The sequence below is a fragment of the Parasteatoda tepidariorum genome, chromosome 8 (assembly GCF_982258835.1).
Source record: "Parasteatoda tepidariorum strain Cologne lab strain chromosome 8, Ptep-v5.0, whole genome shotgun sequence".
Taxonomy (NCBI): domain Eukaryota; kingdom Metazoa; phylum Arthropoda; class Arachnida; order Araneae; family Theridiidae; genus Parasteatoda; species Parasteatoda tepidariorum.
This window is the reverse complement of record NC_141762.1, coordinates 8,924,148-9,068,326: the sequence shown is the minus strand read 5'-3', so window position 1 is coordinate 9,068,326 and position 144,179 is coordinate 8,924,148. Positions and strand designations below refer to the sequence as shown.

General features: G+C 29.4%; 3 protein-coding genes across 4 annotated transcripts in view; 1 reads left to right on the top strand and 2 right to left on the bottom strand.

The window, feature by feature from the left end:
• Positions 1–8,180, bottom strand: part of LOC107457269 (uncharacterized) — a 15,988-nt gene extending 7,808 nt beyond the window's left edge. The window contains exon 1 of the mRNA XM_043047599.3: positions 7,957–8,180. Coding sequence (XP_042903533.1) covers positions 7,957–7,987 — 31 coding nt within the window. The 5' untranslated portion in view covers positions 7,988–8,180. The remainder of the gene's footprint in view (positions 1–7,956) is intronic.
• A 5,413-nt stretch (positions 8,181–13,593) lies between these two features.
• On the top strand, positions 13,594–36,590 carry LOC107457267 (uncharacterized). Of its 2 annotated transcripts, XM_043047602.3 has the most exons (12): positions 13,594–13,981; positions 15,701–15,784; positions 16,413–16,669; positions 17,697–17,802; positions 21,054–21,207; positions 24,797–24,959; positions 29,989–30,176; positions 31,507–31,736; positions 33,017–33,156; positions 34,920–35,057; positions 35,145–35,232; positions 36,179–36,590. In XM_043047602.3, exons 2-12 carry the CDS (start codon positions 15,727–15,729, stop codon positions 36,286–36,288), a joined length of 1,632 nt encoding a protein of 543 aa, XP_042903536.2. In that variant the 5' UTR covers positions 13,594–13,981; positions 15,701–15,726; the 3' UTR covers positions 36,289–36,590. The 2 variants fall into 2 exon arrangements, with proteins under 2 accessions (XP_042903536.2, XP_042903537.2); XM_043047603.3 differs by lacking the exon at positions 15,701–15,784 and having other exon boundaries at positions 13,673–13,981.
• A 3,061-nt stretch (positions 36,591–39,651) lies between these two features.
• On the bottom strand, positions 39,652–121,640 carry LOC107457266 (ras-related and estrogen-regulated growth inhibitor-like protein A). The gene is made up of 4 exons (XM_087149791.1): positions 121,340–121,640; positions 68,366–68,422; positions 46,538–46,614; positions 39,652–41,674 (listed from the first exon to the last, which is right to left on the bottom strand). Exons 1-4 carry the CDS (start codon positions 121,512–121,514, stop codon positions 41,228–41,230), a joined length of 756 nt encoding a protein of 251 aa, XP_087005917.1. The 5' UTR covers positions 121,515–121,640; the 3' UTR covers positions 39,652–41,227.
• Between the last annotated feature and the right edge of the window lie 22,539 nt (positions 121,641–144,179).

The following is a 144,179-nucleotide window of genomic DNA, read 5'->3' as shown; positions in this document are numbered from 1 at the left end:
GTCTTATCTCTTTACAGGAAGGGTTTATAAAATGAAAAATTATGCTCGGGCTTTCAATAGTTGCACAATATATACATCACAGTATATGTCATGCCCTGCGAAAGATTATATTCATTGCAAATTTTTCTTGCTGAAAAGCAGAAAATTTTGAATTTGCTGTTACTGTATTTGTTTATTATGCTACATACATACCTTACCCTTGAAAAAATTTAGTCAATAAATAATTGTGTCAGTAAGTATTACAAGTAAGTACAGTCAGTATTTTTACAATATAAGGCATATTTTAACGAACTCTCAATCTTTAAAAATGACTTTGATTTTTTTTAGTTAATGAAAATCCGAAGAAAATGATATGTTTTGAAAATTTCTCTATAATAATTTTTATTCCTTGGTCTTTGTTATTTTTCAAACATTTTTAAACTAAATGGTACTTTTTGTTCATTTTTGGGATTAATTTTGTAACCCGTAATTCTTAATTCTTATTAATAAAATAAGTCTTCGTGAAAACTCTGTAATAGTTTTAAGGAGTACAACAAATTTTTCAGATTTATTTCTTGTTTAATTGTAAATATTTTTTTATAACTTCATTTTCATAGGATTTTAACTTTTACATTGTTTATGTTAATGATATTTTTGTAAATTGTTTCTCTATATTTTTTTTAGAATAATTTAAAGTCATTAAATATATTTCATTCAATTTATACTTGAAATTTTTTAAATATTTTAAAAGTATATAACCTAATTTCCCAATATCATTAGGTTTTTCCAAAAAAATTTTAAAATTTTCATTAGTCTTTTTCGCTATCTAGCTATCCAATTTTGTTTCGAATAGCTATAATTCGAAAAATAATATTGCATTGTTAAGTTAAAAAAAATAATAATAACCACGTATAACATACAATATACTCTAATATACAATACACTCTATCTAATATACAATAAATGTTAGGTTATAATTTTAGAATTAACAATGTGTTTAGATTATACTTCGTTAAATAAGAAACATATTTAAATATGGCACGCTGGAAGATATATATACATATATTTTAATTTGTGTAAATATATATATATATATTTCCATTTATGTAAACTTAATTTTTATATTAGACTAAATCAGAGAAATCAGATGACTTGTTAAAATTAAAAGTCATTTTAAAATGAAAATTAATTCCTTCATTTGTTTTAATTTTTTTCATACCTTGTCCTTTATCATGAAAATTTAATTAATTTTTCTCCTTGGAATAAAGCAGAAAAATCTGAAGACTTGTTAAAATTCAAAGTCATTTTAAAATAAAATTCAGTTTGAGAAATCAATCTCTTTTACGTCCTTCCTTTGTTTTATTTTTTTTTATACCTTGTGCTGTATCATTAAAATTAAATTAATATCATAAAGTTAATTTTAATTTTTTGTATACTGAAAATTTATATTCATGATTAAATTCAAATCTATGTCAGAATCAATATGTAAATCACAAATTATTCCTGATTCAATGTTTTATGTTTTTGCGGAGCGAAAAACCATTTCATGTCATTATGATTAGAATGCATCTACAAAATGTCTTGCTCAACATTAACAAATTTAAAGGAGTAAAATTACAAAATTAATTAAATGTTAATGCACTTCTTTCTTTTTTATTTGTTTTCGATTGATAAATCATTTTTTGTTAACTAATTTGTTGCTGTGAATGTTATAGTTAAATCATAGTCATAAACAACAGATATAATTTAAATAATTACAATTAGTTAATTACAATATAAATAATGCAACTAATTTTTAAATATTAGATCGGACGAAGTTTATGACTTTGCATTCAGCCATACCCTTAAAAAGTATAACCCTTTAGCCTCTGTAACTCTGTGGGGGAAACATTTTGAGCTTGTTAGGTGGGTCATCTTGACCATCATTTACTAGCAGGTGTTCCTTTGTAACACTCCTTACAATGCCCTTTGTTCATTTTGGGGGGAATAAGTTTGTGACGAACCGTATCTGTCATCTTTTTACAATATTTTTACAAGGGACTATAGACAGGGTTAGTCCTACGTCATCAACGACGTCACTAGCTCTCCCCGTTCCAAACAAAGTTTTGAACGGAGTAAACAATATGGCGTTTCTCATGTAGTTAAAAGTGGGTCAACTAAATCTTTGAATTTATTAATATAGAGTCGAATTTAACCACTGAAAGGGCAAGAAAAAGTGTTGCATATATTAATATTACGTTAATCTCTTGTTATGATATTAATTGGAGTAGCTTATTAATTGTAAATGATTATGAAAACTTTTTGTATGTATGATTGGGAGAATTAGTATTTAATATTTACCATATAAATTGTAGTTATAATCTGGAAATCGGAAATTTGTGAATCTTATTATTTGAAAAATGTTATTTCTAATTTATGTTTAATTTTTCTTAAAATGTGTATATTATATTAAATAAATTTTTTTTTATAATATTGAGACAACTTATTAATTGTAAATAATAATGAAAATTTAAAAACAAATTAAAAAGTTATGTAAGGAGCATGAATAAAGTCAGATAAGTTAGTGAAAATTATAAAGCATTTAAGATACACGTTTTTAAAATAGTAAATTTACCAATAAATTTGAGCTAAAATGATAGGAAGTAAAAAAAAAAATATTATGTAAACAAGATCTTAACACAGACGTTGACAGATCTTAAAACATATTTACAACCAAATTATGAAATAAATTTGGATGACTTGAATATTACGTTCACTGTAACAAATAAAATATTACTATGAAGGTAATTTAAAAAATTTTGATTTAGACTGTTAAATGCAAATTTTATTCTCTAAAAAGTGATAACAGTAACATTTGCCAAATATAAAAGCTGTATAACTAAATATGTATACATGCATTAAAGAGTTAAGTTTCTAAATTAAAAAAATTCTTAAAAATTTGAATTATATTTATTTGAAATGCATGCGAAATTAATATTATTATATAAGTAAAATTTAAACACCTATGTGAATACATAGATTAATAAATATGAATGTTAAATAAAAGTTTCTGTATGGGATAAGTATGTTCTAAAGAATTCTAAAAAATTCATGTTGCACTTTCTTATCGAATAAAATAGGAATCTGAGATTTTAAGATAAATTCATATATAACACCTACAAAAATTGTTCCTCTCGCATTTTAAAATGAAAATTAAAAAAAATTTTAAAATAATTTAGCTATTCTATATATTAAAATTCTGGAAACTAAACATAGTATTGACCCTTTTAACATAACACTACACTGCACTATCATAACACTACACATTAACATAGCACTACACTAGTAACGTTAAGAATAATCTAATATTAATTATCTAATAATAAGGTATCTTAATTTTCTCAAAAAATTAATGCATAAAATTATTGTTAAAAACTATTTAATGATGATGTTGACAAATATAACAAGAAAAAATCTCAAGTCAAAATAAATCTCAGTTTAAACTAAAACTCTGTGCACATTTAACAATAAGTTAGTAACATAATTTATTCCTATTTAGTAGTTAAAAACTAAAGCTAGTGAGAATTAGCAGCAATAATCAGAAAATCTTAAGCAAACAAAGTTTACAATAACTACAAATTTAATCATCAGACTTAATTAAATAAACAGACATTAGTATTGATAAATACAATCTAATTATAGATTAAAAATTACAAAACGTTTTTAAAAACAATGCATGCCTATCCATAACTAAAGAAAAAAATTAGATGTAGATAAAGAATATGTAACAAATTCTAAATAAAATAAGACATTATTATAAACATGAAACAAGAGTTAAAAATATTGACGCTTAAATTTTTATACATCAAAATTAAAGATAACTTGACCATTTTGAAACTTTTTTTATAGCATTTAATGCACTTAACTCGTAAAACCTACTGATACCCTGTATAAAGAAAACTACATAAATTAGGAATAAGTCTCTTAAAAGCGCTAAATAATTTTATTTATGTCAATAAACAACTAAAAATCTTGCCGTCTTAAATTAACATAGGAAATGCCATTTAAATGGATCGTTCAACAGAATGTTTGGAACGGAGATTGGAAGGACGCGTCGTTTGACGTCATGAAATACGTCATCACTGTCCCTGTCTATTATATTACATTGTTGTATTAGCACTCTTTGTCTTCGGGAGCTGTACAAAAATTTAAAATTTTAATCTAAAATTTAAATTTATACTTTTTAACTATAATGGATCTGTTAAAAAATGCAATTTCTTTTAATCTTGTAGATATATGAAAAAGTAACAAAAAATAATAATTTTATAGACACTTTTTTAGCGATTAATATGCTGACAAAAAGAAAAAAATTAGCAAATGTACGGTTTTAAAGCGCATAAGATTTTATTCAAATACATTAAGTCTAATTAAGTAAAGAATATTCCAAAATGATGCTTTTAATAAATATTTAGCATCTTTGTTACACATAGAACTACAAATTTGTGATTGAAAATTTATTTTCGAGTAATAAAAAAGAAGTTAAAATCTGATGTATCATTATCAGGGACAGTCCCCACACCACATAAATTAAATAAATATCATAATTGAAAGTATAACTCCTGAGAAGAAAGCTATTATATAGCTACTATATTAGAAACTATATTAGACTTCACCGTTTAAATGTGAATGTATATTTAAAAAAAAAAAAAAAAAAAAAAAAAAAAAAGGATTCTCAAAATTTTAGTATTGAAAAATATATAATATAAATGAAGAAAGATGTATAAAAAAAAATTTACATTACATGTGAATTATTTTCACTATTATACATCTTTTATTGGTTGCTTTAAAAAAAAAATTTTTTTCTTCTTCTAGGTTTTAGGAACTTTAAATGGTTTTTCTACATAACATATATATCAGTCAGGCAGAATATATGCTCAAGTACAAAAATATAAAATTATCAAATATTATTTCAGAAAAAAACAATATTTTAGAAAAATTTAAAAGTGATTAATTCCAGGTCCAGCTGTCTGAAAAATACCACTTAACCATCAAGGAATGACTTTCCAGAAACAAAAATTTTTCTTCGACCATACTTCATATTTGTGTAAAATACTCTAAACACAATGTCATAAGAGAACTTAATAAAAATATAAGTCAATTATTGCAGCTCTAGATTTTCGTTTCTCTTCACTAATTTAAATTCTTTAAACTAGTTAGTTAAATTTTATGAATGTATTGGATTCATCAATAAAGAATAATCCGGAAAGAAATGCAAACAACCATTTATAATGTCATGCGTTTGGTTCATGAAATACAAGTTTTTTACAAGTCTAGCAGATCGAACAATTTACACTTTTTAATTACCATCTAATATATCAATTATACATTTTTTATTTACACAAAACGCATCATTTTTTATTTCAAACTTTGTTTCAACTTTAAACTTTGTTTTTTTTTCAATATGATCTCAAAAGTGTAGTTCTCATACCTTATATGCAGAGTACACACATGAAAACTAAATAAATTTTCCTTTTTTTTTTATTTTTAGTTCTTATTTTCTTCGTATTTTAATAAATAAATTGCTTAAAATAAAGTACTATTTCTATATTTAAGTAAAGTACTATTAGGCCCCAATGATTTTTTAGAAAGTTATGACTAATCTTATAATATTTTTTTCAATCTAAAAGCTATAACCGTTTTCTTACATACAACTTATTTTAATACCGCGTTCAGTATTTTACTAGCGTTACTAGCGCTAGTACTTACTTGTGTTACTAGCGCTCACAAATTCACCTCACGAAGTTATTCATGTCTTGAAAGGCTTCAGAATGGGCGCTTAATTGTAAGCTTTCGGAAAGTGTAAATTTTTATTACCACGTTCATTTTTGCTTGAAGCAAATATTTCATGAGCTCAAAAATAAGGGCACATTCTCAAGATTCGCCAGGCTTGAATAAGGAAAACAAAAATAACCTGGAGAAAAAAACAGTAAAGTATCTTAAGAAAAAAATGGAAAATAAAAGTAAAAAACAAAATTAGGAAAATTGCGGTAGCCGGGAGTGAAACAGAAAATGATTACGTTACTAGTCCAACTTTTGCTACATCGCACAAAACAGACGCGCTTCAAAATTTTGACTAAAAGAACTTGGTAGTTATCTAGAATGTGGTGAGTATTCTTGGAGATGGTCTAGCTTGCAACTAGACATTGATGAATAAACCACAACAGCAATTGCTTTGCTGCACAAAATTATACGATTTCGAAACTACAAAGGCTCGAATTACAAAGGTATGAAAAAAAATTTACAAGTAGTACTATGTAATAAAAACAATCGAATTTTCGTTCGAGAATCATTAACTGTTAAACTTGTAAGGAATACCATGCTGGTTACTCTGAAACCCAAGGGAATGTAACGGCAAAATTGAAATTTGATGAGCTGAATTTATCTATACATTTTCGAAATTATAATTCATTTGAAAGTTTTTGTAATTGTATTTTTCTCTCTCTAATGTTTCACTCTTTTTACTATAAGTTATTATTCCGCGCATGCATAGAGTGAAAAAACTACCTTAAAAGCTCATATCTTGAGAAATTTTTAACAATTTGTTATATAAACTTTAAAATAGCAATTTTAATATTAAATGAAAATAGTTCCGAAAATTTCGTTGATTATTTGTAAAGTTATAGCCCCAAAAAAATGCAAGAAAAAAATTTCTATTTTATTAAAATTTTTACATCTCCATAAGTATGTAAGGATTTGCAAAAAACAACCAAAGTAATCAATGCAAATTAAAATCTTTTATTTCATCTATCAATCCATCATCAATCTGTTTTTAATCTATCATTAAAGTTAATTGCTTTATTTTTTGGCATAGGGGGCTCAAAAGTACTTGTTTTCATTCGTATTTCATTGCTGGTCTTTGAAAGCTTTGAAACTTTTTTTAAGTATGAGAAATTTCATGACCTAAACACGACTAAAGTATTTCTTGAGAAATAATTCTAATTGGATTTAAACTACTTTCTTTTAATTCTGTTATTCAAACTTTTTTCAATGTTTTGAATGTCTCCTACCTCATAAATTATTGATCCAGTTTTTATTATATTCTTCCTCGCTTCAATGTTATTTTGCGACATCTAATATAACTAATAGTTCAACTTTACTTTTGAAAGAATTTTAAAAATGTAGTTTACGGGCGTTGTTTATGAGATATTTTTTGTGTAAAAAAAGGTTTCTGTGCACATTTTTTTTTCTTTCTGTATAAAATATAATTTCATTTAAATTTAAAAAATTGTTTGGAGCAAGCTGATTTACATTCCTTCATTTCGTATGACATAAACCAACTAACTATAATTAATTTATTTTAGTAAAAGGTGATTTTTCTGAAAGCTAATAAATTGTCGAAAAATTTATTTGCGGAAAAGAACAACAAGTTTTAAAAAGAAAAGCTTCAGGATCAAGATTTTTGAAAAAGTAGGAAAAAAACTTTGGGTTTGAGAAAAAGTGAGTTAATTATAAAACCGCATTTAACAATGTTGTGCTTCATAATAATAAGTACAATTGCCGTAAAATTATTTTGTTAATACTATTAAAACCTATTGAATGATTTCTCAGTTCTGTATTGAACATGATACATGAATTTAGTTTAGTTTTTTTTTTTGTCTCGCAAGTTTGTATCACGGCTTGAATATTGATCCGTCTGCCACTCAGGATATTTTATATCAGCAGTGTGGTTGGTGCGATCAAGGAGCAGAATTCGTATCAACCAGCCGCAGCTGGGACTCGAACTTAGGTCACCTCATTGGGAGAAACAGCATTTCCAATTTATAGAAGAAAAAAGCTTAACAAAATACGAAAAATGCTCTTTTTTCAAAGGTTAATACGTATCTAATTCACATTCAAATTCAATAAATTTTATTACCGAAAATAAATCTACACATTAAAAATTATTTATTAGTATTTTATAATAATTTTACTATATATAGACTGGGTATAAGTACTTACCATTATCATTTCCAATGGAATAACTTTCCATCTTCACAGTTTTAAACACCTACTCCTCTAAATGCACTAAACTATATTTCTTTCCTTGAGGAAAGCCTTGCATTCATAAGACTAACCCCCTTACATTTCAGAGCAGTTCATTCTTAAGTGCATATGTGCATATGTTGCCCATTCATCAATGCCGAATACGGATTGTTCACTTACTTGAATAACCACACCCTGACTAACTCTCAAATGAATGGTTTCTTATCTACTTTTTCTATTGCTGCATTCCAAAGCAACAATACTTACTGGTAAAATCACATTCATTCTGAATACGAGTACTTCTGCGAAGAGTAGTACCTCTGGGGCAAATTCTGAGAAAATTAATTATTATTTGACTGTGAAATATTTTTTTTTGCAAATTAAACAGGAGAAAAATAGTAAAATAATTAAATTAATAAATCATGGAATTCAAAACAATTAACTTTGAATAAAAAATTCAGATTCCTTTCTAAGTTGAAGTTCATTTCATTTAAATTAATAAATTACCATTGAATTTGACTTTAATATATCCTTTCCGGGGGATTCTATTTTCCGGGACACTTTGTTTCGATCCACCTAATAATTCAATTTCAATCTTAGTCAATTTTCCAAGTTCTGTCTCTAATACATACATAAACTATCTTCAACTGGCTGTAACGACGGTGCTTCACTTTTTATTTTGTTAGTTCTGCATTGAAATTAATTATCTATGACAAAATTAATCAAAATTTATGAATAATATTGGCATTCTGATTTTTTAACTATTTCTTGGAAATAAATATAGCTATCAAAAATGAACGCTAAATATTTTTTTTTTCAACTACTGCACTTTTTTTCTCTATAATTGGAATTAAAAAACTTTTTAATCTGCTATCATTAGAGAGAGAGTTTAGCAAGCAAGAATGCCACTGTTCGAAAATTACACAACTTTATATATATGTTTAATATATTTCTTATATTAAACCTCGAATTTTATGTATATAATCGCAGAATTTTGATTACTTTCATACTTGATTGGTAGTTAACGAAAGGAAATAGTCTCTTATTTTCAACGACATTTATTTACCACTCATTTTTTTAAAATAACACTTTTCACGACATTGCTAAATATAAAAAAACCGACGTTAGAAAATATTGTGATTTTAAAATAAAGGACAGTTAAAACTAACAAAACTTCTTAACGCTTTACGACCGAACCGGCATAATTGTGCCAATTTGAGAAAAGTGGCTAATGTTTAAAATATTCATTATAAAAATAAAAGCGAATTTTAAAGTTATTAATGTATTCTAGTGGGCATAGGTTATCTCTTATTTCTTAAATTTATGCCAGTAACAAAATAACTCTCACCACTTTTTACGTTTTGAGTTTTTTTAAGGCAGAAAAATAAGTACTAAGTACATCAGGTTTTAAAAAAAACAAGCGTGCTTTTTTATGTTATCATTATTTCTAAGTTTTTAAATTTATAATTATTTCTAAATTTAACATTATCATAATTTCTAAGCTTTTAAATTTAACATTATCATTATTTAAGTAATTTTTTTTATTATTTTACAATAACATACGAATTAAAATGCATTCCTTTTAGCTGAACAACGTGAACTTATTGAGAGAGCTATGAACCAATTCCATCAACATACCTGCGTTAGGTTTGTACCAAGAACATCCGAGAGGGACTACGTCAGAATTCGAAGGGGCAACAGGTAAATGGAACTCGGTGATTATGTTATACATGTTGCCCCGAAAGCGATTATATCAATACTAGGAGGCTCCACCCCCTGCTCGCTAACGCTCGCCAACCCCCGAGAATTGCTACGCAATCCTTTGTGGTTCACGCCGTGAACCATGGCTCGCTGCGCACGCTCGCCAATGAACACAATGCTCTAGCACAAAGACATAATATATTATCATCAAATACATAGTATTTTATCATCAAAGACACAGTATTGTACTTATGTCGAAGAACTCTACCAATGTTCTTATTGGCTTTTAAAAAACTATATTAGCTATTTAGATTGTACATGGTGAAAAAATCAAAACATTATCTAAATAAGAAACATATTAGCAAAATAAATTATCAAATATTGCTTCACTAATATTCTGCATTTTAAAGCGTAAAAATTCAATGCATAAATAAACGCGAAATATAAAAAAAATTCAATGCATTCAATACAAACACTTGAAACGTTTTTTAGACGTTTAGGTAGCTCCCAGTAGAAAAATATCAATTCAACAGCGGCCTTTTAAAGCATTCCCACTTCAATTAATTAATTAATTCCTAATTGAGTTTAAATGAAATATTGCCATGTTTTTAGTGCATGAATCTGAATTGAACAACCTGATAATGCTCACTCTGGTTATTGTTATCTGGTTGCTCACCACGTGCTCTTGCGCGCCGAATCCAATCAATTAAAAATGAAAAGTGTTGCCAGCGCGAGAAAAGAAATATCATCGGTTTTATTGATACTACAGGTTTAGACCCGAAGTCTAGCAGTCTCAATCTCACAACTGCATCAGGGGGCAGTTGTCGTTTTTGAGTTTGACTCAGCAGTGAGGATACTGCAATACATACATACATACATACATACATACGTACGTATTAGCGTTTTATATAATAAAGATTATTAAACCATGAGTATAACCCACAATAAGTGTGCGTCGTGTCTGATTAATGTCTACATTTTAGAGCAATATTTGTGCTGAGTAGCTTAATCGAACCATCTTTTATCAGTTATGGCTGTCTACTAGTGATGAGATAGGCTCAGTTACTGAAAAAAAGTTTACGGGTACGCTTGAACTCAGGATAAAGTTTTTATAAAAAAATTTTGTTACTTGTAAATAAACGTTTGGTTCTGAGCCGTGGTGGCTTAGGGAATAAAGCGTTCGCCTCCCATTGAGGTAAGACGGGTTCGAATTCCAACAATGGCTGGTCGATGCAAATACCGCCTCGGTTCGCACCGATTACAATGCTGACGCAAAAGTATCATCAGTAGTGGATGTATAATGAGTTAGAGTCCCCTTGATGTCATTGTAACAACGGAAGATTTTCGTGGTATCCCTCTCCAAATGTCGCCGCGATGGCTCAGAGGATGCAGCTTTCGCCTTCCTATGAGACCAGCCGGGTTCGAATCCCAGTCGTTACGAATTCCGCATCCGGTTTGGTGTAGTGCTGACGGGAAATTTCCTCAATGGTAGACGGATCATGGGTTAGAGTCCCCTTGCCGTCAGGCTAACCGGGGAAGGTTCTCGTGGTCTTCCTCTCCATGTAACGCAGATGCGGGTTAGCTCCATCAAAAAGTTCTCCACGAAGGCAAATTTCTCCCAATACTCGATCCAAGAGTTCCCTAGTCTTCTGGATTGGATTCAAAATTACAAGGCTACGGAGTTGAACATTAGTAGTCGTAAACCCATAAAATTGGGTCAGCTTTTCAACGACGGTTATGAAATAAAATATGAAATATTTCATCCAGGAATCTCTATCTTCTGGATAGGGTTCAAAATAACATGGCTGTGGAGTTGAACATTGATAGTTGTGAATTCGAAATTGTGTCGGCTGTCCAATAAAATAAAATATATAAGCAATATTATAAAATAAAATATACATATAAGGTCGTATATAAATAATTATGAATAATTATATCGTATATAAATAAATATATATAAATAATTGCTGTTTTTAAACTCAGTAAAATATTTATAAAGCATTCTTTATTTTTGTCATTTTTGTAGAATCTAAGATATTGTAACCCAAGATAAATAAGAATATTTAACTGATATCATGCAATCTAACTTTTCCTGATTTGACGGGAGAGTTTTTTGAGTATTTGAAGTAACATTAAATTTTATGTTTTACCCTTTTGCTTTTTATTCATTAATTTCAAAAATTTTGACCCCAACTATATCTGAGCAATTTAATCTAATTTATAAGACATGATATCCATTCAATGAAGTTCTTAGGTGCTTACAGCATTAAACAAATTAAGTTTGCCTTAACTATTCTTTCGTTACCACTTTTAATATCATAGGGAGCTTGGACTTCTGGGTTGCTAATTTACATTCCAGTGGCCTTTAACGACTTGCTCTCTTCGTTGAAGTTTTTTCTTTTGGTTGTAGCTTGTCGCAATTACGATGCAAGCTTTTATTTATTTTGAAACTTGTTACTTGGACTAAAAAAAGTCAAGTAGTTAAGAAAATCCCAAGCAAGAGAGCGCGTCGTTAAATGTCGCTGGATGGGAAAATCGCTTCCGGATCGGCATCTCTGTGATACTATTTAAATTAGTTTTTCCACTTTTTTTTAACTCTTTACAGAGCAGTATTGCTAGTCTGGCATCGCTTAGTCCGAAAATATTACAAAACACTAAAAATGTAAAACTATTTGCTTCTAATTGTTCACCAGTTTTTAGCAACCACTAATTTTCAAGCAACAAAGGGGCAAAGTATATCTGTCTCATCAAGAAAAATACGCAATTGCCAACCTAGAAGCTCTAGCTTCCCATAATATTTAAAACGGTAGCCGAAAAGCAATTTAAGATAAACTTAATTTGTTTAATTTTGTCCTCATTCAAAATCTTTCCTGCATCATTAATAGATATTTAAGCTGTTCATATGCAATGGTGGACGAAATTATTCTATATTAAATTTATTAAACTAATAATAAAATGTCAAATCATTAAATTTACTACCACTCCTTTATATGTTGTAGCCATTTAAGGATTATATTTTTCTTTCTATATTTTAATTGCGGATTCCTAAAAGAATCCACAATCCGCTTCAGAAATCACTTTCCTTTTATTGTTCGACGATGATCGTAGGTGCGACAACCACATTACGTCTGAATACTTTCTGACAGTTAACAAGTGAACATACGCTCGCTAGCCTATTGGCCAGAAAAAAAAACAAGATAGAATAAAAGACGAGAGTGAAGTCAAATGCAAACGGGAACCAGATTACCGAGCTTTTTTCAGGTAAATAGTTTTCACTAATCTGGTTTTCATTCGTCCCGCAGTGGATAGATCGTGAAAACACGGTGTCCAGTAGAACACCAAAGTCAAGCGTCCCCGCCTGCGGTCAGTAAGCGGGTAGGTGATCACTTTGAACAGCCTGCTTAGGGATCGAGGATGCGCGGCATCGGTTCTCGTTAAATTGTTCGAACGCAAAGTGCTCGACTTTGCATTCAGGTCGCCGGGGGCTACCAAAGCATTCGTATGCAGAGGATCGAAATTGCGATTGCAAGTCTTCGGATCATCTTCAGGGATATTTACCATACCGTCACCAATAGCCCATTGTGCAGCTCTCATGCGACGTAAATAAAGTGCAGAAAGTACAGTTCAGTTTTAGTTTTCATTCGCATGTACAAAAAACTCTCATCCATTGAGAATGTTCTCTGAAGGGACAATTTTACTTAATGCGAATCACACACTTCCGATTACCGCAACGAAAAAAAGGGGATTTTGTTTGATGGATTTTTTATTGGAAAATATTTTTCACAAATAAGGTTCTCTCTCTCTCTAAACGAGGATCGAAAATAATGGGGGCAGTGCCCTAATTCACTCAGTCGTGATTTGTTGTTCAGCCCAAGAGCACGAAAATATTTAAGGTCTATTTTTACTAAAGGCGATTCACGCAGCTTTAACCACCACCGATTGCATGCGAGTGACTGATTAGTTAAAACATATTTCCAATGTAAATTTCTCCAATCAAGTTCTCTTACTCTCTTATAAAGGTTTGATAACCATATACGGTGAGAATGGTTACACAAAAGAAGTGTTTGATTTACTTGAACCTGCATCGCAATATTGAGACTAATATTTATTGAGTACAGTGAGGTAGGATGAAGAAGAAATAAGTAGCAGGAAGCATATTGAATTATGAAAATTGTCGAACCGGTTATTAAACACATGCATAAAGCATTGTAAATTTTAAGTAAAAACATTCTTTTTCAACACTTTTAAAAAATGGAATCTGTTATTTCGCACTCCGAAACTGCTATAGAAAATAACAATGGTAATTATCTCTCTAATAATTTTCAATTTTAATGTAACCAAGTGTTAGAGCTGGTAATAACGCTCGAGTATAAACATCACAATTCATTGTTACTACAAATGATATAATCGATAATTATTTAAGTGTTTATATTATTTCAAAAGATTTGGAATTTAATCTTATTCTAATTCTTTTTGATTTGAATATTAATTTCAATACTTTATTTTGAAGGCGGAAAAACGTTTAGTCTAACATGCGTATTTCTCTTTAAGAAATAATACAGCTGATTAGTAATAAAAATTGTTGATTTATGTGAAATTTTTTGGATACATTTAAATAGTGGTAGTTACTTGTCTTTTTTCCTCGCAAAATACAATTAGGCATCAAGGTTTGATTTAAAAAAAAAAAAATAAACGCTGAGTTGCATTTAAAATTAACAAATTGTATGAACCTATAATCGAGTAAGTTTATCAAAACTCATTAAAAAATATCCAAATTCATAAAAGTTTTTAATTTTCGATTTTTTTTTTAAAATCTGTAATTATCTTTTTTTTCCCCAAAAATAAATTGCTTAGTTGCTTTACAGTTATTCATTTTGTACTTTTCATCTCGAAATAGAACTTAATGATTTGAATTTGCAATAGTTTTTTAATCAATTTTTCTAAACATTATTTTTATTTACTTATTTTTAAGTTAAAGTCATATTTCCATTAAAATTCCAGATAAGTATTGTGTCCAAATAAATATTATTTTTAAAATCTAAATTAAATGGTGATATTTCAGTAAAACAGCAAAAGAATTATTTAGTGTCTTAGAAGTGTTTAAATTTAAATGAGCAAATTTTAAACATACGTAATTAAGCATTAATTTATTAAATATATGAGCAAACTGTCTACCTCTAAATGTATATTCTAATCATATTTTTACAGACTATAACATAATTTTTTAAAAATATTTTACAAATTATTGTGTGTCATTGTATGTTTCTAAAATTTAAATTTTAAGCATACAAGGTGAAGCAGAATTTTTGCGAAATATTTATGCATATTATATGCTAATGTTAAATTACAAAAATTCCATTTCATGAATTTTAACTCACATTAGAGAACTTAATTTCTCTAAAATATTTTAGCAAATTGTGTGTGTTAATTTTTATTTCTGAGAACACGAATTTCGAATATAAAGATAATATTTATTATCTAAATATTTAAACATACCTAAAATATTTTTAAAAAATTATTTTAATATATAGGTATTTTTAAAAGTTAAATTCTAAATTAACTTACATGGTGAATCATAAATTTTTAAAATATTTTAATATATCTGTGTTAATGTAGCTATATTTCTAAGATTCAATTTATATGTTTCTAAAATTGAAATTTAAACATGTGTAATGAGGCATAATTTTTCTAAATTATTTTAACATTTTATTGTGTGTTAAATACTTTACTTTAAAAAAATTATAACTACAATAAAGATTTCTATTTCTTATTCCAAAAATAAATATATTTCAAACAGTATATTTTACAAAAATAATATTTATTAGTAATAATTTTAATTTTATTTATTACTAATAATTTCAGTTTAGTAATAGCATCAACCTTTGTTTTTCTTTTTGTAGACCTATATATATCATAAATCTTTCCTAAAAATTTTTTATAGTTATTGATAGTTTGTAGTCTTAAACCCTTTAAAGAGATATAAAATATAATTATTTACTATTATATGGATGTATTTCAGATGCCTGAATAGACTAAAATAAGGAAATGAGTGAAAACTGTATACATCCTACGAAAAGGCTAACTGTGCCCAATAAACGAAAATGTATGTTATGTAAATATGTCTATTAATTGTGCAAGTGTATAAATGTTTTTATAGTTTGTTAGGTTTATGCATATAAAGTGTTGCATATAGGCTTCTGAAAATGAAGAATTAACTTATATTTTGTGTATATTTCCTTTATAATTTAAATGTTTTCAACACAGATAAATAAACAACATTTTATGATGATAAAGGAAAAATAATTATTTTTTCATGTATAATTATATAAGAAGGGAAAATTCTCAATTATTCTTCAAATTTTGACTTAAGAGAAATATTCTCTCTTTCCATGAACATCTCATTAAACATTTTTGTTCTACGTATGAGATTATTCATTTAACATTTCAAATAGAATATTCTCACAACATATCTATAATTTTGATCAAACCATAAAATGAAGAATAATTTTTTACTTTATTTCCATTTTATAATTTTATGTTTGTTTACTACCATTTGGTGATAGCCTTTTAACTTAAGAAATAGTTTTAAAATGCTAATTTTACACTTTAACGCAAAAAAAAAATTTTTTTTTAAACGTTTTTTTTTTATATGTATATATATATAAATTTGCTATCAGTATTTATGGTTACATTTTTGTTCTACTTATGAGATCATTCATTTATCATTTCAGATAGCACATTAAAAGATGCGGAAGATGGTAACTATTCCGGCAGTGATGAAGATGATGAATTGCAATATGTTGGAGAAGAAGAAGTTACTTTCTCAGCTCCCACTCTTTGCCTCTTCTGTAGTGAAGTTTTTAACCAGATCGAACTAATGTTTGAACATTGTAGGTCTCAGCACATGTTTGACATTGTTGGTTTCAGTCGATCTGTAGAAATGAACTGCATAACATACATCAAATTCATAAATTATATTCGAGCTCATGTAAGTATTTATGATTAAGCAGTCTAACATTAACTGCAGAATAATATTTTTAGTTACAGTTTATTGATCATTTTGATTTTCGAAAGCTAAATTTTAATATTCATTCCATTATGCCAATTAAATAAATTTATTGTTATTACTTTTAAAATTTTTATAATTAAGAACGTTTTAAATAAGTGCATTAAATTTATTAAGCAAGCAAATGTACACCTACATGTAAAAATTCCTTAATTTATTATCCTTGCTCTCCAAAGTTGTAAAATACCTTTATATACTAGGTTTATATTATTTTTTAAGAGATCTCTAATTATAATAAATAAACATTTATAAAATTCTTAAATATAAAAATAATTTGAGTAACGGTTGGTTTGAGACAACTGAAATTTGACTTTAATCAGCAATCACGGTAAAAGGTTTGCTGTTTTGAGTTTTATGCCCTGGTCTCTGTTTTGTCTCAAAATAGAATATTTCATCATACTTGTTACATTACATCTTCTTTGTATTGTAGTTTTCCCTTTAAATTCAATTTATTAATTTATCTTTAACCCTCTGAGCCTTAGTTCCGACTTTTTCTGAAATTTTAACCGCAAGCTTCTCTGCATTAAAAAACCCATTTTCCTCCATGTTATTCAAGGGATGAGATATGTGTAGCAGAGAAGTTTCCATACAATTTTACCTGGGGGCTCAACACTTAGAGGGTTAAAAACCTCTAATAAGGGCATGTAAGTAAACCTGTGAAAATACTTAGACTAGTGATATCTTTCAAGTAGAATAGGTATTAGCAATACCAAGAAAGCTATTAAACAGCAAAATAAATTTGATTTAAAACTGTTAATGAGCACAAATGAAATTTAATCAGTTTTAGCTTTTGTAATAAATGAAATCATAATTTTTTTAAATCAATTTTATAAAAATAGTTTTTAAAATTTGCTTTACTTTGTTTTAATATTTATATTTTTCTCATATTAACTAAAATTCTATGAAGCTATTTTTTACTAAATTCATATTTTATTTTGGTTGTTTGTAGAGAATGTCATCCTCTGAAATGAGAAGTGTAAACAAAGAGAATTGTCCCTGGAATAATGATGAATATATGAAGCCTTTTAACATATCTGATCCACTGCTTACATTTGGTAAATAAATTCTCTTCATTTGTGTTTGTAGCTTTAAAACATTGCTTACATTTGTTTTCAGATATTGTTTAAGAAAACAGGAAAGGCATAATGCCATTAAGCTTAAAAGATGACCTGAAAAATTGCTTTTTAATGCTATTGTTAAATTATGAATAGATGTAAAAATATTTAAGCCATCTTTAAATTTGTATGGTCTAATAAATATCTAGTATTCAACCAATTCACATTTAAATACTAAAAATTTCTTATTTAACAGGAACTTGCGCATTTTGATTTTACTCCTGAAACACATCAAACCAAATTCCCAATCGGTGAAATACCTTTTTTTTTGAAAAAGAAAGCTACAAAATAACTTAATTATTATCAGGTGTAATAAGAACAATATAAACTTGTCTCACAAATTGAAAGTCAAAGTATATGTTTTATATTTTTTGAAGTAAAAAAATTTTAAAATTTTGAACCTTTTACTTAAATGAAATCAAGTTTTATCAGTTTTTTAACTTTCTCTGTAAAATTGTTTTGTTATTTTCTCACACTGTATAAAATATTTACATATTTTGAAATTGAACTTTATTTATTTTGAATGTTTTGGTTAATATTTTCTTCAAAGAAAATGTCTAGAAAATATACCTTTTTTTTTCAGTATTGTTTCTATATTTTGCAATTTTTACTCATAATTTATTTATTTTTTTAATTTTATTGTAATTAGCTTGAAGAAAAATATGTATGCAGGGCTCCCCAGCTAATTTTTGATTAGAAGGTGGGAAACTGCTAATTGACAATTCGAGGGCAGCATTCGCACTCTGTTTCTCCCTAAAAAATTACTTAATACAGTAATAATAAATTATCCTTATGTTATTTCATATTTTCAATGATTTTAACATCGTAATTTAATTTTAAATATGTCTTAACTTAAAAAATTTTAACATGAAATTATATGTAGCATCGTCTGATGCCTTTTTAAAACTAATTTTCTGTTAAATCGTGTTATATACGGAGTTCTTCCTAAGAATAAAAAAGGGCAGGGCACTTCCTCAATTTTTAAATTACCCTCTTATTCTATTTTATGTGTATATTTCAAAAAGTAATTCGCACTCATTATCAAGAGAAAAATTTGTAGTTTATAAGAAAAAATTAAAATCATGCTAAAAGACAATCTCTGCGCACAAATTTTTTTCAAAGAAGAGTAAACTAAAAGAGAAATGCTTATTGACAATCAATTTGAAAGATTTTTCTATTACTTGAACTGAAAATTATAAGAAAATAAATATTTAAAGATGCCCTTTTTGTTTCTTAAAAAAAAAAGCATTTGAAAAATAATTTCAAAATTTAAAACCATTTAAAAAATTCATCCATATACCTCCGAAAAAAATTCAACTTATAAAAATGTAAACAATTGAGAATAATCCTGACAAAATACGTATCTGTAATAGTAATCTTAATTAAACCTATAAACACAGATAGTTTTACTACTGTGAATTAAATTCTAAATATTGAATTAAATTTTTTTAAAAATGGAATATGAATAAAAAGGCAATGTTTTAAAGGGGTGGCGGCTTATTTTTATTAAAAGGTCAAAGAGGGTGCAAATAGAGAACTGCAGCTAGTATGGGCCCCCCTTCTAAAAATGATTAGGGGAGATTACTGGTATGTATAAATTCTTTAATTTCATATTTAAAATACAATTTAGATGAAATTGTACTTTTTAGATTGTGCTAAGTTATTCACAAAAATAGATTGTCTTAAAAATATTCACATTAATAGGCATTAGAATTATGATGGAGATATTGGTCCCAGTTAACAACTAACATTCTTTATTTTTCAAGTTGAATTTATATTCTCAAAATTTATTTGCAATTCCTTCCATTTTCGCTATCAACTTTTCATATTTTACTTCCTAATTTCCGTATTTTATTCCTTTTTAAATTAAAAATTTATGTCCTTCGTTAGTTTTCAGTTTTTTGACAGTTCACATTAAAAATACTAAGACTTAACATTAAAAATATTGATATTTATATAGAAGTAATATAATAAATACAAGTAATTGAAATATTCTAAGAAAATGTTTTACTTTTATGTTAAATGTTTTCAATATGCTACATTTTTTAATAATACTTGCTCACTGAGAAAAAAAAAGATATTAAAAATATATAAGTAAATAAGAGACTAAAAGAGTTAGCAACTTTTATTTTTTCATTTTAAATATTAGATATTGACTATTCCTTTTCTGTTTGTTGTTTTGCTTTAAACATTGCTAATCTTTAAATAATAGTAATTACACACTGGTAAAATTATCTATGTTTATTTGTTTAATTCTGATTACTATTACAAATATTTATTTTGTTAGTATTATTCTTAACTGGTTAAATTTTCATAAGTTTCTCTTTTTTTTGGGAAGGGAGTGGTGGTTATATTATTAATGAATTTTTAATATCTTTACCTATTTAAATGCCCTTTTTTTTTTAATATGCACCTTTAAATGTTCATTGTCTCATAATTTCTGTTTATATTATAGAAAAGAGTTTTCCAAACATTTATCATTTAATAATTTTTCAGTTTATTTGGTTAAAATTTGTGCTCAATGATTGTTTTTTAGGATGTCTTTAATTATTTTTAATAAACTGCAAATTTTTTTCTTATTTTGATAATGAGTGAACATTACATTTTGAAATACACACTTTAATTAGTATAAGAGGATAATTTAAAGGTTGTTGAGGATCAATTATTCAGTTATTTCTTAATATTACACATTTGATAAATTTTTACGGCGTTGAGTGAGTGCCCTTTTCTGTGAGAAAGCACCCCTTTTTATTCCCAGTGAGAACTCTGTTTTTTTTTTTTTTGTATTTATTAAAAATTAAGTTCATTATTTGTCAGGTTAATATTTAGTATTGTTCCTGTTGCTAAGTGATCCCTAATTTTTAGAATTTTTTTCTTAAGTTGTGTTTTTTAGTATTACATGTTATTTATTTTACCTATTACTGAATTGAAAATAATGTTCTGTTTTTAAAGTTTTTCAGTTAATTGGTATGACATTGCGTGTAAAATTCTAGTTGATTGTGTCAATTTCTTCTCTAACTAAAACTGTACTGTTTTGCAATCACAATTTGTTTGGCTGTTCTTTTGACAACCAGCACAAACTGTTTGCGAATCCTTACACTGTAGATGTAGAATGTAAAGCTGAAAATATGATTGGATACTTTTATTTAAATTTGAAGCAATAATTAACGTATGTGACTTTTCTTTTATAGACTTCGAGAGCTATTTACAGGAAAAACTAGCTGAGAGAAAATTCAAAGATGAGATGATTACCATTCCCCAATCACGATTTGAAGCTATTTTGGATGAGTTGTCACAGAATAAAATTAGACTAAAGATAGCTAATGAGCGAATTGATCGAATGAAGTGAGCTAATTTTATTCTAAAATTATGTTCAAAATAATTCTCCACCTTATTTTGGATTGAGTTTCTCTTTAATATTTTTGCACAATAAGAGGCATCTCCAACTTCTGCTTGATAATACAAATGCATTGATTTGAATACTAATTCAAACACTGAAGTTTATTTTGTATAATTTTATTTAAATATTTTTTTCTGAAATTCACGATTTCTTTGTGTTTTCAGAGTATCACATTTTATACAAATACTAACAGCAATTTGAAAAAGATTCATTTAAGAAACAAAATAATTGGATATTTGATTCTACATTTTAAAAAAAAAAGAAAGAAATGCTAGTAAAAATTGTTTATACCATTCACTGATTTATTACATTGTCATGCATATAGCATTACTTTTCTTGATTTTTTGTCTGCATCTTTTAGCAGAAATCAATCATTTTATGATTAAGGAAATCAGTTAATATTTTTTATTATGGTGATGTATTGAAGCATCAATGCACTCGTATATTATTTTCATCAAATGCAGTAACAAATCTTAAAAGGAGGTGTTTTGTTTTATAATTTTACAATAATTAATTTCTTTTGATTTTAAAATTGATGGATTTCAGCAATTGCACATAAAATTGTTAAAACTTTCTGCTGTAATCAACATTATTTTGAAATTGATTTCAATGAACTGTACATAAAATTATATTGGAAATTGTTAAAACTTACTGTTTAAGGCAATATAATTATGAAATTAAAAATATGTAGTTTATTTAATTATTCTTTTACTATAAAATTTAACTTATACATAGGGTTCTAACCAGTATGGTGATATCCCGAAAATTGTTTCCACATGTTCTACGAATGTTGCTAAAATCATATGCATGGGCGACAGTATTGTTGCCTGGAGATATGTTTAGAAGTTACAAAAAAGTTTTTTTTGCATCAAAATCCATGCATTTAAAAAAAAAAAAAAATTTACCAATTTTATTCCACACGCTGGTTAGGTTTTAGTTTTAAAATTTTTTGAATGGAATAACTGTTATTTTTAAACTTTTATTGTGCCATTTATTGATATATGAGGCTAACAATTATAATGTATATTTCTCATATGTGGCATCATAAAATTGGGTATTTTTTCATATGCTGACTGTTTAATTGTTTACCAATAAAACAATTTTTCGCTCTTTTAAAATTTATTTTATTTAGAATTTTTAGATAATTTTTGATATAATATTTTGTTAGTTTTGACTTTCTCTGTTTTCGTCATTTATTTATTTAGTTGTTGTCAGCTGATTTTAATCTATTATGTTGTATTTACTAATATTAAACTTTTTTTTTTCATTTAATTTTAATAAATTCTTAGCTTTTGTCATTTTGAGGTAATGAGCCTAATTCGTTTTAGGGTGTAATATATGGCAATTAAAAACTCTTTATGTGAACCATAACGTAAATCCATGCAATTGTAAAGTTTGATTTTTTTTTCTCAGGTTTGTTTACCATATTAATTTTTTGGACCATTAACTGGTGTGAGCCCTAATTATAATTAAGTGGAACAAATTTAACTGTTTTTAGTTTATTGTTTTCCCTTTTTTTAATCTGAAATATGTTTACTGGTCTGAAAAATGTCTTCTTTCATCCACTAAGAAGCCTGAGTTATGCAATGTGTATTATGAAGATAAAAATTGATTTTTAAAAAATGAGTGATATTAATTTAATCCTCAATTGGCATGTAATACTTGGTACATAGCTTTTTTAAAGGTGCTTATTTTCAATTTCTGTCTTTTAAAAGCCCTTAAAGGTACTTTTTTCATTGGGTGTTTTTAAAAAGTACTTAATTTTCCTTTTTTCAATATGAGATTTTCCCTTTACTATATTGATTTTCACTTCAAATTATCCAAAATGACACAGTTCACATTGTTCTATTCAACGTTTTCTCAATTAATTCAACCCCAATCTATTTCCGCGTATTGTCAGTCTATAGCGTATGAAAACGCCATTCGTTTTACGTGATTCAAAATTTCAAAACTATTTGACATGACGGTTAAAACAAGATAAAGCCGTCAAATGTCAAAAACTTTCCAACCCTGCCTAGTTACGTGCTTGAAAATATTTTTTGGGTGCTTGAAAAGTGCTTAAAAGGTGTTTATTTTTTGTTGAATAATTTGGCCACGCACCCTGTAATAAAATGCAGGGTGCATAGCATTTTTAAAAAGTGCTTAAAGGTGCTTATTTTCGATTTTCGTTTTTTTAAAAGCCCTTAAAAGCTTTTTTTTTTAAAAGCTTTTTTCATTGGGTGTTTTTAAAAAGTGCTTAATTTTCCCTTTTTCAAAATGGTATTTTTCATTTACTATGTTGATTTTCGCTTCGAATTATGCAAAAAGACGCAGTTCATATTGTTTTATTCAATGTTTACACAATTAATTCAACCCCAATCGGCTTATTGTCAATCTGTAGCGTATGAAAATGCCATTCATTTTACACGATTCAAAATTTCATGAATTTTGACAATTGTCAAAAACAATGCCAAAAGTTTTTTTTTTTTTTACACGACGGTTAAAACAGGATAAAACCGTCAACTGTCATAAACTTTGCTACCCTGCATAATGAATGATATTTTTTTAAAGTGCTTAAAAATATATTTTTAGTGCTTGAAAAGTGCTTAAAAGGTGCTTATTTTTGTTGAATAATTTGGCTATGCACCCTGAAAATGAAACTTTATTTCTAAATGACTTATATGAAATTTTTTTATGTTTATGTGACACTTAGTAAGCTTGTTTAAAATATTCATTTCAAATACTCTGTGTTATTTTATAGTTATTAATAGTAAAAACCAAAATTACTTATAGCTTAATAATACAAGTCAGTTGTAAAAAAAAGTTTAAAACATATTTTACTATTTTTTTTTTTTTTTTACATAAGCACAATATAATTTAATCACATGACAAAATTAATCATTCAATATTTATTCCTATTGTCTATAATTGATTTAGTAAAACAAACTTTAAAGTATGATGTTAGCAATTTACTACAGATTGCTCAGTTTCTAAAGCATAACCTTTTTTTATATATTAAACTACCTTTATTGTTCTCACCTTGGGAATTCAAATAAATGAATGTTATTGTTCAAAAATATCTAATACTTCTACTTTATTGTAAGTGTATCTTACGGAAACAAATGAACCTGTATCGCTAGTTCGGACTATGACGTCAAAAAAGGAAAGCAGGAGTTTGGTTGGTTTTATTTTTAAGAGAAGTGGTGAATAAATGTGCTTTATTAGCAGTTAACTATTTTGTATTCCTCAGTTTATTATTTTATTTATTTGGTAATTAGTCAAATTTTTTATTTTCATAATTCCTTTTTGTGAGTTTTTATTTCTTCTTGCATTTATTGTTCCTGAATTAATTTTAAACTAACTCCCTGCTTCTTATGTATAATTTTTTTTATCATAATGTAACCTTTTTTTTCAATTGATTTTAATAATTTTTTGTACTTTTCTATTGTCTGATCTCTTGAAAAAAGATTAAATTGAAATGATAGTTAAAAAATTTATTTCTCTGGCACTTTTATTTGTAAGTGTTAATAACATATAGATGTGTAATTGTTGTAGGGAAACTGCGAAAACAGTTCTGCTGTGCAACAACCAACAGTGTTCTTATGTTAATAATATCAATAAGCCTTCCAGCATCTATGATACAAAACCTTACAACCAGGATGAAGATTATTATTTCAGTACATATGATCACTTTGCCATTCACCATGAAATGCTTCAGGTATCTCTTTATTTATCTTGTAATTTAATTTTTGTTTTCGTAACTAACTATTTTCACATTTATTTATTTAAAACCTTCAAGAAGTTGAATTTCATATTTTTATTAAGTTTTTTTTAGTTCTTTGAGTTTATGTTGCTTTCTTGAAATGTCATGAATTTCAGTCATAATTGGATAGCTAATAATTTATTTCTTTATAAACCTTCTGGCATAAAAAATTAAGAATGTTAAATAATTTTTTTTTATTTATTAGCTTTTGTGTGTTTTCTTAATTATTTTTCAAATCAATTATTAGGTTAATTTTGTATCATTTTTCCTTATAGGATTTTTTCTTTTAGTCCATGGATTTCATATTTCTGCTATTAAAATTAACAAATTACATATCAAAATTAAATGTAAAATTTTACAATACATTAAGTATTTCAGCATAATTATCATTGATCCAATTAAATATGATTGAAATAAATTTTAGTATGGGAAAATATTTGTAACAATATTAGTAACTATATCTGTAGTTAAAAAAAGAAAGTTATGCACGTTTCTTACCTAAATAAAGGCCAATTTTTTTTTTAAAAAAAAACATACATTTAGAACCACATTTTCATAGTAAAAAGTAAAATAGTAATAATGTTTTGTGTGTAATTGCATCTAATGAATAGTTTTCTTTACGTATGCAAACATAATATGAAATTAAATTGACGCTATATAAACAGTTGTCTTATATTTCAGGGCCCAAACTATTTTTAAAAAGTGTTTATTTTTAACACATGTAATATACTTATTTTATAAAATTCATTTTTTCTTGTTGATTTTTATTAATTTCTTTCATGGCATTTTCTATAATTTAAAATCTTCCAATTTATTTTTCCATGTTTTGGATTATTTGTAAATTAACTTAATGTTATTTAAAGTTTTAACTTTTTCTTACGTTTTGTTTTTATTTCATTAAAAATTAAATAGTCACCCAAGCCGGACAGGTCGGAGGGGAGACACCAGACAAAGAGGAACCCCCTGGTCCTCCAGGTTGGGGGTTGGGCGTGGGGCTAACAACTCCACCTCGTAAAAACCAACATGTTTCGAAATCCAAAGAAGTAAATGCCGGACTGCCTTCATGTAATTTGACCAGGAAACGTTCAATGGAAATGAGATTTGGGTACTGGAATATACGCACTCTCTATCAGAGTAAAAATCTGCAACTACTGATCGAGCAAATGGACTCATATAGATTGGACTTGTTGGCTATACAAGAAATGCGCTGGACTGGTAGTGGAGTCTTGGAAAAGAGAAGACACACGCTTTTCTACAGTTGTCATAAAACAAAACATTTATATGGAACTGGCTTCATCTTAAATAAAAGACTCAGCCATCTGGTTATTGATTTTCAAGCTATCTCCCCTAGACTATGTCTATTACGCTTAAAAGGAAGTTTTGCCAACTATTCCATCATTAATGTATATGCACCAACTGAAGAAGGAGATGATGAGGAAAAAGATAATTTTTATGACGAGTTAGATCGCCTCTGGGGCTTATGCCCAAGACATGACGTGAAGATCATCATGGGTGACTTCAACTCTAAAGTTGGTCATGAGGAAGAATTTAGACCAGTTTTGGGAAACTATAGTTTACACGATGTCTCAAATGATAATGGAGTCAGGCTTATTAGCTTCGCTGCATCTCATGATATGATAATTGGAAGCACTTTCTTTCAACATAAGAACATTCATAAGGTAACGTGGAGATCCCCTGATGGATCATACAGAAATCAGATTGACCACATACTAATTAGCTCTAGATATCGTACAAATCTTTTAGATGTAAAAACTCACAGAGGAGCTAACTTAGACTCTGATCACTATTTAGTGATCTGTAAGCTAAGGGAAAGAATCTCAATGGTGAGAAAAGCAAGAAGGATCAATTCTGTAAGATTTAATTGTGATAAGTTGAGCAATCCTGAGGTTCGCAGGGAATTTCAAACTCAACTCTCAACTGAGCTTAATGCGAAAGAGGATTGCGATGAATTAAATAGGGAATGGCAACAAGTAAAAGATTCTATACTCTCAACAGCACATGAGCTGCTGGGCAGGAAAAAAAGATCAATAAGAACTGACTGGTTTGATGAAGAGTGTAGAATGGTCAATGAAAGAAAAAATAAAGCTTATAAAAATATGCTTAACAGAAAATTCACCAGAGGATCAATTGATGAATATAGGAGTGCACGAAGAGAGGAAAAGAAAGTACACAAAGGAAAAAAGAAAGCTTACAGGGAGAACCAATTTAAAGAAGTCGAATCTCTTAGGACCAACCATGAAAGCAGAGCTTTTTATCGGGTCATCAATGAGGGAAGAAGAGACTTTAAACCAAGGATCTCTCTTTGTAAAGATGAAAATGGAACTATTGTTAATGAGAGAAATAAAATTATGGACAGATGGGTTGAACACTTTGACCATTTACTTAACTCCAATGAGTCAAGTGAATTAAATTTTACGGTCAACAATATCAATGATACACTGGTTGACACTCCGACCCTGGAAGAGGTACAACACGCTATGAACAAGCTGAAATGTAATAAAGCGGCAGGACCAGATAATATCCCAGCTGAAATTCTAAAATATGGTGGGAACGCTATTGTGAACAACATCTGGAAAATTATTCTATCTAGTTGGGAGAGAGAGATATTACCTACTGAATGGAAGTTGAGTATTTTATGTCCAATACATAAAAAAGGGGATGTATTGGACTGTCACAACTATAGAGGAATAAGTCTGTTATGCGTTGCCTATAAGGTCTTCTCAAATATCCTATTTGAACGTCTGTCTCCCATTGTAGACAGCGTCATAGGTGACTTTCAGTGTGGCTTCCGCAAAGGAAGGTCCACAGTGGACCAAATCTTCACCCTACGACAAACTTTGGAGAAATGTAGAGAATTTGGAATAGAGACCCATCATTTATTTGTGGATTTTAAGGCGGCATATGATAGTATTAATAGGACTGAGCTATTAACGACCCTATATGATTTTAATATTCCATCAAAATTAATCAGACTTGTAATGCTCACACTCACTGAAACCATTTCAACAGTACGAATTCAAGGGGAACTATCCACTTCTTTTGAAATTCATAATGGAGTTAGACAGGGAGATGCATTAGCATGTCTTCTGTTCAACATAGCCTTAGAAAAAGTTATTAGAGATGCTGGCATAAATACTACAGGTACTATATTTAATAAATCAACACAGATTTTGGCATACGCCGATGATGTAGATATCATCGCAAGATCTAGGACAGCACTGAGTGAAAATTTTTTGGCACTGGAAAAATCAGCTAGAAAAATTAACTTAAGAGTGAATGTAGAGAAAACAAAATATATGTATTGTGGTACAAAGGAAACCATCCCTAAATTGTTTAAAATAGATTCTTTTAAATTTGAATCTGTAAAAAATTTTACTTATCTAGGATCAGAGATAAACTGCCAAAATGACATCAATCCCGAAATTAGAAAAAGAATAATCGCAGCCAATCGCTGCTTCTATGGTTTAAGATCATTATTGAAATCTCACTTAATAAAAAGAAAGACTAAGATCTTACTTTATAAGGTATTAATCAAGTCAGTTTTGACCTATGCTTCAGAGACATGGACTTTAACAAAAAGGGAAGAAAAGTTATTAGCAACCTTCGAAAGGAAGGTCCTACGAACCATCTTTGGCCCTATACTCGATAAAGACAACTGGAGGAAAAGATATAATTTTGAAATATATAGGATCTTTGATGGCGATGATATCATTAAATCTATTAAATTAAGTAGAATGATATGGGCTGGGCATGTAGTGAGAATGAGCCCAGAACGAACAGCATTGAAAGTCTCTAATGCAACCCCCTCCAATAAAAGGCCAAGAGGAAGGCCCAAAAAGAGATGGAAGGACTGTGTAGATGAGGATTTTGCCATCCTAAAAGTAAAGAACTGGAAAACAATTGCTGGGAGAAGGGCAGAATGGGAAAAGCTTCTGAGGAAGGCCCAGGCCCACAAAGGGCTGTCGTGCCAATGCTGATGAAAAATTAAATAAAACAAAACAAATTTATTGAAATCATTATTGGAGAATAAGTTTTGAAAGAAATATTCTTAAACTTTAAAGCTTCGGCTGCCTTCCAATAAGTTGTATTTTTCACAAAAACTTACTAGGGTACACTATGAGAAGGCTTATCGATATTGGACACCTATGAGTGCTTCTTTTTAGGCAACTAACTATTTTCACATATTAATATTTCAAAAAATCTGAATATCTGACTTCTTTTAGAATTGCATTTCTCAAGCACTACTCAGCTGGTTTTATTCAAATTTTTTATTTTGCCATTTGAAATTATATTCTTTAAAATATAATTTCAAATATATTATATAAAAATTTGTATACCTAGCAATTCACAATTTTTTTGACTATTGAATAGTAAAAGCAAATAAACAATTACTAAAAGTTATTTTTGCATTGAATTATTATTGTGTAAAAAAATTTATAATTGTAGGCGAATTTTTTTTAATTCGGTTAAAAAGTTTTAGTTCTGAAGATATGTCAAAATACGCAAAGAGTTGGAATTAACATTAAGGGGTCTAAACTTAAGACAGCTTTTTTGACCAAACTATTGGGATCATGTTTCCCAGGTTTCGTTTAAGAATCAATCTGTTGAGAAAAGGTATCTTTATTCAGGGAAAGTAAAGTGCATTTTTATGTCTGATTTATCACAACTTATATTTACTACTTACTCTTGTTTTGTAACTTACGTTATGTTTCATAGCTTATTTTTAAAATTATCATGAGAACTAACTTATCATATTTGAAGTCAGCCCATCGATTAATGAAGATTAAGTTCTAGTACAGCTATCATTAGATCAAAAATTATTCTGGGTATTTTTTTTTTTTTTTTTTTTTGCTCATTATGCGTTGAACTAATGACAAACATTATGAATCAATCATAACTTTTGAACTTATTCTGTATCTTTTTATTATTTTATTTATATATGTGTGTATTTTTTTTTATTTAGGACAAAGTTCGTACTGTATCTTACCAAGAAGCCATTTTAAACAATCCCGATGTGTTTAAGGGAAAGAGAGTTTTAGATGTGGGTTGTGGTACTTCTATACTCTCCATGTTTGCAGCCAAAGCTGGCGCCGTTCACGTAGAGGGCGTTGATAAATCCGAGGTCATTTTTCAAGCCATCGATATTGTTAAGTATGTATTAAGATTTGAAAAACAAAAAACAATTTAAAAATGTGTTTCACAGTTAGTCTTTGGCTTGGTTTTCCCTTATTTTCTGAAAGTGTGCTAAAATGACCATAAATGTCAATTAATGAATCTCTAAACTAATTCAAATTTTGAAAATGAGAAAGATACCTTGTGTAATTTTTTTAATCATATTTTGTAATAAAACTAAGTCATGGTATTTTGATAAAAATCATATTTTAATCTGATTTTAATGATTGTTATGTTTATGTAATAATCATATGTGTATCAATTATTTTACTCATATTTGGATAATATTTGTTAATGGATCTAAATCAAGTTTACATTCTAAAAAAATATATATGTATACTCAGTGTATATATAAATATATTCTTAAGACTATTACAAAATGTGAAGAAAAAAAATTTTTCCTATGCAAATAAACTAGGGACATAATTTTAAATTTTTGGTTGAATCTCTTTTTTTAAATCTTATTTTAGAGATAAACTAAATTCTTAATTAATTCTTAAATTCTTCTTAAAATTTTAACAAATGATTATAATTAGTGTACTTTCAAATATTATTTTTGACCAATTTTTGTTCATTCTTCAATGAAATATAATTTTCATCCTTGAGAATTTTTGGAAAAGTTTTGTCATTGTTCATCATTTTAAGGGTGCAAAGTAATTAATGAGGGAATTTTATTGCTGAAAGGATTTTAAACTATAAAGCAAGCTTGAAATTTGTTTCTGTATTTTTAAATACTTTAGCCTTTTAAATGTTAATATGAAAAAAAGAGATTTAAATTGATTTTGTATATCTGTATGAAAACCTTGGTTCTGTATAAATACCTAAATTCAGCCCTCTTTGACTCATGGCTTTCATGCTATTGAATAACTTTAAAGCTTGAAGTGTAGTTTCCAGAAAATTAGTAATTTTAGGTTTTTTTTATTTATTTATTTATTTTCTGGTTAGGGTGAATTTTTTTGTAATGAAAAATTATGCTTTTAATGTAGTAACTCTGTTTCAGCAATACTTGTATATTTTTTTGAAATTAATGTTGATATCAATACATTAGTCTAAATTTTAATACTTATTTCCAACCAGCTGAATCCCAGTTCTTGGTAAGATATTAACCTATTTATCAATTGATGCCCTCTTCAAAAACTAGTTTTATCTACTAAGTTGTAGTTTGAAACTTCAATTATTAATTTTTTTTAAGAAACATACTTATTTTACTTCATTTATTTTTTGATAAAATATTATTTTCCAAATTTATTTTTCTATAGTAAGAAGCTTCGGTAATAAATATTAAATATAGCTTTCTTTTTTTTTTCAGTGAAAACGGATACAATGATGTGATTAATTTGTTTAAAGGGCGTGTGGAAGACATGCCAATGCCTCAGGGTGGAAAAGTGGATGTGATTATATCTGAATGGATGGGATATTTTCTTCTTTTTGAAGGCATGTTAGATAGTGTTATATATGCCAGAAATAAGTTTCTAGCTCCTGGTGGTGCTATGTTTCCTGACAGGGCAACTATTTCTATTCTGGCTGTTAGTGATGTAGGTAGGTTGAAATCTTATATTCACTATGTTTGATTTGCTATTATTAATTTTTTTTTCTTCGTGCATTCTAATTAAACTTTTGTTTATTAATATGTTAATAATTCAAAACTACTCTTGATCCAAATCAATTACTTTTTTGACATGTTTGTTCCAAAATAAACTTCACTCTCTCTCGTTTTTTTTTTTCATGACTGTAAGTTTTTAATTAGTATTGTACACAGTGCTCAAAAAATTACCAATGGTATGAAGTCACAATTAAACTAAATTTGAAGACTTTTCTTCTCACGCTGTTTGAAATTTGCTACAAAATATATAAACAGGCATCGCTGCAACTTAAAATAAAATTTATAAGTCTGACTTTTCTAAACAGCAATAACATGGCACAATTTTCAAGTTAATGGTCTGAAATACAACACAAAATATTGTTTTCTTTTTTCTATTAGTAATGCCATTTAATGAAAAAGGTTTTAATTAATTGTGGAAGTTGGCTGGAAAAAATCTAGTTTCCTGATCAGATTGTAGCAAGCTAAAAAAATTTTTAAAGCTTTCTGTTTTTCTTCAATTCATTTTTTAAATTGATGATATTTTTTGGAACACTCAGTAAATATTTAAATTACCTATGATATTACATCACAATATCATTTAAAATTACCTATGTCACAAAAAAAGTAAATTTTAAAATAAACTTGTTAAAACTAATTATTTTAGATTTAAATTAATTTTCCCGATATCTACTAGTTTTTGTATTCCTGGTTTTGATTTATGTTTTAGTAAAGTTCATTAAAAATATTTATTTTTTGTTAATATGAATATTTAAACCTAAACTACTAGTTTTTGTATTCCTGGTTTTGATTTATGTTTTAGTAAAGTTCATTAAAAATATTTATTTTTTGTTATTATGAATATTTAAACCTAAACGTTATTAAAATCTATTTGATCAAAAGAGATATACGTTTCTTACATATTATTGAGTCAATAATGAATATTAGACCGTTACGAATATTATAGAGAGAAATAGTCACAACCAATTATATTCATTATTTGTTTCACACATAAAGTATTACAACCATTTTAAGTTTGTACCTATTAGTTTTATATAATTTTAACATTTTCTTTCCCTTTTAAATTTCTCATTGAAAGATATATATTAAATAAAGTCTTGAAATTAAGTGAAATTTTTACAGCAAATAGCTCCAAAAGACTGTCACTCTATTAACGTTAAGTCAAGTTATTATTTATTCAATAAATATTTATTTAGTGTTTCAAATATTAATTTTGCAGCCAAGTATAAGGAGTATGTTAACTTCTGGGATGATGTCTATGGCTTTAAGATGTCAGCCATGAAAAAAGACGTCATTAAAGAAGCTAACGTGGAAGAAGTGAAACAAGAGTATGCTTGTAGTGAGCCAGCTGTAGTCAAGGTTTGATATGTTTTGATTTTTAAATGTGTTTTTCTGTTATTTTGAAATTAACTTCAGTTTGATTATGGAAGGCGAGTTATTACATCAGAAATTTTTGATATTTTTATTTTTAAGTATTATTTGTTATATTGAAATACAGTAGCTATTTGCGGTACTATCTTTTATTTAAAAATATATCTATGTAGTATGAACTATGTTTATACATTAAGCTTCTGATTGTATTTTAAAGACTATTATTCTTAATAAAGTTTTTATTTAAAGAATGAGTAGATTGGATAAAGAGAATAAATATGAAAGTGTAACTTTTTACCCACCGACGCTGCTGCTCAATAAAGGTTATATTTTAACCTGCGGTCTTCTCCTCGTACCAAAACCAATTTTTCCATATTATTAGATAGGGAAATAGTGTATAGGGAAGAAACATTCACCCAATTTTTCCCTTTAGCTAAACCACCAGTTAGTTAGATTATAATTTTTCATTAGATGTATGTAAAATAATTCCCTAATCTACTGCAATTAAAAAAAAATAAGCTATACAAATTTAGTTGTATCTTTATTTATATACTTGTGCCTTTCAAATTTATTAAATATGTAGTTAATGTATTTAAATAATTAAGAAAATTGTTTTCTTAAAAGTAATTAACATTTTTATTTGATATCTAACTGACTTATTAATTTTCTTGCCTTGAATTCATAGGGGTATTAAGCTTTATTAAAAATTGTTATAATTTAATTTATTCAGTGATTATTTTGTTTAAATTAATTAATGAACTTAACAATTTTAGCTTTGTTGTGAAACAATATTTAGCATTACTGATACATCTGAGCAGTGCTCTGATTAATAAATATAATCAAATAAGAAAAAAAGTGGTGTAAATTAAAAACTGGCAAACTAATTTTTGTCCACTCAGTTAATTTTGGTTTATTTATAAAGTTGCTGTTCATTGCTTCTTCTTTTTTTTTTAAAGTTCTATAGTGTATAATAAAATCTTTTTTTACTATGCAAGACCTGGATATTCTAATTTTATTAACTAAATTATCTCTTATGTAAAAAAGGAAACCTCAACTAAGTTCTTCACCACATTTTAACCCTGACTTTCACTTAGTTTAAAGTACACATTTGAAGGCTTTTGTGCAAAACGAAAACTGTTTTTTTTTTGGCTTTAAAGATTTAAAATTTAAGATTTTTAAAGTCTTAAGGTTGATATATGTTAGAAATATGTATAATGTGAAATTGAGGAATAAGTTACTGATATTTGACGCTACATTTCACATACATGTTCTAGACATTTAAACGTTAATAATGCGGGATGATTATAAAAAAGAGAGCGATCGCAAAAAGCTGAAAAAACTTATGTCAGGAACTTATACCTAGAACTTTACCAAGAACTTATTTCATCCAAAAAATTTCAAGGAATTTTTAAATACCCCCCCCCCCCCAAAAAAAAAATTTCGTGAAACAGGAAAGAATCAAAGTAACTGAAAATTTCTGAAAGATATTTTTCTGGTGTCAATTTTTATTCATTTTATATTAATGAAATTATTGACTGAAAGTTTTTTTCTTTCTTTTTAATGCATTTATATTTATTATTATTTATAAATTTTTATAGTTATTTTATCAATTATAATGAATATTTTTTTGTAGAAAATTTTTTTAATGTAACAAGTTTTTTTATTATTATTATTTATTTCAATTTAATATTCCTATCTATCTACTTCACTTTGTACTTTATAAATTCTCAACTAAAATTTTGTTTATACAGGAATTAGATCTTACCCAATGTGAGGTAAGCGATACAGATTTCAGCTCAACTTTTGAATTAAAAATGGCTCGTGAATGTAAAGTCACAGCTCTCCTGGGATATTTTGATTGCTTCTTTGAGAAAGGATTAACGCACAAGGTATAAAGCAGTATATAAATTAAAAAGTTATGCATAGTGTTGTGAGAGACCTGATTGTATACCAAATTCTTTTGTGCTTTCATTTAGGTTGTTCTTTCAACATCTCCCAAGGCACCTACAACTCATTGGAAACAAACAATGTTCCTTCTTCCATGTCCTGTTTATGTGATTGAAGGTTAGTAATACAATTAACAAAATATTTCTATGTGTGCCTTTTTTTTTGCTTGATTAATAATGTTTAGTCAATAAATATCTAAATGTTTATTTTTATTTTACTTAGTGAATAAATATACATTTGTGTCAAATTAGAATGCTCCGAAAATACTATTAACATGCCTGTAAAGTTTTTTTTTTCCTTTGAGATAGTATTTTGGAGTGAAATTGACTGGACACTGTTAGTCAGAAACATTTTTCTAGAGCTTGACGCACATTTTATGGTCAGCATGCATTTTATATGTTATACTTAAAATGAGCAATAATCATTACTTATTGTTAAAAGCACATAATTTCAATGCAAATTTTTTAGTGTAAATATAACATTAGTACACTTTCTTATAATATTTAATTTTATAAATTTTTGTATTAAATTTATTTTCATTTCAAATTTGATTTTATCATCATAACCTATAATGTTAGTGGTTATTAATTGTGAATACTTATAACAATTTAATTTGTTGTGCGTCTTGCTAATTACAAAATTTCAAACACCAGACTATCTACATTTTATATGCTTAACTGATCTCATCTTCAGGAAATATTTTGTGCATGAAGTTGGCCCGCGTGCCGTAGTTTGCCCATCTCTGGTTTAAACGATGCAATATTAGAGTAACTTTTCAAATATTAAAAAAAAATGCTTTTTTTATTTTCAAAAAGTATTTTTTTATAATTGAAATGATTGCTGCTGGCAAATAATGAACAAAACTTAACCTGATAGTCATAAATAACTTACGAACTCACAACAATTATTAAAATCATATTTATTGAAAGGCACAATTTTATCTGACAACAGGACCTTTGCGAAATCTTTTATTCAATCTGAACTCTTTTTTTGACAATAACCAATTATGTAAAAAATTTAAACTGGAATTACAAGATACTATCTTTTATTAAATTTCTTTCAGGAGAAGTTGTTCCATGCAAAATATCATGTAGGAAAAATCGTAGGGATCCCAGAAGCATAATTGTGAAGCTAGACTTTGGAAAACATCACAATGAATACTACCTCTCTTAAAATAAATAATTTTTAAGCTGTACAGACTTTTACTGTAGCATTTAATGTAAAAAAGCAATTTTTCATAAATGTATCAGTAATAATAATATTTATTGCATTCCTTCTATATTATAATAGGAGAAAAGAATTTTTTTTATTGATTTACTATAATAATGTATATGACTTTCAATTTGTTTCTATTAAAATATAGAAGTATTACTTCGGTTTTCTATATGTTTTATTCTATCTATATATTAGTGGTTTTTTATTAAAATGACATCTTTTGGAGCCTAACTAGAAATAAAAAATTATGAGCTTGGTGATACATGTGGATATTTTAAAAATTATTGTACACAAAAGCAATCATTGTATAACTTGAAATAGACACACGAAAAAATTTTACCATAAGAAATGTTATATTTTTTTAATTTAAAGAAAAATGAAAAATGTATCTTCAATTTTCTTTGAATTTAAGACTTAAAAATCGTTTGTTACCATTATTGCCTATTTTTTATTTATTTTTAGCAAATTGCTTAAGACTGTTGATCCAGTTGCTAAAACTTATTATTTTTTTTATTCTGAAGACTATTAAATAAGAACTATAATTTTTTTAACATCAAAATTTATATCACTTGATTTGTTGAAAAAAATATTGATTTAAGTGGAAAATATGTCACACACAGTATAATTTTTTAAAATATTTCATTAACAGTATAATTTATAAATATATTCTAAACATTGTGAATTTTTTTTTAAAGTCATTGTTATTATAGATAACCGCAAGAGAAATAATGAGAGAGAGATGCATGTTAATGATTATTTGTTGTCCAAAACAGACAAATAAGTAAATGAAAAGTAAATAAATGTGATACTTTTAAATTGCAATTTTCCAGTAGTTGTCAAATATAGAACAAAACGAAAGATTGCTGCAAGGCAACTAAATATGATGAATAGCGGTTAAGTAATTATTTGCCAATTGTTGTTTTTCTTTTTGGTGGAAAATACAACCCTGTGCATTTTATTAGAATTACTTTTTGAATAAATATATGGGATTATTATTAATATTTTATAACATTCTGAAAGTAACTTTATTTTATTCTTCCTTCTTAAAATTTTTCTTCATTTTAGAGATAAATCTTGTAATGTTTATAATATTTTTTTTTAAATGCTTCAGAATATTTACGATACTGACTGTCTTTTTTAATTATTTAAAATATTCAATTTCTAAAAAAGTGACCACATCCTTTTTAAAAGAAGGTAGCCATTGTAAATGTTATTACTGGCCTGTGATAAAGTTTCCTAATTTTGCGCTATTAAATTAACATTTTAAATTAAAAATTCAATTATAATCATTTAGTTTCATGTATAATCATATACAAATAATTTTAAAGCTTATTAAATGCATAGTTTGTGTTTATAAAAAAATTAAGAAGCACTTGCCATGAGTAGCTTATAATAATATAATTTTTTTTTCTAAGCTAAATTAATTTATACTTTTCATTATCCAATCAACAAATTGAATCTGTCTTTAAACGTTTGTGGCAGTATTTATTTTGAATGAAAATATCTATGATTTTAGTTTTCAGTGATTAGTATGTGTAATGATTTTTGTTAGAAAAATTTAAGTATTTTAGATTAATATTGTTTTAAATGTAGCTGAGCATTATTAATACATTTTATCAGAGCTTTGATAAATACTTGGGGGGGGGGGAATCATTAAATCCAATCGAATTTTTCTTAATTCTACTCTTTATAAAGCTATTTCATTGGACCAATTCCAATAGAATTCTAGGGATGACTTCAAACACTTTTATGTTATTTTATGATTGTTTTATTATGTAGAGAAAGTAATAGTGATTTATTGTTATGTCACAATAGTAAATATTAGTTTTAACAAAACTTAGTGTAAATTATTCAAGTGTGTTATTCAAAGGATCTTCAGTGAAAAAGTAAAGTACTGTTAAAAAAATAAATCTAGATAAAGCTGGGAACAATCTTAGTTAGATACAGTGCTTTCAAAAAAAAAAAAAGGACCACCCTGAACAAAATTTTAACAGATGTTCAAGTTCTAAGTCTCAATTTTAATAGTTTTGCAGTATTACCTCAACAACAATGGCCTTTTTCAGGGACTGTACAAATTAGAAGGTATGTAAAGTGCACAAATAAAACGGACCACCCTGAATAACTTTTGATCTAATGATCGGATCTCCACGTTCTAAGACTCGATCATAATGGCTCGAGGGGATAACTTCAAATATACTAGCTAGTATTCTCAAACCCTATTATAAGTTACGAAATTTGGCACAAAAACCTATCTCTGAATTGTATACTTCAAATTGAATACTTCGTTTCAATGAATTTGGATTTCTGACTCTAAATATACAAAGGGTAGCCACAATCTGGAAAATTTAGTCCTAATAGTTTGGTCAGAAAATCGGTCCAAAATTTTGACCCTATAATGCTCATTTTACTTTTGCCGTATTTCGCCAAATCTAGAGAAAAAATTTAAGCGCAATTATAAAATTTGTGTATCAAAAGATAATTCTAGGCAAAAAAATAAAGTTAAGTAAATATTTAATATTCTAAAAAATTTTGAATTTTAATATATAAATTTTTTTACATCATTTTAAAGTATCTTATTTTTCATGGCAAAATTGGTTGAATAATTCCTGAGAAATCAAACTTTATGAAAGTCTTAAATTTAAAATTTGATTTCTCAGGAACTCAACCAATTCCATTAAAATTTTGTATTCTGCTTATGTAAAATTAGATATTTTAAAATTTTATACTATACAATTCAAAATTTTTTATTATTAAGAAATAAAAAATACTAATTTTTTTTTCTAAAATTTACTTTTTGCGTGAACTTAACTTTGGACAAACCAGTTTCATAATTGTGTGCAAAAATTTTTCAATTCGCTTCTTGAAATATGGCGAAATACACAAAAACTGAGATTTACATTATGGAGTCCTAACTTTGAAACGCTCTCCTGACCAAACTATTGGGACCATATTTCCCAGATTTTGGCTCAGAAATCTAAATCCCTCAAAAAAAAGGTATGTTTAATGTAAGAAAGTATGTTTTTGAGTCTGATTTTGTAACTAAAAATATTGCCTGCACTTAGTTAGCATATTTGAGGTCACCTCTTCGAGCCATTACGATGGAATCTTAGAACATGAAGATACAATTATTAAATCGAAAGTTATTCAGGGTGGTCCTTCTTTTCGCTCTGTACATTTAATGTTAGAAATTTTAAGATGTTTTACCTAAATGCTCTTATCTGAAGTATTAATGATAATATATTGTTCTGTTAAGCAGTTTTTATTATATTTTTTTAATAGTACTATTAATAAAAAAAAGTCAATTGAATCAATCACAAGAAGCATCTTTAAACAATTTTAATGTAAAATAACTCATTAAATATACATATTTTATAATCAATCCTTAATTTAGCGATCAATATAGACATAATAAAATTTCTCTTGTTCTGAGGATGTAATTTATTTAACTAGAACCATTTTCTTCAAAATAAAAAAATAAATATGTAGTAGTATGGATTGTTGCCTTAGTGCGAGTAATAATAAGCTTCTTAAAAACATTAGAAATTTAACAAGCTTTCAGGATATTCCTTTTTGTGACAGTTTTATTTACATTCCAGGTGCAAACAGGCTTTATTTTCTGAAGTTTTTTTTAATCAGTTAAATATTTAAACTTAATCCAATATTGTCTATTGTAAGATTTTTCCAAACTTTATGCATTTAATCAAGTTGGAAGTATTATTTGCACTAAAAATATCAGAAATAATCATGAAATTAAAAAAAAAAAAATGACTGACTTTCTTTTGAGTGTTAATATCTACTTGAGCTATTTATTTGTTTAAACATTAATTAAACTTTTTCTTCATGTGATTATTTTGTTCTTTCATTCTAAATATTGAAGAATACAGAAAAACAATAAACTTCAAAGGAATAAATTACAGGGTTGCTATTCCACAGGGAAAACTTGGCAAATATAACAAATTTAAAAATCCTTTAAAATTACGGCTAATATTCCTTATAAACTTGGAAATTACAGGAAATTTTTTTTTCTTTTGAAAAAATTTCCATCTCTCAAAGTGCAATCTGTGGGATATTCAACGATAGTTCAGCTGAATTTTACTATTTCCTTTAATATAGTATTTATTTATTCTTTTTTAAGTATGTTGTACAGTTCCTTATTTCTCTAAATGTTTCTAGCAATGTAACTAGCATAATTATCCTAATATAGCTCGGACATGAGCACTGTGATCGTGTGTTTAATTTTAATATAGTGTGTGTAATATGCACAGGGAAAAGGTTTTTTTTTTTTTTTAGCCAATTTGAGTGGCAACCCTGACTTAACAAAAAAAGAGTATAACTTTTAAAAGCTGGAACGTTTTTGTAAATTATAGGCTTTATTGGCCTGAAAATAAATCGAAACTTCTAGTAACCTGAAAGCGGCCTTATCTTTTTTTTTCATCACAATCTCTACTTGGTTTAGTTAACATATCCATAAAAATGTATTTATTTTTTTAAAAAAATGCTTTACTAAGGTTGAAGCAAATTTTAAAATGGAAATTAATCATTCTGAGACCAGTTTATTTCACCAATTTTATTTATGTTTTGGAATAAAAAAGTCTTTAACTCAATCACAAGTAGCTCCCTTAAACATATCAAATGAAAGTCAACATAGCGATGCTTTTTATAAAAATAACATTATGCATTTTAAAAGTGATGCCTAGTTATCAGTTGCAACAGTTTTTATTATCACCACTGACGAATCATTGAATGATGAGCAGTCTCTTTTTTTCTGCTGAAAGAATAAATGACAGGAACAATATGTTAATCATCATCACCTTAAAAAGTCACTTTCATAATAAGGTGTTAACAATTTTCACATGAAGGAATGTAAGTTTTCCAACTGATTGTTTTCTTTTCATTATCAAATGGACAGCGATGGTCTCTTTTTCCGAAATGATGAGGATTTTTTCTCACCTCTCCCAAATACCATGCCAATCATTTTTGACAATGCTGGTCCAGTTTTCCTTCTTACTGGCAAAGTCCTTAACTGCTGGGCTGCTGTTGCCTCTCGTATCAAAGACTGAAAAGCTAGGCTGACGCCCACGAAGTTTTCTGCAGCCGACACCTCATAGAATTGGCACCTGTATTGGAGAGAGGCTTCGTGTCCATCATCCACTGCAACTTGCCTGCCACGTTCAAGGTCTCTCTTGTTGCCCAGGAGGATGGCAGGAGCCCTTAGGGCTCCTTTACTTAGTGTCACCGACTCCAAGACTTTGCGTGCTTTTTCAAAGGATGATCTGTCGCATACGCTGTAAACAACCACAAACGCATCCGCCCAATCGATGTGGTCTTGTAAGCAACAGTGACTCTGAAAGAAAGAAAAAAAATCCTTGATATCAAATCACGTGTATTCTGACGTGCCATTGAAAAATCAATGTAAGCGACAAAAAAAAAATCGAAATTGAGATTTTTATGTATTTGGCATCTTTGTATGGTAAGCTACATATTGCAACTAAATAAAAAATACATTTTGTTTTATCAGTTTTTTAAAATTCTATTTTACCATTCATAGCATTAGCCATGGAGCGAAAATAGTTGTCAATCCACTTTTCTCGGAATCAATCCAGAAGTACTTACGTTGTTTTTTGAATTACTCGGCAGTATTGCAGCATAAAATACATATCAATAGTAGAGGTATAAATTAAAATAATTTAATCGCTGTTCTGCTGGACGTACACATTTTCACTAATGGTCCGTTTATTCGACTTTAATAAATTTTTAGTTCAAAAAAGATAATAAAATGAATTTAAATTAAAAGTTACAATACGTATAGCGTAATCTTCACAATTATGAAGAAATATGCAAATATAACTCGGACCAAAACTGAAAAATCAAAACATCACTTAGCATCAATTGCTGGTTTTAGAACCACTGATTATTGTGAGATGATCTGAGTCAAATTTTAGTGATCTCGGACACGTTACATATTATACTCTGAAAATACCGTTAATATCGAGCCTTGCTTTAAGATGAACTAACGAAGTGCGTTACATTTGCAGAATAATGTAAGTTTTTGAAAAGATATTTAATTTTAGTAATCTCTGATAACCGTTAATTTCGAACCCTGTATAAAGATGGACTAACGAATAAAGTGTTCTACATTTGTCGAAGAATGTAAGTTTTTGATTAAAGAATATTAGTGATCTCTGACTATCATTAATTTCGAGCCCTGCATAAATATGGACTAACGCAGTGTTTCCCAAACTTATGACTTTTGTGTACCCTTTCTAAATTTTTCGTAACGCTGTGTACCCTAATAAAAAAATTATCGTGCTTTTTACTATAAAAAAATTTGTACAAAAGTTAAAAATTACAACTGCCTTTTGACAATACTAATTATTAACTGTTAACTCAGCAAAAAATAGCCAAAAGAAAAATACTTAATTTTAAATTTTCATGTAGAGCTTTGTTTTTAAATAAAATTTTTGGAAATTTTCTTTTGTTGTAAGATATTCGCATAAGAGCGCGTACCCCCGCTAAACTGTTCCCGTACCCCTGGGGGTACGCGTACCACACTTTGGGAAACACTGGACTAACGAATAGAGTGTTCTACATTTGTCGAAGAATGTAAGTTTTTGATTAAAGAATTTTAGTGATCTCTGACTATCATTAATTTCGAACCCTGCATAAAGATGGACTAACGAATAAAGTGCTTAAAATTTGCACTATTAATACTAAACAATAAAAATAAAGGGAAAATATGAATAAAAATGTATTTGGGTTATGCCTATTGCATGCAATATAAATATACACGCACAAATACTGTATACTCTCAAAGTTGAAGGGACGCTAAAAAAAAATTCGAGATAGCAAGTTCAGAACTAAATATGTTCTAAAAAGTAGAAAATATATTCTAAAATGTTACTTTTAGAATTAGAGTCATAAAACATAAGGATAACTACTAATAAATTTGTTTGCAATGTCTAAATACAACTATAATAATTTTATTTTTAAAAGTAAAACAAAATCAATGATGCATTAAATAGAAAAGAATTGGTTTCACGATAAACTTACACTGTGATTTCTCCGCGAAAAATTCATTTTCTATTTCGAAAAAAATTTAACATCACAAGGTTTTGAGAAGAAACCCTTCGACATAGGAATTCAAATTAATATTAGATGGATATATAATGCCAAAGGAAAAAATATTTTTTTGACATAAGGTTTTCGAGATATCTTGAGTATACTATACTCAGTTTCACAGACATAGTCTGCATCATACCGTAAAGATGTTTCTTTCGGAAATATGTATTAAAGCATATTAAAGATTCTTTGATAAGAAGAAATATTAAAATTTGAGAAAAACTTGCATAAAATGAAATTGTGAAGATACAAACACTTGAAATAATAACTTAATCCTTTTCGTCAATCGAAAAAATTGAGTTTTTATCTATTATGTAGTCCGCAATTTATTAAAAAAATGTTAAATTTGATTACTGTTAAAATATTGACAGTTAACAAAGCGTTTTTTTTATTCCTTAAATAATGAGGAGTACCAAACAATTTTGCATAAAAGGTGCATCATGTTTCATTATACATTATGATCACGTTCTTTGTACATAACTCTTTCAATTATTTTAAATCTAATTACTATACTAGTAATCAAAAGCAAATCATAAATTTTGTTACCTTTTTATTGTTTAGGAAAAGTCTCTGATTAAAAGGCAAGAAAGTTGGTTGGCTGCTCAGATCTTTTTTTTTATATAATAAAACACGAAACAAACAAAAATAGAAAAAAAATCCACTTTTTTTAAAAAACTAAAAATGTCTGATAAGTACTCAATTACTTTCTAACAGCTTTTTAAATATAGAAAAGTTGACTAATTTGATTTAGCTGTTTTATAATGTAGTGCATTTTTTTTTTTAAATAATCATATGCAGACATTAATGGTTGTTTGAAAGATTCAATTTTTTATTCGCCTTGCATTTTATTTCATTATTTTTTATTATTTAAAAAAAATGCTATATTACCTTAACCGCTTCTCTTTCCAATTTTTTTTTAAAAAATGCAAAAAAATCGACATATTTTTATATTTTGTTTTAATAAATACAAAGAACTAAAACAAAGCATAATGCACAAGTTTTAAGTTGAAATTTTTTTTTTTTTTTCTAAAACACATTTAATTTACTATCCTGAGTTATCTCGGGAAAATGAAAAAAGTTAAATATTAGTCTTAGTATGATAGCTTTTAAAACAAGGGACAACACAAAGTGATACGCCATTTTTTTAACTCTTTTTTTTTTTTTTTCTAATGTAAATTCAGCAGCCATTAATATACTATCACACAAAACACGTGTGCAGTCCCACAATCCAAAAGCAAAACTCCCAAACTAAACTTCGCAAATTTCCAATAAAACGGATTATTACTAATACTAGGACGCTTCGCCCCCTTCTCGCTGGCGCTCACCAATCCCCGGAACTGCTTTCACAGTTCATTTCGGATTGCTTCGCAATCCAATGCTCGCTTTGCTCGCTCATTGGATACGTTCTTAACGTCTAGTTTTTGTATACTTTTTTGAATACTGAAGTTCCGAAAACCTTTCACTGTAGAAAATTCTAAACCTGTACATTTCAATATTAATTTGAAATTGCAAACAGTTCACATATTTTTCTTAATCACACTATTCTAAATTTCAGTTGTTGAGAAAAGTAACTGTTGTAAGTTTTGTTTTAAAGTCTTTTCCACCAGAGGGCTACATCCATGTGTTGTAAAACAATATGAAATAGTAGTCTGCCACTGAAGGGCGGATGTAAAGCATCGGCTTTGATGAAGATAATTTTGTATTTTTAATTCTCAGAAGGGCGCCACCCTAATAATATGGAATTTGTAAAATAAATGTATATATTTTTGATTGTTGATGAAACCCATCATTTTGTGTTTTCATCAGTTTTCAGAAGCAGAACAACTAAAAGTTTATTATTTTTTCACAAAAAAATAAAATGTATAAAAAGCAAAGAAAAGAGTAAGAAACTGAGTATAGTCATAGAAAAAGTGAAAACTATAATATAGTATTTGTCAGTTAAAATAAAACTTTTTGTTTAAGTCATTGCTAACAATTCAAATTTCTCCGAGGCAATTCTAATGTATAAATTAAGGTAGTATTGTTAAGTTGAAACACAATATTTTTAGTTTTTATGTCAACAATACAATTCAATTTTTCACAAAAACGATTGTTTCCATAGTTAAGTTCAATATCAACAATTCAAATTTTTCTGAGGCAACTCTTAACCTCTAAATATTTTTTATGTACACATTTCTAAACAGTATTCAACCACAAAACAACTTAAAGTCCTCAAATTTAGCATGAAGTTGTAAAATGTAATGAAAGAGATTCGTAGCAATAGTGAAAGTAGAAGTAAAGTTAGTACTGTAAAATTAAAACAATATTTTTGATCAATGAGCCAAGTTCTTCAAGAAGCAGTTGTAGAAGTAGGTTGTTTATTTAAAACTTTTTATAGAATTTCTTTTAGAACACAATTGTTAATTTGGGCATTTGGCGATACAACACTTTTAGAATTGAAGGATTTGTTACGTCAAGCTCTCAGGTATCATAATTTTGATCTAGTTGCGCTTCTATATGTCATTTTGATTTATGTTGCTAAGTTAACTTTCAAAAAATTCTATGGCTGGCAACAGCATTTTTATTTTTTAAGCTGTTTATTTTTATTTCTTTTAGAATTCGTTATTTTTTTAGCGAAATGAACCTAACAGAATTCTTTGCCGACTGTTTACTCTATGAATGAAGAAAATAAAGTAAATATTTAACTGTTGTGAAAAGAATTTTATTTAGTTGTACAAAGTACTTCAGCCAAAATTTGGGAGCCACGTAAGAGAATTATATATATTAGATCAGAAACACATCATTAAAAGGCAGAATGCTTTGGTGTTTTCAAAACAAAACAAACCAAACGTTGCCACCGGTGGAAAAGAAATACAGCCAAAATTTGGGAGCCACGTAAGAGAATTATATATAATAGATTATATTTCTTTAATGCTTTCTTCCGAGTAAAAACGTGATAAAACAAAACGTACTGACAAATTCTGCAACACCCGAGTTTTCTCGGGATGTTAAATATTTCCAATCTATATATACCCGAGTAAACTCGGGACAATCAGGGAAGGGGTTAAAAAAGAAAACTGACATTTATTGTAATAAGGAGTGTACTTACCTCACATTGAGATGCATCTAGTATTTCAACATACGTTGTAGTATTGTCGAAATCTACTGTCTGTTTGTATATATTTTCTGAAACAAACGAGAAAAGACTGTTAACCCTTTGACGTAGAATTTATATTAAACACATGAACCAGTTTCATACTTTCATTATTTTGTAATAAGTGAAAAATATTGAATTATGATTATAAATTAAGTGAAAAAGAAACCTGTTTACCAAGACTTATTAACGGTTACAACGTCTAAACAGGAAAAAACTTTTAGTAAGTCTTGGTAATCATTATTTCTTTAAAAAACAAACTACAAATAAAATGGTACCAGTAATGGTAAATTGCTACCAGTATTTTCTCTTTTCTGGGGTATAAACAACCTAGCTGAGGTTCATTTTGCAAGAAAGAACAAGGGAATGAAAAAAAAAATTTTTTTTTAATCTTTCAACTTTTTACATTAACCTTTTGAACCAGAAGAATTTTTATTCAGGGTTCATACACACCTGAAAAAAATTAAAAAGCTCTAGTAATATTATGATAAAAAAAATATATTATTACATTTGTAGCTATCAGAATATTTAATTTTCTTCAAGTAAACATATATTGATCCGAAGATGACGGATACGAAATTTTAATTCGATAGTGGTAGCTAAGATTAAGAAACTTTCAGCTTCTTTGTAACAAAATTGAGGAAAGTTATTTATTTTTTCCAGTTGCGTACAAACCCTATAATTAAACATATTTTTCATAATTTTGTGTTAATTTCGAATAAATTAAGTAAAAATTATTATATTTAGCATTTTAATAATGTATGGCTATGAAAAACAGGTGTGTTTTTCCGCTTTAAAGCTAAACTTTTCCAAACAAAATTCATTTCCGAAGTTAAGAAAAGAAGACGTTAAGAAGTGCAAAGAGTTAGGAAAATAAAAAATACTGAATTTGAATGTTTGATAAATTTAAAAAAAATTTTAGTAAACCAAATTTTAAAAATCTTTTTTCCTTCTAATGTCAATTTACTATATTTTAATTTACAAAAAGAGAAATCTTTAAAAAATAATATTTTTGTAATAAAATTTGTGATCGTTCCGTATCAGTGTCTTAAAACAAATAGCTGCGTTTATGTATCATTTGTTTTGTTATTGAACGGGAAATATTACACTACTTGAATCTGAAATTTACGCAGTGAACTAAAGTTTATTAAAGCTGGTGCAAACTTCTCGCTTAAATTACTACTTGAATCTGAAATACTACTGTACTCTTAAATACTAACATTTGTAATAACTGGGCTGCCAGTTTTCTAAGTTTTGAGTAAAAATTTCATCTAGAGGTTTTTTTTTTTTAAAAAAAAAAAAACTCGGTTTAGTTTATTTTTTGCTTGCAAGTTTATAACGAGATAGTAGGTTTATATTCTTTAATATACACTTGTCTGCTCCTTTGAAAATAACACTTAAGAAGAAAAAAAACATATTAACGTAAAGCATTATGAACTGAAATGCATGAAAGCCTTTCTACCATTTCCTAAGTACCAGAGGAGTGGAGACTCTTAGTATTCACTCGACACTTAGTATTCACTTTAAAACTCCTGATGATAAGCTCCAATTTAAACATTATCTTTGCAAATATTAAAAGGGACGCAGTGAAGGGTTTTATGTATGATTACTTGATCATTAAATTTGATTTGAAGTTATTTGCCACAAAAGTTATTTACCATATAAAGTTATTTGATTTAAAAGTTCATATAAAAAGCCACTTTGTTTCAGTGGTTTAGTTAACCACTTAGTTTAATAAATTCGATTCATAGGGTTTTTACTCACTGCTACTTCTAAATAATTACTTAGTTGCAACTAAGCCATTTCGAACTTTTTAAAAAGTTGGCAAAGCGATCGAAAATCTGTAAACTTTAGTTTGTAGTTTTCTTCCTTTTTTTTCTCCTTAATATTTTGTCGAAACTGGAACAGTTGTCATCTCTGCGTGCACTCTCAAAGTATCTGAGCTATAGAAGTGCTTTCTCGATCCGACGGTGTCCCACTTTGGACTGATCTTAAAGACACAGTTCAAAGTAGAACACCGAAGTCAAGCATCACTGGCTTCGGTCAGTATAGTTTGTTTAAAATAAGAACTCCTCCAGACATTCGTCTGGAACTGTTGCGGTGACTATGGTAACGAGGTATGACTACTTCAAGTAGGGGTACGGAGTCACTGTTTTGGAGTAGTTTCGGGTCGTCGAGAGAGGAATCTCTTTCTTTGGTCTATTGTTCCTAGAGTGAAGCTACCCTCCCTAAAAGGAGCCATTCTTGTTTCCATAGCACCAGACGGCCTCAAACTTTGTGGCGGGATGAGTTCTTAGCTTGAACAAAGTATAAGCGGGTGGGTGACCACTTTGATCAGCCTGCGTAGGGACAGAGGGTGCGCGATATCGGTCCTCGAGCCTAGATCAGTTTCACCTTAAAGTGCTCGACTTCGCTCGTAGGGGTAAAAAGGCAGGAGTCAATATTGCAATGGCATGTCTTCGGATCATACTCAGGGATGTTTCCCAGACCGTCGCCAATTGTGCAGCTCCAGTGCGACGTAAATAAAAGTACCTACCATTCAACGGTTCATTATGATTCAAAAGTATCTTGCTCTTAGAATGCAAAATTAAGTTTCAAAGTTTAGTTAAATTTGGGAATTACGAGTAGATTTATGAGTTAAGGTTGATAACAACTCTAAAAGCTTACATCCAACAATCCTCCTTTACGCTAAAAGTTTTTTTTTTCTTTCAAAGAAAGTTTTATATTTTTAGCATTTTCCTCAGTTCTATGAATATTGAAAAAAAAAATTATACAAAAAAATAGCATTACATCAAAATTGAAACAGGGAACAAATTGAAAGTGTAGAAAATGTTTTCTATTATGTTGCAAAGAGCAAAGGTCAAGTGAATTATTGTAGTTATCCAAATAAAAATTACTTTCTAAAGTAATGAAAAAAAACCACAACTTTCTTAAAGAGAGCTCTTACAAAAATGCATTTAAAAGTAATGGCTCCCGTAAAGGCAAATGGTTAAGTCGATTGCCTAAACAAACACGAAGAAAAACTAGCTTTTCAGCGATTTTACTTTGTTTACCGATAAATGTTACTTCTTTCTCTCTCTCTTAAAATGACGACCTGAAGCTTTGAGCCTTAGGCTTGATCTTGAAGAGCAGCTCAATTTATAGACTATTCGTATGTTTAAACGCTTTTTTTCTTTCTTTCTAAACCCGGAAATTAGGTGAGATAAACAAGACAGCTAAATCTGTTTGATTTGGGTCACGATGCTCGACCAATATCAAAGTTTTAACGGCTTTATTGACTAATTTTATTTGTTTGATTTCTTACATGCCGTCATTTACCATTGGGTATCCAATAATGTTAGAAGATCTCAGTTTCAGAAAGAAAAAAAATATTGTAACGATAAATCTCTGCAATCATGGTTTGGAGGGGAAAATTGACAGTTACAGTTATTGCTCTAAATAAAATGAAATTGAAAGCTGCCATATTAAAAAGATGATGTTTTAATGTTATCTATTAAAACAAAATTTCTAATTTTAGAAATTGGGTTTATTTTCATGACTTCTCTCAGATCAAGTTTAATAATTTTTCCATTTCGTGTTTTTAAAACGATTCTACCTCTTAGAAGTTGAATAAATTAATTTAATATACGATATTAATGTAGCGATTAACCTTAAACTTTATTAGTTGAACCAGATACGAGATATTTATAGCAGTTTCAATCTTTTAGCAAATACAATTTTTAGAAAATACTTGCGTACTTCTAGTAAGAAATGAAGGGGAAAAACGTTATTACAAACAATATATCTCTTCGTGTAAAAAAAGAAGAAAAAAAAGCAAGAATTATCGTCGTTTTTGATGTTTAATTTTATGTAACGTTTTAATTTGCTGTGCTATTAGAAATTTGAAAATGTGAAAGCTTACAGAAAAATGCATGGAGAATAAAATGAAAACCTGATAATTAGTTAGATAAATACGAACTGTTAAACTTGTAGTAAAAAATACCGCACGGACCGCTCTGCATCTACTACGAAATTAAAATGGGATGTGTTGAAAGTATCGTTTTTATTTGTAAACTTTACACTAAATTTAATTCGAAACTCCGATTTCTTCGAAAGCTTTTGCGACTTTGAGTGCTTCTTTCGGGTATTTCTTCTCTATTTAAGCTTTAACGATGATTATTATCTGTAAATAATCTAAACATTTATAATTTGATCGCAAGTAAAAGTTGAATCTTTTTTAAAGCCAAAGTCTTAGCCTCCAGTAAATACGGAATTTCCTAAATAAAAAGCTAAGGTAATGTATAAATATTTTAATAAATTAGTATTAAAAGAATTAGTCCACCTTTACTTATAAATAACTTAAACACATATGTAAAACGTAAATTAGTCCAATAGGCATATTTTCAAGTTTAGATAAAAAATTTATTTAAATTGTACTCGCCTTAAAAATTTCATATTAATTATCTACCGTTAGTAAAAATATGTGTTGGAGGCAAACTCACAGGAAATAGAAATAAGTCAGAGATGCCAACTGCTCCGGACACGTCAAAATTGTTTAAAAAACGGTAAATAACTACAACTAAAATTTGCAAATACTTGACTAATTTTGCTTGTTTTTTAAAAGGTTTAGTATAACTTGACTATAACAAAGTGGTGAATTATATAAGCCTTCGAATTCTTTAGAAATAGTGGTGTACATAAACCTAATAAATTGAATTTATTAAACCAAGAATCGCAATTAATAAACTACCACTCGAAAATATTTATTCTCTGTCCGGAGCAAGTTGGCATCTCTGATAAGTGCCTATTAAGTTACATGAACGGATATCTACAGCATACCTGCCAACTTTTAATCCTTTCCTTTATCATTTTTCCCAGTGGTATTAAAATGGAATTAAAACTTCAATTTTAAGCAAACAAATACGTTGTATTTGAGAAAACGTGAGTTGACAACCATGATAGTAATGCATATTGATATATGTCCTTAATTTTTGTAAGAATAGTGGTGATCAAAATCATTTAAAAATTAAGATTATAAAAGAAAAAATAGTATATAATTACTACCACTTTAAATATCAAAATAAAATCTTCCGGAAAATCCGGAAGAGTTGGCAGGTATGCTACAGTGCCCTGTAGAAAAAAAACGGACCACTCTGAATAACTTTTAATTTAATGATCGGATCTGCTCGTTCTAGGACTCAATCTTAATGGTTCAAGGGAATGACCTCAAATATGCTAATTAATAAGTTCAGACGATATTTTAAGTTACGAAATCGGACACAAAAACTTACTTTATCTAGATACTTTTTTTTTCCGCAATCTGTAGAATATGGTCCCCATAGTTTGATCAGGAGAGTGATTTAAAGTTTGGACCCCTGAATGTCAATTTTATTTTTTGCGTATTTCGCCATATTTCGAAAACTTTTTACCCGAATTTAAAATTTTTTGTACACAATTATGAAACTCGTTTGTCCAAAAATAATTCTATGCAAAAAATAAATTTTAATAAAGAATAATTATTTTTTATTATTTCATTTAATAATAGTTGAAAAAAATTTTGAATTGCAATGTATGCAATTTTTTTGAATTTTACATGGCGAAATATAACATTTGAGCGAAATTAGTCGAATAGATGATGAGAAATCAAATTTTTGAAAAATCGAAGATTTAAAATTCAATTTCTCAGGTACTATTCTATCGATTTCGCAGATTTTTTTGGCATTTAAAAATACATCATTTAAAATAATGTAAAAAATTGCATACCTTACAGTTCAAATGTTTTTTCAACTACGATTAAGTAAAATGATACAAAATAATGAACATTTACTAAAATTTATTTTTTGGATAGAATTATCTTTAGACAAACGAATTTTATAATTTCGCGAAAAAAAATTTCAACTCGCTTAAAAAGTTCATGTAATATGGTGAAAATAGTAAAATTAATATCAAGAGGTCCAACCTTTGAACATTTCTCCATTGAAAAAAAGGTATATTTATTCAGAGAAAGAACTTTTCTGTGTCTGATTTCGTAAATTAAAATATCGTCTGTCTTTATTAATTAGCATATTTGAGGTCACTTTCTCGGACTAGTGAAGTTGAGTCCTAGAAAGTGAGGATCCTATCGTTAGATCAAAATATATCCAGGGTAATCCGTTCTATTTTTTTTTTTTTTTTTTTTTTTTTTGCGCACTGCATTATTCTTTTTTTTATATATACAGATGCTTTTCATAGATAAATCACTTTTCTGTTGTGCCGAGCATTCATATTAAAAGAATAGTTTCACTATTATTTTTTAATAAGTAAATTGTGTAAAATATTCGATAAAATAAAAATATCGCGAAATATTTTACCCTTATTAGTTAGTTACATGTAAAGTCAGGATTAGTCAAGGCAAAACTATATCACCTGGAACAAAAAAAAAAGAAAAAAGAAAAGAAGACAGAGATGTGATACGTCAACGACATATATTACTACCTTCTATAAAACGATGCCATTGCCTTTAATGTCTCTGACACAGCATGACTGCTACTACTAAAATCGCTCATTTAAATAACACTGTTAGGAAACATGGAATAATTTTTTTGAAATAGGCTTAACAGTTATAAGAGTTTTGAGATGCATATATGGAACATGTAAAAATATCTACTTGCCGTTAAATCTTAACCCTAATTGTTCGGTAAATAGCTACGGTGACATTAACCCTGTAATTACAGAAACCTGAGGGATTGAGAAATAATGTGTGCTTCTTTTTTCCCTGCTGGTCTAGCTCACAGCAATGATCATCTACCCGCTGCTTTCAAATGGTCGGCATGATTCTTAATTGAAATTGTTCGATTCAAAGAGTAATCATACAAAACCGTTTGTGGAATGCTAATGGTTTGGTTAGTTTATATTCGGAAAAAAAAATTATTTTAACTTTATTAAACTCAAAAAACTTCGTTTTTGTTCTGTGCTTCTTATAACACAGAACCATCATCTAACATTTTTTTTCATAAATAATGAGAAATGAAAAACTCGACAGTACAATGTTAGCCTAATCATCCAGTTTCGAAGGACTTTTGAGTATACAATTGGTCAAGAGTATACTAACAGTATAACTATACAGTAGTATTTGGATAAACTAAGTTGTATACTAATAGGCAGTAATATATTAATGGTATAGCTAAGTAGAATACTTAAAGTATATGTAGGCAATTGTTTACCTACAGTATAGCTAGACAGGAATATACTCCTAGTCTAAGTAAGCAGTAATATGCCAATAACATAACTAAGTATATAATGGGATATGTAGGCAATTGTATATTATTACTATAACTAGGTAATAATATACTAATGGTATAACTAAGTAGTATAATTATGGTATATATAGGCACTTGTATGGTATATTTATGGTATATATAGGCAGTTGTATGGTATATTTATGGTATATGTAGGCAGTTGTATGGTATATTTATGGTATATGTAGGCACTTGTATGGTATATTTATGGTATATATAGGCAGTTGCATGGTATATTTATGGTATATGTAGGCAGTTGTATGGTATATTTATGGTATATGTAGACACTTGTATGATATATATAGGCAGTTGTATGGTATATTTATGGTATATGTAGGCTGTAATAGGCAGTAGTATTTTAAAACCGTCATTGAACAGCCGGCCCAATTCGGAGTTTACGACAATCACTGTTCAACTTCGTAGCCTTGTAATTTTGAACTCAATTCAGAAGACAAGAGAACTCCTGGATCAAGCATTGGGGGGAAATTTGCCAACGTGGATGGTTTTATAATGGAACTAACCCCATTTGCTTTACAGAAAGAGGAAAACCTACCTGGGTTAGCCTGACGGCAAGTGAACTCTAACTCATGATCCGTCCACCACTGAAGATATTTTCGTCAGCACTATCGTCGGTGCAGAGTTCGTATCGACGAGCTATTGCTGGGATTCGAACCGATGTCACCTCATTAGGAGGCGAGCTCTCTATAATTGCGTAGTAATATACTAATAGGCAGTGACATGCTAATAACTAGGTAGTAATATACTAATGGTATAGCTAAGCAGTATATTTATGGTATATGTAGGCAGTTGTATTCTAACACTATAATTAGGCAGTAATATACTTATATTATACCATAGTAGTATAGTATATTACTAGGCAGTAATATAGTAATAGTAAAACTAAGTAGCATACTTATGGTATAACTGAGCAGTTATATACTAATAATATAACTACGCAGGAGTATACTAATGTAAGGTGTCTGCTATTGACAAAAATCTCAGTTAGTAGTTCTGTTAATTGCTGCTTCTTTTTAAAAACTAATTCCTATTCCTCAATCTCGAATTCGTTTCAGATATTGTATCGTAAAAATAATCGGTGAAACTGGAAAAAGGGTAATAGGCACCCTGCAATATAGGATAGCAAAATGAAACTTTGCAAGGCTGTTGCTTTCCTTAGATTTAAACCTGCCAACTTTCTGCACTTTGTGGTAACATTTCTTTTCGTGATAGCTAATTTTGATTTTTTGAGTTTAATGTTTTAATGTTTGATTCTTTGTTAAATAAATTTGATTGAACCCTTCAGTAAGCACTATTTAAAAGTGAAGAATAACACTGGGAACCAAATTTTTTGCTGCATTTATGTAAGTACTTTGTTTTACCTAATTCGGATGTGGGAATTTCAAATCGGAAATTAGGTTTGTTCGAAAAGGTGCAGATTTTTTTCGAAATGATATTTTCGGTTTATTTTACTTCTGAATGTACAAGTTTATAAAGAGCGTATAGGTTTATATTCACAGATTTACAATTGTCTGCTCTTTTGAAAATAGCATTTAAGACAAAGAAACATATGACCTTAACGTATCGAATCATAGACTCAAATGTATTAACGTCTACTTTCTACCACTCCCAACGTAACAGAGAGTTGCAGACACTTAGTATTTAGTCGAGTGAGTTTTGCAAGAAATTAAATTGCATAAAAACTGTAGCTTGTTGAGAGAAATCTGCGCACCGAAAATATCTAAAATTCGTTCAAGAACCTCATGCGACAGAGAAAAAAAATTTCTCCCCCTCTGTTAATTAGGGCTAGCTTATATAATTAATTCCACCTATGGAATTGGCTACTTGAATTTCTAGAAGAAGAATACTTCACATACCCACACATATGACTTATGACGTCAGAGCCAGTTAATCTTTATCAGCAAAATGGCGTATTAAAATTGAGCTAAGTTTCTCTACATAAGTTAGAATGTTAATGAATGGTAAGTTAATTAAATACAGTGCCGTATCGAATTAGTTAAAATAAAATTCTTTCTCCTCTACTTCTTAAACTTAATTTGGATGGATTTACTATTTGCTCATGTATTTTTTGTAACCCTACATAACCGTGATATACTATTGTTTTGTGTACGTGGCAACTTCGATGCATAACCACTTTGTTTATGTTACACATGGCTCCGAGCCTGTCTTTGTATTAAGTTTCTGTATATCATCTATTGTAAAAGAACTGAAATATTTGAGAAAGAATTTCATATGTGTAACTTAAGAGAATTGAAAGGTTCGGTTTACTCGAAATAGAATGGGAAGAACAGTTTCTAACGTAAACAAATGTTACGTTTCAATTACCAATCAGGATCGAGGTACCCATACTACGTCACTTGCAGGTTTCCCTTTCTCTTTATTAGCAACACTATAGAACACATTTAAGTGTAACTAAAATTTCATAAAGATAACAACGGAAATTGTTTTACATCTTTTGTTACTCTGATTTTGAAGATTTTTTTTCGATATTAAATCCCTTAAATTCTTAAACAAATTCCCCCATCTAACACTGTTCTTTTATCTGAATGAAAGAATATTTTTAATTCAAAATTAAAATTTCGTTTTTCCTACATTTAATTTTACAACTTTTTTTTTTCCTTTGAAAAGTTTTAACCATTTCTCATAATACTTGAAGATTTCGTCCCATTGCTTTTCCCAATTATTCCGAAAACAAAATTTTATTCCCGAAACTTAATTTCCCAAAACATAATTAATTTCCTAAACATATTTTTTTTTTCAATAAATATAGAGACAAAAATTTATATTGCTTATAAATCTTCGGAATTTTTTTGTTTGTTTTGTTTTTGGAGTACCGTTTTACCCCAGCGGAATAATTAGAATTCTTTTTAAACCTGTATACTCATTTATGAAACCTGCAATTATATTTAATTAATTTAATACTTATTTCGGCACTTTTCATTAAATTATTTAATCAAAATGCTAGTGAAAATAATTTATCAAACATAATTTTTTTTTCTGGCTGCAATATATTGAATACATTAGGGAAAAAAACATTTATAACTATTGCATTATTATAGGTTATTATTAAAATAACAATAAAGAAATTTATATCTCTGATAATTGTTCTCAACGTTTGGAAACAGTTTTTGTTTTTATTTCAGCAAGAAAACATGCTTCACCAATTCAGAAATAGATGTCAATGCAGTTCCGAGAATTCAAATGTCTTGCATTAAACGCGAAACAATTTTACAAAGATGGAAAAAAAAATCACATTTAATTTAAAATCATTCCTCACATTTTTTTATTAATGTGTTCAGAGTTGCTAACGAATTTTATTTATAGAGTAGAGGTCCAAATACAAAAGATTATTTAGGGTTCCACCACAATCAAAGGACAGAAAAAAAAAAAAAAGAATAAAAAGCGACGTTTTAACCTGTGCCATGACTGAAAATATAAAAGCCTATTTAATGCGTACAGTTTCATAGAATTTATTAGCTTTCGAATTTTCAGTATTTCCTCTTACCGTACACATTAACAGCAATTTACCCAAACGGCACTAACAGTCCAGATGGAGGCTAAGGAATCTCTTGTGTCGCGTAGATTAAATCGAAATAAATAAAAAACGTGAATAAAGGACGAATGAAGTACAGAAATGGACGTACTATAATTTACGTTCTCTTGACAAGAATCTTCCTCAGAGTTTGAACACTAAAGGGCAGTAGGAAAGTAAAAAGATAATTATGTGCAAAGTGGTTTAACCAAAAGCGGCAAAGGAACATGCTTGAACAAGATTTTTTTTAAAAAAAGGGATAAGAAACAGACATGGATTTTGACAGGAGCAGCAGGATGCAAAATATTAAACTAAAAGAGATTTTCAAACATTGGGGAAGGGTGGGATAATAACAGGTCATTAACTAAATTCATGGAATTTTTCAAAACATGGAATGATTCCCAGAAATCAAGCTGAGTAGAAGAAGAGGAGTGTTAAATGATTTTAGCAGAAGAAAACTCAAGCCTATGATTAGAATTACTACTAGGTGATGGAAGATCGTTTGACACCCTTATTTTTAACACGTTCTCTAATTCGAAATTTAAGGGTGTGTTTAGTTTGTCCAATATTCGCAAGACTACACTGACAAGGAATTTGATAAATACCCCTGCCATTAGCATAAGCAATAGAGTCATTAAGGTTGGTAAAATTTGTTCTGTGCTTCATGCGTGCTTTATTCGAGTTGTTTTTCACTTTAATCCCTAACAGTCCCTATGCAATTACAGTTATTTTAAGAGCACTGTTCAAATAAACTAAGAGTCAACACCCCCTAAACAAAGTTCATTCAAATGCACGAAGAATCCTCACTCCTACAAGAACGCGGAAGTTCGAAATGGCCGTTAACTGCTTTATAAAAGGATTTGGGCTCGAGCAAAATACATTCTATCATTCTTGGACGCCATCTCTCCAAAAAGAAAGAAAAAATAATGATTTGGGCGTCTCGACTTGTAAGCTCAGCAAAACGTGGTTTCAGTGTCAGCAAATGGTGAATGATTGTATAAAAAAGCATTCAAGAAACTGCCCGCCGGTCAATAATATCCTTGAACATACATGTTTAGAATTCTAGTTGACCGTATGCTATTCCCTTTAATGATATTCAGCAAAGGTCAAAAGTGGCTTATTGTCAAACTTTTGTAACAGCCGATGCTGAAAGTTTTGTATATTTTTATGGTAATTTGGTTGAAGTCTTGATTGACGATATGGGGCGTCGAGATGGTTATGGACTTCTTTTATTCTATAATCCTTTACGAACGATTTTAAAAGAATTTATTGTGGGGAGACGTGATCTTTGGTATTATACAAAAAAAAGAGAGTTTTAGAGATTCTTATAAAGATCCAAGTCACGAAAAACAGATAATGTCTTAACTAGGTTGAAAGAGTATTGTTCTGTGTTTTTTGATTCCGTTGTTGTTGCTGTCTGATACGTGATGGCTTTAAAATGTAGCTTTTATTCATACGGTTCTTTTTAGGTTTATAGTTTTTTGTAAACGACCAATTTGATCAAGCGTTAATTGAAGAATCGTTGCTTGAGAACTACTGAACTATTTCAACGAATTAATAATAATGAGTTTATAAAACTATTTGAATTATTACTAAATAAAACTATTTGAAGGAAACATTAACTGCAATTCCTGAAGTATTCTGTTCATGAAATATATTCAATTTTTGTAAAAATAAGTCTTTATACAATCCAGATTGGCTTATAATCAATTCATAAAATAAAATGGGTCTTTTTAGAAGAAGAAAAGAAAGAAGTGGTAGTTTAAGTGTTTCAATATTCTGATTTATTTCGTAGAAACTAAATAGTTCTATCTACAACAGCATATTAAGTATAATACTATTTATTATTGGACGTGAAAGAGCATTTTTAAAGATAAGGTGGTAGATAACAGAAAGATATATCAGAGTGTCAAATGTTGACGAAAATATGAAACAAAAATCCATTTTAATGGTTTAGTTAATTACCACTTCTTTTTTAAAACTAGTTTCTATTCCACAATACGGAATTCCTTCAGAAATTGCTTCTTATAAATTAGTTAGCTCAAAAACATGGATTTCAGAATAAAAGTCACGAGATATTTGGTTAGATTCTAATAAGAAAGCAAAAACACGTATTATACCACTTTTTTTATGTAAGTGTTTTTCATATAAATACTACTTTTTGTTGACAAGATTATTTTCTTACTGTTGCATTTTAGTCGTAGACAGAGACTACAAAATGCTCCACACAGATGATAAATATATTTTTGAGTGGTATTATTTCAATTAATAATTATTAAGTTAGTAAATTCGATTTTTAGGGTTTCTACTCACCACTACATCTACATAATACGGAGGCTAATGAGATAAGAAACGTTTTCAGAGATGCCAACTTGCTCCGGACAACAAATATATATTTTAAAGTGGTAGTTTATCAATTGTGATTCTTGGTTTAATGAATTCAATTTAGTAGATTTTTATCCACCACTATTTCTAAATAATTCGTAGGCTTATATAATGCACCACTTTATAAGACTTATGTAACGGTGGTAGGTGATATAGGCATTCGAGGTCAGCTACTCGCTCTCACGGATACGACCAGGGGTGTCCTTCATCTGAAATCCCTGCCATCGATACCGATGTTGTTTTTGATGCTCTGATGTGACGTGGAAGAACAATTTATGCTTTTAGGAGGTCGTAGAACTTGCGGATTTTCATTGGTGTCTTTTGAGTGAGTAATACCTATTTCATACTCTTGCAATCATGTATGTTTCCTAATTCTGAGTTAACTTAAGAGTATAAGTAGATGCAAGTTAAGTTAAACGATTCTGCCCGATATAGTAGCTTTCAATTTACGTTAACATCACTGCTGAAATTAATATTTGCAATCACGCAACAATGGCTACGTATCACCACCACGGACGTGGCGGAAAGCGGCTGACCGAAAGACCTGCACGTGGCTCAACGTCGGATGAGGAATGCTCGGATTTTGAAACCAAAATGGCTAAAGAGTTAGCAGACATGGAAAGAAGAATTAAAGAAGATGAAAGGAAAAATAAAGAACTACTTGAGAAACTAAATCAATTGGAGCAGTTTCTCATGCCTGTGCCAAATAGGCCCGAAATACCGACAACACCAATTGATGTCATTGATATGAAAACTTATGAAGGAGGCCAACTTTTGAAACAGACGGGGAATGAGTCAACCACAGATTCAGAAAGCTCAACCAAAAATATTGCAGAACCCCCTTTAAAGAAGAAGAAAAAGAAAAATAATGTCAAAAAAGCTGAAGCAAATCTAATCATGACCACGAATAGTAAACCTTTTTCTCCGATAGATACCGCCACCTCCTTACAACCATCTGAATCTATATCTGATACTGACGTAGCCCCACCCAAGGAGGATTCCAGTTCAACTGTAGATCCACCCACAACTCCAGCAAAAGTTCAACCAATTAAGCATATAAAAGTTCTTATTCGTGGTCTTCCAGTTGGATTCTGTACTGATCATATCTCCCAGCAACTGGCGAAGTCAGACATCATAACGCAAAAGATAATTCAGTTTAAGAGAAAAGTGTGCGGGACCTACAGGCTCCTCCCACTTTTTCTTACAATTCTCACAGAAACAGATGTTAATCGACAAATTTTCTCTATCACCAATATACAAAGTATCCCGGTCAGTATTGAAAGGTTCCGAGGCGGGCAAAATCCAATCCAGTGTTACAACTGCCAAGAATTTGGCCACAGTCAAAGATCATGTAATTCACCATCAAGATGTGTAAAGTGCGCCGCCGAACACCGATCATACGAGTGCCAAAAAGATAAAAATACACAACCTAAGTGCAGCAATTGCGGAGACTCTCATACAGCCAACTACACGGGGTGCAGAGCCCGTCCCCGCAGGAGGGGAACACGTGCCATGCCACCAACAATAACAGGACTTGCTCAAAGGCTGGTTACAATAATTAAAGAATTGCAAGAACTTTTAAAAAATCAAGAAGTGCTTCAACTGTTTCAAAGGATTATGGGGGAAGCCACTCTTGCACAGTAACATCTTTTTTTTTTTTTTTTTTTTTTTTTTTTTTTTTTTTTTTTTACTTGATTTGAACTTTTATTTGAACTCTTATTATTATTCAGAACTCTAATTTTCCATACAGATTATAAATAAATACTGCATACTGCCCTTTCAAATTAAAGTTGAGCATACTAGATGGCGCCACTAAGGCATGTCGAAAATTTATGTTAAATCTTCACGTTCTTGAATCACGACTTTTGTATATACATAATCATCATTCATTAATTCTCATATTCAATTTTCTGTACATATTTATGGCAATTAATGTAAATATCTTTGTTCAAGTTGTAATTTTTTCAAATCAACGTTATATTTTCTGTACATATTTTCATGGCAATTACTGTAAATATCTCAGTTCAAGTTTGTATTTTCTCTAATCATGGTAATATTATTGTAAAGCTACCACAACGACTGCTTATATTCAAAATGTTTTTACCTCATTGTTGTAGTTTCACGATGAATGGAATAGGGGCCGCTGCGCGGCCCAGGTGCCCAGTTGTTTTTAAATAAAGTAAGTAAAAGACTTATGTAACGCTATACCTTTTAAAAAGCAAGCAAAAATAGTTAAATATTTGGCAAATTTACTTTGTAGTTAATTACCGTTTTTTTCATTATTTTGGCGTGTCCGGAGCAGTTGGCATCTCTGCGTTTTTACAGTTCAGCCATGTTGAGACTTTCAGAAAAGTAGGCAAAATTAACCGAAAATCAGCTAATTTTAGTTTGTAGTTCCTTGTCGTTTTTTAAAATGTTTTGTGGAATGCGGAGCAGTCGGCTTCTCTGGTTGTAGATTTAACAGTAGATGAATTATAATTTTCACTCTAAAAACGTTCATAGAAAGGTGGCCATGCGTGTTAAGGTGGTTAATGACAGAACTTCAATGCAGGAACATTGATTCCATATTTTTTCTACAAAGCAAGGTTTCCGTAATCTAACTATTGCGAACAAACGATTAATCATTGGTTAACTGATAACACTGCGGGCAACAAATTCTTTATTTTTTTTTTGTCTTCTGTTGCATGAGCTTTTTTTTACTTATCTTGGATATTTTCACGTCGCTGATTTCAAATCTATATAAGAATTTTATAATATTTTATATATAGATATAAAGAATTTTTAAATGACATTTTTAGTGTATTTTTTTGACAAAATGCACAAGTTTAAAAAATTTGCATAAATAAATGCTTTGAATTATAATTAAAATCAGCTTTAAGAACAAAATGAATTTCAGATCTGAAATTCTCACATCTGAATTACTCAGTACGAAGCTTTTGTATGTGTGCAACAAAAAATTTGTTCCCTAGTGTAATTTTCCTATCATTTTAAATATTTAAGAAACATCTTAATCTTGGCTTTAATCAATATCGTTCAAAATGTACAATGAGCAAACAATGAAGAAAAATAAAACGGATCACCCTGAATAACTTTTAATCTAATGATCGAACGTTTAGATCTAATGACAGAACGTTCTAGAACTCATTCTTTACGGCTCGAGAAGGGATCTCAAATATGCTAATTAATAGGTGCAGACGATATTTTAAGTTACGTATCAGGCACAAAAACGCATATTCAAAAGCGTCAAAATGACGCGTCCCGTAAATCTAATGTTAAGCATTTGCAACTAAAAGAAATTTGATATCCATCGAGTAAGTATAGCACTGTTCGCAATACTTCTGTCCGAACTTCGTACGCTGCAGCTTTTCAAAGAATGTTAAATGGAGGAAGTAATTTGCAAGAGTGTATCTACAAATCATTTTGTGAACAGTTCATGTCGACGTCAAATTCTGTTCCTGCTATGTCAACTACGACACCGCAGAAGACGTTTGAATAGAGGAGGACACCCAACATTCGATTTATCGTTTTTATCTCATCTGGAAATCTCACGTGATCAATCTAGTACAGACTTCGAGTATCTTATCTACAAAGTGGGCGGAATATAAAATAAGTTCTATTTCTCAAAAATATTTTATTTATAATTCTGAATATTTGCCTTATAGTAATATTTTTTTGCTGTACTTGGCATTTTTTTTAAACACCCAGCTTTTATTTTTTAGGGGAAAAAAGCAAATGTCAGAATATTCGATAAAATATCTAATTTTTATTTATATATTTTTTACGATGTACAGCGGAAGAGTAATTACTCTTCTTGTCAAAAAGTCAAGAAAATGAACGATAAAAATTTATTTTTGAAAAGGAATTTTTACAGTTTAGCCCTCTGAAGAATATGATAGTAAACTTAAAATTGTAATTTATTTCATAATATATGTATACTAAATTAGAATGTATTTCATGTTTCAGATTTGCGTTATGTCCTATTAAGCCTAGAAATGTTTATAATAGTTATAATTATGCAAATTGAGCAAGAAACTTTATTAAATCTACAAGCTTAAATAATTTAAGGTAATGAATTGTGGAAAATATATATTATTTTTGAATAACGGTTATAAAATTTTTTAGGCGAATTCCAGATTTGTGTACTTTCTCTTAGGGCTAAATATGTTTATGATAGTTATAATTATGAAAATTGAGCAAGAAATCTTATTAAATTTACAATCTTAAATAATTTTAAGGTTACGAATTTTGAAAAATATTTATAGTTCTTGCATATTTTGTAAATTTAGAAAAGAAATGCATGTCTTGTTAGAGCTTGAAAAAAAAAATCTCTGCTTGTCTATAGAAATGGCGGAAAGAAAAGAATAGCGTGCTTTTCTTTTAACCCTTTGCTCTCCGTGTACTTTAGAATGCTGTTTGAACCAATATAAGTACTAAAACATTTAAAATACTTAATACAATTATATAAATATAAAATTATTAGAATAATGGGTTACTAGTTAATGAACTAAAAAAAAATGTTAGATTTTGAGCGGTGACTGTTGATGGTTTTTTAGAGGTGAATTCGGAGTGCAAGGAGTTTAAAATGGGTTTCTTTTTTAAAAAAATAAAAAGTGTCACAATGTTTCATTATTAGAATTTATTTTTCAGAAAAATTAAATAGTTCTGTTTACCAAAAAATATTCATAGTATAAATGATATGACATCAGAACTCTCTGCTTTCTCCAAAATGAAGTGGCAAAAAGCAGAAAAGAATATCTATTATTTAACACTTATTCAAATTAAATACTAACTTTTAATTTAACAAATCAACTAATTTTTAAAAACACAGGCATTGATTCAATGTATAATGCATAATTCACGGAGGTTGCTTTATTGGCCAGGTATTCCGCTTCAGCTCTTTATTAGTCTATCTCCGCAGTTTTCACTGCAATTATTTCAATGGTAAACTTAAAAAAATATACTTGATCATGTCGCTAATTTTTAGCACGTTTCATGAAGTTTTGAATTTTGTTAATCACCACATTTTGTATTTTTAGTCGCCTGTGGCAACCCTCCACACAGAGCCGGATTAAACGCGTACGCGGGGCCCTAGGCCATTCAAATTTTTGGGGCCCTTAGATTAAATTTCTTTTTCCTAGTATATTTTTTATTTATTCAAATATAAAAGTATTTATATATCTTTTCATTTAAGAAAGCATATTTAAAATTATGTAATACATTATGTAAAAAAAAAATATCGTATTTTATTAATATATATTTGAATTTGATTTTTATTTTTAAAAGTTATTGTTTTTCCTAATTTTTGTTAAATTTTTTTTCAAAAAAGAAATTTCAAGGGGCCCCTAATCATTGGGTGGCCCTGTCCTAATCGGTAATCCAGCCCTGCCTGCACATGGGAACAACGGACATTAGTTGATAATTTATAACATTGCGGCTGACTTTTTTTAAGAGAATATGATTATTTTTGTTAATAATATGCAAGTTATTTATCTTCAAATTTTAAGCATTTAGATTTATTTAGTTAGCGTGTTTAAAGTGGAAAAGCATGATTAGCAGTTTTTTAGCTCCCTTTTTTTTCAGTTTCCTCCATTTCATAATTTCAATGCTTTCTTATACTTTTTTTTATATATATAAAAAGTACTCAAGCTTATATATTTTCCTTTTTATCTCAACTTTTAAATCATCCTACAATTAATAATCAATTTCTTAGGTGCTCAAACGTGTGTTATCTCTAACTTATATATAAAAAAATAAGAATAAAAATAGAATTATAAGGTGATTTTTCTCGGTCAGGATACACGCCCTAGTGTTTCACATCAAAGTGTCAGATGTTTCAGATGTTAATGTTTCTTTAATGAGGGGTAGCATTAGTGCGAAATTTAATTTACTCTCCTTTTTTTTTTAAAAAAAAAAGTAAACCTATTAAGATGATAAATGATTACTTCGATGGTATTGTTTTACACGATGAAATGAGAATTTTCACAATTTTCTTTTGGTAAAAATACCCTTTTTCGTACCTCTGGGTGTTATCAAACCGGATTCCTTATCTCTGTGAAATTGAAGACTGGATTATTTTAGGACTGTTCTTAAAGTTTATGAAAACATCACCGAAACTTAGGGTTGATATGACTTTGAAAAGTAAACCACGCAGTTCATGTGTATTTTTATTTTATTTTTTTTATTTCCACACACACAATGCCCACTTCAGGCAATTTACAGAGCAGATTTGTTGGCCATTCTTTCAGGGGTATCCTATTAGATGGGCCAACGTTGCTCCCACAGTAAGGACAGATAGCACAGAGAATGAAAGAACATCCACGCCTTGCCCAGGGATTCGAACCCAGAACCTTTCCGATGAAAGGCCAGCTCCCTGACCCCTACACAGTCCACTCGGCCGCAGTTCATATGTAGCCAAATGCTTTTTTTATACACTGTGAATCGTTCTTTGTTAAGGAGGCATGAATGCAACTACTTTTATGGAGGGAAAAAAAAGAGCCTTTATGAGAAAGTTATTGTGGTATTTGGGCAGTGGTCGGAAAAAACTACATTATTTTTGTAGTTTGCTATATTTACAGCTACTCTGTTACAAATGCAGTTTTTATAACTGTAGTGACTATAAACTACTTTGGATTTGTAGTGACTACTTCGCTACTTTAAAGAACTGAACTTTGCTGGAGAAATTAATTTACTCTGTTGGAGAAATTAATTTATACATTGTGTTCAAAATAGTTTTGAATAAAAAATTTTCTTACATTAAACATGAAGAATTATTTAGAAATATTTATTCACGTTTACATGAGCCATTTTGTTATTCTGAAAAAAAAAAAATATTTTCGAATTTGTTCATTTAGTCTTCGACTTTTTATGCCCTTCCTGACAGCGAATATTTAATTTAAGAGATGCTAGGAAATTATCAAATCTATATTATATAAAACGCTAATACGTGCATATGTATGTATGTATGTATCAATAAAACCGATGGTATTCTTTTCTCGCGCTGGCAACAGTTTTCATTTTTAATTGATTGGATTCGGCGCGCAAGAGCACGTAGTGAGCAACCAGATAACAATAACCAGAGTGAGCATTATCAGGTTGTTCAATTCAGATTCATGCACTAAAAACATGACAATATTTAATTTAAACTCAATTGGGTATAATATAAAAAAAACACAACTACTTCCACTTAGTAGGAATAACATTTACCATGACGCAATGCTAAATTATATGCCACTATCCACATAAATGCCACTATTCACATAAATCAATTTTTAATCAAAAATCGAATATCAATTACTTTTCTTTATAATGCTATAAAATCTGGCGAGCAGCTATTTAAACGATCAAACACTTCATTTGTTTATTTGTGGCTTGAAGTTAGGCTAGCAGAAAATGCCGTTCATGGGTTAAATTTAGTAGGAAATTAGTAGGAAATTTAGTAGGAATAACACAACCTGTGACGTAGGCTATAGTATACCCAATTAGGAATTAATTAATTAATTGAAGTGAGAATGCTTTAAAAGGCCACTGTTGAATTGATATTTTTCTACTGGGAGCTACCTAAACGCCTAAAAAACGTTTAAGTGTTTGTATTGAATGCATTTAATTTTTTTATATTTCGCGTTTATTTATGCAGTGAATTTTCACGCTTTAAAAGGCAGAATATTAGTGAAGCAATATTTGATAATTTATTTTGCTAACATGTTTCTTCTTTAGCTAATGTTTTGATTTTTTCACCATGCACAATCTAAATAGCTAATATACTTTTTTAAAATCCAATAAGAACATTGGTAGAATTCTTCTACATAAGTACAATACTATGTCTTTGATAATAAAATACTATGTCTTTAATGATAAAATACTATGTCTTTGATGATAAAATACTATGTCTTTGATGATAATATATTATGTCTTTGTTCTAGAACATTGTGTTCATTGGCGAGCGCGCGCAGCAAGCCATGGTTCACGGCGTGAACCACATAGGATTGCGTAGCAATTCTCGGGGGTTGGCGAGCGTTAGCGAGCAGGGGGCGGAGCCTCCTAGTACTTTTGAATTTCGTTAAGTGTTTAATGCTCTTTTATTTTCCTCTAAGTAATGAAGTACATCGAAAATATGCTTCCTTCTTTTGAAATGACACTATTGTTTTACGAGTGTGATGTGACCAAAGTGATAAATTATCCATTATTCATAATATTAAATATTAGTTACACGTGACTCTAAAATATGCAATTCTTGTTGATTCACAGTCACAGGGGGATTTAAAATTACGTCCTTTGACATACCCGCGAAGATTTGCACCCATCAAGTTCGACAAATTAGTTGTGTTAGTCTGTTCATATACTGAACTAACGCAAAAAGTTGGGGCCAGGAATCGCTATAAACTCCTATTTTTTTTGTATCACAAATTCCCCTACTATATGTCTCAAAAATTCGACGAATCAGTTAATACTGCTTCTGAGATTTGAGTTATTTTCTAATGTATAATGAGGCGTGTTTTTCCGTGGCCAAATTTTTTCATTTGACCTCTGAGATTTAACACAAAGATATGCTTATTATTTTTTGAAAAGCAAGAAATAAAATGAAATAAATCTTACCTGTGTTTGAACTATATTCACCTATATAGCGTCTTGTTAAGTATCGGACTGTCACAGCTGTAACAAAAAAAAAAAAAAATAAATAAATATTAATTTTTATCCTTCGCTAGATTGGTTTTCTAGTTATTAAAACAATTCTCTCGAAAAAAGATTTAAGATTACCTGAAAATTTTTAAAGTATGACAAAATACACATTATAGAATGTAGTACAGTGCGCAAAATAAATAAATAAATAAAAGTATCACCCTGAATAACTTTTCATCTAATGATCTAATTATCACGTTTTAGGACTCAATCCCTCAAACCATTGAGATTTGACATCTAAAACGCAAAGATCCGATCATTAGATGAAGTTATTTAGGGTGGTTCGTTCCTTCTAGGTGCACTGTACATAGCGGTTTCGTTTGATGTAGCTCATCTTTAACTCTCTGGCGCTGATAGGACACCGGTGTCACTTTCATATATTTTTTTTCTGACACTCTAGTTATAAGTATAAATATGTTTTGGTATTTTTTTACTTATTAAAAACGGTCTGACAAAAGCAGCCTAAAAATTACGTTAGATTCTAGGAATTATATTATAATATTTCTTTTAAAACATAAAATTCAAAAAAGTAGTTTAAAATTTTCTTTCATTCGTATCAAAAAACATTATCTGTACTTGATTTCGTAAATTAAAGAAATTTCAATGAGGTATAACAGTTTCTTTTAGATCTAAATAACTGCAAATAAGTGCAAATGTGAAAAATTATTGTTTGGAAGATTTTACCTTTAGAGCAGAAAAAGACAGTGGTGTATCATGCTGTATTTCATAATCCTAAATTATTAAATTACGGAATATTATGTTTTCACTTATTTTTATCTAAAGTAATGCAAAATAATGAAAAAAAAGCATGATAAATAACTTTATGGCATGAAATGGATAACATGCGCTCAAGTTGGCAACTATGCCGTATTAAAAAGGTATCGTAAAAAAATGTTGCATAGTTTCGTTAAGTTTCCTTTTTTCATTAAAACGTAAATGACCAAGAAAAATATATTAAAAAGCATAAAACAAGAGAGAAACATAATATTTCAATAACGAATAACAGTTTTTTTTTCAGATCTAAATAAGTGCAAACTTGAAATTATTATTGTTTGGAAATGAGCAGTGTTTGAAAAATTTTACTTTTAACTAAAATCCTGTGTCCGATATATTCCATAATAAAATATTATTAAAATGCCAACTATAATATTTTTATTCATTTTGTACTTTATTGATACAAAATAATCAAACAAGTATGAAGAATATACATCAAAGAGTTAATCTAAAAAGTTAAAACATCAAAAAACTTTGTTTTATGTCCCTTTTTCTTACAAGGTGAACCTCGGCTGGTTTTTTAACCCAGGAAAAAGAAAATACAGGTTTTAAAATCATTTTATTTCTAATTTGTTTCTGAAAGAAATAATTGTTCCTGATTGCCAAGACCTTTTTCGCAATGGAGAACAATCCTGTTTATACCTTGTAACTAACTGCATGCCTGTCAACTTGTACGGTCGCTGAAAAGTTGAATTCCCCGTTCTTCTGTTATCTCCGTTTTTGATATTTAAAAATAAATACCGAGATTCATATTAGCGTGATTTAAAAATCACACACTGAGATTCATATTCGCACAATTAAATCTCTAAAATAAATAAAATCTCGCATCAATATTTTTATTGAAACGTTGATAACATTCTGAGACAATTAATTAAAAAGTGTCTTGAAAAAGACATTTTTTGATTTCCATTTTCAGCCTTTTTTGGTTTTTTACAAAACTTATCCCTGTGATATAAGTCAATACAATTCTATAAAAATTAAACATTTTTAAAAAAAAAAATGTTATTTCCAAACGAGTTTCGTCAATATGAGGTGGTGACGAAAAGATTGAAACTATTTTTGGACACTGCTCTTCTAAGCTCTGTCGCCAAGGGCAATAAAAAAGCCATATACTCTACCCATGAAGCAATGCGATGATTTTAAACTATAAATATATAATCTTGACGTGAAGAATTATCCGATCTTTAGAACAGACAAATAACTTAAATATTTTAAAAGTTATTAAAATTTTTTTAAGAATTTACAATTTGGCGACATTTTTCCACCCAGGTAAAAATTATCAAAATCAAGCCTTATTCTCAGTTGTAGCAAATTTTTATGAGCCCAAGTATTGTAGCGTTGGAGTAAGTTCTTAAATTAACTCAAGAATCAACATAAATTTTTCTACCACACGAAAAACTATTTCCACAAAGCAGAGCAGGCTGGCGTCTTTAGTATGTATTAAAATAAATAAATAAATAAAAGTTTCTAACTATCAAATAGGTCAGGTCAGCTTAATTGCTTATTTTATTATGGTTATATCAATGATGACGTGAAAAAGACTTACTTTATTTATATTTTTTAATGCAAATTACTGAAATTGATAGTCAACGGGATAAAGGGTATTCCTTGTTTAAATATTGGTTTACAGCTGTGGTCAACATATCACAATTTTTTTAATGAAATGGGAAGAATTTAGGTCGCGATAGATAAATAAGACTGGGAAGCACATTTTTAATTGCTATTATACACAAGTGTTTGATCTTACTTAATTCAGAAGTGGAGATTTCAAGTCTTAAATTAGCTTTGTTCAGAAAGACATAATTTTCTTTAATTCAAAATAATTACTTTTCTGCCTGAATGCACAAGTTTATAAAGATCGTATAGGTTTCTGTACATACAAATACAATTTGTCTACTCCTCGGAAAATAACACTTCCTTACGTAGCAGAGAAGAGGGAGCAGTGAATAATCATTCGAGTGAATTTTTAAAAATCCTGGTCAGGAATCTATATATATATTTCTCTTACACGGCACCAAAAAGAAGCCTCATTACAACTCCCGAATGGCCAATGATTGCTACTAAAAATGTCACATGGCAAATGTCACATGAGGTGGCTAAACATATAGCGCTTTTAAAACGGAAACAATAACCAGAGTGAGCATTATCAGGTTGTTCAATTCAGATTCATGCCCTAAAAACATGATAATATTTAATTTATTGAAACGCAGTGCTATAAGCGAAAGCAGAGAGCACGCCGCACTTTACTATACTCAATACTTAATTTAAACTTAATTAGGAATTAATTAGGCTGGCCTTCTCCATGACTATAAATAAGTCACAAGGTCAGACTTTTGAGAAAATAAGTTTAGTATTGACTACAACAAGACAAGTTTTTAGTCATGGACAACTTTATGTTGGTCTGTCAAGAGTTAAGTCATTTGACAGCCTTTCAGTAATTGCTCCAAGATGCCAAATCTATAATTGTGTTTTCAAAGAAATTTTAAATGCTTAGTGTTAATTTCTTAGAGCTTTGCAGAAAAAAATGTTTTTAGGAAAAAATTTAATTGAAACTTCTATTGGCAGTAGGCAAGGGGAACTGCCAAAATCAAAACTCCCCGATTAGAAATGCAGCATGGCGACCTCCACGTGGTATTTCTCGGGTAATGCTAAAAGACATGCATTTTAATTTATTGTATGTAAAACATTCTCATTTTGTTCTGAAATGTTATGTACTTTATCACAAATGTTAATTAATGTAGAAATTGATTTCAATAATGCTGATCACCAAAAAATATTTCATTTGGCGATAAAACAAATTTTTGTGTGCTTGAAAATGAAAGACTTTTTGAGGGTTATTATCTCACAAGGTAAAGTTAGGGTTTAAAGTTTATATTTTTAAATAATAAAATTTTTTTCTAAATCTTTCAGAATTTCTAGCATTAACTAATTTATTATACACATTTAGTTGAATTTAGGTGAGTAACTGCAATATTTGATAATTTATTTTGCTAATATGCTTCTCATTTAGCTAATGTTTTGATTTTTTCACCATGTACAATCTAAATAGCTAATATACTTTTTTAAAAGCCAATAAGAACATTGGTAGAATTCTTCTACATAAGTACAATACTATGTCTTTGATGATAAAATACTATGTCTTTCATGATAATATACTATGTCTTTGTGTTAGAACATTGTGTTCATTGGCGAGCGAGCGCAGCGAGCCATGGTTCACGGCATGAACCACATAGGATTGCGTAGCAATTCTCGGGGGTTAGCGAGCTTTAGCGAGCAGGGGGCGGAGCCTCCTAGTATATTATTAAATTACTTTTTAAGTTGTAGCTTATAGAGACAAAATGATGGCAGATTTAAAATCAGCGATGCGAAAATATTTAATAACCGCTCGAAAATCTCATACAACAAAAAAACAGAAGGAAAAAAAGAAAGAAAAAATGCTTGTGTGAATTTAAATATATGAAAGTGTATCTGATACTTATGCTTCACAGCTGCAAACTTTTCTGTTTTAGTGTGAAAATTTTCATAGTGGTAGTAAAATGTCAACTTTTTAATTTTTTTTCCAATATGATTAAAAAAATTTGAGCGAAAAAGACTTGACTGATGCTCTATAACAGGGATGGCGAACCAATTTCACGCGTGCCATTTATGGCACGTGACACAATATTTTGGGCACTCCACCGATCACAAGTGTTGTTACACTATGAATTGTTATTACACTAATGTTATTACGCTATGAAGCATATGTTACATTTAAATTAAAATTCACAAAAAACAAACAAAATAATGAACAATTATTAATAAAAAAATTAAAAATTAATACTAAAAAAACAATTAATAACTGTAAAAAACAAGCTAACAATAACTAGCAAAAAAAAAGTCAACAGTCCTGCTTAAGCTAACATCTTACAACCTAATATAAGTTATTGGTCATCTAATCTGCAACAACAGAAGTCACACTGATGTTACTTTAAGTTGAATTACGTGTATACCTGAGACATTGCAAAATGTATTTTTTTTTTAATGTAAATAAAGAGTTTTGAGTTGATAGCATTTACCATTATTATTTTCCCAATAATCACGAAGTCAAAATTATTTGACGGCACGTCTATGACCTCATTAAGCAATTTTTTAGAGAAAATGTCACGTTTGTGTATAGTGGTTCGCCATCCCTGCTCTAGAACATGTTGGCTAAACTAAAAAAAAAAAAATTACTAACATTCTTTTTAGTACTACATAAATCCATTAATCCCGTCTGCTCATTTTGAGTACTTTAAAAAAAAAAAAAACATAAAAACTGGTAGCTCTAATATTACAATTACACTTTTTAAATATATTTCGGTGAAACATTTTTGTTTACCGAAATACGAGTATATTAATGATTTATTTTTTTGGCATAAAATTATGCCAAATATATAAAATTGTGCATTTGCAGAGATGCGAATTCGAAAGTCCTAGCTGTCCACAATTTTTTTAAAGTGGTTTAAAGAGTGCGGCAGAGAGTGCGTTTCTTGTTTTTCAGTGGCGCCATCTATGACCCAGAATACGACTTCAGCCACACACATGTCACAGCTCGTTTTACAAGACGGACCCATTCATACTCTATTCATTCATCCAACTTGGAGGACATTGTGACCCTACAGATTTAGCGTGCACCAGTCACCATTTAATAGACGGGGATTCTTCAGCCGGCAGAATTCGAACTCCCATTCTCTCAAACACGAGCCCAACGTCCTACCAGCCGCGCTAAGCTAGCAATTAAAATGATAAAACATACATTTACTCTCACTTTTCCCCTTGCCGGCAGGCTAACCGCATGAGGTCTTCGTGGTTTTCCTCTCCATGTAACGAAAATGCGGGTTAGTTTGCAGCTCTCTTGTCTTCTGTATTGGGTTCAAAATTACGAGGCTACGGTGTTGAACATTGCCACTCGTAAACTCAAAAATTGGTTGAACGACTGTTATAAAATGAAATTTTTAAAAAAAATGTACAAAACTGGAAATAAAATATGTTAACGTTTTTCCAACAATCTTTAGTTTTCCAACTGGTTTTTATTAAATACTTCATAAATATGAGTAATTTTATGCATTTCTTCAAAAATCTGGTACCTACATGCTGCACTCTTAATCTTAAAATAAGTTGCGTTTAAAAAGTTTTTTTATAGAAAAAATGGCAACAAAAAAAATTAATAATAATAATAATTTCATTGTATTTTTAGATTGCAACTGACAAGTTCTGTTTACGAATACTTGAAAAATGATACAGATGTAAGGTAACAGTAAAAGCTATGCCCCATATTTTATGAAAAATTGAGTCCATCTGTCCGCCCTGACAATAATTCTGAAGCCCTAATAAATTCACTAACCCCCTGCGAAACGTTACCCATGCTAGAGTAAATAGCGGTTTTAAGTTGCCTGTCCTAGATAATTTCATCATAACTCCACCCAAACGTTTTACCCTGTCTGAAATGCATTTGGAGGTATCCAATATCAAGTTTTAACATAGTCTTTTTTAAAAGAAAAGTCATAGTTACAGTTTGTGGAAATTGAACATACACATTTGACCTTTATTTTAGTGATTCACTTTTGACGTTTATTATCCACAATATCTCTAACCTATAATTGAAATTGAATTACCGCACCTTTTCTATTAAGTGGGCTACTCGTAGCAAAACTTGGTTATTAGATTCTTCAAAAAAAAAAAAAGTTTTTTAGTTGTTACCAGACATTCTTATTTTTATCTCTATTTTCTTTGCAGCTTTATAACTTAATTATAAATAGTTGACTTTTTTCTCGATATTGGTAAAAATCAAATTTTTTAAAGGAAAATTTCTATCAGCGTCATAATTGAAGAATAATTAATACTATCGTGTATAATTAATAATAATTTAATTATTATCCCATACATACCTAGCGTTCTTTTAGCACGTTGAATGCCACGCTAATTTTACATGGTTTGTCCGTCTGGCCCCAACGGTAAATAACTACAAACTAACTTTGCAAATTTGACAGATTTTGCTAGATTTTTAAAACGTTTAGCATAACATATCTGAAAAAAGTGGTGAGTTATTTAAGTCTACGAATTGTTTAGAAATAGTGGTGGATAAAAATCTACTGAATTGAATTTATTAAACCAAGAATCACAATTAATAAACTACCACTTGAAAATATTTATTCGCTGTCCAGAGCAAGTTTTGGCATCTCTGTGTATATAAATAAAACTATTTTTGTGTGTTCTATATTGCATTCATTTCTTCAAACCATTTTAGTAACGATAATAATATAAAAAAAATTTAAAATTTACTCGAATTATGTGTTTCAAATAATCTTGGCCTTGCCGGTCATCGGTGACCTCCGTGACGCTACGAACAAACTCAGTGTCGGTCACCGGTGACCCCCATGGCATTCAACGTGTTAAAAGAACAGTTCTTTTTTTCAAAAATGAAATGAAAGAAGCGGTAGTTCAAGTGCTTCAATATTATGATTTATTTTGAAGAAACGAGATAGTTCTAACTACAATAACATATTAAGTATAATATTATTTAAATTTAGATTTGAAGTTCAGACTAGTGCGGGCTGGTACCTTATCAAATACTAGCTTGTCGTCGTTGTAGACTTCACAGTGTAATTTTAAAAGTAAAATAGATATATCGCAAGATATATCCATTGAGAAAATAAAAGTGCGCTATCCTTTATTTATTTTTTTTTAAACTTTTTTTCATCACTATACAGTGACTGTTTTTAATTAATTAACGAAGAAGATTTATTACATTGACTTAATGGTGAAATTTTATTACTATGCGAAGAAAAATTTCTTCTAGTGCTAGCAAAGTTTATATTTTAATGCATGATTTTTTTTGTAAATTTGATTATTTAAGTTATTTTCCACACCACGACATATGAATGATTCAAAAAATTCATTTAAAAAGCCACTTTCTTCCTATTCTATGGTGGTGAAGCTTTTAAATGTTGGTAAATTTAAACTTAACTCTGAAAGCTTTATTTATTTATTGTGTCACTTTCTTTAAATGTTTAGCAAAATTTATTCCAGGGTGTCATTCGTGACCTTTATTGCCGAATTTGGCGATTTTCGATGATTTTTGACGAAGCTAATTTGATAGGTACTATTTCTTTATCTTAAAAATCCGAAATTGTGTAACAGGAATTTTCTTTTTGTTAATAAAAATAGGAATGGCAATCAGCATAATCACAAAGCGAGATTTTTATATGAGACCCTCGTCAACGATAGGCACCCTGGTTTATTCTTAATCTTAAATTGGCGACGATGGGTCGGATGATTCTTCAGGAGAAAAAAAAAATATGGTGATGGACGAGGATCCACCCTTTCTGTGATGGACGAGGTACAAGACTCTAAAATGTTTTGGTGTGTCGAAATTTTCTGAGAGGTTCCTTTAAGGGGTCGGCATGACCTATTCAGTCATAATTCAATACTTCCGTAAGACGAGTAATCCCTTTCACTCACCAGGTGACGTAGGTGGTGCGTCAGGAAAAGTCTTGCTGTTGCCACAAGGTTAAATGAAAGTGATCGGTGAATGTCGTCTTCAAAACTGTACTTCGTGTATTTATTTTCATACCTCACCGGGAGGCATCGATAATATTTTTTAATATTTTTATTGAAAGAAAGAGGCAAATAGGTCACCAATTTAGGAAAGATTTTGGTTAAAAACGATGAGGATCATTTAAGGATTTTGAGAAATAAGGGAAGAAAAAAAGAATAATACTATTAATTCCAACGAATGAACCTGTGAGAGCTGTAACAAAAGTTGCATTTTATAGAAAAAATATTGTTTTTAGTATTATTTGATGGAAATAAATGATCAAAGCAATTTGTAAAATTTTGCAAATTTTGAAAAAAAAATTTTAAAGCAAATCAGAGGATACATTATTTTTAAAAATTAAATATTAATAATAAAACAACTTTTCTGCCACTTTTTTGAAAAATCCACGCACAATCACTTTAAAAGAGCCGAGGTGGCACAGGGGATAGAGCGTTCGAGTCCCAATTAGGTGAACCGAGTTCGAATCCCAGCGATAGCTGATGGATACGAATTCAACACCCGGCTCGCACCCTAAAATATCCTCAGAGGTAGATGAATCATGGTCTAGAGTCCCCTTGTCGTTAGGCTAAGCATGAGAGGTTTCTGTGGTTTTCATCTCCTTGTAACGCGAATGCGGGTCAGTTCCGTTAAGAAGTTCTCCGGGAAGTCAAAGTACTCCCAATACTTGCTCCATGAACTCCCTTATCTTCTGGATTGAGTTCAAAATTATGAGGCTACGGAGTTGAACATACCTGCCAACCTTTACGCATTTGGCGTAAAATTTTATGTCTATATTTAAAGTGGCAGTAAAGTGTATGCTTTCTGTACATTCCTTGCACTTATAAACTTAATTTATAATCTTTTTGACCGCCACTACTCTTAAAAAAAATTTATAATATATAAGAATGTGTAATACTGTCTTGGTAAATGCATAAGCTTATTCAAAAAACAGCGTATGTTTCTGTCTAAAATTGTAATTTAAATTCCATTTTTTTTTTTCCATTTTGGGGGAAATCATCCTCGAAAGAATTAAAAGTTTTCAGGCATTTGTAGTCTTAATCCCAAAAAAAAAATGGTTGGTTGTTCAAACGACGGCTATCAAAATAAAATTACTTTTCATAATGAAAAATTTCTGGAAACCGAACAAGAGTCTGTTTTTTTTAAAAAGAAGTGGTAATTAACACTGAAAAAGATTTTGCTTAAGACACTTAGAGGATGGCTATAGTCGTAATTTTCGCTAACTGAACTTTGAAAAATAAAGCATTTCTGTTTATTTAACTGTTTAAAAGGCAATGTTCCAATTTTATAACCTCTGAAACCATTTTCATGTCATAATTTTAAACAAAGTATTGGCTAAACGAATGAAATGCATATTTATTTAGTTTACAAATATGCTACAACTTTTTTAAATAAACGCACATCTTTTATTATTATTATATACATATATATGTTACGGTGAAACACCGAAATCTGGAGAATGTCGACATTCACCGGTGAATGTCAACATTCACGTAGTCGCTTGGTGCATATCCGAAATAATTGCTAAATACCCTTATTTCTGACTCTCACCGGTGAATGTCAACAATCTCATAGTCGCTTTGGTGAATGTCCGAAATATTTGTTATATCCAATTTTATATTAATTTATTCGTTAATATTATTATATTTATTTGATATATTTATATTTATTCTATATTTTAATACTTACTGACGATAGATTAAAAGAAACATCAGTGTTTGGAGTATCGGGCAAATATATACCGGGCAATGGCACTTGACCTTAAAAAAACATCAGTGTAGGGGAAACCGGGCAAATGTATACCGGGCAGTGGCACTTAACCTTAAAAAAACATCAGTGTAGGGTATACCGGGCAAATGTATACCGGGCAGTGGCTCTTAACCTTAAAAAAACATAAGTGTAGGGTTAAAATATCGAATAAATGTAATTATATCCACGAATAAATTCATATCAAATCGAATGTAATAAATATTTCGGACATTCACCAAAGCATATCTGTGATTGTCGACATACACCGGTGAGGGTCCGAATGTACAAGAATGTAATGAAATATTCGATCGTTCACCGACGTATTTGGTGTTTGTCGACATTCACCGGTGAAAGTCAACAACCACCGATTTCGGTCTTTCGCCGTGACATATATATTCCTGACCAGGACATTTTACAATTCATTCAAATGAATAGTAAGTATCCCAACTTCTGTGTTAAGACGTGGTAAGAAAATGCGATATGATAAGGTCCTTGCTTTAATCTTATTTTCAAATAAGCAGACAAGTGCATAGGTATTTCTTAAAAAAAAACTGTACTCTCTTTATAAACTGCTATATTCTGACAAAAATCGATTAAAAAAGTACCATTTTTAAAAAAAATCTGTAGCTTTCCAAACAAAACTAATTTCCGATTTGAAATCCCCCACACCCGAATTAGGCATAATCAAGTACTTGCTTAAATTCAACAAAAAAAAAATTGTTCCCCATTGTAATTATTCTATTGTTGTAATATTCAATGTAACATACTAACCCACAAGATTATTCATAAAAAAAAAGAGGTTTAAAATATGAATTTAGAAACTAGTTATCTAAAAAATGGAACATGGGGGATGATTGAGAAAATAACATCTGGCCTTGCGAGCGATTATGCACTTTTTTTTCTTTTTTAGTCTTATGAAAATAAAAGAAGACCGATCATTTTCCTGTAACCGTGTTTCTTCTGACAAGCTGAACAGCAGACGATAACAGAACCTATTAACGATGCTGTTGCCCGTCAGGATTCAGAGAACTTGCTAATCGAACTAAACCTTCTGGACAGCGGGTGTGATTATTTTACTTCAAAAAATAAAAATGCTCGGAAATTGGAAACCATTCTAAAAAGTTGTACTCTGTAAACAACCCAAATCAAAGTTGTGTTTTTGACTTGTTTGATATGACGCGCTGCCAGCTGCTGCGTGAATTTAAAAAGAAACAAACAAATCATTTGTAATTTCGATAGTCGTTTGGTTTTTTGATAACCATCGGCCTCGACCTTTTTCGTTAGTTTCTCACGTGATCTTGAGTTTCCAAACAAGCGATTGACGCCATCATTCCCTCGACAATGTAAACTTCCTTAATCAAATTAGAAATACATTTTATTAATTAACGAATGGTTAATTTTAAGTTTATTTCAGAATTATTATAAGTTTCTCGTGTAACCCTTTACGGGGCAGTAAATTTAAACCCGAAACTTTAGGCAATAAAAACCGGGAGAATTGTTGACATTATTTGCATATCAACCTAGTCCTAGTATTTCGTTCTTACTGGGTACCTAGACCGCGAACCGGCCTTTATCCCATTCAACGTGGAATTTTAGCACTGTTTTAGGTTGGACATTAAAGTAAGCAGGTAGTGGGGTATTTGCATATCAACAATTAAGCTTATTCATTGATGTTTAAATTTTTCAAAATAAAAATGGCTTGATTAAAGTTCGCACTGTTTAACCAGTTAACGCCCAGCGTCATATATTTAGGACAGTTCCTTTTTTCAAAGACATTCATTGTGGTGGGAAACTTTTTCAGCATTTTCATTTATCTGGGTGAATTAAAAGATTCTCAGATACCACAATGATTTAGTTATTTCTGATTAGATCCAGAATTATAAGGAGAAAGTACTTTTTGATCCATCAATGACTTTTTGAATACCCTAACAGTAGAAAAACAAATTTATTTCGATAATATATTATACCACTTTTTCCACAACATATCAAAAATTTCAAGTACCACATGAAATGCAACTTTATTGCATTTTCAGGCCTACCAACTTTTTCGCCATGTAAAAACATTTCGCTTAGTGGTAGCAAATCAAATATGTTGTTGCAAATCTTATAAAATGAAAGTGTTGGAAAACAATAGAGTTGTTCTTCAAGAAGAAAAAATTTCGTAGCGGCGTAACATTTTGTGAAGAAACGGAGAGAATGAAATAAAAATTGAATGTGTGAAAATATTGTTTTTTCCCCCACGAAATTATGGATTTTGTTTGCGACACAACAATAACAACATAATTATCCCTAGTGAATTTTAACCTTGTCAAAATATGAATATACCTTTGAGTAAGATTGTTTTTCGGTAATTATTTTACAACCACTTGGAAAGTCCTTTCTCGGAACGAAGGAAAATTGACAGGTATGTTAGACACTTTGGTATCGGGCCAGCCAACTACAACTTTTTTTGTAAAATATTTTAAAGAGTGGTGGACGTTTAAAAACCAAATATTTCAGATTTTTTAATAATTTTGCCAACATTTCAAAAACCTCATCACAAAAGAGGAGGAAAATGGCGATCATATGAACTTATAAAAAGTCATTTATGTGTAGTGGTGTGGAAAATAAGTTTAAATGAATAAAAAAATAATACATTAAAACATTAACTTAGCTACCACTAGAATAAATTTTAGAAAAAAGCTCAGAAAGTTGGCGGTCCAGTGATATTAATCATTCTTCACCAAATGTCCGTTAAAATTTGATGAAGAAGCAAAGAAATGCGAACCTTACCTTACCTGGTAAGGTTCGCGTCTCCTTAGTACCTTAAAAAAATAGCAAAAGTTTCATTGTATTTTTTCATTTTATCTTTTTTTAATCATTATTTTTTTACTCTAGGAGATTATTAGCGTTGAAAAGTTATAGTTTTATTATTTTGTTCCCTTTTCCTTGACCATATAACGATTTTAAAAGACAATTTATCGTTTCTACTTAATTCTTTCAAATTAAATAACAAATTCAAAGAGAGCAATTTATTTTAAGTTCCGCTTATATAAGAATTTGAATCTGTTTTCGAAAACACAAAAAGAATCGTTTAAACTAATGATTGTGGTGGATAAATAAATCACAAGACAATTTACCTAAACAATGTGACGACCGTAATGAAGATTTGAATTAAATTACTCTTCAAATAATTTACTCTACACGGCCTAGTTATATCGCAGTAGCGGACTTCTAACTTCAAAAGTTATTTAAGTGCACTTTAAGATTACGGATACACTTAAAACTTAATCATATGCATAACCTAATTACTGATGCTGGTATCGAACTCTTTACTATAATGAGTATTTATTTTCTAGCGTCATCGTTCATAAATTGAAAAAGATGTTCAATTCAGGTCAACTTGCAGCAACTATTAAATAGCCGACAATGCTTTTAGAAAGTAATGGTGGAGTAAAAAAGATAATAATGGCTGAATTATAACAACAATTTACTCCCCCTTTTGTTGTGAGCATTCTCTTTCGCATCTATGCTCATCGTACATTGACAGTGAAAAATATATATATACTAGGTTGCCACTGGCGACAAAAAATGCAAAAGGTGGTAACTTAAAAAGTGTAAAATTTTATCAAGAGATTAACACATTGAATGCCATGGAAATTTTACTTGGCTTGCCCGTCTGGCCGAACGGTAAATAACTGCAAACTAAATTTGCAAATTTTAGACAGATTCTGCTAGTTTTTCAAAATCTTGAAGTTAAAAGTTTCAAAAAGAATTTTTCAAACTGCCACGACGAATCAATACTCTAAAAAAAATATGTCGATCAGATCTATTTGTTGGTTAATTATACTTACGGATGTTTTAATAGCTCTGTTTTTAAAAATTCTTCACACTTAATTGTTGTGATACAACCACTTTGTAAAATCTTTTTCAACTACCCTACAAGCTGGCAGGGGTGAATTTATTACGAAATTTCTGTGGATTAAGAAAATATTCTTCCTTGTGGTAGCAAAGGCGTTGCGGTAATATTTTATTTAACTAGAATAAAAATAATGTTGTCCGGCTTATATATTAGCATATTTATAATTTAAACAGATGTATGACGGATCATTCCGTTTATATGCTAAGTTTTTCTGTTAAAAAGTGTATAGAGACTCAATTTGTTTTTAAAATTTCTACTTTCGCTGGCTACCACTGGAAAAATATTTCACAGAAGTCACGGGTACAATTTTTTATAAATGCATGACCTTTTCAGAATTTATTTAATATATTATAAGTGAAGAAATATATTATTAAAAAAAATGCCATTTCTTTTAAACGGCATTTTACTTTAAATAATTTTATAAATAAATAAGAAATTATTTTTTGGATCAAAATATATCTGAACGTTTCAAAAATCATAACCTAAAATTTTAAAAAAAAAGTACAATTTTTTTGGATCCCTTTTAAATTTTCCGTTCAATCCTACGGTTTCATTAGGAACAGCTGGAATAAATTCGATGCCTTTTTAGATGCTCAGAGTGGTCACAACAGGTGGTCACAAATAATTTTAACATCACAATGCTTGCAACTCTTAACAGCCTCTATACGTTTCATTTCATTTACAAATACGTTTTAATTGGAAACAATTTGTAAAATTATTTGCTTCTTAAATCTTTTCCTGACACTTCTTAAATTTTTATAGATTATAGCCACCTTGATAACAAATTTCATTAAATGTGTATGAGTCACTGAATCATTGTGGTGATCAGGTACGTTTTATGGCAACATTTTTAAAAAATAAGAAATGCATGAACTGATATAAATTGAACTACGACAACGATTATTTTACCGAAAAACGATAATTAATATTATTTTGCTTTAAATTTCCATTTCTTTTTTACATTTTACACTACACAAGTCGGACACACATCTAGACAAAATAATTTAAAAAATAAATAAAAACATTTTTTTCTTCCCTTATATTAACTTTAATACTACTGCTCTATTATACACGGTCATTTTAATGCAAAATCTCAAGTCAACAATTCGAAAAATGATGCCGGGGTATGCGGAAGCTTTATATATTGCAGCCGCTCTCTGATATAACAACACATATTGTTGAAATCACCTGAAAATCGCAACGTATCATATGGTGTAAGTACTGTGGGTTATAACTTTGGCACCTAACACTATCTAACAAAAGGAGAAATAAATTTATGAAAAGAAAAAAAAAAAGAGAGGGAACTATGAAAATAGTTCACGCCTAATACCCCCCCCCCCTTTATGAATATGAATAGAATTTTTGGAATAATAACGTTCTCGGTATGGAGATGCTATAGACTATCTTGAAAAATAAATTCAAAATCTGGCTAGAAACTCTTAAGAAATATAAAATCCCTTTTCAAGTGTGTTTTGATACCAAATTTTGAATAAATGACAGAACAGGGGTTAGTTATGATTGGGTATATCAGGCGAAGAAAGAAAGCAATAAGTGAAGTGTTTTTCACATTTTTTCTTCTTTTTTGCACCTTCATAGTTAGGGGATTTAACAGATGTGTATAATGCAGGGCTGTCAACTTACAACGTCTTTTGCAAAAATTTATTCCAAGTAGTAGCTAAGTTTATATTTTAATGTATTATTTTCTACTCTTTAAACTTATTTTCCACACTACTATATATGTAATGATTTAAAAGTTCATATGTAACGCCACTTTTCTCCTGCTCTTTCTAGGTGAGGCTTTTTAAATTATTAGCAAAATTACAAAATAAATTCTGAAAGCTTTGGATTTCAAATGTCAACTAGCAGGCAAAAAGCGTAGTAGTTGGTAGGCCAGATAAAACAGTATCGTGGTTATCTTCGTAACTATTCAGGCTTGTCAATTATTACACTTAATGCAAAACATTTTATATAGTGGTAGACATTTATAAACTGACGATTTTAGAATTTTTGGTAATTTTGGACAACATTTTAAAAGCCTCGCTACGAAAGAGGTGAAACGAATTGGCATTACACATGAACTTTTAAATAATTTATTTGTAGTGTTGTGGAAAATAACGTAGTAGTGTTGTGTTAAAACATAAATTTAGGTATCACTAGAATAAATATTTACAAAAAGTGCATAGAATTGTGGTTCTTGCGAAATTGTTGTTGCGTTTAATAATTGCCATTTGAGTTATTTTAAGGGATGTTGATCTGCCTTGTTGATGATACTTTTTATCCTATATTGTAGCAAAATTCATTTTGTTAATCTATGATTTTGAGTTCTGTAAATCTGAGTTTACCATTTGCAGGGCAGGGAAATTTGAACCAAAATTTTGGTTGAGAAGAGTCATAAAAATTATGATCATCGTATACGCACTTAAAATTAACTCTTTATTTACGGACGATACTTCATAGTGTCATGCTCATATTTTCTAAAACATATTAAAAATAATTTCTTTGTGCTTATTTATTTGAAAGAACAGAGAAATTCATGTTCACTGTGATATAACAGCAACTTAAACATTCACATCTGGAGAGAATGTACAAGGCTTTTAAGAAATTAATAATGTCAAACAATAGTAATTTTGTTCTTAGGCAAATAAACTACAATTTTTATCGTGGCATCGTGCTTACATCATGGAATAAAATTGAGCCGTAAAAAACTAAACGAACTTATTTGTCTTTTTCGAAATGCAAGATCAAACTATAATAATAAAACAGTGAATTTTACTTTAACTGTGTTGTAAGTTTAGCATAATAAAGATATATCAAATTCAAACTACGTAAACTTGATGCTAATTGTTTTTTGCCATTGGAAAAATTATTCCATTAAAAACTCCTATAAATTTGCACGAGGGAAAGCAATATCAAGGTTTTTCGAAATTTAAGACTGAACTATAATAAAATTACTCTATAAATTTTATTGTAACTATATTATAAGTTAAGCATAGTAAAAATATGTCAAATTCAAACAGCATCAACTTGATGTTAATTGATTTTCACCATTTGTTCCATTAAAAATCTTGACTATATATTTACATCAAAAACTGGATGTCTCTCTTTTTGAAAATTTTAAATGAAACTATACTAAAAATTACGGTATAAATTTTATTTGGAACTGTATAAGTTCAGTATAAGAAAGAAATATCAGATTCAAACAGCAACAAAATACCAGACGGGCTGCTCGACAGGTCGCAAGATTGCAAGTACAGAATTGAAATTTCGCATGCTGAAAAAACCACATTTTTTCATGAACTCAACATAGTTTTTTTCGAAATTCTAATTTGTCCGATAAAGATTCTATGTAAGGTTTCACACATTTTTTCTCTTTACGATACATTTTGTTTTGCTGCTCAAGAAGTTTGAAGAATGGAGAAAGAAAAAATTACGATTCGATTGTTCGAGAATGGACGGTCGAATAAATGAATGATTTCGAATGTTCGAGAATTAGCATTAACTTGTAAACTTGTGGTAAGAAAACAACATGTTTGTTGATTGTTTGTCGAAATGCAACCACAGATTTGAAATTTATGGTGTTGATTGAACCATTTTATATTATAATTTTAGCCAGAGTTTTTCTTCGAAACTGATTCAAGTTGTTCAAAAAGACTTTTTTAGAGTTGGTGTCAATCAAAAGTAGCAAATGAGAGAGGGTGTGAGATTACATATTGCCAAAATAAATCTTAACATTTAAAATTTAAAAAAAAAAATTAAGAGCGTTTTAAGAACTTTTCCCCAGAAAAATTGTAATAAGATTCGTCAACGACTCTTTACACTTACCTATCAATCATTCCTTCTAATTTGATTGAGTCATACATTCTATGTTTTTTAGATTAAAAATATTTTTCTGAAATTTATATGATTATTTTTCAAATCCTGGTAATTGTTAATTTCGTTCTGATTAACATATAAACAAAATGCTCTAATGTACAACTAAATTAATTGTATAATTAAAACCAAAGTGTTTTTGTGGAAAATATTGATGTTTAAGAAGAAAAAAAACAATGATGAATGAGAATCAACTGCGGGGGTTGGTGATCAGAGCGAGCAGGTGGAGGAGCCTTCAAGTCGTTAAAAGCAATGAAGATAAATTTGCATAATAGAAACAGAATGTATTCAAACAAAACAAAATCAGAGAATTTCGAATCATTTGTCAGACTAAATAAACGTTTCTTTTAAGTGGTTTCGCAAGGTAGGTTGAGCCCTCTCAACCTACCTTTTAAAAAAGATGATTGATTTTCTGGCACCATCTTGGCGCTATTTTCCGGTTCTTCAGATATATTTGCGTAAGACCGCCGCCAATATCTATAATCTCTTCCTTAAATCTTAATCGTGGTAAATGGGTCCTTTAAGAAGACCCAAAACGGGTATTCAACCGTTTATTATTCAGTTCATAAGTACTTTTTCATTACCGTGACCGCTCCGTGCTCAACTCCATGAGGGGTGCGGTCAGAATTATAACTCATTTGCAATTGTGTTGGGTTGTTAAGTTGTTATTGTGATTGAATAGCCTATCTAAATTGAATTTATATTTCCGCGTATAACCTTTTTTCAAACTGTAGAAACATGTAAAAAATTAAATCCTTAAACATATTAAAAATAAAGTACTCTTTTACTTACTTTAATAATACTATTTTTTTACAATATGCTTTTTGTACTTAAAGCTGCCAACTTGTACGCATCTTAAAGAAAATCATTCTTAGTCATTTATATTTTAATGAAAAAACGAAGTAACTAAACGATGCAATACTTTTATACGTCATAAAGATACGTTTTTTATATGCAAAATTGCCAACTTGTGCGTATGCTATCCCTTTCATGTTATAAAGTTATTTATCATACTTTATTTTTTATTATTTTATGTTACTTTAGATCAAAATAAGTGAAAAATTTTATATTTAGCATTTTAATCATTTATGGTAATGAAATACATCATGAAACACAGGTGCCTTTTCCTGTGGTAAATGTAAAATCTGCCAAACAAGGCTCACTTCCAAACAATAATTTTTCTAATTTGCAGCTATTTAGATATAAAAAGAACAGTTATTCATCATTGAAATTTTTTAATTTACGAAATCAATTATTAAAAAAAAAATTTTTATGAATGAAAAAAATAATAAATTATTATTTATTATTTTTTTTGGGGGGGGGGATTTTACATTTTAATACATATATAATTCCAACAATCTCACAAATTTTTTAGTATAGAGTAGACTGTTTTCAATAATTAAAAATCCCAAAATATATTTTTGATCGTAATTAGAGCGTCAGAAAAAAATAAAATGGACACCGGTGTCCATCTGCTCATCAAAGGGTTAAGAAAAATTATTATTCGTCAATCTTAGATAAGATATATAAACAAGTTACCAGTGATGTTTCTTTCTAAGTATTGGTGAAGTTGCTTGATTTTTTTCATTCTTTTAATTCTTTTTAATTCTTAATGAACTAATTTAAGAATTAAATAGTTAATAATCTGTATTCGTCATAAAAAATTATTTGAATAAATTCTTAAGCTCTAAAAACAGTCAGGTATATAATATTATATAAATTAAATTTTTATCATTTATAATACATTTCCCTGTAACAAAATAAGAAAAGTAATATGAGAGAAAATTATTACATTTATGAGTTACGGCGTAATTTTTACCTACCTATTATTGGAGAAAACTTTACAAAACGAACAAATCAAATTCTTGCATGAAAAATTTCATAAAAACAAAATTTTCCATCCAGTTTTTTTTTCTTTTCATTTTTATGGATTAAAAGTGGATCTAATTCATTAAAAGAACGAGAAAAGATAGCCTACATTTAAAAATTATGCCTTTGGCATCAATAAAAACAAAACATTACAAGTAATTAGGAAAAACGGAGAAGAAATACAGCATTCTAAAATATTGAAAATGAGGAAATTACACGAATTAATGAAACGTGTTTGCAATTATAATACTACAAAGAGAAAACACGTAAATAAAACAAGAGTGTTTATTTCTTTTTTTTATTTATAAAAGAGATGCTCCATTTTGTTCGTTCGTGATTTTATTGTAAATTCACTCTATCATCCTTCTGTGAATTCTTCTGAAATGGTTAAAAGTTTCTTCAGTTAAGAATATCCATTTGTAATACTTAGATATCTCATGCTAATTCAGATAAGAATATCTGTCTGCAATACTCAGATATTTCATTAATATCTCATGCTGATTCAGTCAAGAAAATCATTCTGCAATATTTATGTATTTCTTAGATATCTCGTGCTACATCAGTAATGAATATCAGTTTGAAATATTTAGATATTTCTTAAAAATATCATGCTGTTTCAGTTAAGAATAGCAGTCTGCACTATTTAGGTTTTTCTTAGATACATAGTGCTGATTCAGTTAAGAAAATCAGTTTGCAATATTTAGATATTTCTACTCGTGTTCGTGAGAAAGTGAGTAGGAATCCCACGGGCCAAAGGATCCCCATGTATTAAATAGTGACTGGGTGCACGTTGAATCTGTCGGGATCACAAAGACCTCCAAGTTTCCATAACAAATCAATAACCTCCGGGAGTTCTGAGTTGGAGATTGATCGTTCTTTGGTTCAAGTCAAAATTACGATTTGTACTTGAATGAATAGATGTAAGAATAGGTCCTCCCTGTAAGTGTGTGACGTGGGCTGCGACGTGTGTGTGTTTGAAATCGTATTCTTGTTCATAGATGGCGCCACTGAAAAAAAAGAAACGCACCCTCTGCCTTAAATTATCTTGGTTTCCCAAACAGGCTTGCTGGTTTTGGCAAGTGGCAATCGAAACAACAGCAAACAGATATTTTTCAAAAATCTTATACTGATTCAGTTAGGAATATCAGTTCGCAATACTTTGGTATTTCTTAGATATCTCATGCTGCTTTAGTTGTTATTCTTTAGTAAATATCGTAGTTTTAATATTAAAAAGTAGATGACGGCAAATTATATTTTCTGTTATTTTACAGTAATCTACTTCGAAACTAGTAATTTCAATTTGGAGGCGAAGAAATTTTTGCAGGAATCAGAGAAGATACGATTTGCTCCACTCCGATTGATTAAAAGTAAAAACCTATAGGTTAAAAGAAAACGAATTTGTTGATCTAATATAAATTACTTGACAAAATATTTATAATTCGTATGTGGATAAAATCTTACTCAAATGAATATTGTGACAATCATTTAAATTATAACTTTGATTTTAATTTATCATTTTTGAAAATTTTTTAGCCTATGTTTGATAGTGATATTGAAAAAAATACATACATTCTGAAAACAATTTTTTTAGTTTAGGAGAAAAGTTAATTGAAAAGATCTACTATTCATTTCTATGTATCGTATTTGTAATAATTCACTAGTTCCAGAATGTTCTCTGAAGAATAACTTTATGTTTTACAATAATGTAATGTTTATACAAGTGCGAGTGTGAAAAATTATATCTAGCTCTGTTCTGCGCCATATCTGTATTCGGAACAAATATATTTTTTTATTATTTATTTTTTTAACTGTTTTTATTGCTATATAAAATGTTATTTTAAATAAAACATTTTCAACTCCAATCGTACAAAAAAAAAAAAATAGAAACATAATATTTGAAATTTAATTTTTTTGGTTAATAGTTCAAAAACTTTAAGAAGATTCAGTAGAAGATTCTATGTATCATATTGGTAATAGTTTACCAGTTCCAAAATGTTCTCTGATGAATATTTTTGCCATAAGATGTTTATGCATGTGCAAGTGGCGAGTAAAAAATTATATCTAGCTATATTCAACGAATGATTTTGAGCCATTTCTGTATTTGGAACAAATATATATTTTTATTATTTATTTTTTCAACTGTTTTCGTTGCGATATAAGATGTTATTTTAAATAAAACATCTTTAACTCCAATCGCACAAAAAATAGAAACATATAATTTTAAATTAATTTTTTTGTTTAGTAATAGTTCTAATATTTAATGAAGATCCAGTGATGAATTTAGTATAGAGTATAAGTGGAGGTTGGAGTCGAGCTCTCAAAAAGTTCGAAGTTGGCGTCGAAAGCGAATAAAATCACGAATAACTAAAATAACAAATAATTGAACCCACTACCTCTACGTTACAAAACGTTTCGGATATGGATGTTCCTTCATTCTCTGTACTTACTGTCGGGGCATCTAATATGATATATGCTGCCCCTAAAAAAAGTGGCCACCAAATCTGCCCTACTGATGCCTAAATGGCGAGATTCAATCGGGTGGGCATTAGGGAGGGGGGAGGGATATTCTTAGTGGTAGTGAATGGAAACAGAAATTTTTAAAAACACTTAAATTCTTACTAAACTTTTGCCCCCATTTGAGCAATTTATTAATTATACAAATCTTTAATTTATCTACACAAAGAAGCGCTCATAGTTATTTTAATTTATTTATAGAAAATTGTGTTCAAAGTTGTTTTAGATTCAATTTTTTAAACCAAGAATAAAATGTTCATGCACAACCTTTGCTACCATTACATAAATTGTTTTGTAGTTTCGACGGAAATTCCACAGAAGTCAAAAGGTAAACTTGTGTAGCTACTTGCTGCGTTGCTCGCATAATGTTTTTAAATAGACCCTCTTCTTCTGATGGGATTATATTCAATTGCAAATGTGAGCAAAATCTCAAGGCATTAAATCTTTACTTTTTCCTCTTCAGTTATTTCTAGTAAATGTATCATTTCTTGTCACACCAAAAGGTTTTTGACTTCGATCTTTTTGGAATTCTTAAAGTTAATTTTTTTTTTTTCAAGTGAAGAATTTATTTAGTTCGAAACTTACATTTTTCATCTGAATTGCTAGTTTTTATTAGAAAAAAAAAGTTTTGTCATTCTCTTTCTTTTTATATATACAGAATCTGACCCTCAAATATTAGAGGTTTTGGCAAAATAGTTTTTCTATCAGTGAGTGGTAATAGCCTGTTTCAGAAAACGAAAAAAAAACATTTTTTAAGGCTTTTATCAGAGTTAGCCTATTGGAGTTCGATTTCTTTAAATTCCAAACTGAGATGAAACAGCCAAATTAAAAACTAGTAGCAAGTTTTGATTAAGAACGATAGGAATTTTTTTAATTGAATACTTACCAAATGTAACCTCATACATTTCACTAAAGCTTTGAATAAACTACAGTTTGTTCACTAAAATAGATGGAAATAAACGCATGAATAATTTCTTTCGTTGATGCTCACACATTCCTATTATCGTTTCCGGATTTATCGTTATTAAAACATTTGACCACTTTCCAACTAGCTAGTGTGTTTAAATTTTAAACTGTGTTCTGTTTTGGATGACATGATAATAATACAAGTATCTGAACATACTTATATACATTTGATGAGCAGCAAAAAAGAGAATTTTTCTAACTATTTCACCGTCTGAAATATCTTAATGTTCAATGAAATTTCAAGAGGTACGATTTGATATGGGAGCATGGAGGACTTTGTGACTCGACAAGCTTAACGTACACCAGTCGCGTCAAATAATACTACACTGGGAGTCTTCGACCGGCGTGGATCGAACTCACGACCACTTGTACATGGGCCCAACGCCCTACCAAGCAGGTTATCCCAGGCGAATTGAAGTTGTAGCTACAGTAACAAGTTTGCTCTCACTTTTATGAAATCTTGCCAACCAATTTTTTTTAAATTTTAATCTATAACAGCTACAATACATTCTTTTGGAAAAGATGCCCGCATTCAATATGTTAATAAACACTATAACTTGAACACACGCAAGGATTATCATTAAATTTAAATTAATTTCGTTTAATTCACTCTGTTAACTGTGACGTCACAATTGACGATTAACTCTTAAATATCTACCGTTGCCGTAGTAGAGCACCAACTATTTTTCCCCACACAAATCTCATCGCAATAGGAAAAAAAACAATCAAATTAATAGTTCCTTACTGCTTTCAATTATTTAAATATAGGAAAGTAGACATCAGTAGGCAACAGTACGATAGGCAACTTAATGAGAATAACTTCGAATTATTTTAGGAAGTTTTCTTAATCCACTACAGGTAAATTTATTAAAGTTCAACAAATTAAAAGCTTAATAATGTTGCTAAAATAAAAACTAATCGTCCTCCCCAATTCAAATTTTAAAAATTTCCGAATTACTAGTTTTTTTAATTCTATTTAAATATTATTAAACAAACTATTTTTAAAAATGGCGCACAAATTTAGAAGCAACGGAAATAGTGTTAAAGTGTAACAAGTAATAATAGGTACATTTAAAATTCGTAAATTACCCCCAAACTTATAGATGATTTAAGTAATTGACATTGCTAAATTGTTCTTAGGGAACATTTTAATGAAACTAATAAAGATGAGACACCAAACGATGTTTTGTTACTCATGATCGTAAATTAAAGGGAATGAACTGGTAGATCAATGACACAAAAAGATGAAAATGTTCTTGAAGTCGTAGAGCGACAGATTCTAGGAGCTATTTCTTGAGGAATACAAGTTGATGGATTATGGCACAGATGCCATAATCCATCAACTGTGCCATAACCCATCAACTTGTTAGATTATTTAGAACTTGACGGCGCCCTCAAAGAACCCGACGTCATCAAATACTTAAATATCCAAAGAGTTAAATGGGTTGGTTAAGTTATTAGATTGAACAAAGAATGTCAAACACAGAAAATATTCTTGGTTATGCACTCTGGAACAAGAGAAAGGAGCCAACCCAACTTCAGATGTCAGGGCCTACCCAGGGCTGTCGCGCCACTGAAAATGAAGAAGCTAAGTGGATAGTTCTTTATAACGTTTAAAAGCCCTGCATTGCATAGAATTTAAATCATTTTTTTATTAATGAAGAAAATATTTGAAAGGACGAAGTTCTCGTGAGTATAATTGTTATAAAGAAATAGTTTTAAACGGATTAATATTAGACCGATCAAATGTTTCTTTAAATCAAAACTTTAAAATTTTAAAACCGAAACAATTTTAAGTTTCAATCAAGATTTATTCAAAAAACAAATATGTTATTAACTTGTTTATTCGTTATTGGAAACATTAAAGAGATCGTTCTATGATGATATCTCTTTAAGAACGGGGCCAACGGGATGTATTTTTAGAATCATTACTGATAAAATATAAATTATTGTGTTCCATTTATACATACAATTTAAACTTTCTGATAGAATCGAGTGATTTAAGTTAAAAAATAATAGAACAAATGCATACAAAAATCAATTTAAGCATAAAAAATTTAAATATTTTTCCACTTAAACAGTATGATTTTTCTCTTTTGAAGAAAATGCCAAGTTATTTATTATAAATAATACCAAACACATATATTTTACTTAGGTAGAAATTTAATTTAAAAAATTTTTTTTGCTACTGTATAAATAAATAACATGGGTAAAATTGAACATTGTCTCTTCCGAAAAAAATTTATGGATTTAAAATAAATACTACCCAATACATTAGCTTTATATAAATAGAAAATTTAAATCAAGCGTATTTTTGATGTAGAATAAATAATATCTACTTAATTGAAAATTTTTTTCTGTTTTGAAGAAATTTCAAATCATGTACTACTTAACAAATTTACTTTTAAAAGTTTTTAAATAAAACTTGTTTTTGATGTAGGATAAATAGCATCAAGAAAAGTGATTTTTATTCTCTTTTGAAGAAAATTTAATGCGATTTATAAAATACTCTACCAAATATATTAACTTTATTTAATTAAATATACAATGTAAAACATACTTTTACTGCTGATAAGTAACATTAACAGGATTGATTTTTTTCCCTTTGAAGTAAATGATACTTAACTTATCACAAATATTACCCAAAACATTAACTTTATTTGAATGGAAATGTGTTAAAAAAACATGTTTTTGTTGCAGGATAAATAATGATATAACACATTACATTGAAAACCATGAAGCTAAGAATTGGAAAAGGGGGAGTCTACAGTGGCTGACCTAGTGAACAAAGTTATTTGTGGGTTCCCCCGTATTTCTTTTGTCCGATTCTCGTTCGTTGATCCAGTTCGACCCACGCGATGTTGCCAAAATAAAAGAAGGAACAATAGTCCAGGAAAAATTACGCTTTCACTTGCCTCACCCTAAAAAAAAAGCTTATAAAAACATTTGATAACAGGTAAGCTTTAAAAAGATAAGCTTTTTAGTTAAAATGTAAAGACTATGAAGGAAAAAAAATTTAAAATTAAGTATCCAGTTTCCACTTAGCAAGCATATCCAGGTCAATGGAAAGTGCAAGTATCTGCGACAAAAAGAGAGATTTGTAGCAAATTTTGCCAGGTGGGGTTTTTATATTATCGGGGTCAATATGTACCAAAGGAACTTGCGGGAAGGATTAGTGGGTTAAAGGTTAGAGGATTTGAAAGCATAAACGTCTTCACAACTTTCATTGAATTCCACTAGCTTTATCTCTAAATGTTATATCACTTTATTTTTTTTCACCAAACTAAAGACATTATCCTGTCAAAACCATTAGATAATAGCTAATGTATGAGTAATGAAATAATTTTTTTTTATAATGGCTAGAATTACAGAAAATATAAAGTAAAGAGTAAAATTGTCATAACTATTTTTTTAATTCTAAAATAATGGCAATATATCCCGTCAAAACCTTAGGTAATAACTAATGTATAGGTAATAAAATAATCATTTAGAAGAACGGTTAGAATATAAAACTATTCAAAAGAGCAAGAACATAAGTAATGGCATTATCTTATCAAAACCATAGGTAATAATTAGTGTATAGAGAATGAAATTATCCTTTTTGTTATTAGGCTAGACATAAAACTTCCTCACATGAAAATAAGAAGTGTAGCTAATGTTGCAATTTTATTGTAGTTTATATTTAACCGAACTGTTTTTGTTTACTTCATTTTGAGTAGAAAATTAAGCAAAGTTATAAGTATGCGCATGATAAAAAATGTAAATATTGATAACAAAAGAATTACGGTAGTTGTTATTCTGACTACTTTATACAAGAAAGAGTTCGTTACGAAATACTATTTTTTGAAATTAAATTACTGAAAATATAGTAGAAACAATTATCCAATTTTTTTACGTAACTTTAATTAAATAATAACACTTTAATAAAAATAATATTCAAATTAATAAAAATAATTAAAAATAATATTATAATAAAAATAATAATTTAAAATCACGAAGTTTTGCCTATATAAGTGTAGTATTGGAATTGAAGTTTCAGGAAAGGTCTTACATTTTAAATATTTACTGGGAGAAATAATTTCAAATTAACGATGAGAATGGTTGGATTTAATTTGAAGTAAATTTAATAATATTGAAATTTTAAATTAACTTATGAAATAGTTTTAATATTTAAAAATGAATAATGGCACAATGTTTAAAGCTTCAAAAAGTCCGATGAATCATCTCGTAAATTGTTCTCACAACCTGTAAGTAACTGGTTTGTCATTGATGCCCTGCGTTCTGCGGTATACAGGGTATCCCAAAAGTTTCTAAACAGTTAAATATTTCGAGAAATAAATAATAAAAAAAACACGTGTCTTTAAAAAAGCATCGCAATACCAAAAAACACGCGTTTTAAAAAAAGACCAGCTCACCTAAAAAATAGTGACTAATATTTTACAATACTTTATGCAATGGTATTAAAGCTCTTCTTCTTAAAGGAGGAAAATTATTTTAATTAGAAAAATCATGAGAAATGCATGTCAGATCGGGAAAAAAATACAAATGCTAAATATTTTTAAAAAGCTGTTCAATCACAAGAAACACAACCCCAAACCTTTAAGATTACGACAGAAGAAACTATAAAATATCAAACCGCAGATGCCATGACTCCAATTGTAGAAGATAATATAGCAAATGCTAAAGCTAAATATATAATGGAATATACATACTTGCCAACTCTTCCGTTTTTCTTAGAAGCTTTTATTATTTTATTTAGTTCAGTGAAAATTTAATTTTATTTAATTCAGTAAAACCTCTCGGAATCGACCACTCTCTGTTTCACGGTAGAGTGGTCGTAAACTGAAGGTTTTCTTCAACACAAAGTCTGTGTAAAAAGTGGTCGCAAATAGAGGAGGTCACTACAGAGAGGTAATCTTTTCTGGAAGTTTCACTGTATCAGATTTTATTCTTCATGAAATAAATAGGGTTTAAAATGATTTTGACTGCCATTACATTTGAAAAATTTAAACATATATATGATAGGCTTGCTGTACGGTGTTCACAGCAATGATCCTCCCAATACTCACATATGCCTCACCTGCTTGGACAACAATATCTCTATATCTGCTAACAAAATTAAACCAATGCCAAAACAAGATCCTTAAAAAAATAACCTGTGTCAGATGAATCATCCGGAATACCAATATACATGCAGACCTCAAAATATCAACTCTATCATAGCATATATACAAACTAAAAGCTGATTTTTTCGATGAAGGCATAGAATGTAAAACAGCAAACTTTAATTAAATCTTAAAATTTGAAAATTATTGCGAAGATAAAAACTACAGACCAATAGCTGCACATTTCACCTCCGACGCTTCATATCAGAACTATCAAAACAAATAACTACGTCAACCCTTCTGAGAATAACATGCTGATACAACTCTGAACAACTTCATACAAACATAGTTTAGTGCAAGCTGCTCACTTTACTTTTGATTCCTCTTTAGTTATTCAAGCAAAGTGCTTGAAGCATTCACAAAAGCAACCCCACAGCCTGCTTACCTCAATTTTCAATCAAAGTAGTGCTAAAATTCCACGATGAATGGTACAGGGGACGCTTCGTGGCCCTGGTGCCCAGTAAAATTAAAACACTAAGACTAGTCCTACGGTGTTTTCAATACTAGGCTAAATTTATACGAAACACCAACACACAATCTCTGTATCATTGGTTTCATCCTACCACAAGGAAAATATCTCTTTGAAAAGCGTAAAAGTTGGCAGGTATGCATATGCAATGCCTAAAATTAGAGTTTGTTAAAAAGCATTTTTTTCGTTATACCAATTAGCCAGAAAACACTAGTAAGCCTTTTGTGGCCCTATGTTTCCAGTCTCGCAGCACCTAATTCCAAAAATATTACAATTTATTATAAATTTAAAACATTCACGATCACCACTGATCTTTAAACAAAACTGATCGTAATGTGCTGACTAAAATTTTCAATCAAAACATGTTGCTTCGGAAAGAGTTACCAGTCATGAATATTGTGCAAGTTTGAGATCCTAAAAAATTCCCCCTCCCTTGTGGAAAATTCCAAGCTCAAAGTCATTACTAGAGCCCGGATTTTGATGACCTAAAAAATCTCAATTAATGCACCTAAAAAGTGCAAAAAATGACCTTAAAAGTGCAAAAAATGCCCTTAAAATGCGAAAATTGCGCTAAAAATGCCCTATGACATGACTTAAATAGAAGTAAAAATATTGAACTAAAACAATGTTTTACTCTTTAGAATTATTATGAGTCGTTTCAAAAAAATATAAAGCAATGCAATACTTGTTCTACATTCATTAAAATTTGAAAAATATGTTTTATATCCTAAAATAACAAAAAAAAGGAAAATATATTAACTCCAAAGCATTTTCATTTTGTATAGAAACTTAAATGAATATAACAACTTCCATCTCATAATATTACTAAAAATCAGAATTACAGTGGATTATTAAATTTTTTTTAATATTTTGAAATGTAAACGAGCGTCTCTTGTCTGAAAGCAAATTTTTATACCAGGAGAAGCTTCTTTTAACGTCTACTGATGTTATTGGTGCGTACTTGAAAAGGACGGTCACACTTACTGACAATTCTTGTTCAATTTGAAAAGATGTTGCTTCACCTTTTAATATCCTAGAGATTTTCTTCATTGTTTGGAAACCAGTGTAAGAATAACAAATTTTAAAAAAATAATAAAAATTAGAAAAAGTTTTTAAAAAAAATTAAAAAATGCTTTAAAATGCAAAATACGCCCCAAAATTTAAAGAAAATGCATTATCAATCTCAAAAAATGCTCTAAAGGACAAAAAATGTCCAAAAATGCAAAAAATGCAAAAAAATGCAAATGTCATCAAAATCCGGGCCTTAGTCATTACTTTAAAAGGTAAATATAAGTATGTTTTAAGGGGTTTATTTAAAGAAAGAAACATGCTTCGCTATATTATTGGCATTGCTATATTATTAGTACATCGCTTCCTAGTTATGGACACGCGCTCGTTTCATGGGACACTGTTGCTTTTCCGAGTTATGCTCAGTCAAAGTCAGTTAAAAATTCTGTTTTTGGTGTTTTTCTACCCTAAAAATCTCGGTTAAACAACAACACACCGATAATTTTTTTACTGAATATTAAAGTCCACTGTTAAGACAAGACCTGTGACCTAGCACTTAACTCATTTATCGATATTTCTGATGATATAGACATTCTAACTTTCAAAAAATGCAAAAAATGCATTTTTTTAATTCAGCTTTTCTGAAAACTGCATCACCGCTTAAAATAAAATTACCATCTTGCAGGTAACTGTATCTACTAACACGTGGAATAGGAAAATCAATGGGACCTCACCCCATCTTCTAGTAATTTTTTTTTTACCTAAGCTGCATATAAATGCTGTGTTGATACAGTAACTATAGTTTTTTCCTTCAAAATAAGCTAAAATAAAGAGAATTTATAAGAACTCTATCTATAATTAATAGATATGATCACGGAGGAAAATAATACATTGAGGAAAGCTGAATGTTGAAGACACATTGAAGTTAAACGAAATTTCTATTTTAGAGTTATTGAACTTACATATTGATTTTGAATTTGTTGATTTTGAAATCATGAAATTTCATCACAACTAAATTGCTAAAATTGCTGTCGAATAAAAACGCACGCGTATTGAGAAAGAAATTATATAAATCTAAATCGAATAAGTAATTATTATAATAATATTGTTTGTTTCTGTTGCTGACACGTTTTAAAATTGTTAATCTGATTTGAATGAAGTAATATTTGTTTATTTATCTGGTTTTTGGTTGACTTAACTATAAATAAAACTTATTATTTTAGGCGTTGGTTTAAAAACAATTTAGTATTTGCAGAAAAGAATTGTATAATTTGTTTACCGAAACTCTAGATTTTAACTGAATCAAGAAAAAAAAATTAAAAAAAGAAAAGAAACTATATTAGATTTTGTTAAATGGGTCTGCAATTTTTACTTTCGTAATTTTTTAAACGATTATAATTAATTAGAAACGAAAAAAGTTGTATGAAAGAATTTGAACCTATGTGTAAAAAGAAAAATTTACTTCTAAAAGTTGGGGAGCATTTCTTAAACAGATCATAGATATTTTCGGGTCACTGATTTTAAATCTTCGAACAATTTCTCTCTACAAGCTATTATGAAAGTTTATATGAAAATTTAATAATATATTTATAACCAGGAAATTTAAAAATTCATCCGAGTGAAGAGTAAGTGCACTCACTTTTCTGCTACGTAGGGAGTGGTAAGAAGAAAACAATAATACATTTCTGTTTTTTTTTTTCCTCAAGCGTTTGAAGAAGCAGGCAAGTGTGCATGTAAGTAAATAAACTTAAACGTTCTTTATAAACTTTTACCTTCAAACAAAAAATAAACTAATCTAAAAATACCCTTTAAAAAAAAGTGTAGTTTTTCTAACAAAACTTATTTCAGATTTGAAATCCCTACATACATATCAAATAAGATCAATATTTTTATAAATGCAACGAAAAAATTTTTCTGCAATGCAATTTGTAAGTCAAAAAGTTTTTTTTATTGTATTAAAGAATATAAATGCATTATCATTGTGAAATAGTATGAAAAAAATTAAAATACATGAAAGTTATTATTAAAATATTTTTTGAAATATGAACTTAATTTGCATCTAAAGGTAGCTAATTATAAAACCGCAATCACTTAAAAAGCAACAAAAGAAATTTGCTATATTATTCAGTGAAATAAAGATACACAATAAATTCGTAAATCAGAATATAGTGTACTTAGCTCATTTAAGTAATCTGAATAGTAAAATCACGAAGAAAAGAGTCTTCATTTGAAATTGATAATTTTTTTTCATCATTTAACCGTCAGAAACCATTTTTTTCCTGGTACGTTTTGCAGGCAGATAAACAATAGTAAATAAGTTATTTTACTCTTGAAATTTAACTTGGACAAACTAAATATTTCGTAATTTTTTCAGAAAGATATTTTTTTGATTTGTTTGGAGCGTCTAAAAATAGCTTCGAAATTAGAAGAAATAAAACTACAACATCTTATCTAAAAATTAAGGAACATGTACATTTTTGCGGTTAACTCAATGAGTGACTTTTACCAAACCGAATTTTGTATGAAAATTCATTCAATTTTTTTTTTTTTTTATAACCGGCGTTGAACAGCCAATCAAATTTTGAGTTTACGACTTCCAATGCTCCGACAACTCCTCAATCTAGAAGACTTCTGAATCAAATATTGGGAGAAGTTCGCCTTCAGGAAGGACTTTTTGATGGAAATAACCAGCATTTGCATGACATGGAAAGGAAAAGCCGGAAAATGTTTGACGACAATAGGATGTTAACTCATGATCCGTCTACCACTGAGGCTATTTTACAACAGCACTGTGGTCGGTGCGAGTCGGGGGCGGAATTCGTATCAACCAGCCACTGCTGGGATTTGAACCCAAGTATCTCATTGGGTCACCTCATCACCTCTAAGATCCCTTAAGATCATGACTAAATGGATATCATAGTCAAAAGGCTAAACTAAACCTAACTTAGATAGGTCAAATTTAACCCAACAGTCACGACTAACAGTTGCAAACTAGCATCAGTTATAAAAATAGTATATTATTCGCAAAAAAGCATCATGTCATTTGACGACGGTGCCTTCAAAAAACAGCTTTAAAGTGAATACAAATTTCTTTTAAAGATTTATTGGGTTAAAGGACAACAGCCTTTCAAACACTCAAAAATAAAATAGTTAATAAATTTCGGAAGTATCTTAAAAGGTCAGAAAGATGCAATAGAGTAAGTATTGTTTGAAAGTTGAGTAAAATAACATATTTATTTCCCAAAAAAAAAACAGCTCCTCTGAACCGGAAATGGTAAATACCTTTCATTTAAACTCCATACACGTACACTCCAAACAGCGAAACAAATTCAAATTTGTATATGAATATCAAGTGGAAGTTATCAAGATTTTGAAAGAAGGAAATTAAATTAAAATATATTTTAGGGCAATGTCATTTAAATCTGTCTGAACTGATTTAAAGTCCAGTTGTAATGAGGTACTTGAAAGTCAAAGCATGACCTTTTTCAGGTAATCACGTAACATAAGGTTGGACATGGTCCTAAATTAGTTACGGTAATATCATGCACATTGAAGTTAAGTCAGAAATTTGTTAAAATTATCGCTGAACACTTTGTTCAGAGAATATATATTATGCTTCTTTTTGTATTTAAAAATGATGTTAGTTATTTCCTCATGGAGTTCGAGAAATTGTTTGCTTAAAATTTGTTTAAATAAATGATAGTTCAACTTTTATTTAACCTAAAATCTAAAAATTGTAAATACCAATCTTTTTCATTTTAAAAATCATTGTGTTCATAGCAGTTTTTCGCATCAATTTATTTGTGATAAACTCTTTTAAAAGGACATTGGGATTTTTGATGTGTCCATTAATTTCTGTCGCCAGTTATTGTTTTAACAATGTAGTAAATATTTAAATTAAGATTGTCTCCTAAATGCCAATATGCTTCGATAAATGTGAAAATATGAGCTAGTGGTAGCAAAAATTACTTTTTAACCAATGATTCTTCGTTTAATAAGTTTAACTTAAATAATTTTCCTTTACCATTACCTATGAATTAATCAAAAGTTCATAAATGTTGGCAAAATTAGCCGAAATTTTGAAAATTTTAGAATTTAATTTTCTATCACTCTATAAAATATTTTGCTGCAAATGGCAGGGTTCGCTAAGTGGGCCCACTTTGAAGAAGTATCTCCTAATACTATCATTGGACATATCGTTGAAGTTAACAAATATTTTAGAAATGTGCATCAAGCACATGGATGGGCAATTGAAAGAAACTGCTTGATGACCAAATGATACTAGGTGGAATTCATATTGTGAGGGCGTAAAAACTTTTGCCAATAATTACCATAAATATGAAGAGATTGTTCTTGAACAATTTTATATGTCAAAAAAATTAAATAATGTTGGGCTTTACCAATAAACTATCAATTGGGAAAAACAGATATCAATTGTTTCTGAAGCTTTAAAAAAGCTTCAACCAGAAAACATTTCTATTTCAGAACCTGTTGAAATATGAATTAACTTACTATCGTGTGATGAATTAGAATCCCATAAACATTTTGTTATAAGATCAGGCTGTTCAGCCACATCATTTATCAGCATATGCATCCTGGATCCCGAAACAAGGGGACAATTTTTAAATGATGAACAAGACCAATTAGCAAAAAGCTGTCTTTCTAAGCATCATCCAGAATTTCTGCCACGTGTTATGGCATCCAAAATTTCCGATCTGAATACTTTCGAAAATCAATGATGCTTGACACTGTTATTGAACAGTTTTCATCAAAAAATAGTGGAAAATTATGGCAAAAAAAATAAATAAATAAGTAAATAAATAAAATTCCTAGCTTCCACAAAATTTCTGTCAATTCTTTTTTCTTTGCACTCAGCACCAGCATCCTCTGTCTCTATCGAAAGACACTTCTCAACTTTCGGTTTGGTGCAGAGTAAACTTCGAAATAGATTAGGAATAAATAAAGCTACAAAACTCGTAAAAGTGTATTGCCATCTAAGAGAGAAATGTAGACACTTTGAATCTGTTGTATGATAATAATAATAAAGGAAAAAATTGACCTTTTTTTTAAGTTAACTCTTAACATCTGCTGACAATTTTTAACTATTTGGAGAAAGTTTATTACAATTAAAAAACAGTTAAAAATTAAAATATTACTTTTAAGATTTTGTAAATATTATTTTTAAGATTTCATTTGAATACAATTTATTTTGTTTCTTTTATTCATGTTTAAAAATATTGAAAGCAAACAAAAAAAAATTTATTAAGTGATACATTGAACAACAATAAAAAAATTTAAAGTTTTATTATCTGATTTTAAAAAAATAAGCTATAACTTTTTATATATGCTTTTTTATAATTTTAAGATTAATTTGTTTTTTGAAACTATAAAGTTAAAATGCATATATTTATCTAAGTATTTGAAAAAAGGGACAAGTAACTGATACTCTTTATAATTATACATAATTTTAATTTCACTTTCTATTAATCGTATTATAAAAACATGGAAGACCATTAAATATTTATTCCAGTTTAATTTTATTACAGGTAAAAGTCAGATGAAATTTTAGTGTTTACTTATACAACACTATTTAATAAATAAAAATATTTTCACAGTAAAATTTATGAGCACTAAATGAAAAAAACCAATTTTCCCCGAGTTTTTTCAAATAAAACCCAATTTTCCCCGGGTTTTTTCAATAAAACCCAGGCGGGTTGGGTTTTTTCAAAACTCCTCGGGTTTTTTTCAAACCCTGGCAAATGGAGTAGTTGGCATTCCTGAAATAAAAACATGCGCAACATCTATAAAGCTGCTCTTCCATGCCTGCCAACTACTACACTTTTTGAAAAACATTTTATGGAGTGGTAGATATTTAAAAACCAACGTTTTTAGTAATTTTGTCAACATTTTTAAAGCCTCACCTCGAGAAAGCTCGAACGAAGTGGCGTTGCATATGAACTTTTAAATCGTTTATATACAGTGGAGTGGAAAAGAAGTTTAAATGGATAATAATGGGTAATGGCGGGTTTAATCCCCGCCAGCCGAAGACTTCTCGTGAAGTAAATGGTGACTGATGCACGTTAAATCTTGAGAGTCACAAAGTCCTCCATGTCCCCATAACAAATCATACCTCTGGGGATACTGATCCAGGAGTTTCCTTGTCTTCTAGATTGGTTCAAAATTACAAGGCTACGGAATTGAACATTAGTAGTCGTAAGCCCAAAAACTAGATTGGCTGTTCAACGACGGAAATAAAAAATAATAATTCTAAAAAAACTAAAATCAGCGTGTTAACACGTATCCCATATCATTATTCAAATGAATATCTTCCTCCATGTTTCCTAATTTTTTATGAATCTTCCTGAACTGTTCGCAAAAAGAGAAACACAGTAATAACTTTTGATCCAATGATCGGATTTTCATGCGCCAGAACTCAATCTTCATAGTTCGAGGACACAACCATAAATGCTTGGGTCGTGGTGGTTCAGGGAATAATGGCGTCTACCTCCCAATGAGGTTACCCATGTTTGAATACCAGTGGTAGCCGGTTGATACGAATTCTGCTACCAGCGCGTACAGACCACAGTGCTGTGACGTGAAATATAATCAGTGGTAGACGGATAAATTAGAATCCTATAGCCGACGGGATAACTATGGGAGTTTTTCGATGTTTTCCTCTCCTCATACCACATATACGGGTTAGTTTCATTGAAACGTCCTCCACGAAGTTTGTCCCAACGTTTGATCCAGAAGTTCTCTTGTCTTCTGGGTTGGGTTAAAATTACTATTTTTCTAGAATATTTTGGTAGATTCCATTTTAATATCGTATTTCATCCTTCAAAATTACGTAGATTAAACTCTTATAAAAAATAGTAATTATTTATAAACATCGTTGGATAAACTTGATTTATAATGTCGTGCAATAATTTTTGCTTAGCTCTATTAGTTTCGGAAATGTTACGAAATACAACGAAACTGAAATTAACATTAAGGGGCTTAAACTTACCACCGTTTTCAACCTGAACTACTTGGACCCTATTTTTCATATTGCGACTAACCCCCCATTTTTTGAAGGTCAATAATCCTAATCCTTCAAAAAAAGGTATGTTTGTTAAAGTGCATTTTTATGCAAGATTTCTAAATTTAAAAAAATCACGTGAGCTAATTAATGAGCATATATAAGATTAGGCCCTCAAACCACTAATATTGAGTTCGTGAAAATCCCATCGTTAAATAAAAAAATTATTAATATATTATTTATTTATTTTTGCTCTCTGTACATCATTAATATTCTATATCTGACTGATTAATTGAATACACTGTTGAAACTTGATATGAAACACACGATCAGATAAAACCAATACACGTATTCACAAAACCACGCTAGCATCCCTTAATAACCACGTTACACGAAAAAAGATAATAATTCAAAGGCAAACGTTCGGTGACAGGTAAGAGATGGCGTAACACCAATTTACACCTTGTTAGTGTCCGCAAGCATCTTTACTAGTGTTTCTCTAGTGATTTATGGAGAACGAAAACGATTGCGGCAACAGTTTTGTCACCAATATTAGGAACTTCTTTTTAGACGGAGAATTGAGGTCAAATAACTTAAAAAGAGAAAGTCGGCCGTTCATCACAGAAGTTTCACTTTTCTTAACCTCGAGGTTATGTCGCGCCCTCTCAGACGAAAAAGGGGTCGTCTGTTGACAGTGAGTGAAAACATGATTCGAAAATATTCCTGTGTTGTAATCTTTGTTAAGTGAGAACTCACACAATCACGAATATCGGAAATGTAAATTTATCAACACTTTTTCATGGCAGCAAAAAGCGTGTCTTTGTCAATCGAAAAAAAAAACGCAAATATGTATAAAACTTATTTAGTTGTCTTTAAAAAATAATAAGCAATTGTAATCAATAACAATTCTCACTTTGTGTTTACTGGCATAAGAATAATAAAAGGAAAGTAATAATCTGTACTTAATGTTGGTAAATAAGTCGCTGGAAACACTGTTAAAAAAAAACTTTGGGTAAGGGACGAATTATCTCGTCCATAGCTTTAGAAGAGTTAATGCCTATTTAGCTATGTACGGCAAAATGAGAACTCACACAGTCTCGAATATCAGAAATGTAAATCCATTAAAACTTAATCACCGAAAAGCGTGCCCTTGTCTCACCTTTTGCACTAAAATTGAAACAAAACGCAAATGTCTATAAAACTTGTTCATTTGACTTTGGAATATAATAATCAATGCAATCAATAACAATTCTCACTTTGTATATGCAAGCCTAAAAATAATAAAATAAAAATAATAATCTGTTCTAAATGTTTGTAAATAAGTCGCTAGTAAAGCTACTATAATATTAGAAAACACTTTAAGTAAAGAACGTGTTATCTCGTTCTTAGCTATAAAAGGGTTAATGCCTATTTCACTGTGGGTTGTAGTCTCAGCAAAGTGAGAACTCACACAATCACGAATATCGGAAATGTCAATTCATTAACACTTTCATCGCGGAAAAAGCGAGCCTTTGTCTCACCTTCTGCGCTAAAATTGAAACAAAACGTAATTGTCTTTAATGCTTTGTTTATTTAATTTAAAAAAATAATAATCAAGTGCAATCAATAACAACTCTCACTTTGCATTTACATACATAAGAATAAAAAAAAAGGAAAATATTAATCTGTACTAAATGTTGGTAAAGAAGCCATTGGTAACGCTGCTATAAATAGTGTCTAAGCAATTATCTTTTCATTCAAAAAATAATGAACTGAATATAAAATGCTCCAAGTTAAAAAAAAAAATCAGAAGATGCAATTGCTTAAGGCGTCTCCAACACAGCTGATTGGAGGCTGGAAAGCAGTGAGTTCGATCCCTGGGTGGCTGACAAAACCAACAGCGTGTATATGCAACAAATGAGGTAAACCGGGTTCGAATCCAAGCGATGACTGATCAATACGAATTCCGCTGCCGGCTTGTACCGACAGCAGCGCACAAAGCGTCACATCATCATCAGAGTCAACCACAGACTTTCCACAAGACTTCTAAAACTTCAACATTTTTTCACTGGACATCATGGGTGCACCATCAAAAAAAGACTAGTATTACTCAGATGCAGAAAATGCCAAACAATTGGACACCATCAAAACTCCTGCACAGAGTCTCATTGTTATTGTGAGAGATGCTGCTACAAAGGCCATAGTGTTGAAAACTGCACAGAAAGGGAAGAATATTGCATAAATTGCCATTCATCCAACCAAGAATTCAACCGAAATTTGGACTGTCACCTCAGAGCCTCCTCATCATCCTGCCCAACTTACCTACATGAACTGAAGGAGTTTCGTCAATCCATTCAGAGTTGAGATTCCACTTTTTAACCGACGTCAACCAGCTAGCAGGCAAACACTTGGAAATATACTTTATATAACTAAGAACAGATTTCTAACATCTTCGCCCTTGTTTCAAGGAATTTATAATATTTTTTTTTCCTTATTATTAGATAGTTCTAAAATGTCTCTCTTTCCTTACACATTAGACAGGGAAAATTCAATCTTTCAAGCCGAACAGTTGGCAATCTTTGAATGCATTAAATATATTAAGAGCACTGAAAATTTCAATAATAATGATAGTTATATCATCTGGTCAGATTCAAAATCATCAATATCATCAATACTTGATTTTGGCACAAATAATAGAATTTTCTAGATATTCAACAAGAACTTCAACACTCATCAATACAAATTTCCTGGATTAAGGCACACAGCAATAGAGTAGGTACCCGTTCCTAGGCTGGAGTGATCTGGACCAGTGGCCAAGTCCTGGGCTATATGGTTAAGGGTTTTTCATAACCTAGGTACATGCTCAGGGCTTGGAGGAAAGAAGAAAAAAAGCAGCGCTGACGTAAAATATCCTCAGTGGTAGATGGATCATGGGTTAGAGTCCCCTTGTCAGGCAAATCGCGGGAGGTCTTCGTGGTTTTCCTCTTCATGTAACGCAAATGCAGGTTAGTTCCATCTAAAGTCTTCCAAGGCAAATTTCTCCATATACTTGATCCAGGAGTTCCCTTTTCTCTTGAATTAGGTTCAAAATTACAAGGATACGGAGTTGAATATAAGTTCAGTCGGAGTCGTAAACCTTAAAATAGGTACATGTTAAACTGTCATGGCTGAAAGTCCTCTCGTTTTTTTTTGCGATGTGGAAGTTTGGAAAAAGGAGTACCAAGCCACGTTGCCAGACCAGGATCAAAATTATGTGGCATACTAATAATGGGTGTTATAAGATAGAACCCTGAAAATGCGGCTAGATGCTTTGCCATGATTTTGTAATGATTATGATTTTTTTTTCAAAAGCAATTTCTAACTTCGCAAAAAACAATTTTTCGTTTGGCCATGCATTCATGAACTTAAATGAAGTCAAGAACAGTTTTGCATTGTTTTAACTCAAAATAAAAAGGTGAAAAAATGGAAAATTTTAGACAGTCACACTCAAGTATTATAATATCCTTTATTATCCCATAATTCAAATATTCTAATGATTAGACTTCACATTGTCGTAGAAATAAAAGATTCCAATAGAAAACCATAATGTTTAATAATTAAGCACTTCCAACAACCTTGCCTTTGCGTCAGTAAACGAAATCCTAATAATTATCGTTTTTGAGAGACTTAAAATGGAGAACAGTTTTCCCAGAGTTTAGGTCAATGTCAGTCATCTAATTTTGGGATGTCTGACATTAAAAGTGTAATTTTCACAGCTTCGAAATAAAATTCTTTTGAATAAATTTTTATTCTTTCCACTTTCCGCGTAACGGTAAATTACTATTCTCAAATTGAAAAATACCGGTTATCATTATTTAGGTTAAAATTAAATCTGTAATAAATGGCGGAACTATGGAGAAAACATGGAAAATAATATAATAAAGATTTATGAAAAGAGAAGAAAAAACAATGTAAAAAAAAATATTTTAAAAAAATATTTAGGAAATTTTATTTTAAAAAATTAAAAAACAAAATAATGAAAAGATATCTCGTCATCAGCTCACACGAATATATCCGCAAAAAAAGAGTGCTTTCTGATATTGTATCAATACAGCCAAAGCAATATACATCAATACAATAATGTGAGAATCAGTAAGAAAAACTTTTTACGAAAATAGAACATATTAAGTAAAAAATACAAACTAAAACAGATCAAGCAAAAAAAGAAATTTTATTACGTTATATATATATATTAAAATTTAAACTAATAAATATCTAGCTTTAAAGGCTAGGTGTAATAGTTACAAAAAAATTCTTAACTTATGTAACAGTGGCAATGATGGAACAAAATTCTAAAAAGAGTAAAAAAAGAAAAACTTTAAGTTAATTTTTACTGTATTTTTCTATTTAACTTTTTATTCATGACTACTGTATATTTTGATCATGAAAAATATACCCCCGAAACGAAAATCCTTTATGTTTTTAATTACGTTTTAGATTTATTTCTAGAATTTATTTATTTATATTTACAATGATTTTGGCCACCACTAGAAACATAAAGTTGTATAAACGTGTTCAAATGTTTTCACTATAAGTGACACCATCAATCACACCTTATCTTATAATCTATTTGCAACAATTGGTGCGATTTAATCCCTGCGCGAAGCTTGTTGCACAAATTCATTAATGGGTTAAATTGAAATTATTAAATCTGGAGTGAAACGATACAGCATAAAAATTTCGTGCCAATACAAAATGGAATAACAAATCAATACCTCTGGGGGTACCGATCCAGGAGTTTCCTTGTTTTCTGGATAGGCTCTAAATTACAAGGCCACGGCGTTGAACATTAGTAGTCGTAAACCCAAAAATTGGGTCGACTGTTCAACGGCGGTCATAAAATAAAATAAAATAAAATAAAATAAAATAAAACACAAAATGGAGGGCGCATATGCGTACATACACAGGATGTCTGGAAAGTATGAAAACTGAAGAATATCTGGTAAAAATAAATCTGTTCTTTCACTAGTATTGATTGGCTATTATATATTGCTCATTGTACTTTAAAATTGTAACGTATGTTATCAGTTAAATTAACATAGTTGACTAAACAGAATTATCCATCAAACGCAAAAATTACAATGCGCCATTAAGTTAGATTGGCGTGTAAATTCTTTTTTAAAAAGATATAAAAGTATTTTTATTAAAATAATAAAAATGTTGCGATAAAATATTTTCATTTCAAATAAAAATTTCAGCAAAATTTGAGGGCCTAAATAGCCAGGTTGGCAAGGAACTGGATTCATGTTCCTGAGAACGGGAATCGGAAAAATAAATGGCGACGTTAAATGCCATGCTCCCATAACAAATTATATCTCTGCGGGTATTGAATTTTAGATTGATCGTCAGGTCAAAATTATGATCTGTGGATGTATGAATGAGTCCGCCCTATAAACGGGTGTGACGTATGGGTGTGGTAGAAGTCGAATTCTAGGCCATAGATGGCACCATTGGAAAACACCTCCTCTGCTGTAATGGCAGACGACAATAACAACAACAAAATTTGAGATCCGAAAATATAATAGGCAATAGTAAAAGAGCACATCATTTCATTTAAATGAATAGAACGAAAGAAAAAAAGTGTCTTAATAGTGAAAAAAAAAACTGCACATTGAGAAAAACCTAAATACAAAGACCTATTTAGCATTGATAAAGATAGGCATAGCTCATAACATATAATTGCACACCGAAAATTAAAACTAATGAAAATTCACTTAAAATTTATGAAAAAAGGTAAACCAATTACATAACATTTACAAATCAGAAAAGTTCCGGTCATTACACGAAGACAAAATCAGAAAATCGAAGAACTAAAATATTTGCTGTTCACTGTCCCCTTAAAACTAAGTCGTTCATTTTTAATTTAGTAATTTATTTGATCAGAAATATATATTTGACTTGGTTTTGCATGTGAACTAACGTGTATTAACTGAAGCATAAAAAATTTAAAAATTAAAAGTTTAGTATTTTAGCCAATAATTACCACAGTAATGCTCAGAAAAATTCAATTATATAGTAAGAGCAGGAGGCGTTGATTTGATAACCTAAGAAAAGCCACTTTTATCATAAAAGCCAAACAGGGAGCAGTGAAAATTGTTTATAAATTTCTTCTTATAAAGTAGCAGATGATTTTTTTTTCGTTATTAATCACTTTTAATTAACACTTCACGTTATTTAACACTTAACACGGTAATTTCTTTACATCTATATATGGTAGATTTTTTTTTTAAATTTAAAACTAAAATACTTCCTTTTGCTGAATTTATTTTCTTGCCCGTAGTAATTTTTCTATTTTCTTTGAAAAACTATCACTATTTTACATGATACATGATGTTTTCGTCCAGTTTCCTTCAATGCTATTCGAGCTATTTATTTTTAATAACAATGGTTAAAAAAATCCAATTACTTATGGGCAATAGTAATTTTTATTTATTTATTTTTGTTCATTTATTTAATTTTATTCATTTTTATTTATTTATTTATTTCGTTTATTTATTTAATTTTATTTATTTATTTTCGTTAATTTATTTTTATTTGAATCAGTTTAACCTGTGTTTAAAAAATTCTTATCTAAAGCATCGAGTTTTTTTTCTGTAGAAAATTATCTACTCCGATTTTTTTTTTTTAACTTTTTGTGAAATTTGGACTCGTTTTTAAGGTAAAATGCTAATATCGAAAGAATTTTCTTAACACATTTTATGACGTGGGTGTTTTCAAAAAAGTACTTGGAAGTAAATCGTTTGAAGTAAGTAATCATTAAAAGCTATTAATTCTGGAGATAAATTACATAGCCCTTATTCGGGTCGCATTCCGTCAATAAATATCTACTTGTTCCGGAGCAACTTATCAACAACTAATCGTTGTTTCAATTGCCTCTATTAATCACCCAAACAACGAGAGGTTAACTTCCGAGAGAGAAAGGTTTGAAAGAAATATTGAGGCAAATTAACTTTGGATGCAAACTTTAAAATGTTGAACGAAGTAAACAATGGTTGTTCATTAACCCTACCTCAGAGTTACGCCCCAAGAATTACAATGGGCTCGGCCTGTTCTAACACGGGGGCAATCGTGTGGAAAAGTCATACAAACGAAGCATGTTTTAGACGGAAACGGTAAACAATCAATTTACGGTAAGAGGGATTAATCGAGATTTATTAACTTTAAAGAGTTTTGAAGGGTGCGGCAAGTAATGGTTGGTAATTCACATAGTAAATGAACTAGTTATAAGAACTAGATTTCAATTAATAATAACTGCCACAATTTTTATAAACAAAAAATGTATAGGCAATATTAAAACTAGTTTTCTGAAACTGATATCTATCCTAAGTGCACGTAAAATATACCCTGTGCTAATTTTTACGCTCTAACGTGTATTAACCCCTTAACTTCTGCACACTCGAGATAATTCGAGCGGCGTTGTATTTTATGCTGCTAAAATTTTTCACACTCGAATGTAATCGAGAATTGAAAATAACAATGTGAAAGGTAAGAAAAAAAATCGTTTTATTGATATTTATTATTTACATAGGATTGTAAGTTAAAACACTTATTTGTTCAAGAATAAAATGTAGCCTTTTGCCATGGAACAAAAGTGCAGCATATCAAAATTGTCCACCGAAAGAAAAGTTAAACCAGGAACGGAATAAATTTTTTTACATAAAAATTTTTTTTTTCTTGGTTGGTTTCTTTAAAAAAATCTGTGCGTTAAGGGGTTAAAGAAAAATAAAGCTTGGAATGTTTATTTTGAACTAAGACAGCATGGAAATCTACCGTCCCGGAAGTTTTAGCTGAACAAAACTTTTATAGTGGTAGAGAATATAAGTTCCCTAATATGTATATTTCAACAGCTCTTGAAAACCGTTAAAATATATTATAATACAGGCCTGAAAGCGAGACGGAAAAGAGTAAATACTGGTATGAGAACTATTTCAATATTAGATAATATTCGGGAGGAGTTAATCTATTCTCAACAATAAACAATGCACTGTAGTTAATTTGTTCTCGGCGAAGAAGCAATTCAATGTAAAAATTGTATTCGTTAAAAACAATTGTGTCAAGTCTTTGTCAAAACACGTTAAGTTGAAGAACAGATGGAACAAGTTACAGATCAAAGGCTACGGTGGGATTTGTACCCGATACCTCCATGCCACTTAGCATTTGGAGAAAAAGTGTAACCGTTTGACTGAGAAACTTCTTCTTCTTCTTTAAATAAACTGGGCACCCTCTCCCATTCATCATTAAATTACATACAGTTAGGTAAAATATGTACATTGATTTGGCAAACATTGTGGTAGCCATAAAAAAAATCAAGCCGTTTGCTTGTGAAATAATAAAACAGTGAAAAAATTCCATATGACAAATTGACGTTTTTACATAACAATAGAAATATTGATTGTAGACTTAAATTAAAAATAAAGATAAAACATGATTTGATGTGTACAATAATTGATTTTTGAAAAATAAAGGACATAATTGATGAATATAGATAAATCATACCCTGATATATGATAAAATAACATATTTGGAGAAAATGCAGTAAATATATTTTATCAGAGAAATATTGCTCTTTAAATGCAATAGAATTTGCAAAAGAATGTAACGTGCATGGGTTGATAAATATATATGCATAAATTGGCTATATTATCAGAAAATAAATTGGAATGCTAAGAAACAACAGTCACTATCTTCCTAAGTTTTTTTTTCCTTCTATAATACATATTGGTCATTTATGACCAATGATTATGATTGGTCATTATCAAAATTTGAATGAAATTAATATTATATTGGTAGTTAATATTAATTTTATTAAAATTTTGAGTCATACCATTTGTAATCACCTTAAATAATCAGGGCTACCAACTTTCCACGCATTTTGTAAAAACGTATCTAAGTTTATGTTTCAATGCATTTTTTTATTCATTTAATCTTATTATCCACACCACTACATATAAATGCAACGCCACCTTGTTCCAGCTCTCTCGTGCCGAGGCTTTTTAAAATGTAGCTAAAATTAGCAAAAGCTCTGGGTTTTTAAATGTCTACCACCCAATAAAATATTTCGCAAAAAGCGTAGTAATTGGCAGGCCTGAATAATAGAAGAAATTCCCGCTAAAACTTAGAAATGCTAACTGGTCCGTAATTTAAACAACTGATGAGTAGTTTTTATTTACATCGCACTAGAGCTGCACAATGGGCTATTGGCGACGGTCTGGGAAACATCCCTGAGGATGATCCGAAGACATGCTTTCACAATTTTGATCCTCTGCAGAGGGGATGGCAACCCCGGTTGGGTAGCCCGACGACCTGCGCACGAAGTCGAGCACTTTACGGTTGAACAGTTTAACGAGGACCAATATCGCACACCCTCGGTCCCTTCGTAGACTGATCCAAGTAGTCACCCACCCGCACACTGACAGCAGTCAGTGATGCTTGACTTCGGCGTTCTACTGGGAACTGTGCCTTAACGATCAATCCACTGCGGGACAAACATTTGATGAAGATCGATGCTTCTGGCAGAACTCAAAATGATATGCAGCTCTTATCCATAATGAGTGGGATTTTTTTATAGTTTAAAATTAAAATAAATAAATAAATAAAATATTTTCATGACAATTTCATTTTTAAAATCAGCAATGGAATTACATTAATTTAAAATAACGTGACTGCTATTGATTTTGTCGCGCTGAAGAAAAATACCACATCAAGATTTTCTGTAAAATCTTTCCCTTTTTTCCCCTGCTATTATTTCTCTGACACAGAATTTTTATTAAACATGTTTTTATACTTTTTTACATCATTTTGTAATTATTAAGCTCGAAATAAATGAAAAACATTATATTTAGCATTTTAATAACATATGGTTATGAAATACTGCAAGAAGCAGCAGTGTCTTTTTTCTAAGTAAAAGGTGAAATTTTCCAAACGCACCTCCCAACCATAGAATAATTGTTCAAATTTGCAGTTATTTTGATCTAAGAGAAGCAGTTTGTATCATTTTCGGTCAAAATAAGAGAAAAATATTATATTTGGCCTGCGAATAATATTTGGTTAAAAAATGCAGTATCGGTGTCTCCTTTTGCTTGAAAGGTAAAATTTTCCTAACATGGCTCACTTCCAAATAATATTTTTTCAAATTTGAGCTAATTTGCAGTTGTTTAGATCTGAGAGAAACATCATTAATGAAATTTCTTTCTTATAAATGTTTTAATATGAATGGGGAAAAAATCATACTTCTTTTTTTGGATTTTATGTTTCAGTACAAATATAATTCCGATAAGCAGATTTTTTAAGTAACTATTTGACAGTTTTTTATAATTAAAAAATGCCAACATATACTTTTGCTTGTAATTAGAGCACCAGAATAAAATACATAAAAACGACACCAGTGTTCCTGCTACCTCAAAGGCGGCTTATATATTTAAAATAATAAATAATGATTATAAATTGGAACAGCATTCCCGAATCATGATAGTAAATCGAGAGCCTATTAGACTTTTTATGCAGATACCCTTCATATGGACCATACCTTCTACCATTTCAGATTTTTGAGAAATATATTTTCCAGTGGTAGTGAAATAAAGCAAATAATTTTAAAAGATAATAGAATTCTTATGTAAATTTTGTCAAACCTTTGGGCATGACTTATCCATATGACCTTTAATATATATCGGTTTCAATTATTTATGTGTTTGCTAAATTCTTTTAATTTTAATTTACTGAACTAAATTAAAATTAATTAAAATTAAAACATTAATACGTTAATACTAGGAAATGCTAGGGATAATACTAGGAAAATTACTTTCTTAAACTACGGAAATTTTATAGTAGTTGGAGAGTAAGGGGTAAACATTAATAAATTCATAAGGCCTCGAGTTGTGCAATTTATGTAAGTTTAGGCAGTAACTAAAATGAGCATTTGTTTAAAATTTGTATACTATATTCCAGTTATGAGCCGTGGTGGCTCAGGGGATAGAGCGTTCGCCTTCCAATGAGGGGAGCCAGGTTCGAATCCGAGCGATTGCTGGTCGATACGAATTCCACCCCCCGGTTGACACCGACCATAGTGCTGCCGTGAAATATCCTCAGTGGTAGACACTTCATGAGTTAGAGTCTCCTTGTCATCAGGCCAACCGTGGAAGGTTTGCGTCGTTTTCCTCACCATGTAACGCTAACGCGGGTTAGTTCCATCAAAAAGTCCTCCGCGAAAGCAAATTTCTCCCACTATTTGATCCTGGAGTACCCTTGTCCTCTGGGTTGGGCTCAAAATTACAAGTCTACGGAGTTCACATTGGTAGTCGTAAACTCAAGAACTACAACATTAGGAGTACGATATTAGTAGTCGTGAACTCCAAAAATTGGGTCGGCTATTCAACGATGGTTATAAAATAAAAATGAGAATAAATAATCCAGTTATATTTGTCTATTATCTTGTAATTATTTTGTATTATTTTCCATGGATGTAACCTCTGGGTTGTTACATTTTTTTTACTTACTAATTGCATCACTTACTAAATATTTCATTGTTACATATTGTATTACTTACTAAATATTTCATTGTGATAGAAAATTTATTATAGCCTCTGGTGCACTATTTATTAGAATACATTTGGATTACAGTCTGAAGAAGAAAAAAACTGAAGCATACGAAGGCATGCTTCTATACTTATTTTAAACTTATTGAGCGAAGAAATCATTTTGTATAAATTAAATCACCCTTAACTAAAATGTGATTTGTATCTTGCAATTAAAATGCAACGCTTCAAATAAGTCTTAGATTTACTCTCTCAAATGAGTGGTGCGTGAAAGTTGAACTACGTGTTTAGGTAAGCCCGTTACATTATCGAACGGATAGGTTTTAACTCTTACAGGAAATAAAGCGGAAATTTTAAATGTCTTTTCAATTGGGGCAAAGGAAAATTAAGTATACTTACTTACTTTATTCAGGAAAAACTGGGCACCTGGGCCGCGAATTAAGTATACTCAAGGTAGCCAGCTTATAACGATTTTGCTGTAATTTTTTCTAGTGGCAGCAAATTTGCGTTTCAATGCTTAGTTCTTAGCTTAATCGAATGCAAACCTATCTATAGGAGAAGGATTTTTAAAGGGACATTCTTTTGAAAAATAGGCTAGAAACGTAATTATTATAGTGATTTTGTACAGTCAGTGAAATAAAAATAAATAAAATAATAATGGATCACCTTAGTAAGTTTCTAACCGTTAGTCGGGTTATGATTCTGTAAAGAATTCTGGAAATATATCTTAAAGATATCTCCTAAATTATCTGTAACGGTTAACTATAACTGCGGTAGAATATACTTATTTTGACCAAAAAAACGCACTTTTTCTGAAAAAACATGTCGATTTCTAATAGCATTCGATTTAGAAGGCAAAAATAACCCCTGAAACCAAATTTCATAAAATTCTAACAATTAAAGGAGGGCCTACAAAGACAAATGAACATATGGCGGGAAAAAAATGGAATGCCGCCAGTTTTTGGCTTTAATAGAAACAGATTTACGTAAAGCATCACTTTTGCGCAGTCTATAAATAATTCTTTGCTTTAACTTACTATTTCGGAAGCAAGTAAGTCCCCAAATTTAAAAAACGAAGATAAATTGGCAGCAAGATATTTTAAGTTAGTTACAACGCAATATTATCAATCCGTGTTATGTGGTCTTCCTCTCCATGTAACGCAAATACGGGTTAGCTCCATCAAAAAGTCCTCCACGAAGGCAAATTTCTCCCAATACTCAATCCAGGAGTTTCCTTGTCTTCTGGATTGGGTTCAAAATGACAAGGCTACGGAGTTGAACATTAGTAGTCGTAAACCCATAGAATTGGGTCGGCTGTTGAGTCGTGGACATAGAGAATTCACCTTCCAATGAGGTAAATCGGGTTCGAATTCCAACGATGGCTGGTCAACACGAATTCCGCATCCAGCTTGCACCGACCACAGTGCTGACGCAGGTTTTCCGCCAGCCTCGTAAGTTAAACAAATGGTAATGAAAATTAAATAAATGTCGATATTTTAATTTCTGAGTAACCACCACTAGAAAGTGTTTACCAAAGAAAGTATCCCCGTGAGAAAGAAAAGACTCCCCGTGTAGTAAATGGTGACTGATGCACGTTAAAGCTGTCGTGTCGCAAAGTCCCCCATGTTTCCATAGCAAATCATATCTCTGAAATACCGATCCAGGAGTTTCCCTGTCTTCTGGATTGGGTTCAAAATTATAAGGCTACGGAGTTGAACATTAGTAGTCGTAAACCCATAGAATTGGGTCGGCTGTTCAACGACGGTTATTAAAATATATAACAATTTCTATACCTCCTAATTAAAAAAAATTTGGTCATTAAAAAATTAATTAATCAAATTTATTCTTTTTATCTAAATTCCTCAGTATTTTAAATTGTTGTCTTTGAGTTGTCTTCGCGCACTTAGAATTATAAAATGAAAGCTTTTTCAGTTTGATTTAGATGCATGTAGAATTTATTATATTAACAGTAAGTATAAAACTAAAATCTACCAATTTTCCAAAAAAAGCAATTTAAAAAAATTATATTCATTTGAAAAAAGGGTGCATATAGGGGCCTTTCTGGCCGGGCGGTATCATCCGCCAAACGCTGTGCGAAGCGTGGAGGTGGCGGGTTCGAATGCCGCCGTGATCCAGGATATATTCTTCTTGATGTCCTTCTACTGGACAAAAGCTTATAACCCTAAAATTGAGCACACAAGACTGTATGTTATTTCAATAAAGCAATTAAAATGCTAAAGGGGACCGAAAATGAAAAAAGCAATAAAAACTCATTTCATTATTAAATATTTTATATATTTAATTATACAATCTAAACAACCTCCGTGATTTATATTGGAGGTTATTCATATCTAAAGCGAAAACATTCATTTCAATCTTTTTTAATAATAAATGGAAAGAAATATTATAAAAATATCAACTAATTTAAAGCTCTTTTAATAGTTTTTTGTTTTTTATGTCTCCACTTTTTATAAAAAAAAACATCTAACTAAAAAAACATCAGCATATCAATGATCAAATTTTGTAAAATTGATGATCTAAATTTTGAGACGATTTTAGGATTTTCTATTAACTTCCGTAAATAGAAATTTATAATGATAATATTGAAATGAAATGCAACCGTAGAATCTAAACACTTTCATGAAAAAGGAGAGAAGCTATCTACGATATTTATTTTTCCAGTTTTGTGGTATAAAATAAGTAGAAAATAAATTCCAATTTTATTTCAATCATGAACGCTTGGCTGAAAGCTTTCTACGCTCTTTGTAAAAATTTATTCTAGTGGTTTCTAAGTTTATGTTTCAATGTATTACTTTTTATACATTTGAACTTATTTTCCACACCACTACATGTAAATGATTTAAAAGTTCATATGCAACGCCACTTTTGTTTTAGCTCTTTCGCGGTGAGGCTTTTAAAATGTTGCCGTACTTATCGAAAATTCTGAAAGCCTTGGTTGTTAAATGTCTACAAAATACTTTACAAAAAGCGTAGTAGTTGGCAGGCCTATGAAAGCTCAAATTACAATCAGGTAAAAAAAAAACTTCGCTTTAAAAAAGTGGTTATAGGTCTGGACTTAAAATAAGTGAACATTAGCAAACCGTTTAATTTAAAAAGTAATGTCCTCATAACCTCACATTCACATAAAAAAAAGCATTTTATATTCGATACAAATTATTTTCGAAACCAAAATTAATGTGAATAATGGTATGATGTTAGTAACAAATTTTTTTCTTAAATCCATTTTTCTTTTTGGCTATCAAAAAAAAAGCACAAGTTTTTTTTCAATACGTACGAGTTAAATAAAAGGAAAAATTCTGGAATAACTTATTTGGTACGATAAAATCACTCCACTTTGGAAACTTAAATAAGCAGAAAAATACGTTTTTTCTTAGTTTTCATTTCAGGAAGGAAAATATTCTTACCACATTTAATTCATGATATTAATCTGGAGTCAGATTTACTGAAACAAGCAGACTCATTAGATTTACAAAGAGAAAAATTTAGAAAATCTTGCTGCTTTCTTTTATTTATTTTATAAATTTGGGATTCAATTGACTTTACTGCCTTATTAATAGAATTATGCAATGAGTAATAACTCAGAAGCAGCACGGATTCCCGAAAGCTTTACGTTAATCTGTTTCTACCAATGACAAATTTAGCGACATTCCAATTTTTATGCCAAGTGTTTATTAGTCTTCGTAGGCTCTCTAATAGTCAAAATGTTATGAAATTCGTTTCCAGGGGTCTATTTTTGCATGCTAAATCAAAAGTAATATGCTTCTTCAAAAAGAATAGTGCGTTTTTTAAATCAAAATAAGCATACGCTTGAGTTCTTAGTGTAATGTAAATAATTATACTTAAACAATTTTTCCTAAAATTCGCATATTTCTCTTGCTAATATAGTTAATACCCGTTCGATTTAATGTAATAGCTCTGTCGAAATTCTCTTGAACAAATCCCAATATTTGTTTAAAAAATTATGTATTTTAATAACAAAATTATATTACTGTTACTGTATTTCATGAGTAAGTAAAAACGTAAAAAGTTTTATTTTATATATAATTCTTTCAGTTTTATCAGAAAACATATCAGTATTTATATCTAGTAACTGCAACATGGTGTTGATGCTTTAACTTTCATCATCTGCTTAATACCGCACGATGTTCAAAACTTTTTCGATGGATTGTAATTCAATGTATAAATTTAAACACTTTCTTAAAAAAAAAACTTGTTTTTAAAATCAATTTATAATTTTAAAAAAATAAGCATAGAAAAAAAAACAATTTTCTTCGAAATAAAAAATGAAAAACATTATTCGGTTGTTTACATTTGCAAAACTTGTTTATACCCTTGTACTTCAACCATTCATTCTGCCACAACAAAAAAAACGAACACAAAAGATTCAACTAAACTATAATTCATTTTACATTGCAATGATATGCAATTAAAAACCAAAACTCACCTGACTTTCCCACTCCTTCGGCTCCAGTCACGAGTATTTTAAGCCGCGTACCGCTCACGTTGGTCATTTTTGACATTAGTTTTGACTCCGACCAAAAAAGAAGACGACTTTGCTGGTTGGTTTGCTCGTGTAAGAATGACGAACACTTCACTACGAACAGGTGAGTACTCTTCATCTCTTGCACACACCCCCTCTACTACCTCTTTTCTTCCTTCTTCTACTTTAGGTTGATGCACCCCTCTTCAATCTGATCATTTTAATGTTTTTGTATGAAGATGGAGAAGAAACCCGTTCGTCACTCAAACAGAAGAATATTTGGCGAATAAACAGAGAACATTGAGATGATTTGTAATGATGTTTGATCTCTGTTGTGTAAGCTACCGTGGTTTTATTATGCAGCGTGAATTGTTGGTGGAAAAAAAAGAACTTTCGAACTTCCTCATTGACCTATACACTCGTAATTTTCTTTATTGGGAAAGTGATGATTAGGTATAAATTATTGCCGTTAAAAAAACATGAATTTCAGAAATTTTTTGATATTTTTCAAAACTTAGCAAACTTTTTCGTCCAGCAAGCAGAGCAAAATAAATGTGATTTTAATGTATCTCGGTTGTCATATGCGCAGAAAAATCTGGAGGTTAAGCTTCTTTTATCCAACTTTTTTTGGGAAGCATAAATTGCACAGGGAAACAGTTTTATTATTGCATTTATGATATTACAAAACTCTGACTACACATCTTCTCATGTTAATTATATAATAATCCGTTGGTGAATTAAATGTAACGGTAGTTAAAATTATTTTAAATTAAATTTATTAAAACAAGAATCAAGATTGAGTGTATAAATGTGACTACTAAATTTATTGTAAAAAAAATTCAAAATAAAAAGTAATATTTTTAAAAACCACGTTTTAGTAGTGGAGAATAATAATTAAGAAAAAAATTGAAAAACGAAAAACGTGGGGCGCATGAAATACATAACAGTAATGTTATATTAGTGTGTGTATGTGTGCTCTTGAGAATATGTGTATGCATATCAGTAATTGTAATTGTATCTGAATGTGGAATATGCTTTTGTATATGCATATGTATGTGGATGTATATGTGGCTGTGCATGTAAGAAAATGTGTATATGTATGTGTATATGTACTGTTATGTATTTCATGCGCCCCACGTTTTTCGTTTTTCAATTTTTTTCTTAATTATTATTCCCCACTACTAAAACGTGGTTTTTAAAAATATTACTTTTTATTTTGAATTTTTTTATTTTAAACTATGATTTTTTAATTTTTATTTTATATTTTTAAAAAATTATTATTTTTTAATTATTATTCTTCACTACAAAAAACGTGGTTTTTAAAAATATATTTTTTTATTTAGATTATTTTTCTTAGTCAAGAGTAGTCAAGACTACTACAAGACCACTACTAAAGTAATAGAACTTTTATTTTAAATTAGGGACACAAAAATCTTTATAGAAAAGCAATACCTTTACGACTTTCATTAGTTTTATGCTGATGACAACCAAAACAATCTGGAAATGAATGAGGAAAAACTGGATCCTACCACGTGATTTTTCAGCCAATAAAAATACTCCGACAACAAAAATCTTTTCACCTGACACGTAATAATTTGAAATAATGGAATCGACAACAAAAGACAATCTCGAAAAAAAATTTTTAAATTTTAATTTTATTTTACTTTGCATGTCTTTTTTCTCTTCATTTTCATGCATTGTCATCCAATTCTGAACTGTGTGCTAAATTTGAAGTTTGTAGCTAGTCGGGAAGTTAGTTTAAAATCGATTACAAAATTCCACCCGGACAGACATACACGAAGGCAAGTTTATATAAACGTGGTAAAATAAAATAAAACTTTCCGAAAACTCCGAAAGAGTTGGCTGGTATGATATTATCAATTATAATCTTAGTTGTAAACCGAATACTAGACAAAATTCTGAAATTTTGCAATCTGACTTAACTGTGCGCTGAATACTTTGGCAGTTGTGTCATTCAATACTAAATATACGATTTAAGCTATAAGCACTGTTTTATATTTTTTCTACTTAGCAAATTTTGTTAGATTTAACTTTTACTCCACGTCGGTAAGTTTGTTTTCTGCTTTCTTTCTTTTACCTCAAATTCATTTTCAATTGCATTTTTACTTTTTGGTCACATAGACGCATTATAAAGAATAATTTTTATCTTAGGATAAAACTATTGGCACAGTTTAACCCCTTAACTTGAGTGCTCGAGTTCATTCGAGAGCGCTATACAGGCCAAACTGTGCACACTCGAGATAATTCGAGCGGACTTGTATTTTATGCTGCTATAATTTTTCACACTCGAATATAATCGAGAATTGAAAATAACAATGTGAAAGCTAAGAAAAAAAAAACGTTTTATTGATATTTATCATTTACATAGGATTGTAAGTTATAGCACTTATTTATTCAAGAATAAAATATGCAGAGATGCCAATTAGCTCCGGACAGCAAATATCTATATTAAAGTGGTAGTTTATCAATTGTGATTCTTGGTTTAATAAATTCAATTTAGTAGATTTTTATCCACCATCATTTCTAAATAATTCGTAGGCTAATATAATTCACACCACTTTATAGTACTTATGTCATGCTATACCTCTTAAAAAGCAAGAAAAAATAGACAAATATTTGCAAAATTTACTTAGTAGTTATTTACTGTTTTTTTTTTTTTTTTAATTATTTTGGCTTGTCCGGAGCAGTTGGCATCTTTAAATATGGCCTTTTTCTATGGAGCAATATCAAAATTGTCCCCCAAAAGAAAAGACAATGCTCTAAAGTGTGTTTTTTTACATTAAAGATAATTGCTTTTTTTTGGCCCTTTTTTTTCAAAAAATCTGTGTGTTAAGGGGTTAAAAGATCATGCTTGAAACTTTTAGAAATGGTATCATTTTTAACCGTCTTAAGTTCGGATCGGTCAAAATGAGCGTTGGAAATTAATAACTTTTTTCCAGCTTTACCACCAGTAATTTTGAAATTATAACAACGTTTTATAGCCTGTTTTTTTTTCTGTGTTCGTTGTATTTTTCTTTAGAAAACTCGGTATCAATTGTTACATTTATTTAAATATGCATAGCTTAAATATTCTACTCTTCTAAAATGTTTGGACAATACAGAACGCTTTCGAATTTTTTTTTAAAAAAGAAGAAATAAACTTTAATAAGAAAAACTAATAGGTAAATGAAAAATTGTGATAAGAACAGTAGTTAAAAGTATAAATATTAATAAAAACTATTTCATTTTTATTTAATTTTTCTATTTATTACTTATTCGTACACTGTAGGATATTATGATTTACAGTTATCATCGTATTTAGCGTCTAGGTAACCTAAATATATTTTTAAGGGTAAAATTGTAGTTACCGTGAAAAAAATTATATGAAATTGACAAATAACAATTGTTTGAAATAATTAGTGCAAATATATTTCTATAAATATACCTGTTTTTTTTTAAACGAAATGTTTTTGCTAAGAAACATGACAGTGATTGTAATGAGGATGAAAATATGTTTTTTCAGTGAACAAACAAACAAAAAATGAATAAATAAAATTTTATCAGTGAAAAAGTAAACGCACTGTAAAAAAATTTGGTTTACCTCGACGCCAAAAATGGTAGCAACTATACAGTAAAATTTAGAAATTTTTACAGTGTAACTACCACCATGTTTTACATCTAAAGCGGAAATCTTCCTTCCATCCAGTTTTCATAATGAAATGAAATAGACTTGATCGAAAGTATTCCTAATTTTATTTAATTTAAGAGATTTTTGATTTTATTGGTCACCAATTTTTACATTTCTTGGTGCACGTATCATTCCTAATGACTAAAAATTAAAAAAAAAAAAAAAAACACACATCCCAATTTTCCTCATAACAAGAGTAACAAAAAAAGAACTATTTTAAAAATCAATTTTGTAGTTTCTGAGAAAAGCTAAAACCTAGTTCGCTATTTTTTATGTTGTCGTTTCTAATGACACTTGAATAAGCCGAGCTCGGCCTTTTGCTAATTAAGTCAGGAAGGTGTGCCTTTCGTTTGACAAAAGAGCACCACAAAGGTAGCTCAGAACTTCACGAATAGATGGCAGCACCATTCATTCATTTGGCCACTTTTTCAATTTAGAGATTGAAAAGGAAGTAAATTTTCTCCTGATTCCTGTACCCATGGTTCTGCTCAGCAAGTTGACACAAGACTTTCGATTCTACAGATTTTAAAACTGCACCGAGTACATCTATCACATGTACTCGGTGCAGTTTTTTATATTACTACGTTTACTACATCCTACTTTTGTTAAAGGCACAGTTCTACTTCGACTGTTACTATTTCTCAACTCTATTCAAGTACCATAGTTTCACACTATGTGCTGAAAAGAGACAAAATGAAGTGAATTAAGCATTCAAACACCAATCTCAAGAAACTGATTAACTCGATTATGGAGTATTCTATTATCCTCATTTTTGAAAACATTTATTGCCAGGATTATATTTCGATTAGGCTCATTCTTCGCGAATAGAAACCGAGGTTTGACCTTTAATCTTTCTCAGATTGAACAACTACTAGATTTTCTACTATTTAGCGAAGAAAAATACGGTATTCATGAATATATTGACTCGCCAACTTCCTTTTTCAAATACATATCTCAAACAGTTTACATCGGATTAAGTTCAAATACAAAATTAAGTCTTTAAATAGAACATTTCTTCAAAACAACACATTTCTCAGATGCTCGTCTAGTACTTTTTGTCCCCACAAAAGTATTTACAATTCGATTGTTCTTCTATAATTTTTTTTAATGGTTTCGTAAAAATCATACAAACATCAATTCTAACAGTTTTAATCTAAATCTAAAAAGTTATCTTAACCCATGTATAACTTTTGATAATCATAGTCTGCAGTTGCTCGAGGCTTTTAGGTCTACTTAAGCAAAAAATGTTTTTTATGATAATTTTCTAAAAACAATATATTGAATAAATTGTAAAAGTGACACCGTATATATCGGTGTCTAAATTTATCCGTTGCATACATCTACCCCATATTTTTATTTACGAAATAGAAAATTTCTGGTATGTCTCGTGCATATGTCGACCCCTTGAAAAAATATATTTAAAAAAAATTTTAAAATTAAAATTCATGAAAAAAATTATTAAGATGAGGGTGAAATAAAATTCATAGCAGAGTGGGTGGGACGATAATGCTAACATTATTGAATATGCCACAGATAATTTTCACGAATCTTTAAATTTGAAGCTTTTTGTTATGTTTTAAAAGTTTTCATTGTGTTGCAATTTTTGAAATAGGCTTGAAAAAATTGAATTTTAACTGTTCTTAAGTTTTTTTTCTGAGTGTTATTTAAAAGATTGCTTCTAAAAAATTATATATATGTAAAGAAAATATGATTTGAGAAAATTAAAAAATTAAAAATAGTTTTGAAAGGGGTAATTTGATGCAGAGTTATTTATGTCTATCTCATTGTTTATAATGCCTCGATATTTAACTATCAACGAATATCCGACTTTGATCGAATTATCAGATCTTTACGTTCTTAAGAATAAATCTTAATGGTTCGAGGGGATGACCTCAAATCGTCTAATTAATTAGAGCAGACAGACGATATTTTATGTTACGAAATCAGACACAAAAACTTACTCCCACTGAATAAACAATAAACAAACCTTTTTCCCCAATGAATTCGGATTTCTGACCCCCCAAACATACGGGTATCCGCAATCTGGGAATTATAGTCCCCATAGTTTAGTCAGGAGAGCCCTGCAAAGTTTGGACGCCTTAAGTCAATTTTACATTTTTCGTATCTACCTATATCTCGAAAACTTTTTAAGCGAATTGACAAATCTTTGCACACAATTATAAAATTCGATTAGGCGAAGAGAACTACAAGCTATAATTTTAAAAGTATAACAAGCTATAATTTTGATTTTGAAAATGACGAGTAAAAGTACAAGTACAAAACAAAAATAATAACTATTTAAAAAGTACATCTAGAGGAAAAATGTAAATTTCATTAAAAAAATGTAAGAAAATTTTAATCAAAATTTATTAAATTTTAATTTAAAGGTATAAGACTTTAAAATGCGGGAAAATGTTACACAATTCTATTGAAATGGTGAATGCTGAAAGAAATCAAACGAGAAATCAAAATTCAATGTTTGCACATAAAAAAGGAATTTTAAATTATACTCATCGTAAAACTATTAAATATTTGGATAGAATTTTTAAAAACAGATTAATTTTTTAACAAATTCGATAACATAGACAATTTTTGTTTAAAGAAATAAGCAAAAAAAGTGTATTCACATACAGGTAAATCCATTAAAGTAAGGGTTTCACGTTCCCTCACACCAGCCGCCCTCTCCCTCTCTTACGAGAAATTGCAATCCTTAAAGATGTGTGGAAAAAGAAGTCAGCTGTTAAATATATAATACATAAAAGTTAAAAATTTATCAAATTTTCAAAAATTTGAAACAAAAAAACTTTTTAAGAAAGGAAACTTTTTGAAAAACTTCAGAAAAAAACAACAATTTTTTCGACATTCTCGTTACGAATACTTGCACTTTTTCCCAAAAAATTAATGAAAAAATAAGTAAAAGTGCTAAATTAAAAAAGTTATAAACTACAAGTAAAAATATTACGTACACTTTTTACTTTTACTTTCGTTATATGTAAGGAAAGTAGAAGTATTACCAGGCGTGAAAAATTATGACCAGAATAAAAAAATTATGAAAACTTTCCTTTTTTTTTGGCACAATTCCATAGAGCAAAAAGTTGAAACGAAGGATATTCCTACTAGTATTAACGTATAAGAATAATAAATTTTAAACACTTTCCTTTTTTTTCGTAGAAATTCCATAGAGCTAACAATTAGAAAGAAAGAAATTCCTACTTGTATTATCGTATAAGAATAAAAAAAATTATGAACATTTTCCTTTTTTTTGTGAAAATTCGATAGAGCTAGCAGTTAAAATGAAGGAAATTCCTACTAGTATTAACGTATAAGAATAAAAAATTATGAACACTTTCCTCTTTTTGTCACAATTCCATAGAGCAAACAGTTGAAACGAAGGAAATTCCTACTACTATTAACGTATAAGAATAATAAATTTTGAACACTTTCCTTTTTTTGTCGAAATTCCATAGAGCTAACAATTAAAAGAAAGAAATTCCTACTAGCATTATCGTATAATAAAAAAATTATAAACATTTTCCTTTTTTTTTGTCAAAATTTGATAGAGCAAGAAGTTAAAATGAAGGAAATTCCTAGTAGTATTAACGTATAAGAATAAAAAATTATTAACACTTTCCCTTTTTTGTCGAAATTCCATTGAGCAAACAATTATAAATAAGAAAATCCCTGCTAAAATTAACGTAAATTTACAGCAACCATTATAAATTTCTAAAACTAGTGAGAATTAAATTCTACAAAAAAAAATCACATTTTACTTTTAAAGTGATGTTACTTGTTTGAATGAAATGTGTGGTCCGAAAAGTAAAACAAATTTATATCCCTAATAAAAAAAAAGTAGCCCTTCTAGTTTCGTTTCGAAACTAGATTATTAGTTATATTTTTCTCCGTCGTACGCAAAGGATTGTTTTAAAAGGTGTGAAGTGCACATGAAGTCGCCGGTTTGTCTAGACCTGGTTGACTGTCGCAATAAAATATGCTCCAACTTTTTGTTTCAAATAAATAAAATTAAGAAAACAAGTTGTCTAGAAATATTGTTACGAAAATAATTAACGAAACAGGAGCATTTTCTTTTCTTTTTGAATGAATTTTAACATTTCGCCTTATTTTAATTACTCTATTGCATTACGTCTATTTTAGAGGAAAATTCGGCAGACAAACATCTCTTTCTAATCGTTAAATGCCAGTTTTCATTTCTCTGTTGCAGAAATTAAAGACTGGTTAATCAAATCTCTTGAATATTCCAATAAACCAAAATTTACTAATATTTATTAATTATATAAAATTATATAGATATCATGCGTACGTGGAAACGAAAAAGTAACGAATAAAAAAACAAGTACTTTGATCAAAAGAAACGAGGGAAAATTGAAAGATTTGATTTTGAAAAGTGATGAGTAAAAAGTACAGTTAAAAGTACAAGTACAAAATAATCGAATTTTTTTTCTTCAATATTTTGAACTCTCTTCTCTCCATTGTCACAAAGTGTCGCATAGAACCATACCCTGTACCCTCCTGCTGTCACAGTGAAACCTCTCGGGAGCAACCACTCTCCGTTCCACAGAAAAATGGCCGCTAATGAAGGTTGATCGTTCTTAGAGGTTTGATATATATATATCGGTACTTTTTAATTACGAAAATCAGTCTAATAGTTACTATAAAATTCCGTTAGATTATCGGGATTATATTTGCACTAAAATATAAAATTAAAAACAGTAGCTCGAAATTATTTTCCATTCATATTCAAAAATTCATCAATAATTGGCTGTGTAAATTAAAGATCTAAATGATTGCAAATATGTAAAATTATTGTTTGGAGGATTTTACCTTTTACGCGGAAAAAGACACCGGTGTTTCATTTTGTATTTCATAATTATACACTATTATAATGCTATATATAATATTTTTCATTTATTTTGACCTAAATTAATACAAAATAATGAAAAAGTATGAAAAATATGATTTATAAAAATTCTGCGTTAAAGAATTAAAAGCCATCTAAGTGTAATAGAAACTACTTTAATAACGTATACTATTCAATTGTAAAAGGAATAGAGTGAATGTTTTTTGATTTGTCGAGTTAAGTTCATTTAGAAAATTTTATTTAAAATCTTATTCAGCGCAAAATTTAACTAATGAATTCAGTTTTAGACGGTTTAAAACTTAAAATGGTCCCAATAATCCCCCTTAAGTCTGACATTATGTCATCTGTATAAGTATTTATACTATAAAAGGCCAAAAGCCGCAAATACTAAGTTTCTCCCCACGCGCTGTAAGCTCTAGCTACACCTTTGAATACAGTAACACGCTTTAAGTAAATTTGGTGAAAGTTGGTAAAATAAATATTTATGGAATAAAAAAGCAGTGATTTTTTATTTTTTATAAACGGCGTTGAACAGCTTATTGTTTATTTGCAAGTTTTCTGTAGTAAAATTGCATTTTAAGCAATCTATGAACCATGTATCTTTGCAATTTCTGTTTGTTATCTTTGCTTTTAATGTTTATTGTACATTTTCAATTTGTCTGTAAAATTGAAACCATTCTTAAGTAACTTATGAACCCTGTTATATTTGTAATTTATGTTTATTATCTTTGCCTATTATATATTTAATGTTGTACTTATTGTCTGTTATATTTATTACGTATTTCCAAGTTTTAAATTAGAAAATTTGCCCCATTTTTTGTTAGTAACATACTAGCCCTGTTAACTATGCAATTCATTTTTATAATTATCCAATTTAAGTTTATTAATTTTGTCTGTTATATTTATTGTATTTTTTTTTATATATATATTTGCCTGTTGTGCTTATACATGTATTTCCAAGTTGATAATAATAAAATTGGATTGGACTCATTTTTTGTAAGTAACTTACGAGCTCTGTTATATTTTCAATTTCTTTTTGTTATCTTCAAGTTTATCTACAATAGGATAAGACCTGCTTTTATATTTTCTACGTAAATTATGAAGCCCGCTTGCTCCAATTCATATTTGCTATATTTTATCATATTTGCTATATTTTATCATAAGTGCTATCTTTACTCATATTTTTTTTCATTTTCCATAAGTTTTCCTGTTTTATTTATATGCTGCTTTATATGTGCGAATATATGCTGCTTTTATATAGTAAAACTGGGCCCAATTTTCTTTTCTTTGCAAATATACTTATTTCATGCAAAATCAAAACAAAATATAAGATGAACAAATCCTTGAAATTTGGCCTTGAGAAAATCAACTATTTTAATTATTTTGCAATTATTATAACGATATATTATTAAATAAAATAGTTAAAAATATTATTATAATATATTTTATACGTAATTATGACATATTGCTATTGCTTAAAAGCTTCTTTTCTCTTTTGCTAATGTAACTTCGGCAACAGCTGTAATTTTTATTATAGACAGTCTTTGAAAGCTTATATGATTAAAAAGAAGATTAGTTTATCCGTAACTATGTTAATATACGCAGTGCATTAGAATAGTTTTTATTTTGCTTATCGTAACTTTAATTGCATTTCTCATTTGATATTCATGTCAATTACGCTAGATGACAAGCCTTAAAAAGAGCAACGAACTCAACCGTCAGTTCCATTATCATGTGACATTCTAACTACTTTAAAATATCATCTGATTAGAATAACTATGTAAGACGATTTAATATATATACATAATTTTTTATTATAATTTATGATAGTCACATATATTTTACGACTCCTCTTAAACATTAGCTAAAAAATAAAATAGTGTAACTTTTTTTCCCGAAATCTTATTTAATTTCATTTTATAACCATCGTTGAACAGTCGACTCTGTTTTGGGCTTAAGACTACCAATGTTCAAATTCGTTGCCTTGTAATTTTAAGTCCAATCCAGAAGACAAGGGAACTCCTGAATAAAATATTGGAAGGCATTTTTCGTCGTGGAGGACTTTTTGATGAAACTAACTAACCCTCAATTGCAACTAACCCGCATTTGTTTTGCATAAAGAGGGAAACCACGAAAACCTCCCATGATTAGCCTGGCAGAAAGTAGACTCTAACCGATGATCCGTCTACCACTGAGGGTATTTTACGTCAGCAGCGTGGTCTGTGCGAGTCAAGTGCGGAATTCAACCAGAGCCTCCGCGCGGAAGAAGTTAAACTTCGCAACGTTAATTGTAGAAGAATCAGCAGTCGTAGAAGGATCACTAGTTCTATTCAACGACACTTTTTCCTGCTCCGCTCGCTTCCGTGCTCTGTAATCACGGTAATATTGTGCATTTTACCCTCGTGGACCTCTTGAACCAGTGGAAGTGCTTGTGGTTGCCTCATTGTCTCGGCCTGGAAAATGTATTTGTATTAATAATGTATGTGAATGCGTCATAATGTAATTTCAGAAGAGAAAAGCTAACAATCAATTGGTATTCACAAGAGACGTACCTCGACATAACCTTAAATTCGTCGCATTGTCCGTGGGATTGTTTTCACTCATTTTTTACAATTGTTTTCCACTAAATTTGAAAATGAAAAATACTACCTTATTAAATTATATGTATATCAAAACAAACTAAAAAATTATTTATAGAAAAACAATACTTTTATGACTTTTATTATTTTTATGCTAGTGAGAACCAAAACAATATTGAAATGAATGAGGGAAAACTGGATCCTATCACGTGATTTCCCGGCCAATAAAAATGTAGCTTTAAACGTTTAACGCAACCTTGTTGGAAGTCGCATAAGAAGTATAACTTCAATATTTATAGAAAAACAGTACTTTTATGCTAGTGAGAACCAAAACAATATGGAAATGAATGAGGGAAAACTGGATCCTACCACGTGATTTCCCCGGCTAATAAAAATGTAGCGTTAAACGTTTAACGCAACCTTGTTGGAAGTCGCATAAGAAGTATAACTTCAAAAAACATTTATAGAAAAACAATACTTTTATTATTTTTATGCTAGTGAGAACCAAAACAATATGGAAATGAATGAGGGAAAACTGGGTCCTACCACGTGATTTCCCCGGTCAATAAAAATGTAGCTTTAAACGTTTAACGCAACCTTGTTGGAAGTCGCATAAAGGCCTGGTTTCTTAGGACAGGACGCCGTCAGCTGGAAATCAGCGCTAACCTTAGATTGGTCCATTTGTGAGCTTGATAGTATACGTCATCAAACGCTCATCTTGAACTACAATTGCCGTCCAACTCAACTGCAGTTGGATTACAACGTGACGTTAACCACAGAAGCAATGGCGGACAACATCCAACAGCACATTGAAATCAGCCAAGATTTTGATTTTGATATTAAACATAGCTTCTTCATTAAACATAGCACTCTTCATTTAGCTCAGCTATAATGTGTTTTTTCTTGGACAAAGTCATTATTTGTTCTGTAAAACACTGGTCGACAATAACAAAATCAATATAAATTCAAAATAAATATTTGTTTACGTTATTAACGCATGCGCAATGAGAGATAATGTCTGCGTTGGACAAACTGCTCACGCTGAGCTAACAAAAAAGTATTTTTTTGGCGTCAGCTCTACGTCAACTTTCCGCTGACGCCCAGATAAGGCGCTAGTTCTAAGAAACCAGGCCTTGAGCTAACAAACCAGTATTTTGTTGGCGTCAGCGGGACGTTGACGTCACGCCGACGCCCAGATAAGGCGCTTGTCCTAAGAAACCAGACCTTTAGAAGTATAACTTCAAAAATGTAGTAAGCGTAAGTTGAGATAGCTTTTGTTTTAAATACAAGTATTTTATATTGTAAGTTGTTAAAGTTGTAGTTTAGATTTAATAATTAACTAGATTAAATAAATATAAATTCATTGATAGTCACTACCGCTTCTAACATTTATAGTGGCCCGTGACATCCGTGGTCATGACTCTTGAGATCTGGCAAAAGTTCTAAGAAATATTTGACTTAGTTCACTACTGCTGTAAAAAGTATTTCGCAGAAACCCCGATGGAAACATCCATTAGTTCTTTCATTTCAGACTCTTAGTCTGATAAAAATTAAAAAAGTACATTTGATTGCTGTTGTCAGAATATTTAACTTGTCGTATCGAAACAGATCTTGAACTTCGAAATCCTAGGCGCCAAGAACTCGTAAAAAAAAAGAAAAAGTTATCTGCAGCTTAAAGATTTCGCAAATTGTAACTAGCCTTCACAAAAGGTGACAAAATGTGAGTTGAATATGAAATCAGCTCAATTCGTTCATCAACTCATTATCGGATAGACTTATGGTGAGGTAAGAAAAAAAAATCATTTTCAGCAGACACTTTATTATTCTAATGTGTGTTGTGAATACCTTTGCATTGAATATAAAAGAATTAGCAAAATAATCTTTTTTAAAATTCATTGACTCATTTGGTTTTATAACCTGTTAGGTTAAATATTTTAAGTAGGTCGAACACGAGCAAATAATTCGATAATAGATTTCTTGTTTTGTTTTTTTCCAACAACATAAAAAAAAATGATAATGCATTTATGTAACTGTAAGTATATTGGGGACACGCACTTGAAATTAGATAAAAGAAATTTAAAGTATATAGATATTTCATATATATCGTTAAACATTAATTTAAGAAATGTTCCATGTTAAGAGAATTTTGTTAGTTAAATACTTTATTGCCGGAGTACCCAATTTTTTATCGTCTATGTAACCCTAAATGATTAGACTTTTGTTTTTCAGAACCCAGACTATATGACTAAAGTATGTAAAGACAGTTGTGACGCATGTTAACCTATGAAAGACTACATTATTGTGATAGAAATGTTCCATTTTAAGAGAATTTTGTTATTTAAATATTTTATTGCAGCGGTTCTCAATTTTTTTCGTCTATGTAACCCTAAATTATTGGACTTTTTGTTTTTCAGAACTCAAACTATATGACTAAAGTATATAAAGACATTTGCGAACGTGTTGACCTATAAAAGACTGCCTTAGTCTCAGAATATTTAATTACAAAATGACATTTTTTTCATCATTTTACCGTTTATTATTTTCAATTGGGTTTCAAATTGGCGATTTTCAAAAAAGTGTTATAACTTTTGAAATGTTTAAGTTCTTTCTTTGTCGGTTCTAAAGCCCAGATAATTCTGCAAGGTAAGATTGTATATATAGCTTAAAATCATCGCATAGCTTCAAATGTAAGGCATTTAAACTATGTTTTTTTTTCTAGGCGACGGAACTTTTAAAAACAGCATTTGGCAATGCTGTGGACTTAAAATAAAATTTTCAACTTTGAAAAAGCTATCAAACTTCGGCCCATTGCTGCACACATCTGTAGCGAATCGATGCCTACTACAAGAATAATCAAAAGCGACAGCCACTGACCACATGCCCAGCTATGAGTATGTAAATAATTATATTTTTACATTATTAAGTTTGTTTTTTAAAAAAAAAAACTCTTCTTAATTGTCGTAATATAATAATTCATTTCCAGTGTTGTCACAGATGACTGAAAATGCAGAAAGAGGTGATTAATAAAAAGCAAAAATGTGTTGAAATTAGCATATAATATTAGCATAAAATTAAAGATATTTTTTTCAGTGATGAATAATTTAATTAATAATTTGTCATGCGGCTAGTTACGTTACGATTGAATAATTAAATAAATTAAATTAATAAAAATTAATTCGAAGTTTTACCACTTCTTACATTTTTAATCGCCTGTGGCATATCGCATTATATGTATTAAAGAACAAAATATTATATAAAGTTAGATTAACAACTAACTCTTATTTTAAGAGCTCGCTTATTACTCTGTATACTATTAGTAATACTCTCATAGTAAATACTCTCATTGCTTCTCAATTCACTTGTCTTATTTATTTGTTGTTTTATTCACTAGTTGTAAATTATTAAAATACCCAATGTGCATTTTCAAAATAAATATGTTTATACCTGTAATGTAAATATTCAACATTCATTGATGAAAATATTTATTTATTTTGAACTTCAATGTTTTGCCATTTTATTCTGTAATACATTTTATGATATTAAATCAATGAATAGGTTAGATTTAGATAAATTTTAAACTTTGGCAAAATTAGACTAAAAAAAAAAATTTAGATAATGGTTGCAGTTACATAACACAAGATTTTTAAAATCCCAATATACTATAAGTTTTTCAAAAGTCTTCATGCATTACAAAAATAAAATTTCGATTCGTTTTTCTGTTATTCTTTTTGCAGTCGTAAATAGTTAAACCAAAAAAGAGCAATTCCAACGCCTTATGAAAAATACGATTCTGAAAATCTTTCCATTTCAACCGAATTCGACACGCTTTTATTCTCATTTGTTGTTTTCACCAACAATAAACATCAACAAAACAACAACAAAAAATGCAGCATTGTGAAACACTGAAAATTCACTTCGACCATTTGACCCTTAGCGAATTCATTTAGATAAATTAAATTTCGTGACGAAATGTTTTTTAAGAAAACTCTAAGCTGCTATTTTAAATAATAGCGAAATATAAATTATCATAATTTAGTGTCCTGATAACAATATCTCATTAAGATATCATTAATTCAAGATGCTTTATATTTCTTCATTTGGAATTCGAAGGTCGTATGTTCCTGTTCGTTTTCTGTGTTGCCTTTACACTTTAAATCTTATAGTTCTTTTTACTCAGATAGTATTATTTCATTTATGACTAGCATATAAATCAAATATTTTTTACACCGTGTCCGTTGTTTATGAAATTCATAAGTTATAAACATTTCGTAAGGTACAAAACAAGTTTGGAGGTTGACCCTTATGCTCTTTTCACTACTCATATTGATTTGAAATGTAAAAATCATGCGCTCGTGAAAGAAAATCTATTACAATATTTATAATATTTATTATCGACATAATGATAACATATCTGTCGACGTTTGCACTTCATGAGGAAAATTTTGTCTAATGCTAGTGAAATAACAATTGTATTGTAAAGTGTAAGCAAATATTTGTAAATATCTTTTTGAAAATCCATTATCGGAAATTTTATATATATGTTTAAATTAATCAAGCATATCGTAAAAGTTGGCAGCTATAATAATAATAAAAGTGTTTTTAGAAAATCACAAAAGAATTTTAATTATTTTTTCAGATAACTCTTAGACGCAAATGGGACACCCATGTCCCTTTCATATATTTTTTTCTGACGCTCTAATTACAAGAAAAATACATTTTGGTAAGTTTTAATTATAAAAAACAGTTTAATAGTTATTGACTAAGTCTGTAAAATTATTGGAATTACATTTTTATTAAAATATAAAAACCATAAGAAAATAATATGGAAAAAAGCATTTTTTCATTCATCTTTAAACATTTATCAATAATTAATTTTGTAAATTAAAAAAAATTCAGTGATGAATAACTGCTTCTGTTAAATCTAAATAACTGCAAAAAAATTTAAATTTGAGAAAGCAGTTTTTAGAAGTGAGTCGTGTTAGGAAAATGTTACCCTTAATGCAGTAAAAAACACCAGTACTTCATGCTGTATTTCATAACCATAAATTTTCAATAAATTAAATATAATATTTTGACTCATTTTGTTTTAAAATAATACAAAATAATGAAAAAAGTGTATTTAATAAAATTTCTGAGTCAAAATTATAAACTATCTCGCGCATAACTGCTAACTTTTGCATATTGTGCACATTTGCATGACGGTTTTTGAAAAATATTTTACAAGAAGATGGTAAATACTCATTAAAGTTTTTAAAAATTAATTCATTCATATTCACATGATTGAATTATTAATTTGTTGTAGGGGATAAAATTATTTTATTTAAAACTTTAAAAACCAAGATTTTTAAATTAAAGCACATTAATGTTTCTAGTAATACCGAGAAATATCCTCTTCAGCTACCATACGATTTGGTAGCTATGCATGAGAGAAAAGAATTACATGTTTTAAAGAAAGTATATTTTGTGCCTGATTTTGTATTTCAAAATAAGCGTGATATTTTTTTAAGAAATGAAATATAAAATTAAAATGTCAGTATTGTTTATTGTTACATTCTTGTTATTGTCTGAAACAGGCTAGACAAAATGTGATTACATTGAAATTCAAAATAAATCTATCTATAGCTAAAAATAATATTACTAACATTATAAGATGGAAGAAAACCATTTAGAACTAGATGTGAAATTTAGCACTGCTTTTGATTAACTACAGCTTCAATAAGATGAGAAATATTTGTTATTGCAATCCTTAAATTATTTTCCAAATGCTGATCAGAGAAACGTGTTTTTGTTTTCGAGATTACTGTTTTGATTAAATTCTATAATTTCGGTAAGATGAATTTTCATGTTTAGTTTCCTATTAACTCACTAAACGAACTGATTCTTCTATATTTTTATGAATATCAGCCATGAATTCTTTTCTCTTGTTATCATCTGAAATGAGATTGTCAAACTATGAATTTTTATCATTTTCTTATCGAGTTACCGTTTTACACCGATTGAAAGAATTCTGCAAAACACGGGTTGAAGACCCCAGAACTAAATTATACAATCGAAACTGCAAATGAAAACAATTGTCGCTCAGCATATTTTTTCGGTCTACACTTAAACTCTTCGAGACGAGTCATATATGCGTTCTCAGTGTTGCGACAATCAGGGTAAGAAAAAATGAAACTGGTAGCCAAGCTATTTTTATAGCAGTTTATTTGGAGGAAAGAGTATCAATAGTTTTATTTACTTAATATATCACTAAAAATAAGTATTATATAATTACACTTTGAACTAACATTAACTAGATATATAAGATTTAAAGTGAAAGCAGGAATAAGCGAAGCTCAAACTTAAGCTACTGATTTAAGCTACTCCATCCTGATTCCGTATAAATATATTTATATGACTCGCCGGTCCTGAAAAGGTTAAAAGGTTACATTTAGGTTGCTTGTTGCTGCTCAGATTCCTGCTTGTTTTCTGGGGGGGGAAATTCGTGTCTACCACAACTTGCCAATAGGTGTAACATACAAAAACTATTTCTTATGACCAAAGAAATAATTACAGGGATGCATACTTGCCAACTGCTACGCTTTTTGCAATATTTTATACAGAGATGCCAACTGCGGCGGTTTTGACAAAATATTTTAAGAAACGTTCGAGACCTACAAACTAAAATTTGCAGATTCTACTAATGCAGATGCAAACTAAAAGATTCTTGGATTAAAAGAAAATATATATCCGCTGTTGGCATCTCTGTTTATAGAGTGGTAGACATTTAAAAACCAAAGCTTTCAGAAATTTAATTTGGTAATTTTGCCAACATTTTAAAACCCTCACCACTATAAAGTTGGTGCAAAGTGGCGTTGCATATGAAGTTTTAAATTATTCATATATAGTAGTGTAGAAAACATAAATTTAGCTACCACTAGATAAACTTTTTACGAAAAGCGTTAAAAGTTGGCTACACCGGAGATGCCACTGGTGACTAAAAGTGAATGAAGTGGTAGTTACTCAATTTATTTATTAATCATTTAATTTTTAATTTCAGCTATCAGCTACTCAATTATTTAATTTTAGGTTCTACTATGAATAACATTGAAAATTATTCATATTAAAAGTGAAAACGTCACTTTTAATTTTAAATTAAAAGAAATATACTAGAAAAAGTTGCTAATTTTAATCTCTTAGATTTTCAGACTTCTTCTGTTAAATCCATCCTCCTTGTCATTGTATAGCTCCTGCTAACTAACAAAGTCTACTTTTATACTTCTCAGATTTAAATCTTACACTAGAACAAACCACTTTCTCTCATGTTTAATGCCTGGCAATAATGTAATTAGGATCGACTTTATGCTTTTTTCCAAGTTGTTTTTCAATGATTACGTCAATTTTGACATGATTTAAATAATAGGCGGAATAATAATAAAATTGTCTTTCAAAGCAATTAGGCTTGTCTTTTGCAAGAAGAAAATAAATTTGTATATTCAGCCATCACAATGGTGACTTCTTCCTCGGCTTTATACTTTATTTCAGCACTGTATCTAGCCTGCAAAGTACTAAGGTTTTTGCCAAATATTTAATACAGTAGTAGGCAATTGAAAACTAAAGCTTTCCGATTTTTTTGGTAACATTTTAAAAGCCTAACCAGTAGAGAGCTGTGTAAGGCAAAAAGGGCATTTTATACAAACTTCTGAATTCTTTGCATGTAGTTGTGTGGAAAATAACTTTAAAAACAAATTTAAGAAACAAAGAATCGTAAATTAAAATTTGATTTAGCAACCACTAAAAGAAATTTCCCCAAAAGGCGTAGCAAATTAGCAGCTTTGAAGAATGTCCGTGAACAGTTTCTACAAGTGAACAGTTTATTAAAACTCATTATTTTCAAAATAACACACATTTCGAATTAATTTCTTTACTTAGAATTCACGATCTACATTAGCAGTCGCAAAAAACATTGCCGGTCTAAAATTTTCAATGAAAGTTTGCATCATAAAGAATATAATTTTATCTGGCAAAATACAGAATTCGAGCGAAAATGGATTGAAAAGTTCCAGAGAAATTGAATTTCGAAAAGTCAGATATTTAAAATAAAAGTCGGCCTATATTAATTGGTAAATCAACATATTTCTGCAGTCGACTTGTTAGCATTTTTTTTTTCAAATTTGTAGTAGGCTTAATGAAGAAAATATTTTGTCCACGGACAGATTTCTTTCCGTTTTTCTCAGTCAAAGCTGCATTAAAAAAAAATCAGCCTATTAATTGGTAAATCGATACATTTTTGCTGTCGGTCATTTTTTTTTCTTTCTTTTTTCAAATAGCTAGGGAGCCGACTGGAGAAAATATTCTCCAAATATTTTTTTTCTGCTACCTAGGTCTATTTAGTAATCAACTTTTTTTTCCATCATGAAAAATTATGCGTCGTAGCATTTTTTTTTATTTATTTTGTTTCCGCATTTGATCATATTGATGCGCGTAAGCAAAACTGCTGTATAAATTTGATTTTGTATTTTTATGATATTAATTTTTGTAAGGGATCGGTATTTCATCACCATAACTAAAAATATTTGTTTTTCCCCCCATTTAACTTTAATTCTTCATATCACATCGACTTCTGATTTATTCAGAATTTGAAGTATTTTTTAACCTAAAATATAAAATTTTTTACATTGTTTGCTGTTTATTTATTAATGCATTATTTTTACGCTCGAAGTTTTCATATAATTACAAAGGAAAAGCTCTTGAGTTTTCAACCAGACATTTCTTATTATCAATAGTAATATATTATTTAAAATGAATCGTAAATAAATACTCATTAAACATAAAATATGAAAAAATTTAAAATCTCAGAGGTTTTTTAAATTGACCACTAGTTGGGTTCAAAGCGAATTTAAGTCGGGAAATTTTTCATTTAGCCCCTTAAAATTCTGTCGTTCGCTACGGCACTGGCCACATAAAGTATATGCCGCCGCTTTTTTTCTTTTTTTCCGGTTCTATATTTGAAGTAATAGTGAATTCAACAAGCGATTTTTTTTTTTTTTTTATTTTCCTTTTAATTTTTACCAGATTCATTTTATACGATAAACATAATAACATATTTATCAGATCTCTAAAACGTATATTTAAAATTAATTTCATATATTGAAGATATCAAATTTATTTTGATTAAAATGCTATGTATATGCTATTTTCGTTATTTTCTAAAAATATTTCACAATATCCATCTATCAAAAATAAACTTTACTTATTCTATAACGACTACTTATTCTCCGATAAAAAAAAACTCAAATTCTTTTTCGTAAATAATTTTTGAATTCTAAGCTTTTTTAAAATTTCCGATGTCATTAAAATACTTAAAAAATTTTCTGTGATAAAAAAGGTAAAAAATTTAATGTCACAATAATAATTGTAATGATTTTTTATTTTTCGATTCTTTTTTGTTAAATATGTAATGATTAAATTACCGTGATATAAAAAGTTATAGTAGCGGGATAATCATTATCATTAAAAATACGAAATTTCAAAAAGCTTGAAAATGCTTTAGTACATAGAAGGATTAATAGATTGTGTTTAAAAGCTTTTGCAACCAAAAGATGGCGACACCAGACGTAAATTGTAATTACATTTGCTTTATGAATTTTTCGCTAGATAATTTAAATTCTAATCAATAAGGGAAAAACTAATACTTTACTGTCCAACTGTATTTTTTCACTCCCCATCTTTATTTAACGAAACAACAGAATTAGAATTAAGACAACCGTAATAGCCAATTCAAACGTTTTCCGAAAAAAGATTATTCGTAAAGGTAACAAACTGAAGTGACCGGTTGAGCAGATATTTTATTTTAATCTTCATTTAGCTAATAAATTAATCTTAATAAAATAACTATCACGTCATTGATATGTCATCGACATAGCATTGACATTAAAATTACAACTTATCATCGTAAATTAACTGCGTGTCGAATTTTCAATTTTTTCTTAGTATAATTAAAAAATTTTAAATATTTTATTGTATGTATTTAGCTGGAAGAAGAGAACAGAGATGTGAACTTACTTCATATTGAGGGCATATGTTTTAGAGTGATAGCGTAATGTATGCTTTAATCCAGTGGTTTCCAATTTTTTTCAACTATGGAACCCTAAATGATTGAATTTTTTCGACGGAACCGCAAATTTATAAATAATAAAGTAAAAACATTTGTGAGTTTATTCAGCAATAAAAGATTGCTTTATTTTGAAATTTTTTAGCGTTCCCCATCCGATGAGGTGAACCTGTTTCGAATCCCAGCTATAGCTGGTCGATACGAATTCCGCACTCGTCTCGCCCCGACCACAGTGCTGACGTAAAATATCCTCAGTGGCAAACTAATCGTGGATCAGAGTTCCTTTGCCGTCAGGGTAACCGGTTGGAGGTTTTCGTGGTTTTCCTCTCCATGTAACGCAAATGCGGATTAGTCCCATCAAAAAGTCCTCCACGAAGGCAAATTTATCCCAACACCTCATTTATTTGTTCCTTTGTCTTCTGGTTTGGGTTCAAAATTACAACGCTACGGAGTTGAACATTAAGAGTCGTAAACCCAAAAATTGGGTCACCTGTTCAACGACGGTTATAAAATGAAATTTAAAAAAAAGAAGAAATGACACTTTTTACTAATTTTTTTCATAATTAATTTTAAATTGGGTTTTACATCCGGCAGTTAAATTCACACTCCTAGATTGGTATCTAATTTAGTTTTAAATTAGTTTTGGGGTTATGTACATAAACGAAAATCGAATAAATGAGCCACATGACGGTTTTTGTTGAAACGTAAGCTATGAAAACTGTTATAAACGTTGAAAATGGTTATTGAATGGCTACTATTTAATATGTATGCAAACATATTTCTTTATAAACGACTTCATTTATTTTATTTTTATTCGAAAAGCATGATGGGAAATATCAATGACAGCAAAATCATTTCATAATGTTGTTATTTATTCATAAATTAATCAATTCAAATCTTTCAAAATCAAAAACAAAGCAAAAATATACGTATTTTATCTGTTAAAAATATTGTTATTAGAAAAAGAATATGTATAAATAAGTATACAGTATACTTTCGATATTTTAAAGCTGAAGGGGGGGGGGTTAAAAAATCTCGAGATAGCGAGTTTTCGAGATAACGAGTTCAGAACTAAATATGTTCTAAAAAGTAGAAAAAATATATTCTAAAATATTGTTCTAAAAAGTAGAACATAAGAAAAACTACTATTGTGGCGAAACGAAATAGCAACGCCACCTAGCGGGAATCTAGCGAAAAACTCAGAGAGAGTGAGAGAGAGAACGATTTGAAAAGCCTGCCATGCAGTTCTCCACTTTGTTACTTCTTATTTAATTGGGTTTATGTTGTGTCTGTGAATTTGTTAAGAGCATATTTAATCATGTTGTTTAAAATAAAATAATATATGCTACCGGTGCCTTTTAATCCCACCTATGCACAACATCGTCACACTATTAAATATATATGCAATGATAGTTGACTTGAAATACAACAATGATAATATTATTTTTAAAAAGCAAGAAAAAAAATTAATTATGCATTAAATAAAAAAAGAATAGGCTAAAAATAATTTTACATAGTGATTTTTGCGAAAAAATTCTATTTCTATTTCGAAAAAAATTCGACATAACAAA

Excerpts from the sequence above, each read along its gene's own strand:
- LOC107457267 (XM_043047602.3), top strand. The coding sequence starts at position 15,727 with ATGAGTGAAAACTGTATACATCCTACGAAAAGGCTAACTGTGCCCAAT. Across the intron at positions 33,157-34,919 it reads GTGAGCCAGCTGTAGTCAAG|GAATTAGATCTTACCCAATG; the intron begins GTTTGATATGTT and ends TTGTTTATACAG. Across the intron at positions 35,233-36,178 it reads TCCTGTTTATGTGATTGAAG|GAGAAGTTGTTCCATGCAAA; the intron begins GTTAGTAATACA and ends AATTTCTTTCAG.
- LOC107457266 (XM_087149791.1), bottom strand. The coding sequence starts at position 121,514 with ATGAAGAGTACTCACCTGTTCGTAGTGAAGTGTTCGTCATTCTTACAC. Across the intron at positions 68,423-121,339 it reads CGAAGGAGTGGGAAAGTCAG|CTGTGACAGTCCGATACTTA; the intron begins GTGAGTTTTGGT and ends TTTTTGTTACAG. Across the intron at positions 41,675-46,537 it reads TAGATGCATCTCAATGTGAG|AGTCACTGTTGCTTACAAGA; the intron begins GTAAGTACACTC and ends TCTTTCTTTCAG.